The 110,137-nt window shown below is 41.8% G+C and overlaps 4 protein-coding genes across 7 annotated transcripts; 2 read left to right on the forward strand and 2 right to left on the reverse strand.

The window, feature by feature from the left end:
* Positions 1 to 15,388: 15,388 nt before the first annotated feature.
* On the forward strand, positions 15,389 to 44,752 carry BACH1 (BTB domain and CNC homolog 1). 2 transcript variants are annotated; one of them, XM_027744162.2, is made up of 5 exons: positions 15,389 to 15,511; positions 28,732 to 29,029; positions 32,663 to 34,054; positions 35,850 to 36,056; positions 41,383 to 44,752. In XM_027744162.2, the coding sequence occupies exons 2-5, from the start codon at positions 28,790 to 28,792 to the stop codon at positions 41,836 to 41,838; spliced, it is 2,295 nt and encodes a 764-aa protein (XP_027599963.1). In that variant the 5' UTR covers positions 15,389 to 15,511; positions 28,732 to 28,789; the 3' UTR covers positions 41,839 to 44,752. The 2 variants fall into 2 exon arrangements, with proteins under 2 accessions (XP_027599963.1, XP_039235582.1); XM_039379648.1 differs by lacking the exon at positions 15,389 to 15,511 and having other exon boundaries at positions 25,245 to 29,029.
* Positions 44,753 to 46,565: 1,813 nt separating this feature from the next.
* On the reverse strand, positions 46,566 to 54,945 carry MIS18A (MIS18 kinetochore protein A). Of its 2 annotated transcripts, XM_039379656.1 has the most exons (7): positions 54,679 to 54,945; positions 54,526 to 54,592; positions 53,244 to 53,366; positions 52,093 to 52,186; positions 48,975 to 51,392; positions 48,117 to 48,247; positions 46,566 to 46,764 (listed from the first exon to the last, which is right to left on the reverse strand). In XM_039379656.1, exons 1-5 carry the CDS (start codon positions 54,926 to 54,928, stop codon positions 51,312 to 51,314), a joined length of 615 nt encoding a protein of 204 aa, XP_039235590.1. In that variant the 5' UTR covers positions 54,929 to 54,945; the 3' UTR covers positions 46,566 to 46,764; positions 48,117 to 48,247; positions 48,975 to 51,311. The 2 variants fall into 2 exon arrangements, with proteins under 2 accessions (XP_039235590.1, XP_027600062.1); XM_027744261.2 differs by lacking the exon at positions 48,117 to 48,247.
* Positions 54,946 to 55,842: 897 nt separating this feature from the next.
* LOC114000112 (melanocortin 2 receptor accessory protein) lies at positions 55,843 to 65,453 on the forward strand. 2 transcript variants are annotated; one of them, XM_027744179.2, is made up of 3 exons: positions 55,843 to 56,136; positions 60,416 to 60,515; positions 64,904 to 65,453. In XM_027744179.2, exons 1-3 carry the CDS (start codon positions 56,031 to 56,033, stop codon positions 65,004 to 65,006), a joined length of 309 nt encoding a protein of 102 aa, XP_027599980.1. In that variant the 5' UTR covers positions 55,843 to 56,030; the 3' UTR covers positions 65,007 to 65,453. The 2 variants fall into 2 exon arrangements, 1 of the variants encoding a protein (XP_027599980.1); XR_003545116.2 differs by lacking the exons at positions 55,843 to 56,136; positions 60,416 to 60,515 and adding an exon at positions 63,466 to 63,616.
* Positions 65,454 to 67,624: 2,171 nt separating this feature from the next.
* Positions 67,625 to 109,246, reverse strand: URB1 (URB1 ribosome biogenesis homolog). The gene is made up of 39 exons (XM_027744177.2): positions 109,114 to 109,246; positions 108,772 to 108,911; positions 107,419 to 107,570; positions 105,741 to 105,873; positions 104,054 to 104,150; positions 102,855 to 102,940; positions 100,903 to 101,028; positions 99,822 to 99,952; positions 99,326 to 99,521; positions 98,720 to 98,857; positions 98,177 to 98,350; positions 97,416 to 97,566; positions 95,076 to 95,198; positions 92,177 to 92,289; positions 91,251 to 91,370; positions 89,554 to 89,670; positions 88,795 to 88,933; positions 88,493 to 88,663; positions 87,274 to 87,470; positions 86,519 to 86,743; positions 85,791 to 85,970; positions 84,308 to 85,169; positions 83,296 to 83,497; positions 82,937 to 83,114; positions 82,067 to 82,125; positions 81,728 to 81,921; positions 79,948 to 80,058; positions 79,796 to 79,859; positions 78,824 to 78,995; positions 78,189 to 78,291; positions 75,327 to 75,487; positions 74,859 to 74,970; positions 73,855 to 73,961; positions 73,182 to 73,325; positions 72,384 to 72,493; positions 71,614 to 71,790; positions 71,035 to 71,276; positions 69,415 to 69,996; positions 67,625 to 68,832 (listed from the first exon to the last, which is right to left on the reverse strand). The coding sequence occupies exons 1-39, from the start codon at positions 109,244 to 109,246 to the stop codon at positions 68,627 to 68,629; spliced, it is 6,828 nt and encodes a 2,275-aa protein (XP_027599978.2). The 3' UTR covers positions 67,625 to 68,626.
* Between the last annotated feature and the right edge of the window lie 891 nt (positions 109,247 to 110,137).

Raw genomic sequence — 110,137 nt, forward strand, 5'->3', positions numbered from 1 at the left:
TATCTCCACAGGGTCATTATATGACACTATATGAGTTTTTAAAGAAAAGCAAGCAAACACAGAAGAAATGTCAAATATTTACAAAACACTATAAAACACAATTAGAAATGGCTCTTAACTAGAAGAATAACAGCATAAAACTAATTTAAAAATTTAGAAATACTACTCTTGCTTTTCTTTTCTTCGTAAAAATGTAGCAGAAATACTGGACTAGGACAAAAATGCCATGGGTGCCTGTCAGATAGGTCCTGTTCCTCCTTTCTTCTCCCTTCACATACCCCTCCCCATTCTTCCAGCAAGAGGAGATCTCAGCTTCTTCAAAGATGAGACAGAGAAATAAAATATTTCCCAGGGTTCTGGTTGTGGCATCCTTTTCTTGGAGAAAGTCCCCTCAGCTTTTGATAGGAAATGGAGAGAGGAGGAAAGGTGGGTTCTCTGCCCTCCATATGAATTTCTGCTCAAATTTGGATTTGTAATAAGCAAATTAAATTTTTAGTGTGCATGTGGTAAGTAGAGACGTAGAGCTAAAGTATTTCCTAGCTGAACCTACTCTGTAACCCAAGAGCTTCGATGCATTGGTGACAATTCAGCACATGGATCTCTCTCCTCCACAAATGCACACTTCAAACAGGCATATGTGACCACACACAATTTTGCTTGTGATTTCACCTCACGATTCAATCCTCCCATGCTGTCAATGCCATTCCTTTGGTCTTTCTAAATTGTGAAGGAGGAAGATGTCAAGTTCAAATACAAAATAATCAAACATCTGGACCCAGGAAAGAAGAAGACTCTGCCTTTAAATTTGGCTAGAACCCATTGCTATTTTTCCGATTTATCATCACTAATCACTACTAATCAAAACCAAAACTTTCCCTTCCCTCCCCTCCTCTCCCCTCCCCTTCTTTCCCCTACTCTCCCCTCCCCTCTCCTTCTCCTCCCCCACTCCCTTTCCCTTTCATATTACCTTTATTTTTTTTTTCCTTTTCTTCTTTCTCTTTAGTCAGGAGTATTAAAATATATACCTACAAAAAATAAGGAACTTTGAGATGTCAGATAGTGAGCCCAGACCTATCATGATGTGTACAACTGAACAAAGAAAATTACTATTTCAGCATGATTTTAAGCATTTTGAGGTTTTTGTCTGATGATGCACTTTTCTGTTTCAAGAGTAGGATTTACTTAATATCTCTCCGAAGCAAGCAGAGGATTTAAGAAGCACATCATCTTCAGCGAGTCTCAGCCTTACTGGTGCATCTTTGAGGACTTTTACTTAAAAACAAATAAAGAAATACTTCCAGCTCCATTTAATTATTTATTAAACACATTTCTAAATACTGTTTTAGTTACAAGAGTCAATGCCAGCCAAAGGATGAAGTTAGAAGAAGAGGAATAGTCCACAGTGGGCTTAGATTGGTCACTGTAAAGCCTAAGCTGAGTTTTCAAAACTAAGCAGTGTTTGTGTAAGCAGCATGCCAAGTCTTTTGGAACTTCATTTTCAGGGACTGAGTAATAGGTCTTTTTGAACATCTTATTTTTTTGAAATAAATTAAAATTGACATGTCGCATCAAGCCATACTTCACCTTTGAAAATGAAGACTGTATGAAGATCTCTGACATCTGACAAGGACCTGGACAACACAGAAAACACCCCAGTGAGACATGAGCAATTCAGATCACATGTTACCTGCAGCAGATGCTGCCCTGGGAAGGGGGCCAAGAGCAGGGAGTAGATATCTGTTCAAATCGTAAGTGCCTGCTATAGAGATCTTTTACTTCAATGACTGTTTAGGGACTTTGGGGTCTAGGCACCCACCAGCTGGGTCTCCAGTTCTAAGATTCTATGATTCACTTAAAACTTGGCTCTCTGCACTCAAATATGGGAATGCTGTTAAGGCTGAGATTCTTGGTATTCTGAGTCATGTTATGTGGACATAAAAGTACCTAAAACTCACATTCTGGGTAGCATCAGGCATATTGTTCTGCCTTCCCTTGAAAAACCCCTCCCAGAAACCAACTACGTATCAACAAACTATTCTGCCAACCACACATGGCATGGGCACAAACTGAGTACACGTGACAGGGAACTTGAAATCCTTACAGTATGTGTGTGAAGCTGCAGTCACTGCTCTCTTCAAGTTAGGGGTCTGGTGTGCCACACACGGCTTAGCAGGTTTGTGTGACTTCTCTTTCTTATTGAGTCACCTCCAACATTTGCCGGCAAAAGCAGAGCAAAAGGAACTGCTCCACAGCTTGCCTGGCTGACTCTGCCTGTTGCTCTTCATGGAACTGGCAAAAGGCAGTGAGGTCTTCCAAGAACAGAAAATGTGGCTCTTTGTCACCAGGGCTCCACAGGCACCATCAGGTGGCAAAAAATCCTTAAAGACTTCAAACCTGCAGGGCAAATGCTCCTGCAGCTCCACAGAACTCCAGAGAGCATTCAACATTAAAAGGAGATCCAATGGAAAATGAGAGGGAAAATACAATGGAAACATTCCTGTTTAAACCTCCCCAATTTTTAAAAATATTACTGTGGTGCTTTTGATGAAGATGTATGAGACACAAATTGACAGTTGTCTGGACTATATGGACAACTATATTCAAGAAGAACTTGAGCTTTTTTAGGGTTCAACCTGAAGCTTCTTCCAATAAATGAAAATCCTGGAGAAAGACAGCTGATCAGTGGCAGGACACCACTTTTATGACATGCTGAAAAATGTTATTGCTTGGGGGTTTGAGCTAAGAAATTCAGGAAATATACCCTAAAAACAAGTTTGCTTGTCTGTACTGTTTGACCTTCAGAGGGTTTTGATGATGCCTCAGCTTAAGAACAAACTTTTTATTCTATTTTAGCAGAGTAATAAAGATCTGGAAAGAAGATAGATGTGCACTGTAAACTTCGTGACAGTGTATGTGGGACTTTTGGGACTTCCTAGGAAAACTGTTTGAGACCATTTCATTCACGTGCAGAGAACAGGAGAAGAAAAGTATGCAGTGATTTCGTACCAACCCTCCTCCCTAGAGCCAGTCTGTAGGACCAAAAACCCCAGAACACATCTGCTGACTCACCTGGGGACTCCAAGGAGGAGTAGACCCTCAAAGGAGGGAGGAAGGGAGGCAGGCATAGAGCCTAGGCTCCCTGGCATCCTTTACTGTGCCCTCTTTGCCCATTGTTGCCTACTTTGTCTATTCAGTCTGAACAGCTAACAAGCTGATGTGGTTTGCTATTTTTTTCAGTTGCAATTCCAGGTGATTCCTTCCTGGACCTTGTTATTCATTTTCTTTAAAGCTGGGCTATGTACTCTGTGAAGTCAGCTCCAGTTTCATCCAGCTGCCTAATTATTTCTGGAAAATCTGTGTGCAGTGTAACCATGCATCATTGGTCTGAGCCAACAGTCCTTTTTAATGAAGCAGAAATGTTTCATTTAACACTGTTTATTAACACTCTGAGAGATGAACTTTTCTGTTACCTATTCTTTCTGCTAGAACTTTTCTTTCTCATTTCCTTTTGTGAATTGAACCATTTCACTGTGTTTCGCATCAGAACTCCTTCAACCTTCTGTCAGATGGCTCTTTCTATAGAAAAATTCATTTAATACCCACACCAAATTAATTCAATACCCACACTAAAGCTTTATTGAAAGGAAAAAATGAATTTACTGGTAGTGACATAACTGTCTTAATTTATTAACAGTCAGTTAACTTTCTTGATGGGCAGCTTTTCCCTGATTGTAGGAGTCTGTAGCAACAAACTACTTGTTTTAAAATTATTCTGCTTCCCAATCTCCTACTGACCAGTTGATTTATTTTTTTCTCAATGCTAGTGTGGACTCCTTCCTTTTTTTTCTTTTTTTCTTTTTTTTTTTTTTTTTAACCACCAGTGACAACTTCTCTCCCCAGCAGCAACAATTTTTCTCCCTAGTATAATCTTATATCTCTGTCACTGCCTGTAGGGTAGGGAGAGGACTCTGTCTCTAGTGTGTCTCCTTTGATACTGTTAGTCTGGAGGCACCTTTCCTGTGTGGAACTCATTTTCCTAGAAGTTTGTTTTCTGCTTTTATCTGATAATACAAGCATATTTTGTACTTCAACAGCTTCTCTAAGCAGTATGACTTTAAATTCAACAGACAACAGAAGCATTTCTCATTTGTTTTCCAGAGAAGTTTTTGGATTAACTAATTCTACTTCAGTCCATCAGTGGTTAAACTTTGTTTTCACTGTAAGGATTTTCCAGGGCATTATCTACCTAAATACCATTTTTTCCTTTTGGATGAAGCTTCATTATAAATATATATATCCCATAATACTTGCTCTGCTATGATGGCCACGTAGCCAATGAATTAAGTAACCCTTGGACCTGGAAGTTAGCTAACATTGTTGACAATGTGTTGTATTTTACTATTTAAAACTCTGACAGTATCTGAACAAGCTCAGTTTAATCCAAGCTAATTGTCACATTTTTAATGGCCTGCTGCCTGTTCTTATAACCCATCAATTTGAAGTTTAAAATCATGCACATGGATTGAAATAAAATCCAGGTGATGTGTTCAGAAGAGCAGCTGTTTGATCAACTGAAACAGTCTAGAGAATTAGTGATCAGAAGGAGATGAGAAGAACTAAGGAAAACTGGTGATGGCAGTTGTTATTCATGACTTTTTAGTAATTTCTACCAAAATAATTCAAAGAAGTTTCAGAGGAAAGAAATGGAAAGCCTTGTCATGTTTGAAGACAGCATCCCCACCACCAGAAAATAGGCTAAAGAGGTTAAAACACACATGCGGATCCTCTCATGTTGCAAATAGGTCCGTTTGCAGCAACTTTGCAAAATCTGCGAGCTGTGGGAGAGCAAACAAGAAATGGGGCCCTAATGTTTGGGTAGTGGGGCTCCCCACCCAAATTTTATACTTATTTTTTTTTATATAATTCACAGCCCTGAGGTAAGGGGCCAAGTCTTTTCTCTTTCCCGTGACGTGCCCTAGTCAGAAGGCAAAGAGCTGCATTTCATCAGAGGCCAGGCTTCACCTCTGCTTACAGACTGGGGACACTGGAAATGCTACCTGGGACTCCCTCACCCCAAAACTCAAGCCCATCAACCAACAGGGGATGAGGCATCAACTTTCTCGGGCTTTAGCTGGCCTGTGCGTGTCGAGAAGCACAACCAGACACACTGAGAAGATGCTCAGGTCAAACAGGGAAGTATGGAGTAAATTGAGCCATGTTTGGGAGAAGAAACAAGGAACATACTCATCAATTTTACATTTTGGATATAAGTGGAGCTCAGTTTTACAAGACCAGGTATATTTGTATACCTAGATACACCTAGGCATATTTCCAAGCTCCTCCCGCAATCCAGTATTTGCAGTTGTGCTGCTCTGTCACAGGCTCACAACTGCTGTTTGAACTGCTATATCAAATGCAGTGTGTTTCAAACACACTAGCTATTGGATTTGTGAAGCTGCCACCCTCCCCCTTCAGTGTGGTTAATATTTTACCTCTTCTAGCTCCCCAGTAGAATCACTGAAGAGCAATGCTTGAAAATAAAATGTTTGCTCTTTCATTTTTCAACACAAGCTTTTGCTACTTATTTAGGCATAAACTAAAGGCCCTACCTAACCTTAGTGTAGAAGTGACCCTTCTATGGACAGACACTGAGCACAGCCAATTCCCGTTAGGCTGAGCTGTGCAAAGCCCTGGAAAGTTCCTTGGGTGTGGGTGTGCTCTGCTCTGCCTGGGGGCACTTGCTTTCAGATTAGGATTAAGGGCCTGGAGGAACAGACCCACCAGGGAAGCACCAAGCCTGCCCGAGAGAAGTTTCTACCAATTTTTAACTGGTTATCTAAACTATTTCTCACTTTATGCAACAGCAAGTATTGATGCCAATGACAGCCAGTTTTACGTTAATAGAAACATGAAGCTTATTCATCATGGCCTTACAAATACAACTGCCAGCAACATAAAAGCAGTTATAAGTTTCTTGTTGGTAGAAGAACAGCCACTAATCCGAATAAACATACCTGTGATGACACATGACCTCTCTCAGTCAAAAGGACAAGATTTGCACAATGAGAGACAAAATGGATAGAACCTCAACCTGTGTTTTATTCATATAACAGTTTACGTTAAAGCTATTCTGAATGAGCTTTGACAGACAGGTTTATAAGCTTTATATAGGGAACAGTTGTGGAAAAAAAGTAAGTTGCCAAAGACAGTGAAGGTGGTTATTAATCATTATTACACAAGAGCATTTTCTCAAAACTGGTTTTACACATAATATCTGTTATTCCTTGTTTTTTAAGATCAGTGTTCGGAAGTTTCCATCTCATTCTGCTATAATATTTCAGTTTTTGAATCACATTGTGCCACCAATGAAACTGCCAAGAGCTATTAAAATAGCACAGATCAGAATGAGGGAGAAGAATATCTCTGATATTTCTTGATATGCAGCAGGACAGGGTATGTTTCAAATAGATTATTAAAGGCTTCTTCATTCAGATCTTGGTAGGACTACTCTTCTGCTTACTGACATGTGCTCAGTTAAATGTCTTAGCAGATGAGGGATTCAGCCTATACTAATACTCCATTTTACTCTCTCTTGGAGTATTTAATGCACAATCCTAGAGTCGTGCTATTTTACATAAATATTACTTACACAGGCTATAAGTGCCAATTCCAAAGCCTACATTCCCAGCTGCAGTGGTAGTTCATTTCCATTCCTGAATGTTTCTGTTTCATTTATTATTTTACTTCAGTAACACTGTCAAAAATGCCCCTGTATTGTTCACCCTCCTCTACACCTCACGATCTATTAATAAAGCAGAAGTCACTACTGCGTATCGACATGCGATTTCTGCATGCATTTCTTAAGTTCATAGAGAAAAATATCTAATCCATATTCTATTCTCTGCGTGTGAATAATTGCACATTTTTGTTCCCTAAACTATGATTTTAAGATTTCTTCTCCTACCACTGTGACAGCTGTGCTGTTTCTGCTACGTTTCTCTGCTTGAAAAGTATGTGAGTATAATATATCTTCTGATACATAATAACTGCTGTGCAACACAGTCCCTTACTGTCTCAGTTTAGTACATTCCCCCAATTTCTGAGACCGTATGTGAGATATTAAAGGTGGGGGCATTTTTTACAGTGCTTAATTCATAAGCATTAAACTAGAACACTGATATTTTGTTCTTTCTTAGAGGGAATTCATTTGAGATAATTAGCACAATTTCAGATCTACAGCATTTGTCAAAAAGCACAAGGCAAAAGAAAACGCACGTTCTTGCTTTCACACAATGGGAAGACATGCAAGTGAGTACTTAGGGCTGAAGGCTTTTATCTTATCAGGTCCAGACCCGGCTGTGCTCTGCCAAGGCTGCAAGTAGAGATGTAAACCATATTTACCATGACTTGCAAAACTCCACCTGAACTCCAGAATACAAAGTTTTCCAAGTCATTCTGAGGTGGAGCGACACGAGGAGAAGTAGGTAGTTATGCACAGGTACAACACACAATGGAGAACATTGCTCCTGTGAGCAACTCAGAAATCCTAAAGTGACCCTGGGCACTCTGAGAGGTTAGTCAGCAGCAGACTGCTCTGCCAGGTGCTCCCGCTTAAAGCCCCAATAGCAGCAGTGTGCTACTACATAAGCAGGTAGAGAATATATGGCTCTGCAGATCCTATAGATCCTCTTAGAAAGGCTGTAAGGGTTTTGACCTCTTGTGGAGCACACCCACCCATAGACAACAGTCTTACACAAAGCCTTGGTACAATCAGCAACATACTGGGATAGCATTTGAGTCAATACAGGCAGAATTTGCTAGATAGACAAAAAGATGAGGATTTTGTACAGGAGAAAAGAATCACAGTGGTATATGAAATAATACAAGAACATTAATTTCCTAAGCAAAACAACAGTTGGAAAACACCCTATAGGAAATTCAAGCTTGCAGGTTTCCTTATCGGGAAATAAGTCTGTGTGCGAAGAAGGACCCACAAGAATTTGATTACCTCCCAGCCTTCTGGTAGTGTGGCAGTCCTTTACTCCTTCTGCCTTCCCTCCTTTTCCTAAACCTTCCAAATACTTGTTGAGAAGTAAAGCAGACAACATGTAACCCAACCCACGTAACCTCTTCTGGAGACCCTATGTGAGCTCTGCAACCAAGAGGGGCTCATTTCAGAAAAGTTACAAAATATCCAGAGAAACTATCACCATCATACTCATAGGATGCTTTTCACAACTGCATTCAAGCCTAAAACAGGTTTGTCCAGTTAGGATATTGAACCAGGCACGAGGCATAATCTAACAGTAGGCTGCTGCACAATCCAGGAGGTATAAAAAAGTCTTCACTGAGTTTTTCAGCTGGGTTTTTTTAGACTGTTTTGAAAAGGTCCTGGGCTACGTAAGCTCTGGCTGGAACAGCACCCAGGCTCCAACGAACACCCAAGACCTGCACTCTCATTAAAGCACAACATTTATATGTTTCTCTGAAAAATGAAAGTCTCAAAAAGCATTGTAATCATGTGACAGTAGCAAGAAGAGCACCAGAGGGTTTTGCTAAGTAGATTTGTCCTTGACTAGGCATCTTGGCCTATTTCTTTAGTAGTTCATCCATGTTAAGGGAAGGCTGAGGGAGAATCTTAATGGGTACAAATATCAGAGGGGGAGTATACAGATGATGTACATGGGCTCTTTTCAATGGCATTCAGTGACAGGCAATTGGCACGAACTGGAACACAGGAGACTCCATCTGAACATCAGGGAATCCCTTTTCACTGTGAGGGTGACCAAGCACTGGCACAGGTTTCCCAGAGAGGCCGTGGAGTCTCCATCCCTTGAGATATTCAGAGTTGTCTGGATATGGTCCTGGGCTCTGTGAGGTCCTGTTTGAGCAGGGGGGTTGGACCAGATGTCCTCCAGAGGTGTCTTACACAGCCATGTTGTGATTTGTGAAGGGAAAGGGGAAGAGAAACTGTGTTCCTGAGATAAGCTTTGGTAGTGGTTTCAAGAAGCTCATACCTTGCACCGTGAAAAACCCAACACCAAAAGGTTTCTATAAAAGGTTGTGAGTCTCCTCCAATGCTGTTAGAACCAGACTCCACATGTGCGGATCATGAGCTGTACAAAGAAGGGAGAGGAAAAGCACTGTAGGAAACTCACTGGTTTGTGTGCTAGGCTATACCTCACAAGACAAAAAAATTAAAGAACCAAGTTATCAGGAAATTACACTGTATAATCAATTCTACCAGTTCTACAATAAGTTTCAGATTTGCAAGTGCACTTTCCAATCTGCTGTTTTCATCAACTTTCATCCCTTGACAAGCACCAACCACTAGTTTGTGCATCATCTAATGCTCTGTTTTTGAGAAGCCATCAGAACCAGTACAGGGAACTGCACGTTCATTTCTCTCTCTTTTTGCATGTTGATGGCAGTATCTCATTCTGTATCTTGTTTGCATTGGGTTACATTTTGCTCTGTGTAGCAGTTTTGGTGACTTTCACAGAACTAACCTGGAGATAAAATCAGAAGTAGAGCTAAAATTGGCCTCGTTTTCCCTTCAGTATGAGTTGTACACTTAAACCATGACTCATCATGGCTTGCAGTCACACCCAGGTGCTCGATGGGCTGACTGGCCAGTCACTTGAGAACAGAAGGCAATCCAGATAGATACAGCAGGTGGGTGAAGGTTGGCTCCCTCCTCTTACTGGATCACTGCAGTGACAAACAAACCACCAAGCACCCTGGTTTCTCAGCTGAGGCTCCAACTTGCTAATGAGTCCCAGAAACTGAATTACTTCTGTTGTGGGGCACTTTAATGTGCAGCTCTAGACAGAAGCCAGCACTGAATCAATTTTTCCTCTGTTATGACAAATAGGGAAATGTACAACCTCCGAAAAATAAATTCCCTTTTCCGAAAGCTGCAACTGGAGAGTGACTAGGTCAAAAAGTCAAACTATTTTCCCGGCAGGTCACTGTGTGATCAGTACAGAAATAGCAGGTTACAGTAAGAACCTTGTGCTGTGAAATTAAAACTTAGACTGGAAAGCATACCAAAATTAGGAAAGAATACCATGCATTCAAGTACTTGGCTAAGTCAGGTCTTCAAATGAATCATTCAGTTTTGCAATCATCCTGTGTAACAAAAGCAAGGTGAGGGATCATAAAGAATTCATTTAAGGAAAGAAGTATCTTAATAAGGTACTTAAATTATGTTATACCATGCTGCAAAAGTTCATATGTCACTTTATGCCGCCGTCAGACACCTCCAAAAGCAAATGCAATTTCATTGTTCTCCATTCTGGTCCTGATATACTTACAGTAGCTTTCAGACAGCCAAAGTGTGAGTCCTTCAGAAGCTTTCAACTATTAAATGTTGAATCTGATCTTTCTTCAGGCATTAGACTCAAAAAGCAAATATGCTTCATTTCCATATTTTCTTTCAGAGCGCTTGAACTACTTCAGTCCAATGCCGGAAAACCTAACCTTTTGAGTCATTTAACCAGTGTTTTTGTTGTTCATCTGTCTGTCTTGGTTGCGTCTGACCTCTGGGATGATTGCAATAGAAAAAACATTCAGCTTTTCTTTCCTTTCTTCACTATGACTCAACCTCCTTCTCCTCTCAGGGGTGTGACTACAGTTCTTAGGGAATAGGTCCAAAGTTTCAACATTTCAAGTGTCTCACCCACAAATACTCTTGTCATTTAGGAAAACTCAGGGTACCTGAGTTCAAATACACTGAACAGTCCCTTGGTTTATAATCTGGGGTGGTTAGGTTTAGCATTTTACTACAGGAGCAATAAACCATATAGCCCTGATAACGAAGCGCTAAGTAGCAGATTTCTAGGTTAGAGCAGTTAGAGTGAAACCAAGAGCCAGACACATGTGGGAATATTGCAGCTCTTAGTTCTCCTAAACTAAGGGTGTGCAGAGGGATCATCCCAATTTGCTAATTCAGGAGACTGTCAATAGACTATATCATAAATTAAAGAAAACAGATGGGCTCTTCTTTCCCTAGTAGGTTTTTTTTGTGAAGAGGTGAGAGCATCACCCCTTCATAGGGGAAGGGCACATGGAAACAGTGGGGTTTGTTGTGCATTTAGTCTGTGGTCCTGTAAATGGGCATCTTCAGCTCCCCCAGCATGAGGCATTTCACCAAGTCTCCCTCCATCTTCCCAAATCCCCAGTACTTCCATCAATCTACACACAGATCTGCATCTGGCTTAAAATTAAGAGCCTGCTGGTTTCAGGCTTAGGAGTTTTCTGCCACAGGGAGCTTATTCATCCAAAGCCCTCACAGCTGCCATCCCACAGCATTACTCAAGATTGCAAACACTCATCAAACCTTGGATGACATACTCTGGCCTTTCCACATACACTTAGGTTTTCTCCCAGGTTTCAAGAGAGCCATTGTGTGAAAATGTCTGGTCTGGAAGTCTGGCTGTGGTAATTTTGTTTCACCTTCTGAACATTTCTGGTCTTTTCCCAGACCAATCAGATCAGGCATTTCTGCCTGACAAAATTACAGCCAGCACCAGTATTTACTCCAGGTATCCAGGAAAGCAAATTCATTTTTCAAGAATAAATAAGTTGTTTTCCTCTTTAAGTTAAGTACCCCTGTGGGATTTTTTAGCTGTCCTGCTGCAATTCTCATTCTTTGGTCTTCTCACACACCTCCCCCATCCTATCTAAGCAGACCTCTAATTTTCCACAGCTAGATACTGTTTCCCACCTTTTTGCCATTGTTTACACATGCTTTATTACCCTTCTCACAGAATCAAAAAAAACCTCTCATTCTATTTAAGAAAAAAAGTTTTCTTTTCCCCCATTGAAATATTACTGCTTAATTTAAGGGTGCTGTTCTTAAAAACTATATTTGAAAAGAACCCCAACCACACAAACCAGATTTAACCAAGAAGACAATTTTCATTTTAACAAGGTTTGATGAGAATTTGGATAAAATTAGCTGTAGATTTAAAATACATTTACAATTGCATTTCAAAAGACAATTTACTCAAATAGGATTTACTTCTAGATGGAAAGCATTTTTTCTCATTTTTTATAAAAAGGTAATGTAAAAATATTTTCTGGTGTTTAAGACCATGCTTTCCCAGAATGAACAAAAGACTTTTGTAAGCCAGAAACCATGGAAAATGTGTGTGTGTTCCTAAGGATTAGAACAGTATCACATACATACGGCAAAAGACGATATGGAAATAAATTCTAAAATAATGTATTTAAAGACTTCAAAAAACATTTTAAAATAAGAGGCAGATTTTCAGCTTGCACATATTGACATAGCCCTGAGCTTTCACTCACTTAGATACCACAGTAGCTCCTTGATAGATCAATTTACAGTTAGAAAATGTTATCTAAATGTAGACTAAAAATCAGCTTTGGTATTTGCAAATTCACAGGAGGGAGTGGTTTGGCTTTCATTTACTGGTGTGTAAATGGACTAATCTTCTATATGATGCCTACAGAAGTCATATTGGATGTGGAAATGTGTACAGCAGGGTCTTCAGCCTCTGCCCTGTGAAGCCAGAAGATGGGCCTTCAGCACCAATTTTTCTCAACAACTCCCCAACACCCTTGTTCTATAGGATTCTGATCCCAGCATCCTGCAGGAGTATAGAGGCATGGGTTCAATCAATGCATAGTCCTCTGGGAGTTATGTCTCTGGCCTAATCCAGTTATCCACACTCCCACTGCAAAGGCATGAGATAGGCAGCTCCAAAAGAAGTTTTATCCCGTCTATCTCAGACACCTACCACAGGAAGGGAACAATTACCTTGTGGAGGTGCCTGTCTAGTTCCATCAACTACACTGGAGCCTAGATGAGCAGCGTAGACTAGACAGTTCAATTTTAGATGGATAAAGATAGGTGAGATGCATCTCACTTTAGCATTGGGATATGTCACAATTTAACCCTGGAGAATTTACTAGCCAAGTTTCTATGGTACGAAACCAGCTTCAGCACACAAAGCTGAGGGACTAAGGGCAGAAAAGAACACATCCAATATTAAAGATGGCCTGAATATTCTACAGTACAGGCTGTACCCTGCGGTCAACACAACTAACCTGTAGATTAGAGCACTTTCATCTCTCTCATCCACAGACCAGCCAGAGCTCAGTAAACTGAGCTGCCACAAACTAGTGGTAGCTGAGGCTGGTGCATGCAGTGTGCCAGAAGCAATAAACAACACTAGCAAAGAGACTGCTATAGCCAGGATTCATGAGGAATTAACAGCATTTGATAGAATGGGACTTAAGAGTCCCATTAATGTCATCAGTGTATCAGAAAAATAAATCTATTTCAACGAATGAACATTTTCCTTTGATCTCTTCTAATTATATTGTTATTATTTGTTATCATCCACACTACCTCTGTGAGCATTTATCATCTCAGTTTTCATATTGTTTTATCTTTAAAGCATTTATTATTAATCTGCAAGAAGATCTACTTCCTTGATTTTCAGCTTAGATTTCCAGATCTCATTTTCACTGGTTTTACTTCTCCTTTTAGGAAAAAAATGGACTAACTTTTTTATTTTTCCTCCTCCAGTTGTGTCTAATTTCAATGAGGAAAGTACTCATGCAGTTCTTCAGACTGACTGTGAGTGAGAAGCAAGCTATTTTGCTGTAATTTCACTCACTATTGTGTGGGAAGTAAGCATTGCCATCATCCCTAGGATCCCAAACAGGACATGAAGATCCCTTCTTGGTGGGGGAAGCCCAAGATTTGATAGTCAATCTTCCAGCCAAAGTCATAACTCCTTTTGCTTTGATTTACTACTTTTTGTCTTGATCTGTTTCTTCTCTCTTCTGTTCCACTCTCTTCTCCACAAAAATCTTTGGTGTAAGACCACAAACAAAACCCCCAAACCCCCAAATTTTAGTCTAGTGGTAGATATTTTAAATTTTCTGCTTGTGCTTAAACATAGCAAACATCTTGTACTTCTGCAACTCAATTTTTACCATCTAAACAGTTGTCTTAAAGCTGCCCGCTTCACACGTGAGGGGGATTAGGAATTCCCAACATGTGTAAGAGCATAACAACTACAAGTCATAGAAATCATGAACAGCAGCTGTAGAAATTTAGATTCAGACTACCTTAAGTACTGGTAGTACCCAAATCTCAACCCAGAAGGTACTACTTGGATATCATCATCTAATAGCTGTCCTTAAATTCAATTTCAATTGCTTATGTTATTTTGTAAGGCAACTCTGTTCGCACTGGTGAATATATTGACCAACTAATAACTAAAAATAATTAAGTGCTGCCTTCTTAATTAGTTATCAAACAGACATTGAAGGAAAATCTTTATTACAGAATACGCCAAGTTGGAAGGGACCCACAAGGATCATCGAGTCCAACTCCTGGCCCTGCACAGGACTATCCCAAAGAGTCACACCATGTGCCTGAGAGTGTTGTCCAAACACTTCTTGAGCTCTGTCAGGCTTGGTGCTGTGACCACTTCCCTGGGGAGCCTGTTCCAGTGCCCAACCACTTTCTGGGGGAAGGACCTTTTTTTGATATCCAACCTAAACCTCCCCTGACACAACTTCAGGCCATTCCCTCGGGTCCTGTCACTGGTCACCACAGCGCTGAGATCAGTGCCTGCCCCTCCTCATCCCTCACGAGAAGTTGTAACTGGAATGAGGTTTCCCCTCAGCCTCCTCTTCTCCAGCTGAACAGACCAAGTGCCCTCAGCCGCTCCTCACACGGTGTTAGCCTCTGCCAGAACTGAAAGCCTAGTGCAGAAACAGCCGGAAAAACTTATGTGACACCTAAATACGGTGTAAAACAGATCGTATGATTCTTCTTGCTTTATTTTACAAGGCATGAAAGCAATCACTCAAATGCAAACAAAACTGTTAAACTTGGTTTAAATCTCGTAACAATTAAATTCCCATCAGTATTCTTGGCACCTTTTGCCATCATTAAGCTTTTATTCAGGAGCTTCTGGAGAAAGCTGCCTTCACTGGCGTCCTCGAATAAAAAGGTACACGGAATTTAAGAGCTCGCTAAGCGCCCATGCCAACAGCAGGGAGAAAGGGAGGGACGGAGGCAGGAAAGTGGGACAGGGGAGCGGAGAGAGGAAGAGGGAGGTGGAGGGGAAGAGAGGGAGTGAGAAAGGGGGAAAAGGGGAGGGAGAGAAAGAGGAAGAAAGAGACAGACTAGGAGAGGTATGGAGGCCGCTGCGGAGCGGGCGGGGGGCGGCAGGACCCGACGCTGACCCGGCTGGCGGCGCCCGGCGGCGCGCATGCGCAGCACGCGGCGGTGTGGGCGGCTGCGCGTCGGCGGGCAGCGCCGCGCCCAATCAGCGGGCGGGGCGTGCGCGCGCGGGGGGGCGGCGGGCGGTGCCCGCGGGCAGTCACCTGACGGCGCGCGCCGCAGTCGGGCCGTGCCCGTGCCGGGAGCGGCGGAGCCCGGGCAGCGGCGGCGGGGCGAGGAGGAAAGGGGCGAGGCAGCGACGGCGCTGTCCCCCGGCCCGCGGCGGCAGGCACCGAGGTAAAGCCCAGCCGGACCGAACCGGCCGCCGCCGGGAGGGCGCGCGCGCGCGGCCGGTGCCCGTCGAGGGATTGGCGGTGGGGGGCGAAGGCAGCGCCGCCCGGGCGCGGGGAGCGGCGAGGAGGGTCAGGCCGCGCTCACGGGGGCGGTGTCGGTCATGCGGCCCTTTTCCCCTCCCCTCCGCCAACACACATTCTGCGACCCGTCCCGCCCGCGTAGGGCCGGGGGGTCTCGCCCTTGGCGGCGGCGGAGGCGCCCTGTCAGCGCCGGCTGTCCCTCCGGCGGGTATTGCCTCCCTTCGCCCGAGGCCTGCGCCCGGTCGTTCCTCGTCCCTGGTTTCCGCGGGTGCCCTTGTGCCCCGGTGACACAGGCGTGACTCTCCCACGCCGCGTTCCCTGGTACTGTTCGAAAGGGGCAATTGAGCCCCGCTGGGAATCCTGCGGGAACCCCGCTCTGCCCGGGTGAAACGTGCGGCTGGAGTGTTGGGTGTTTGTTTTCCATCGTTGGAACCGGGGAAGGTTTATTTTAGACCGTAAACAACGGGATACAAATCCTGTCCGTCTTGTTCTGTGCGGTGAGATACTTGGCATGTTTCGAGGCACGGTGAAAATGTAGTAATCACAAAACAACCATCACCTGCTTTTCTGTAACAGAACTGTCACTTGCTTTTCTGTCGAATTATATTTATCCGTTTTAGTATGACAATATAACAGTAAACCCAAATTCATATACAACTCGGTTCTCCAAATGCTTGTTGGATTAAAAAAGGACAAAGAAAATGTTCTAGCAGTAAAGGTAACTGTATGTACAGTATTTTTTGACAGACACATTCATTAGAGGCACTTTAGGAAGGCGGTTTTTCTGTGTGTGAAAAACATTGGCTGTAGTAATGGAATAATTGCAATCCAGAAACATTGTAAATTACGGTTATGCAGCACTCTGAATGCTCTAGTATACAGAGTCCAATTTCGAGTATTATACTGCACTGCAAAGAAAATGAAGGAGTATATTCCTGTCAACATGGTGAGTCTGAATTAAAGCATCTAAAGTAAACCATGAAATATGATTTGTAATATGAGTTTAACTTTAAAGGTGACTTAAATGGCATGACCTAACACATGCAAGTAAGCCTGTGTGTACCCTAGCAAGCAATGAGGCCCAAAATAGGCAGATTTGCAGAGAGAAACAGTTGTTGCTGAAAACAGAATATCCACTTCATTTATTTTTCAGAAGGGCTTCCTTCGTGGTGACTGCTGAATACCTTGGGATTTGGAATTCTTTAGAACATCTAGAGTACATTTCCCAATTTATTCTAAAAAAGAATTTACTCTTATTATCTGGATGTGCCTTGTGAAGTGAACAAAAGCATAGTAAGTGGGATGTGTGGGAAGTTTGCTTCATTAGCACACTCCTGATTCTAACCAAAGTGCTAATGTGGAGGTTTAACTTCCATCAGCTGTATCTTTGAGTGGTTTACATGCAATAATATGCAAGATCTTAGTGTGTTAAATGTTTACTCGCTTTTAATAGGTTCTAAAATTCTTACGCAAAGGATATTTTGAAGAGTAATAAAGTCATGTTTAGATAAGAATGGTCTGGTATTAAAACCCATACCCTTTACCTGATTCTTTGGATCAGGTGCACTCTTGCATTCTTTGGATCAGGTGTAGGATAAACATGTCTTTGCACATGAGTTGCACGAGTCCTAAATAACTCTGCCCTATGGTTTAGGGAAACATAGCTGAACAAGTCTCCTTGTTATGTCATCCCCACCTTCCAAGTCTTGATAATCAAAGTGGTTGTGTGAATTCTTTGTAAATTTTCTTTTAGTCATAGTTGTCTTTCTCCCTGCACCGAGCATGCTGGTGGGGGGGGGATAAGAAGTGTTAGATCAGTCAGAGGGTTCAGATTTGTGTCTGAGTGCTGGCATTTTAATTGTCCCCTAGAATTCGATCACTGGAAGTTTCTTGGGGGGTAGGAAAAACCTTTGTGGTATTTATAATGTAAGTCCTGTTTATATGCTATCCATGGTTAAACATAGATACCATGTTAGTTGATGCAAATGTGGGTTGGAGCAAAACCTTGAGTGAGCCAAAATTAACTGCTGAAACAATCATTAAGTTGTATTAATTCAGCCTAGTATGACCACAGTGGGGATGAGGTGTGAGGACCCACCTGCAGCTTTCCCTGCCCCCACCTCTGGTTCAGAGATAAGCAGTCTGGAGAGGGGAAAAAAAGCAATAGAAAGGCTTACTTTGCTGTAACAAATCATAGGCTGTATCACAAAAGTCACTCCATCTCCATATGCAGTGCTTTTCAGTTAATGCCCTTTTAAGGGCAGAAGGCAGTTTTGGCGTTGTTAAGTAATACAAAGGGAAAATGTCATATTTTGTATAAATGTGAGTTAGCTGGTTAGAATAAGGCTCAACTGACCTATAAGCTACTGAAGCTTTAAAAAGGGGGGAAGTGTGCTATGAGGGGTAAATTGACTTTAGAAGCACTGGTGAAATACATATCAATTGAGTTTAGTCATTAGGCGTACTTCGGAAAGTGGAAGAGGTGTAACCTAGGGTATCAGTAACTCAAAATGTCTTTAAATGTGAACCTGTGTCTTAAAGAATATTGAATTAATCTTTAGAATCGTGTTGAGATATTTTGTTTGTGAATGACTTCGTTTGAACTGTCAACATAATGTTTGTAGGTGTTTGGATTCCAGTCTTGGCCCATTGTCAAATACTTTGATAAGTAAGTATATGCCATTTGCACTCCCTGTTTACATTTCTTTTAAGGTCATTGAATCACAAAATCCTAGAGTGGTTTTGGTTGGAAGGGACCTTAAAGATCACCTAGTTCCAACTCCCCTGCCATAGGTAAGGACACCTTCCACTAGACCAGGTTGCTCCAAGCCCCGTCCAACCTGGCCTCCAGTGGTGGGGCAGCCAGAGCTTCTCTGGGCAACCTGTGCCAAGGCCTGACCACCCTCACAGGAAAGAATTTCTTCCTAATAGCTGACCCTCCCCTCTGTCAGTGGGAAGCATTGCCCTGTGTCCTGTCACTCTATGCCCTTGTCTTAGATTCTTCTCCAGCTCTCTTGGAGCCCCTTTAGGCTCACTCTGGGGTCTTCTCCAGGCTGAACAACCAGCTCTCTCAGGCTGTCTCCATAGCAGAGGGGCTTCAGCCCTCAGAGCATCTTCATGGCCTCCTCTGGACTCACTCCAGAAGATCCGCATCCTTCAGAGTTTGGGTGCCCCAGATTTTGGATATCAGTATTTTAATGTGGTACCATCCCAAAAATGCTTATTCACAGCTCAGCTAGTATGGCCATGTCTCTTGACATTGTGTGTCAGATAGGAAATGATGGGAAGACTGAAACACAGCTTTATGTGATTTGGCAGAGACCTTTACTAGCCTTACTATTTGAAGTCTGGTTTTCTGCACATTTTTTGTTTTCTTTATTGTTATATAAATACTGTCAGTTCTGATGAATCTGTGTTGTTCTGTTTTCATAGAAATGTTTCTGAAGTTCTTTCTGATTTATGTCTAAAATATCTGCAGGCTTTTTTTCAGTTTCACATATTGTGAAGGGCAGTTGTGGAAACAAATCAGAGTTAAACAGATAATACCAGAAACGAGATTCTAAATATAATTTCCGAACCATATTTTCTTTGATTTGCCAGTATAACTGCTTCTCAGTTTTCACAGGTTCTTTCTTGTGTCCTTCTAAGTTAGAGTAAAATACGTTAGAACCACAGATGGTTAATTTAGTATTCATCATAAATATTTTGACGTACATACTTGTAAAGGCTTATGACAGTTATTAAATCAAGATAATTTGTGTGGTTTGTTTAACTGTGGCAAAGAGTAGAATATGTAGCTCTAAATGCAAAGGTGTTTGTCCTCTGAGAAAAGGCAGGAGTTGACAGTAGATTTTAGTTGTGTGTGCTTTTCTCATCCTAAGTGAATATTTTATTATCTAACCTAGTTCTTATTTAAGAAAAAATAAAACCAGTTTTTACTTAACGTTTTTTGAGTGTTATGTTTGTGGTTATTTTTGTTGTTGTTAGGTGCTTTGGGGTTTTTTTAAAGGTCTTTCTGAAGTCAGAGCATTGTTGTTATCTTTGCAGAGTAACTTGCTTTGAATACGAAGGGCTATAAGTACTGGAATTTTGCTGCAAAGGAGTCTCTGAAATCTCCTCATGCCTATTTCATTTTCTAGCAGTGAACAAACCAAATCCCACACCATGATTTTCAGCCCTGATCCAAAAATTAAACTATTAGTTCTCTAAAATAATGGTAAACTGCAAAGTAGTAATTTTTGTTTATTTTTGCTTTGATATGGACTACTTTGTGTCATCCTCTGAGGGAAACTTTTCAGACTTCTGTTCTGTGGGAAATCTTTTGTTACATGGTATCAATTTTTTTTTTCCCCGTTTAAAGTCACAGCTTCTGGAGTCTTGTATGCTCAGGTTCCAGCCCCCCAAGTCCCTCCCACGTCCCGAGTTCTCATACAGCTTGCAAATATTTTTTTTAAAAAGTGTATATTCAGGCTTAAAACCTGGAAAACAAATTAAGACTCTCAGAGAAGACTTTAAACTTGCCAGACTTCCTGTGATTCTTTTTTATACTAGCTTGTGACTTGACAAGAGTCCAAATGCTATGGTAAGAATTATGTTACAAAAATACAGCCTGGTAATTTTTGAAAGGCTCATTTGTGTAATTAAGCTGTGAGCAATATCATCCAGGTGTTAGACTGGATGATAAATAAAGAATACAATTTAGAATTATGAGTGTGCTAATATCTGAAGATTAAATGTACTTTTTTCTGAAAGAGAAAGCATTGCTCTCCGGGCAGCAAAGCTTAGTTTTTGCTTTTTTATCACTTTTTTTTCTGTTACAGTCTTTTTGAACTAAAGATGAAGAAGCAATGAGCATGAACACCAAAACGCTTGTTCATTCTTTGTCAGCATAATGTGAATCAGCAGCTATTAATTGCTGTAGGCTTTTGTCTGTAATGTAACTATTTCCTTAAAAGGAGAGAGAGCTGGGGGCAAGGACAGAGAGATAAAACTTTAGAAAAAAAGCCTGTGCAGTGTATTTTGAATAAACTGTCTCTTATCTAAGCTATCTTGTGACAGACTATCTAAATGATAGTTGTCCCTTTGGACTTCACATCTGCAGATGACAGAAATTTTTTTGTAGGCTAAAGTAAATGTGTCAACCCTAAGAGAATTGGCAGACATGAGTGACGTGCTGCAACTTACTCAATAGGTCAGCGTAAGAGTTAGGGATAGCAACGAGGGTGTTTTCTCCAAGCTATATTTTGGGGATCTACAATTGTCTCTTTTCCAACTATTCAAGAATTTAAAGTGTTCCAAGAATACAGATGCATTATAAGCATGGTGATAACTGAACAGACCTTTATTGTTTGCTAGGTGATAAATTAATCTTGCTAGTTTATCATGATAGCACAACTGAATTTACATCCGGATATCCAAGTTCAGCCAGCTCAGATAGCAGTGACAGCCAAGGGGTGTCCTGCCCGTGTTCTGCAGCTACTACGAAGGGGAGCTTTGCACTGTGCTCTCTCTTATTTCAGAACTTTACCTGTGTGCAAATGACATTGTGATGTGTCATTGTGACTGTGCTTGCTACAGAGGATTGATATCCAGTGTGGCATTAGTGGATGCTTGTTCACTAAATAAAGACGAAGGAACAGGGTTTTGTTTACATTTTTAGTAATTTGGGTAACTTCTGGCTGGATCTCATACAGGAAGTTTATGGTAGGTGAAGATCAAAAAAAACCCAAATGTGTGTAAACTGAGTTGATTTGCATAGTAGGACTGTATAATTGATATCAGAGTCTAGTAATTAAAGGTTAGCTCTTCTTTATAGGAATATTGGAAAAGGATTTATTTGTTGATGGAAAATAAGCGGCTGTTGCTCTTTAAGAGAAAGCAGTGACCTCACAGGATGTAACTCCTGTAGCTGATGTGGTTTTGCTTGGTTCTTGCTAGTACCGTGGCTGTCTTAGTGGAGCTTAAGACAGAAGGACCACAGGTCAATTTTTTTTTTTTTTCTGGTTTATTGCCCCACTTGCTCTTAGGCATGTTAACTGTTGATGGTAACAAGGTAGACTCCTGTGTTTTATTTGACAGTGAGTCTTTGAAAGGCAATTGTTAGGTTTGGATGCTAGACTTGATTGAATCTGGGTGCATTAGGATGAGTCCTTTCTTCAAAGTTCATCTGGTGATGAGGAGATTACTGGTCCTGCACAGGCACAGTGAGGTCCTGCTGGATGGCAGAACCAGCTCTGCTCAGCTTCCTGGAGTGGCTGGTTCTCAGCTTTCCAGGAGGAGAGAAAGAGTATCAAACAATTTCTGTATCAAAACCTTCTCCAGTCTACGCTGCTCTTCCATCTGCTGTCTCCAAAAACTTGTAGTTTGGAGGGGGGGAAAAAAGGATTTGGAAGATAAACTTTGATGTGTGGGGAGCAAATGTAGGGATGAATGCTGCCTCTGAATTTGGGGTTCCCATTATATCTTGGTGACCATTAGATGCTGGATTTTCTCTTCCAGGTCCTTGGATTTAGTGCCAAGTGTTAAGACTGTAAGTTATAATCAGCTATGTTTTTCCTGAAAGTGTAAGCCTTCAAAGTAATAGAGGCATGACCATTATTGATTTCCATGGGTTTCTTGTGTTCTGATTTCATATTTTTCAGGACACTTGAAACATTCAAACTCAGAATGTTCAAAAAGCATTTTGGTAAAACTATACACAAACCACAGGTATCATAATGTAAATAGAAGCAGAAGGGGCAGCAAATTGCACTCTCAAATCTGTATCCGGTTTTAAGGGCCATTTTATTATTCTTTGGCTGTTTGCCTTAGAGTCTCAGAGCTCATGGAGCTCATTTCTGTGACTCATTCATTCTTTTTAGTTGTGAATTTTCTTCTAATGCAGATCATTCCAGCGTCAGCTGAATCAATGTTCAAAACACTCTCCTTAGATGTAAATCATACCCCTTTGTATGCTGAAATCTCAACCTTTTGGTTTTGTGGTGTTTGAGGATTCTAAATTTACCTCTGTTAGCTGAATTAATGTATGTTATTCTGTGGTAAAGGTCCTGGCAGCTGTTATAGGCAGACAGGAACACCTTCAGCTGTTACTTTTATGGTCTTTGTTCAGAAACAGTGATGCAAGTATACAGTAAACCAGCTATAAGCATACAGAATTGGTGTTACCTGACTCGTTTTCTAAGTTAGCAGAATGCTTGGTTGTAAACTATATGGCATTTTGGGAGATTTCCTAACACTGATGCAAAATACAAGATATTCTGTCTGTCTTCATTCAAAGTTTAAAGAAGTTCTTACTATTATTCAATGCAGTTAATTAATAGTATGGTTTATGTATTTAGATTGATTTTTATGATCTTGTATGTTTGGCATTAATTATTAATAAAATATTTTGGACAAAGCATTCATGTTTTAGAAATTCTCCAAAGCAAAGCTGGAATTCTTTGGTAGTTGTCCAGTGGACATCTGGATAAGTGACAATAATTTGGGATAGTTGTTGCTGGTGTTAATGTTTGAGTTAATGCTATTTTGACTAATGATATTACAGTTGCTTTATTGTTCTAATGTTCTGAATTTTGTCTTAACAACTGCATCTCATTGCTGTTGCTTCTTGTTAGCTGTATAACTTTCCCCTTTGAATGGGATTTCTGTTTGTTATCAGCTCTTTTCAACCAGGACTTATTCATGATAGCACATTGTGAAGTTTGGGCTCAACAGCACAAAAAAAAAGCAAATGCTCATATTGAACACTCTGTCGGTATCCATACGTTGTGTGTTTTGCTGTCCTTTGTGTAGTGAAGGTTACTTCTCTGCATTAAATACTTGAGAAAGTGGTAGTATGTCAAATTCGGATTTTCAGGAGTGGTTTACTAGGAAGACCGATTGTAAAAAGCTTTTACTGGTTCTATTATTGTGACTTTACTATCTCATATAAAAATTTATGTATTATTTATATAATACATGATTTCTATATTTATGTATGTTATTCAAAAGTATATAGCATTTTTTGTGAAATGCAGTACAAAACTTTCCAGGAGTATGGATTGTCTGAATTTAAGAGACAACCTGTTGAACAGGTTTCTCAAGTTTTCAGCCAAAGATTCAGCCAAATTAAACAAAGATTGAATTAGCTTATCTCCTTTCTCTACAGCTTCAGCTCTCTGGCAATTCAGTTGTGAAACCTTTTCCCTTACCAGGTTTTTTTTTTCTTTTACCAGGTCCCTGGTTGTTTTTTTTTTCAGCAATGTTGTGCCTCCATAAAAATTTTGTTAAGCTTTTTGTCTGCTTCTCAAAATTTGCCATCCTGCTGACTACACCAGTTTGTCTTGGGTGGGAGTGGAAGGCTTAGGCAAAATTTATTTAAAAAAGCCCTGCTGCTGAGTCACGAGGTGCAGAAAGGACTCCCTTGCTTTCTAAACTTCTCCTCAGAGAGGAGTCTAAGTGTGGCTGAATCTAATCAGCCACAGATTTGTGTCAAATGTTTAAATTTAAGGAATTACAGAGGTGTGATTGAACCACTTTTGTCCTACAGGTTTTAATGATTGGCAAAATGAGAATATTTATATAAAATGAGTCATTTATTATTACAAATGATCAGACAAAAAATCTTAATCAGAATTTTTTACTATACGATATAAATGCTAAAACTACCAGTAGTGTGATATAAGATAGTGCACTATATTAAAGCAATAATATTAAAGCTAGCAAAAAGAAATAACTGTTAAGTAGAGATTTTATGTAACCTACCCATACCAGTGCTTGAGGGGAGATCTCTTTTGCTCAGCCTTGAAGAGTATCTTTGGAGGGCATCCCCTTGGATGAGATCTGTATTTGACAATGAGTCTTGATAGGCTTCTTGCTCTGGTCTCTATACTGTGTACTTAAGCAAATCTGTATTCTTTTTTTAAATGTGTTTGCAGTACTGATTTTCATTAAGTATTTTATATGTTCTTTAAAAATAACTATGTATATATCTAGTCAATTGGATGTGGAGATGTCTACATTTACTGAACATGCAGTAATTTTACGGGACTGTTGGGCATAGTTTCCACAATTGTATGCTAGTACAGAGAAAAAAAAATTGAGTTACTTCTCTTCAGTAAACCAGAATAAAGTTTTATAGCCAGTGCTTAGAAGGTGTCATGAATGAATGTCCTTAGGCAAAATGTTATTTATCTCAAAATCACTGCCTGAGAAAGAATGAAAACTTCATATTAGCATGCTTGGTTGTGTTGATTGATTGAATTGCAAGTGTTTATGTGGTTTTTATACTAATGTGTGTTTGTTTATGTTCACTTTTTTTTTTTTCATTTCTGTGCCTCTTCTCAAGAGTATGAGGTTATTAGGTGTGCAGAGTTTCAGGTGAGAGGAATTTGAGGAACGCTCTTGTACTCACAGTACTAGTTTTCTTCCATTAACTGAGGATTATTTGTAGTTAGTGAGCTTTCATGTTGTTTCTTCTCTAATCCTTTCAACCTCTACTGTAAGGACTATTTTAAGTTTTGGAAGATCTTTTTGGGCTTCCCATATTTTTGATGGTAATGGCTGTAACAAATATCTTAATGAATATTCTTGCATGTTGGGGGGGGGGTTTAGAATCTTTTGCATTCAGTCATGTGGTTGTTGACACTCAGTGAAGAGTGATTTAGATGTATAGTTATCTGCTGGATTTTGGAATACTTTTACAAGTTACTTGTGCCTACTCTTAGTTTTCTTTACTTAAATGTTATTTTTAAAATAAAAATAGTATGATAGAAGAGGAGTTTTAGGCTGGTTTACAAGGAAATAGTCTTATTTGTAGTGTCAGTTTTCCTTAGTAATTTGTTGCTGCTTACATATGAATTATCTGAGAGTGGAAAAAATCTGATAAGTAATATTTATAGAAAATTAAATTATGTAAAATGGACAAAAAAGCCCAGAAGGGCCTGTCCTTATAGGACAGTTGTAGCATGAGCTTTTAAGTTTTATAAAACTTCTTTAAAAAGCATTATTGAATTGTTTTCTCTGCTTCATACCTTTCCCCATCTTTTGTCCATCCATCCATAGATAAAACTAATTTTAAGAATTCTCAGTGTTCTAGAAGAACAGTTAGGGTAGAAGAGAAATTAAACAGTTTACAGAAGAGATGTACTTTTTGGTGTAACAGTAAGTATTCTTGTTGTGGATATGTCTTTAAAAATATCTAGTTATAGGCAAGTTATTTTGTACTCACTGCAGTGGAAAATCTAGTTGGCTGTCATGACAGGTACTATCATAAATGTAGTAATGTTACTTCTCTTAAGTGTTACAGCTTTTTACAGTGGTTATATTTTCCCTTTCCTGTTTGATGCTTTTTGTTTTCACCAGCACTTTCAGTTTTCTGGTTCTTTTGCTTTTGATTTCTTTTTATCTTGTATGACAGTAATTAGATTTTACAAAGAAGACTGAGAGAAATTTCATGTTTGATTGTAGTGTAGAGGTGGGGGGGTTGGGTCTTTTTTAAAGGTTCATTTAAAATTTGAAATGCTTATTAAATGCTGCATTATATATTATGAATGCCTCAAAAAACCTTTCGTTCTGTTTAAATATAGCAGGAACGTAACTTGGCTGATGAAATCTTCACATTAGAAAGTACAACATTCTATCAGAGTAACGTGTTAAATTGAGTTATGCTCAAACTAAATATTTAATTCACTTTTCAAGTAACAGAAGGTGGTGTTTGACTGCTGAAAGCTGCTTTTTAGGGGGATTTTTTTGGCAGCTGCAACACTGGAAGCTCTCTATCAGTGTTTCAAGTACTCCACAAGCTGTTTTGAAAACATGGTGTGTGCCTTGTGAAGATAAGTGAAAAGGAGGGTTGAGTGTTCTCTGCATACATTGCTAAAAGGAACTAGTATTCCTTTTAGCCTTCCATGCTGTGGAAGTGTAATGAACTGAATTGAATATTGGAACTGATTATAAGGGAAAAACCAAAAGCAGCATATATGATACATGTGCTATCTGTCTGAGAGTTCTTTCTTAAAAGACATTTAAAGGCTTGTCTGTAGCTGTAATCTCCCTCATGAGTTTTGCCGAGGTGTTCACCCAAAATATGTCCTCATCTATAATATTTCCCTGTGTTCCCCACCACCCTGGATTTAGTCTTCACCTTTTTCATTTTGCCCTGTTCCTTTTTGCTGTGTTTTTTTTTTACCTTCTTGTAACAAATACAGAGCTTGTTAAACTGTGTGTGCTGTAATATCTGAGGAATATGATAAGTTATGGCTATGGAGCAAACAAATTAGAAATATATAATTTATATTGCACTGCTTACTTCTCATAAGGTCTTGTAAGAATAGAAGGTCATGAATAGCAGTTTCATGGGGAATTAATCACATTTAAATTGATTGGAAATTAAGTATTTCCTAAGTTAATGAATCTTGTTATAAAGTATATGAAAACACTTAAACTGTTTCCTACCAAAAACAAGCCCTTTATGGTTAACAGTGTATGGTATATAGGACTTTCCCCTGCCACTTCTCAGTGGGGAAAGCTCACAGTTGTGTAACTTTTGGGGTTTTTTCCTCAACTTTTATTTTCACAGTACATTTGTACATTCTGTTGGTGAAGTTGAGGGTGCAGTGTTCCATAAGGAAATGGGAAGGGCAGGTAATGCTGATGCTATACACTTTGCCGGGATCCAAACTGGTGCAGTGTTACTATTTCCATTGGAAATGGATCTTTTTCTTCCCTCTTTCTGTTCAAAAGTTCACTAAAAATGTCTATGTGCCATGAAAATAGGTTGAGTAGTGAGTAACCAGGAGCATAGCTGGCAGTCTGAGTGTTTTGGGTTTTTTTCCACAGTGTGTTTAAATGTGCCCATGTCCTCCGCCCTCCCCATGTTGTGAAAGTTTCCCACATTTGGAACTTGAGGATTTACATTGGTTACAGTTTTATTGTTGTTGGGAGCTGGCAGATGGTTACAGCCTCTGTTGAGCAATAGGGTGATGGGGTAGTCCCGTGTCAGCCGAATTGAGTCTCCACAGCTGCGCTCAGTTACAGAAACTCTGGGGTGACTAGTGAAGTGTAATCTAAATGTTTGGTTTGTTGAGGTAAAACTTTTCATTAGTAATATATTTTCCTTTCTGGATAGTTCCAGATCTGACTGTGGTTTCTTGATCCAGCTCTAGATGTGAGGGCACTTCTTAGTAATCTTTTTTTCCTTCCTTTTAATGGGAAGGACTCAATTGAAAGAGAGATACATTGTAAAAATCAGACTTGGAAATGCTGTCAGATTTTGCACTCTCTAGCAGAGCTGCCTTCTCTCCAGCTCTTCTTTTTTTTGCAAATACTAGGAAGTTCAGGAATAAACTAATATATAACTGTCTTGAAGTTATTTCAAAGTTATAAATATTGTATAACTTTTACTGTTGTTTATTATCCAATGAATACTGTTATTTGAGAACTTTGGTCTGTCACAAAAGTGGTGAGATTCCATTGTCATGTGATTTGAATCATAGTGATTCATTAGGAAAGCTAACTTGTAACATGACAAATAATAAAGAGCAGAAGAGGGGAAAAGAAGGCTGCAATAGGGAATTAAGGTAGGTGGAAAATTTAAATTTAAAACAAAACCACCAATCTACTGGAGAGAAAATTAGTGTTTTACCAATGCCTGGTTCATTTATCAGGCAAAATACTTTTGAAAGAAGACAGAACACAAATATTTTAGTCTGTACTATGTGAATCAGTAAACAGAAGTAGCTCACATAGTATTTCAGTAAATTTTGATTTAATGCATCTGTTTTATTTCTCTTTACATTTTCATATTGTTGAAGTTAGAATATACTGATTACTTAAAAATGAAAACTTAGATAATTGCGAGGTGTTATGGTAAATTTATGACTCTGAATCGCATGCCTAGGAAAGAACTGTTCTTTTATTGCTGAAGTCCCTTTTTTGGTCTGTGAGACTACAAAAACAATGTGAAGATGTACATATTAAACTTTGGGTACTTCAGATGGTCACAAGCATGTATTTATGTATTAACATGTATGAAGTACTGAGTAGTAATCTGAAGAAGAATTAGACCAGGCATTGCATGTTTAACAGCTTGCTTGTATTTTAGTATCGATAGGTTCCTGTTGGATGTGACTTTCACGTGTACAGTTTGGCTTTTTGTTCCCCCAGATTTGAAGCACAGAAGCATGCTTTCCCCTGAGCCTTACACTACCATTTGTGATACAGAATGTCTCTAAGAGAGAACAACAGTGTGGTTTTTGCATATGAATCTTCAGTACACAGTACCAATGTACTCCTCAGTCTTGATGATCAAAGAAAGCAAGATATTCTTTGTGATGTTACAATTTTAGTGGAAGATCAGCGATTTCGGGCTCACAAAGCTGTGCTTGCAGCTTGCAGCAGTTACTTCCTTTCAAGAATTGTGGGCCAGGTGGATGCTGATCTTATCATCACTTTACCAGAAGAGGTAAGTGTCACTCCCTTCTGTGTTTTACCTGCCAGTGCTTCTGATCTGTTTTTTCTCTTTTACAGTAGGCTGGTGCTTAACTGACAGGTTAAGGTAAAGGGTTTAAGGACTGAAGGGAAGGAATTTCCAAGTTGTAAAGCTACTGTTAGTTGAGGTAAAGGCTAGACAGATGAGTGTTTGTCCCAGACCACAGATAATTGAATGCTGTCACAGGAAATGTATAGGGAAGATCTTTTCAATTAAGTATATACTATTTTTAAAATGATGCACCTCTTCCAAAGGATGTAAGTTTGTCAAAAAGCAGGGCTCAAATGGTCAAGAGATATTGCAGAACTAGTTCTTCTATATAAAAAGAATATTTTTTTAAGTAATAAATTAAAGCTTAAGATGGTAATCCCTTTGAATTGGTTTCATTAAGGTTTGGTTTTGTATGTTTGAGTAATACAACCGTGCATATATTCCTGGCTGCTTACTGTTGTTAACAGTTTTCTTTGGCTCAGTTTCCCATCCTTTTTACACATTGATCATTAGCAGCCTGATTTTTTTTTTTTTTTCCCTACTGTGTCTTATTAGTGTTAGGACTAAGAAAATGTATTGCAATTACTTGTTATGCCCCTAAAATACATATTCTTAGATTTAATTTAAAGGCATTCAATGGGAATGAGCCATGACCTGACATCCGTTGGAAAGAACATTTATTGTTATGTATCTGGAGCATCCAAGACATTTAATGATTGTAGTTGCTATTAAGCTGAGTTGTAAGAGGCATGAGACAAGTAACTGGATTTTAATATGAAATGCTGTGCTTGTAGATGAGAAGTGAAGAACCTCCCAAGTGCTCCAACTGTGCCGAATGGGAGTGGTAATCAGAAAAGTTGGTTGTTAAATAATAGGTGGATTTCTGGGAGGTAGTTTATGGTAATTAGCTTGGGCAGTGGGCAATAACATGCAAATTGTTTTCAGCTCAACTGAGATCATTAAAGTTGGAGGAAAGGTACTCATCAGTGAATATTTATAGTGACATTATAGACTTCATGTGCAGGAGTGAGTTGAGTGTTAATGCAGAAATGATGTATTCAGAAAGGCTGTACTTCAGTAGCTACTTCATAGGCTTTGTAAAATACTGAGATAAGCACAAGATTCTGTGCCAGATTCTGTCTGTTTTCAGAGAAAACTAGAAGAGATCAAGTGTTCTCTTTAAAGAGTTTCTGTGGTCTTTGCTATTCTCTCTTCACCAATGAATTAGTTATAAAATTGTTACAGCATAATACCACTATGTCAGCTTTTACTCACACAGCCTTCTTGCTGTGTCCATGTCCGTTTCTTATGGTTTTTTTTCTAATAGCTTAATATGTTGATAGCCTGAATGTCTCTCAGGTTAAAAGAAAGGTAATGATGCAAGCTGATGTGAAAGGGAAGTAGGATCCTGTGGGATGCAAAGCCTTGATTTGGCATAAAAGAGGGAAATTAGTGGCATGAAAAATTTCTGATGTTGAAGAGGGAATTTTGCTTTGGGATGATGTAAAAATTGCATATTGGAAGAACAAGAAATGTACACTAAATTCGGGGAAAGAATAAGAAATGTACATCAAAATTGGAGAGAGGAAAAATAATCTCTGGTGCAAAGCAACAGTGTGCCAATGAAACCATGAAATAAAGCTGAGTCAGAAGGGACCAGAGTTTGTACAGAAAATGTAGAAACATAATTCTGATATTTACTGTAGTATAGACTTAAGAGGACTCCTAATGTATTTAGCATTACTGATGTAAGAACTGAATCTGCTGAAACAACTAGCAAAAATTTTAACAGTGAATCTGACCTCTTAATAACTCGAACTGATCACTTGGTAAAAACATTTTAAGACTCAGCAACTTGAACTTCTCTTCTGGGAACTGCTAAATATTTTGAAACAGGTCAGTTTGTGAAGCTGCATATTTGAGACAAACACTGATCACATGGTTTGACATGTGATTTTTTTTTAACCTTTTTAATCATCAGAAATATTTGAAGTTTAAAATGACACCAGCCAACAATCTCAGATACAAAAATATTTTTTGAATTCAAGTACTTGAAATATACTATACTGTAAAGACTAACTACTGTAGGTTCTGTGTTGTTTTTTTCTGTCAGTGTTTTTACTCTGCGTTAGACTTTTATCCCAAATACAAATTAAATAAATGGCTACTGCAAGAGTTGCTTTTCTAGATCAGTCAGACAAAGTCTTTTTAGGATTCTCTCTTGTTTGAGCATAGCTAGCTAGAAATGTGTAAAAGAGAGTGAAAAGAGTAAAGTATTTGTTCCCTCTTGATCCTTCCAGTTTTTAGTAGTATTTCTACTTAAATAGAAAGAATGTACAGTTTTAAAATACCTTCAGTTTCACTTATGAATGCTATTTGTGCATAAACCCACTTCAATGATTTATTAACTATACTGAGCTTATGGATAAACTGTCTTTTATGCTCTACTTCCCCACATTATTGAAGATGAATTCGTGTGGTGGTGTCTCCAGACTACTCTCCAGAACATATTTCAAACGCTATTTTAAGAATTCTTTAGGTAGCTCAAAAAAGTTTTGATGAACTGTCTCTGTGCACATTTATTCAACTTCCTTTCATGGGCTTTGTTCTTTAAAAAAACCACAGCAAACAACCACTTAAACCAAAGAAACAAACCCTAGACTGCTTCCTAAATCAAATTGCTTATAAAGTTAATTATTTTGCTGGCAGAAGAATTCAATGTAGTTTATGCATTGATATAGCACTTTATTTAGCATAAAATGTTGTTCATTTCAATAAAGGAGGGGAGCAGAATGTGGGCTTTAGTTTGAGTATTAATAGTAGACATCCTGCTTTATCCTTCATTTTCAGAGAAAGGCTAAAAGAAGTGTCATGTAATTTGTAATATGGTGATCTGTTTGCAGCTTCCTACTTGATTCTTTAGGGTTTTTCTGTGTGTAGAAGATCTTGTTCAATTTGTAATGACACAGTTTTTTGTTTATCTCTGGTTTCCCTGCTAGGCAACTGTTGTGAAGATAGAAATGTTCAATCAAAATTGCCTACTCCAAGGGGGCTTTAAACTGAGAATTTGTTTTGGTGTACAGTTTTCGGGTGCAATTCTTTTAATGTGTGGGAGGAAGAAAGGAGTTGATGGCTCTACTAGTAAATAATCATATGTGGTCAAACTCCATTTTTCCAAACTTTCTTATATGAGTGATGCATGAGTGATTAATGGTAATTGCTCTTCAAAAGGTACAGTTAAATACCAGCGGCATAATCTTATTCTACAGTAATTCATATTGCAACTTGGCTTTGAAAGACATCTTTGTGAAATTGGAATCCAGTTACTGGTTTTCAGTGTACAGCAATATTTTTTTACTTCTTAGTACTACTTTGCCAGAACATTTTATTGAGAGATTGATCACAGTGAAGAAGATAACTGTCACAAAATGTGCAGGATAAAATAGTATCAGAAGAATTGCTTCAGAATTCGGTTGGGCCAGGTTTTCTCTGTAGAACAAATCTGCTGCTTTAGTCTTGCAGTCTGTCCTGCTGGCAACAGGTAATTTGGGGTTTGTGTATTTCTCTACTTAAACCCTTATTGACCATACTAATATTTTCCCTCTTTTTTAATAGGTAACACTTAAAGGATTTAATCCTTTGCTTCAGTTTGCATATACAGCTAAACTTATTTTAAATAAAGACAATGTGTCTGAAGTTTGCAAATGTGCGGAGTTCTTGGGTGTACGCAACATTGAAGAGTCTTGCTTTCAGTTTCTCAAATTCAAGTTTTTGGACTTTAAGTTGGATCAGCAGGAATGTCCTAGGAAGAAGTGTTGTACACAGCGTTGTCAGAAAGCAAACTCTAAAACCGGCAATGCGGATGATGGAGACCTGGAAATAAAGGATGAAGCAGAAGCACTTCTGGAAAAGGAATATAGTCAAACTCCTGACACAAAGCTCTGTAAAGATGAAGAAAATGCTACATCATTGCCTGCTCTCCAAGATAATGCCAATCAAAACTGTGATCCTGTACATTTAGAAAGGGGTAGGGTTTCCAGCTTATCTTCCCAGTGCCCAAAGTATAGGAAATTCCAGAAGGCTTTTGGAAATGACAAAGTTCATACTTCAGAGTCCAATTCCAGTATTAAAGACATTCAGGTGCCACCATTTGCCACTTTTCCTGATAAGGAAATATCTGATAATGATGGCATACAAAAAGCTCAAGAGTGTGTACCTATACAGCTGGTCTCAAACTGTGAAGAGACTTGGGTAAAAATGGAAGAAGGGGAAGAATGCATTCAGAAAAAGGAGGAGTCAAAGAGAGATTCTGTGACTCAGAATATGTCATGTCCTGTGGAGAAAATGGATCTTGCTGCTTTTCCCCAAAACTCTGCTGCATCTCACGTACTCAATTCTGTGTCTATTTTACATACTTGTGAGCAATATGGTAACTTGAAGTTCAGTAGTATGCAAAACAACACAGTCTTAGCTGACAAAACCGTATCAGGTACTGGAGCTGGGAATGACAAAATTGAAAGTCAAGGTGACACATCCTCAAAGGTCGATTTGTACACTAGGGAAGCCACTAACATCACATCAGCTGGTGATCGAAGCAGTGTGGAGAGAGAGGTAGCAGAGCATCTGGCAAAAGGGTTCTGGAGTGATGTTTACAGCACAGAAGCCTGTCAAATACATTTACCACCTGCAGTTCCCAAAGAGTGCTTGGAGCCAGTATATTCGGGGAAAAAATCGGAATGTCCGTGGCTGGGTATCAGGATCAGTGAAAGCCCTGAACCTTGCTCTCAACGAACTTTTACAACACTGAATTCTGTCAACTGCCCCTTTATAAGCAACCTTAGCACTGAAGGATGTTCCAATAGCTCTGAAATAAGCAGTGGAGATTATGTTCAGGGACAACAACAAGAACAGTGTCCCTATAATTATGTGATAAGTTTGGGAGAGGATTCAGAGACTGATACCGAGGGAGACAGTGAATCCTGTTCAGCAAGAGAACAAGAATGTGAGGTAAGAACATCCTGGTGTGTCCTTTGCTTACCTGTCTTTTAAGTCCCCCTGTTCAAAAATATTTTGAGTCTTTTGTGGGTTTTGTTGGTTTGTTTTTTTTTCCTGTGGCTGCTTGTTTTAAAAGTCTGGGAGTTAAAACTTTAACCTTCAAGGGTTTATATGAAAGGTCACTGCTAATTCAGGGAGACTTACCAAGTATTTTTGGTAGGATATTGAAGTGTTAGATGCTTATGTATTAGATCTTTTAAGATGCTTTTCTCAAACAGCTGTATCATAAAAGGTTGTGAATCTTAGAAGAAAAAAAAACTAAAAAAGAACCTCTGTGCCTTGATTTATCTGCTGCAGTTAGCTTAAGAAAACTAAACTTCTTGGAACCTTTGTTTTATAGAAACTTAACAGTTTTCTTGGTTGTATTTTGAGTTGTAGGGAGAAGGTAGGAGAGAAGTGATACTTCAGATTTACTATGAAATGAAAATTAAGTTTTCAAGCTGGCTTCAATAGCTGTATGTTTAAGATTGTTTAATATCATCCTCTCTGAAACTAAGGTTGTAGTTGTTTCTCCAACTGCAGTAATTATTTGGCTCTTCCTTTCTTTGTTGTTGCTTTGTTAGTGGTTTCAGCAGATGCCATATAAGTAGTCTAATCCCAAAAGATTTTGTGATATACCTAGAACAATTTCTGTCTCAGTTCTCAGAACTGTAGAATTGCAGTGTAACTCTGTGTACGGCGGATCATTTAATGATATGAAAATTGAGTTGTTCTTAAAGCACCAGTTGTTTTTCTTTTCGAGATGGAGGGCCTTACTGAGACTGACTGTAAGTGGAAGCTGCCATCAATATAAAAAGCTGGCCTGCCAAACAAAAGGCCAGAATTGATTAAATACATTTCTCATCTTTATGTGACAGAGAAGGAGATGGCATCATTCCTGAAGACAGTACTCTTTTTTCTTTTTTTTTCTTTTTTCTTTTTTTTCTTTTTCTCTTTTTTCTTCTTTTTTCTTTTTTTGGTGGTTTGTCACCAGTGGTAGCCAAACAGTTCTCTGCTTTTTAAACTAAATTCAAATCTTTGACCACAGCAAGGTGACACATTCTGCTACTTACTATACTCAAAATTGTAAGGATTAAAATAAATGTCTTTAGTTGGATGCTCATAAAACATGATGATTATTTTGTAAAGGAAAATGTTTTTCAGTATTAATCAACACTTTCTGATCTCAAATGCTTTTGTATACAGCAGTATACAACAGTAGCAAGAGCCTGGTTCTCTCTCTTCTCTAGCATTAAGAATTACAAGACAGATATTGTGACTTCTGTATTTTAAGGAAATGCCTGTTTCAGATAAACTTTTCCTGCAGGAAAAAAAAAAAAGTGTAGGTATAAAAATGTATGCAGGATGCAGTCTTAGTAGCAGCTTTGGGGAAACTTTAGACTATATCAGTGAGTCTTGACACCTGTTTTATGCTTGACTTAACTGGAACTTCTCTTCTTAGAGTGTATCACCCAGTTATTTGCTGCACAGAGGAATACATTTCCTCTTGCTCTAAACATGCTTTTGAGGGTCTGGTGTAAATGTGCAAAGTGCTCTATTTCAGCTGCACTTGAACTCATGTAGTTGAAACCCCTGGGATTTATCTGCATCATCCAATGGCTACATCTGTTTGCTCTTGTCTCTGAGGTGTAGGAAGAAAGTTGAGTTTTGTGGTGAAGAATGCTTAAAATGAAAACTTGACTTGGTTTGTTGGTGTTTGTGTATATCGGTTTCACCTTTTGATTTACAACTCTATCTTACATTCTAGGTAAAACTTCCATTTAATGCACAAAGGATTATCTCACTTTCCAGAAATGACTTCCAGTCATTTCTGAAAATGCATAAATTAACTCCTGAACAATTGGACTGTATTCATGATATCCGAAGACGAAGTAAAAATAGAATTGCAGCCCAGCGATGTCGCAAGAGAAAACTTGACTGCATACAAAATCTTGAATCTGAAATTGAAAAACTGGTATGTACAAATATTCATTGCTTTTGTCGTGAGTCTTTCTCAAAACATCTTGACTGGGTATCTGGCAGTAGTTGGAGAGTGAGGTGGCTTATTACTTTTTCCACTCAAGCTTAGAAAACTTTATCAGTCTCAGATAACTTCTTAATAGCAGTTCATTATTTTTCTGTGCTTTCCTCTGAAGGACACACGCCTTTCCTTCTCTGGACTTGTTTCCATTCAGATAAAAGCGCATCACAGCATAATATTTGGTGAATGATGTTTCCAAAGCCATTGAGTTTAATTGTACAGAATGATTCCCAAACCATTATCCCAGACTGTTTTCTGCCTCCTCCCCTTTCTTGCTTTGCAATTTTTGTTCTTCAGCCCATGGTGTTGCTCATGATCAAGTTTAGTTACGCAATTGTTAGTTGTGTAAGTACAGTTCTTGGAACATATTAACATGGGCTGGTGAACTGTTTCCTGAGCCTTGAATCTTAAAAATGAGGCGCTTGCAGAAAGGCGGAAGATACAAAAGAACTTGGGAAGTTGCTTGCCTTTTTAGCAGTTGCATCAAAATTGTAGCTGAGCAATTAATGTGTCCAGATTTCTCTGCCACCATCTGTTAATACAATTTCTCCTTCTTAAGAAGGCAATAAAAAGATACATACATCATTTAAGAGAAATATAGATAATCTGAGGTTAGGATTATCCACAAAATAGCAATGGCAAGAAAATAGAGTGGCTTTTCAGAAAAAAGTCTTTGTTTCTGACCCTCTCATTTCAGTTTCATGGTTGATCATACCATGTGCACTAAACAGTTCAGTTCTTTAGGATTACTGTATTCTTAATTCTTGTCCTTGGAGCATTTGAGACTTAGTGTATGTGAATTTGATATTTGCATCAGCTAAGACACAGTCATGTTGCACCTTTCTTGACTTCAGAGTGAAAAGGAAAATCAAATTAGAGCCAAGTGCCATGGGATGGAAAGTATTTTCCTGATGTGATCCATCATCTTTCACTACATATATTGCTATTTCTGCAGTGAAGGAGATAGATTTTTGAAGGAAGGCCTGCAGTGCCTCAAATTTAGCCCTGATGAGTTGACAGAGCAGGTCATTTGTTGTGCTGAATGGAGATGATGCTCTGAGAGAGGGAAGGAAATCAGGTGATTGTGTTAATAACATTTGTCTGACTGAAGAGAGAAGTTGCATTTCTGACATTTCAAAACTTTCTGCCTGGCTTTGTCATCATATTGTTATTTCTGTTATGTAACTCTGTTAATATTTTGTAACACTTGAGCAGGGCATTAAAGGTTGATCTGCAAGATTAGACATATAGTTGTTTAAGTGGCTAATAATTATAGGTAATATTCTTTGTTCTGGATCTGGACTGGAACAGACTGAATGTCAGCTGTTTGATGGATAACACTGTGCAAGGTCTAGATAATGAGTGTTGAGTCCTGAGAATTGTGAGGTGAGGTCTGAGTCAGAGGAATCACGTGCTAAGCACAAATGTGTTCCAGTTGCATATTTTTTTCCAACTGTGCAGATAAGTTTCTTCAGAAATTCCTGAGAAGATCTTTTTTGGAGCTGTTGAGCATGTCTGATGGCAACAGGTGTTGCACCATCAAACTTATGTAAGGTTTACACGAATACAGAAACATTAAGGTCTGTCTAGGCATAATTTCCAGGTGGAGGGAAGTAGAGAGACATCTGTGAAGAGCAATGTGTGGTACATACAGGTTGCTTCATGCTTGATGGCTCCTGCTTTGTTCCTGTTTCTCAGTCAAATCTCTCAGACTTTTTAGTCTTTAATCTCATGGTATCTTCTGTAATGTGGCTTTGAGAGGGGATAGTATGGTGTATTATTATAGTTTATATATAGTTTTATATATATAGTTTTATAGAGTGTATATATAGTAGTACAGTTGATATATAGTTGATAGCGTTACAGTTTGAAAACTTTTGACAAGTAGATAATACTCTGTCCTATAGCTTGTTAAGAAATACTATTTGGTGAAATTCCTCATCCTGGCTTCTAGTATGTACAGAATGTTGTCTTATAATAATTTCTATTTGGTGTTGCTTATAGGTTTTTTTTCTCTCAGATTAGGAGATAGTATTTGTGGTATGTTTGTTGGGAAAGTCCTATATCTGGAACAGAATAACTCCCCGAGTGAGTAGAATCTGGAGACTGACAGTTGGGGAGTAGCCTTGCTGAAAAGGACCTTGGGATCTGAGCAGAGAGCAGGCTGAGCATGGATTGGCAAACATGTCCAGGCTGTCAAAAAGACCATCAGTGTTCTGGGATGTGTTAACAGGAGCACAGTGAGTTGTTTGAGGGCAGTTATTGTTTTCCTATACTTAGCATGGGTAAGACTGAGTCTTTTGCTGAGTTTTGAACTTGCCCAGTGCCAGGAGTGCATTGAAAAACAGGAGCAAGGCCACTGAGATGGAGAAGAGGTGGGTGTGGGGGGCCTAATACCCAGCTGCCCATATCTATGGGGAAGTTCTTGAGGTTATTGTAGCTATCACGAATGAAAGACCGTCAGCTTTCAGGGGGTAGTACTCGACAGCAAGAGAACAAGGGGGGGATTTCAACTGGATATAAGGAAACACTTCCACTGGGGAGAGGCAGGCAGTGGAGCAGTTTACACAGAGATGTTATGCATGCCCAGTCCTCAAGGTTTTTGTGACATGACTAAGCAAAGCCCTGAGCAGCCTGATCTTAACCAGAGCTGACTGTTTGGAGCAGGAGGTGAGACTACAGACCTGCTGAGGTACCTCCCACCTGAGTGATTCTGTAAAATTGGAAGTCTTACATTAAGCTCTACTTATATTGGAGAAAAATACTGTCCAGTACTGAATCTGTTATCTGGGAGAATTATCTTTTATCATTTATCTTGATCTTCTGTACTGACAGTGTAATTTTTGACCCCCCCATATAGTCTTTGCTTATTGACCTTTCAGGTGAATGAATCCCTGTGTGTTTGTTGTTCACTAGTGTTCTGTATTTGAGAACACACATGGGCCACTTAAGATGTTGGCTTGTTAGAAGCAACTCTTTCAGAGCACCTGTGTACATTCAGATTCCTTGTACTTTACCCTGTGCAATGGGCTCTAGGATGACCCTGCTTGAGGAGGGAGGTTGGACCAGATGACCCACCGTGGTCCCTTCCAATGTTACCCACTCTGCAATTCTCACTTCAAAACTTTAAAATTAGGATACCTGTGAGGAGTAACAGAGTAGAGGATAACTGGGCTCAAGAAGCACTACTTGGATGAAGATTCTGTAGATGAGAAGGACATGTCAGTTAGTGATCCCAGAATGTAATTGAGATCTTATTATTTGTATTAGAACAGGGTGAAGTGTGTGAATTAAAAGTGTTCTTCACCAGAAGAATTAAAAGAGCTCTCAGTTTACTATGACGTCAAAACTAACTGACATTACTTTGCAGTATTAGTATAATGCTGCTAAAATAAAACAATAATTAAATTTATTGATCTGTGAACAACTTCACATAAGGGTGGGGAACCTACACTGGAATAACTATTTCTGAATGTTGATGTTTGTTTTAAACAGCAGTCCAGATAATTTCATCAGTCCATAATACACAGCTGAGTGCCTCTACATACCCAAAAGGTACATAAAGTGATTTTTAGATAGGAGATTTGGCAACAGAATGGAAGAGATTATTCTCAAAAGTATTGAAAAACAGCTGGAGGGCAGTGCAGTCGTCAGTCACAGCCAGCACACACTTCAGGAGGGGAAAGTCCTGCTTGTTGAACCTGATTTCCTTCTACAACAGGGTAACCCACCTAGTTGATCTAGGTAAGCCGGTAGACATAATGTTTTTGGATTTCAGCAAAGCTTTTGATGCTGTCTCTCAGTGTCCTTTTGGACAAAGTGCCCAGCATACATCTGAATAACCGTGTTACGTGACGGGTGAGCAGCTGACTCACAGGTTGGGCACAAAGAGTTCTAGTGAATGGGGTAACATCAGACTGGTGTCTGGTCACTTAGTGAGGTTCCACAGGGCTCCATCCTTGGCCCAGTTCTCTTTAACATCTTCATCAACAACTTGGACACTGGACTCAAAGGAATACTAAGTTAGGCAATGAAACTAAATCAGGAGGAGCTGTTGACTCCCTTGAGGGCACAGAGGCCCTGCAGAGAGGCCTCAAAAAATGGAGAGATGGACAGTCACCAACTGTATGAAGTTTAACAAGGGCAAGTGCTGGATTCTGCACCTGTGATGGAGCAATCCTGGTTGCATGTATAGACTGGGGAATGAGAGACTGAGAATGGTGAAGGGTCTGGAGGGGAGGCCTTATGAGGAGCAGCTGAGGTCACTTGGCTTGTTCAGCCTGGAGGAGGCTGAGGGGAGACCTCACTGTGGTCTTCAGAATTCTTACAAGTGGAAGCAGTGGGGCAAGTATCAATCTCTTCACTCCTGTGACCAGTGACAGGACTCAAGAAAACAGCATGAAGCTGAGTCAGGGGAGGTTTAGGTTGGATATTAGGAAAAGGTTTTTCACCCTGAGGGTGGTTGGGCACTGGAACAGGCTCCTCAGGGAAGTGGTCACAGCACCAAGCCTGACAGAGCTCAAGGAGCGTTTGGCCAGCACTCTCGTGCACGTGGTGTGATTCTTGCTTGGGGTGTCCTGCGTAGGTCCAGGAGGTGGACTCAATGATCCCGATGGGTCCCTTCCAACTCAGCATATTCTATGATTAACAGCTGCTCCCAGTATGCTGACAAGTAGAAATTTATTAGAAAAGCTCTCTTGAATAATTTTAGGCAAAAAGGACTGGTAACAACTGCTCCTCTTGCCAAATGCTCCCGAAAGTTAACCAGTTCTTAAAAAAAAAAAAATGGTAGAGGTTGCAGTATGAGTTTCTCCTGCAAAAGGGGATGATAGAAGGAGTGAAAATAATTAAACTTTCCAGGAGTGCATTGACATAGCAATAGCTGTAACACACAGTCCCTATGATTAACATTTACTACATAAAAACTATTTAAAGCTTTGTATATCTTCAAAACTGTCTCTTAATTAAATAGAGAATTTAAAATTAATGTGTTGTGACATGTTTGGTTTTGGGTTCTTTGTCCTCTTCTTTCAACTGCTTCATTATGGCCTTGCTTGTTTCCTGTCCTTTGCCATTTCCTCATAGAGGTTAGGATTGACCTTTTGACACACATTTGATTGTATTGCTGTTTACCTTAATGCCAAATTACTTCTGTTTCGGCAGACCAGATTATTTACATTCTTGCTTTAGCTTTGGTAGGAACATAAACCATAGTTTTTGTGTTAAAATGTAGACTAAAGGGCTGTTTTTCTTTTTGCAGCAAAATGAGAAGGAGAACTTGCTGAAGGAAAGAAACCACATTTTGTCAACTCTGGGTGAGACAAAGCAGAATCTGACTGGACTTTGCCAGCAGGTGTGTAAGGAAGCAGCCTTGAGTCACGAGCAAATACAAATACTTGCAAAATATTCTTCCTCAGATTGTCCACTCTTACTTTTGTTCCCGAAGAGAGAACAAACAGCTCCGTCTGATAGTGAACCTGCAGTACCAGCGTCTGTAGAATCAGCAGATGGTCTTTCAGGTGTTACATCTACAAATGAGCAGAGTTCTTGTTATCAGTGTGTCAAAAGTGATGCAACATATGATCAAGTACAAGAACTGCATCCAGTTTCTGTAAGAACATTGGAGGAAACGTTACTTGTGGAACAGTGTGGACACAGCAGTGGTATCACAGACTTCTGTCAGCAGATGACAGACAAATGCACTACAGATGAGTGAATCTCTTGTTCCTATTGCCAGCCTCTCAACATTGCAACTAAAAGTGAGATTGAGCATTATTGGAAAGTAGCTTACTAAGTGATAAAAAGATGAAACTTTATCTTCTGAAACTACATTGACAGATAAGTGGTCACTATATTACTTGGCAAGCTTTTGGTTTGCTCTGTGTAATTCTAGAGCATAATTTCTATGTGTCAACCTTGAAGCTTTTTTTTTGTGTGGTGATGCCAAGGAAGGTTCAGGAAAGTTGTTGGAATGTATAAACTCCATGTGCAGGTGTTTATTTTTGAGAAAGCTTTCATTCACATATAGGACAGCCTTTGCTCTGACTTATGCCACAGTAACTAATGCCACTCCACATCTCAGTGAAAGCCTCCTAACAGGTGTTTATGCACAATGACTTCTATACCTAGAATTCTTCTAAGATTTCTTTTTGCCTGGTAGACAAACCTTAAGAAGCACATGCAGCTTGTAAATGCTTATTTTGTAGATGAGTTAGGATAACATGACAGTATGAGGAGATTCTGGCAAGTGCGCTCTGGAACAGCTCATTGCTTCTTGCTGTTCCCATCCCTGTCCCAGAGTAGACTTTTACTGAATAAAATTAGTAGGCTAGTAGTAGTAGTAAATTTGAATAGTAGTAGGCTTTTATTGAATATATGCCTTTGTCTTAGCTCTCCAGTGTAGAGTTAAGAGAACTGGAACGGCAGAGGTGCTGCCGCATACTGCTCTCTTCTCTAAATTTAGTGGGAGGAATAACAACATACTGTGAAAGGCAGATGTTTGAAACTGATGCAGTTCTTGGATGAGTGTGCATTGGATCCTCTGGCATCTGAATCCCATAGGCTTGTTAAAATTCACTGCTGTATTGTGACTTACTGTCCTAGCACCTTCAAGCTTTCTGCTTGTTTGTGGTAATTTGGAATCAAAGTATTATGGAAGTCTAAGGACAGATTTTTATTTTTTTTAAGGTATTCAGGCACTACAATTTTTTTACTTAAGTGCCTAACTGCATAAAGTTACAAATATATTTGTTCTCTGATCACTGGGACCAGTAAATTTCTATTTCAGAATCTTAGTCTTTGGCGTACTTTATGGCTGAACCTGTAGTACGTTTTCAATGGCTTGTGCTATTAGTGTAGATATATAAAAAGTTTATTAAGGAAATGAGCTGGAGATATTTCCTTTATTTACTTTGTGAAGGCGAAATTTAGCTACTGAAAGCAATCCCCGTTTTTTAGATTTTTACATAGCAGTGGATGCATATTGTATACCAATGACGCTTTGTTATTTAGATGTTATTCTAACAACAGAACTAAGTATTGAACCTCACCACAGAAAACTTTGGTTTTGCTGGTTTACAAAACATGAAGAATCTTGAACAAGCCAGTAGAATTCTTCATTTCCTACCTCAGTATGTATATTAGCTCTTTGTGTCTTTGTGTGCATGTACAGTAGGCAGCAAAGGACCCTGTAAATACCGCTTTTCAGTTTTATCTTGCAGTGAGACAAAACTTGTTCTTGACAAGACTTTTTTTTTTTTCCCCCTCTCTCCCCATAGGTAACATAGCATTAATAAATACATTAAGCCGCTTATTTAAAACAAAAATTTAAAATTTGACAGATTTAAACAGGACTTCTCATAACCAGCACAAAATGCAAATGACTACACTACCTCACCTATGGGATTGAAAGTTGATTCGAAATCTCTAGTGATATCCTTGGATTTTCATCATATATCATTACTTTTAAGGGAAAAATTATGTTAATGGAGCATAGCTTGTATAAAACACAGTGCTTGCAGTAATTGAAATTCAGAAATAAGTACTATATGGGAGACGTCATGAGAGTTCTACTGATATGCTTTTCGATAATTGAATTGAAATTCTCTTAAATTACTATCATTGATTATATGTTGATCATGTATATGTATTACTTACAAAGCTCTGTGGGCTTTTTTTCCGGTGTCTGTAGATTCCTGGTTAATTTAATCTTGCCTCCCTTGCATGCTGCCATCCTGGGTAGCGTTTTGCTCTGAAGTCTCCATTTTATTTAAAAAGCAAACCAAAAAGAAACAATAAAAAACAAAATGGAAAGCCCCAAACCCCTCTACTGTTCATAACTACTGTCACTGTTAAAGCTGGTGATACTCTGAAATGACATGGACAATGGCACTGTCCTCATAGTACACATACTTCAAAATGGAACTCCGTGGGCTAAACGCTTGTTCTAAACGGGTGGAGCGTATATGTAGGCAGTGGCTGGCTGGCAGCTTATCCAGTGGCCCAAACCCCTGACACACTTGGCTGTAGATGCTGGAAAACCAGGTCAGCGATTACCAAGTTAAAGGCTGGAATATCCACTAGAGGCTTGTGCTCCACTGCTGCGCTCTGGTGATCAGCCACAGTCTGAATTCCACATAGCTGATGGTGGAGGGATTCCAGTGCAGAAATCATGACTGTCGTTGACCTGTGATAAAATTAACGTCATGTTTTTAAACCTGTAATGAACTTGATTGTGAGGGTAGGGTTTTGCCTGACCAGCTGCATCTAAATAATTTTTAAAATATTTATTTAATACTGTAGACCTACAAGTTGCATGTTGACTTCTATAGCCTATGTCATCAACTTGCAAAAGTTAAGAATGAATGACAATTTTATGATACAGAATTCTCAGGAAAATGTTTTTGGAGTTTGGTTTTATTTTTTTCTTCCAGTAAAGAAATATTTGATTTTGAAATTGTAAAATACTTTGCTAAAGCATGTTTTAAAATACTTTGAACAGACTATCTTGAAACCATAAAGGTATGATGGCATACAGATTGTAAAATAAACAGATAATTACAACAGTTGATTTTGTATCTTTCATAATTCAGTATTTTCTAAGACTACAATAAAAACCACTATCCTTTCTACAAAGGCTTTTCTATTTTGTACACATCTTCTGCTGTGAAAAATCTCTGCTGGTGCATTCATTATTCATAAACATTTCTGCAAATGGTAGCAAAGTAATCTCTGTATAGTTCAAAGTTTTATAGGCCCAAAATACTAGCTCAGGATTTTTCAGATGAAGTTGACATTTCTTAATAATCCAGAAAGGTAAGTGTATCAAAGTTTGGTATTTTCTAAACTATTGAGGATGTTTCCTCAGTAATACATATTTCACTCTATTGATTTTTTTTTTTAATTTCAATATTCCCAAATGCATGAATATTCTTCCCATCCTACTGATGATCAAATTTGTCATGTGGAAAACCTACTGTTTCATATGAATAGCAAAGTCAAGTCAGAATCTAAAATAACAAAAAAAGTAAAAATTATCAAATAAGTAATGAATGAGAATAATATTACAATACAAGTAAGTCAGTATTATTTTGTTAACTTCAGAAATAACATTTAAGGCTTTCTTGATATATGATAATAGTCTAGTAAGAATTTGGTATGACACTTTAACAAGGTCACATAGTTTTTACAATCTACTATTTCATATTTACTGTGAAAGAGGAGGAGATGGATGGGAGAGACATGGGAAGAAACAAAACGCTTACTAATCAAAATATATATTCGACTTTATTAACTTGTTGAAGGCCATAAGTCTCAAGCTCTTGGGTGAACTGGCATGATTTTGTTTAAATGCATTTGGTGATGATAAAGTTCTCAATCATATTGCAATTTTTTTTCTCAGCCCAATGGTAATAAATCAGAAGATCCATGTCATGTAAGCCTGTCAGCATTTGGGACTTTTTCAGGTAATGATCTAGGAAATAAGAAAGATTTTCAGTGAGCAGCCCTTACTGATTCTCTGACTTTTCATTCCTGTCACTCTAACTCTTGTTAAAGGTGCACTTGATTTGCTTTTATAAAGGATCCATTAAAGTCATACAGGCATACTAGATACTTTTAGGTAGCAGTGATAAATGGTGTATTGAATCAGCATGTGAGGCATCTGTTTAAATGCAAATGTTACAATACTATTGGTATAATTACATAATTGCTCATTGTAATTTTAACTACTCATATTTACCTTACCTTACATATATTTATTACATTCACTTGAATACAGGATAACCAACTAGAAACTATGTGAAAATAATAAAGGCTTTTTCATAAAAAAAGGCATTCATAACAAAGTAGTAGGTAAAAAGCAGGGGACAGGTACAGGGATAAAAGGCAGCAGAAATCACAGACTCCCCAGATCTGGGTTAACAGTGGATCATGGAAGTTTGGGGAATATCACTGACACTTGTACACTGTGATGGTCCATTTTTCACACAGATGGTGTGTGAATCTAGGAGTGCTAAGAGTTACATAAAATTTTCAGACTCCTCTGGTCTCTGAAATAAATCAGTCCTGCTCACCCATAAAACCAGAAAACTAACTTGTGTATGTCCAGGTGTCATCCCAAGAAGCTGATGAACCTGTAAGTCCAAACTCAATTGATGGGGAAGGTGAATGTCTCAACGGCTTAACCCAGCCACCTTTGGGTTTGGGGTTTTTTTTTAACCAAAACCAATAACAGGAATAATAAAAAGGACCTTATTACCTCTACTGAACAAGAGAGTGGCCCATGCTTTTTAGTAGACAGCAGAGAAGGCACACAGGGTGAGGGGATGATGAAAGCCTCACCTAACAAAAACATTTATGTTTTGTTCCTTGCTCAGGAATTGCTCTCCTGTCAGGCATTCTTGGTACTCAATAATCAGAAGCTGAGATGGGTTGCACCTCAAATGAGATAGGTTGGAAGCCATATGCTTTTATTTCTAGAATTCATCATTATGGTTTGTCTAAGGTATGGTGTCTCCCGTGGTTAGGTAGAGCCCTTCCCAGGTTCTGGCTGCTGTTGGAGAAGTGTCTTTCCTTTTGTCTGGAAGCAATCCTTGGATGTATTCAGTTTTGGAGGTGGACTCAAAATTTCGGTGGTGGTCTCCTGAAAAGAAATAACAGTTCTTTCCCATAGGAAGTAAAGTGCGTAGGGCCAGTGTTGCAGGGGCAGATAATAGGCTGTGCATGGCAGGTATTAACCATACTGTCCTGGCACGTTTTTTCTGGGAGAAATCCCTAGAAATAATCATTTTTGGAGGTGGAACCACATTGCATTGGTGGTCTCCTGGTAGAAAATGACAGTTCTTTCCTTCTCCCACAGATGGACTGTCACCTTCTCTTCACTCTCACAGATCTCACCTGCTAACCATAAAGAGTCCAGCAGCTGAGCCCATGCCAAATGTCCAAGAAGGAAAACTCACAGCTGATTTTACTCTTTCCCAGAAACCAGAGAACTATACCAAACTCGTGGCTGCACTGCACTTCTCACCTATTCCAAACTCTCAGTCTCACAGCCTAGATCAAAACTGAGCAGTTTCCAGCTACAGCCCAAAAAAGAGAAGCGTGCCAAGATAGAAAGCTTTCCGTGACCTACCCCTTCTAATTGCGAAATTCTAGGTACTCTGTCATAGGGTTTTTGGGTGGTTTTTTTTTTTGTTTGTTTGGTTTGTTGGTTTGGTTTGGGGTTTTTTTAGCTCCTGGTGAATGTTCCACACCAGCAGCCTGTCTGGGGTGGGGTAAGTTCAGGCTTCATTGTTCACCTGGCTTGGATCATCCCATTGAAACACTGATGACTTTTCTCTGCAAGAAGCAGGATTCTTGCTTTCCTCTACCCGAGGCAGAGGAGGAAGGTAGATTTTTACTGTGTAACTTTAGCTGAAGCAGCAGCAGCCAGAAGGGAAACAGAGGCTGGCAGTTTTTGGCTGGGAGGTGCTTGGTTTGGGGGTTCATCTTTTTGGCTGGGTCATTTTTGACTACTTCAAACCCCGAGGGAGGTCCCGGTTTCGCCTCTGCCCACTGCCTGGACGCCTCCTGGGAGCTGCTGAGGACCAAAGGAGCTCCCATTCGTCCCCCGCTCTCCCTGCTTTTCGCTGGACGGACCGGCACCTCCGTCCCTTGCCGGCTGCCGCCTCCAGAGCCCCGGGCGCGGCGATACAGCCACATAGTCCCTGTGGGGGGCTCGCCCTGGGGTCTCGGCCCAGCTCCGCGGCTGAGACCCGCCCTTTGCCGCGTGGGCTCGGCTGGAAGTGGGAACCGCTCCCTCGTTCCCCAAAAACCGGCACCTCCCGGGGGCCGGCAGCGCCCCCTGCTGGGCGTGGCTGTAACTGCGCCGAGGGGCGAAAAGCGGCTCCTTGTTTTCGGTGGGAGTTTGGTTACGGGGCTGCGGCTTGTTTTGTGGTGTTACCTATATATATATGCCTATTCTTTACTAAAGAGCTGTTGTTTTCTTTTACGCACCTTCTCGACTGGAGAAGTCTTAATTTCGAAGTCATAGTTACTCAGAGGGAGGAGCTTGGTTTTTCTCTTGCCCTCCTTAGCAAACATTTCTGTCTTGTTAAACTGAGACATTTATTGGGGCCCAACGTGGCCTCGACGACAGGAAAGGTGAAAAAGGGAAAACAGCTCTTGTGTAATCCATCTGTGTATCGATTTCGGAGCCAAGAGGCCCCATGCTGCCTGAGTTAGCAGCTTTTCTTTGGCACATAACCATGCCCAGAGGCCTGTCCAGCTTGGCTGTTTTCTTCAGCTCAAATAAGACCCAAGTGGTGATAACTGCTTTTGAGTTCATATGTTGGGTTTATGATGCTGCAAATTCACCACCTATGAGTCTCAGCTGGAGTATGTCCTCAAGGCTCTAGCCTAAGGTGTTTCCTCTGGGGATTTAAGGATTAATGGCACCAATCCTTGTTGAGAAACACAGGGGGGAATGTTTTCCCAACCCGTAATCCATTTCCCCTTTTGGTCCACTACAATTGCTTCTGGAAAGTTTAAATCCTCTTTAGATGCCAGAGATGTCTTGCTCTTTGGGCTTTGTGTGCAAGTTTGTGCCATTATGGCCTACTAATATATGAAGATAGGGCCAGGAATTGTCAAGGATGCATCCAGAAGCCCACCCCAGGGGTCAGAAACCTCGACTGGCATGGGCTGTGGGAGGATATGGGTAAATTCTTGGAAAATTGCTCCAACAACATGGAATTTCACCCTTGAACAACTCCTAAACCCCATGAAAATAATGAAATCTGTAAAGGAGAAAGGTCGTGGTAGACCCATGGAGGGGCAGCTCATAGTTGCACGTGGAGCTTTGTTACTGCCTACCGGAAGCTGCTCGGCATGGTGCAGCACTTCCAGGGAAAAGGGAAAGATGAGAGTAAAACACCTGATACCATGGTGACCCAGGATATGGCCAAACCAAAAGAACAACCAGTGGAGGTTGCCACGTACCTCACAATTGAACAAAGACAAGAACCCACTTAGACACCACCTCCAGCTTGATAAACGTTGGGTTATTCAACCTCTCACCTCTAACACCAACCAACCTTCAGTTAAAGGGCAGTCCATGGCTCTCTTCAGGCATCCAGGATAAGGAATGTTGCTGTTGACCAGCATTTAAAAACTTGTAAGAGCAGAAATTGCCTCAAAAATTACACTGGAGTAACACAAGCTCCTCTAGCAGGTATGTCAGTAACAAAATCTTTTAGTTACCTAAGCATAAAAGAATATGAGACTTATCACTACAGGCTAAACTTGAGCACCACTTCAAAATATACCAGTGAAGGTGGAGGGCAGAAGCTTTTTTAAGAGAAACAGTGCCTGCCAGTGGGGCAGAATGGGGAAATGAATTCAGAGTTTTTGAAGAAAACGTAAAACCTCACAACAGTAAAATTAAGCAGTGTGGATAATAAAAACGCCCCCACTTTTTGAAATTATTCTTGCTTTAGACTACAGCTGCTTGCTTTTATTGAAAAACATTAGGTGGAACACTCATACTGTACAAGAAACGCTGACAATTAGTCAAATGCACAGAAGACCAAAGAAAAATAACTGAAATATCTGCATTAAAACAAAAAAAAATTGCTGGCAAGTGTTCCTAGTTAGCATTTTGAATTAATGGCTCAAATATACACCAAGTTTTGCTTAAAGGAGTGCTGCCACCAGCCTGGTTTGGTTTCCTCCCCTTGAAGCTGTAAAACATCTGACTTTCAATACTGCAGTTGTGAGATACTGAGTTTGAATCTCACTGAATTATATGTTCATGTGGGTGAGAGTCAACCAGCCGTAAGTGTGTGGTTGGGCCTGCAGGTACCTGGCAAGGCCTGCCCACAGAGAGCACATGGCAGAGCCACAAGGCACATGGTAAGGCCTGCAGCCAACACGGACGGCTGAGCCCACGCAGCACACGGGGCAGCTCCAAGAGCCATGTGGCCGGGCTGTCAGCCAAGGCAGACCTGCCTGGTAGCCCACCCACACCACACCCCTGGAGCCTGTGACTGCCTACACACACCTCACTCTGGCCTGGAAGGCACTGAGTGGTCAATGACTGGATATCCTGCCTGGGAGGCAGGACCAAACTATATAAATGTGGGAGCACGAGACCCTAGGAGAGCTTTTCTCTTCTGGCTGCCACCATCAGATCATGGGGGTAACTATTTTTCTCTCCTTCCTCTCTCCTCTCTATTTCTTTACTTCTTTGTTTTCTTCCTTTAGTCTTTTCTTTCTCTTGTGGGTAACTTAAAACTAATGAGTTGTGTTTTACTAAGATGGTGTACTGATTGTTTTGTAGTGGATGCTTTTGTGAACTGGGCCTTTGTGCTGGGTGTTTTGGTGAAATACTTATGCCTAGGTTATGCCACCCCTGTAAAACCTTTTGCCAAAATGTCTTATTTTCTCACTAAATTAAAAGAAATTCTCTCAGAGAAAGTGTAGCAGTGTTTTCTCCATATGTGAATTCAAAGTAAGAACGAACTAAAAGCTTTTCAAAAGTTTAGTAAACTAACATAAAATTCCTAAATATAAGTAATATTTCCAGTTAAGCATAAAGCTTCAAAACTGGAGCATTATAGCATGGAAAAGCCCTTTTATCTAATGCTGTTAAAGCCTTTATTGATGTCACATTTTAGCTCTGAACTTGTAAAAAAACCTCACAAAACTAACAAACCACAAAACCATAGTTTTTGGCCCATTCCTGTCTCTGAGCATGAGTTGAGCAAAGGCTGTGGAGACAAGACAGGGAAAAGTGACTTAGTGTTGTTCCTTCAGACATCACAGCATCACAGGGAGGTTTTGCACTGGTTTAGGAAAATGCACACCCAGTTCAGTAGATATTGAATATCAGGGAAGTCAGGAGATAAATTCTTTGCTTTCAGAGAGAAAAATTTAAATAAATATTTACATTAAACCAGAAGTCTACAGATTGATTTATCACAAGTCTTGCTTAAGAAAAAAAAAATATTTCTATCTGGGGTATCCTTTTAAGAGAAAGAAAAGGTTGGCTAGGATGGCTAGGATGCTTACTCAGCACTGTTCCACTACAGCATGAGCCACTCATGTCTTTCAGCTCTCTGACAGCTTTTCCAATGTTTCCACTGATCCCAGAGGATTACAAGGACAAGTTTCACTTTCTCCAGTCTTCAGCAGTTAAACATGTAATTTCTTTCAGACTTTCTTGGGCAGAGGAGCCACACACGACTCAATAGCTGTCAGTCTTGTCTCCAGAGCTTTTAATATAGTGTGTGCCTGCAAAACAACCAGGGAGAGGGACTTGGTTGCAAACAGAATTTCACAATACTAAGAGCAAGTGTAGGTGACAGACAGGGCTCAAATCTGATCTCACATTACCAATCCTATTTGATTTCATTTCGGTTACTTTCATAGTTTGAAAGCTCACTTGACTCTAACGTTTGCTCCGTAACTTTTTCCAGCCTCGGCGTCAGAGCCACAGGCTCACCTTTTACTGGACAACCATCACCTTCCACAGTCAACTTCCTTACGCTATTTGCTCCCAACCTTCCCTACCTGCAGTCACAAGTTTTCAGTAGAGTAAAGCATCAACTTGATTTATGATGTAATATTTCAATACAAAGTTACAGCAAAAGCATTTGCACAAAAGGCAAAAGAGACATGGCTATAAGTTAAGTGAAGATCTGGAGAAGTGAATCAGAACTAATTAGGAATGAAATATCAAATTACTGAGATATAAATAGGAATCTAATGCTGTGAATGATAAACAGAAAATGCCAATTACTGTGAAAATTAAAGGAAGACTTACTGAAAATCTAGCATAACACAAGATCCTAATGGCATGGAGCAGTACAACAGACGTTATAACCCACAGAATTGCTCTGGATGAAATAAGCTGTTTTGTAGAAGCTATTGAAGGATATTAAGATTTCACAGAAGTGATTTAAACAAAGAATGATATAAGGTTAAATCTTACCCTTTCCAGCACCTCTTGCAAGACAGCTTGACTTTCAAGAGTCAGCGGCTCCTCATCAGTAAGAGCTTGCTTTTCTGAGGATCCTAGAATATAGCTGAAATGCCACAGTTTAGATCATGAGCTTCTCACTCTGAAGGCAAAAAGCCAAAGGCAGTGCTGCTCCAGAACCCCGAAAGACAGCCATGGGTTCTGGGGCTTCAAGATACAGCAAAAAATTACACAGACATGGAGAATGGAGCAGGGCTGGCTGGGAGAAGCAGCCACAGCCATCATTGCCCAAGAAAGTGCCGTTTTGTGGCCAGGTTAGTGCTTCAGAGAATTTTACTGCCACGGGAAAAATAAAGTATCAGAGCTGTGGAATGAAGAAAAAAAACCTGAAACAACTGTCCAGAGTAAGAGGGTGAACAGCCACATCGATACAGCACAATAAATGGGAACCTAACAAAAAACCAGAAACATTGAAGCTAGCCCAGACAGAAAAAAATCACTGTTTACTAGAGCATATGCATTCATAAAAGAACTCTGGTGTGGAGCCTTAGTTCAGGATATAGTTATTGAAGAACATTTTAAGACCACTTTAAAGTGCTATAAACCAATTAAACCCAAGCACACCTTCATTTTCCGGACAGTTTTTAAGATGGCTAAGTGAGAGTCTCAAGCACATACTTTGCCCACCTTAGCAAGGACAGAGCAGACTTGGCCAGTACAGGTTAGACCCCACACCAAGTCGTGCCTAAGGCCCTCTGCCCACATTTCCCGCTGGCAATGCTAACCTCTAACAGCTAATAGGCAGGTCTTTTTGGTGCTACCCATGACTGCAGGCTTGTTTTACAAACTGTCTTCTGATTAAATGAGAAGGAACCCTCTTGTGCCGTGTACCTAGTGTTATTTTCTTGGCTGGTATGCAATTTCTTACACAAAAGGCAGCCCGGGTATTGCATTTTTTTCTAGGATTTGTCTTACACAGGTGATGTTTCTCATTCTTGAGCATTATGATGCCAACAGCAGTAATACAGGAAATCACTCTGGAGCAGAGCAGCACAAACAGCTGTATCTGGATATGCCACAGACACAACAGCAGCACCCCTCAGTGAGATGCCGGGTGAGTGAAATGGATTTGTCAGGCTTCCCCATAAACATTCTGCATGTACCTTTCAATAGAATCAATGCTGAAACAGAACAAACCCCTCTTGTAGTCGAGATGCTTTGGGGTGCACCTGTAGATGTGTCCAAGTGTCCTCGAGCAGCCAGAGCAGAACAAGGTTTCTACCACGCTGTAAGTAAGACATGTAACATTTATTCAGGAGAAAATAAAAGGAAGCACCTTTCTCCATCCCTGTTCTAAAAAAATTAATGCATTACAATTTTTTAGAGCTTTACACAGTGTAATTATGGGCACTCATCTTTCAGCCTGCATTCCCAGCGGCTCCTTAGGCTGGCTGACCTCAGCAAGACTAACAGAACCACTGAATGGCAAAAGGGTTTGGGATGGAAGGGACCTTAAAGTTCATCCACTCCCACCCCCTGCCACAGCAGGGACACCTTCCACTAGATCAGATTCCTACAAACCCTCTCCAGCCTGGCCTTGGACACTTCCAGGGATGGGGCAGCCACAGCTTCTCTGGGCAACCTGTGCCAGGGCCTCACCAACCTCACAGGGAAGAATTTCTTCCTAATACGAGGAATAAACAGAGTGTTCTTGCAAAACTTGTAATAGTCATAATTGTTTTAGTAAGAGAGTGGAAAGTTACTGATTACGCAGCCTTTGATCTGTGTAGTTTGCTTAGGAACAAGAGAATCAATCAGCTGCAAGGAATAAGTAACCCTCCTCCAGCTCTGAAGTAGGTGACAACTCCATATGAAAGGTATAGTTTGATGCGATGTACGCCGAAAAGGGAGGGGAGCCTGTAACCCTGGAGTATCTCAGCCAATGGAGAAACAGGGAGGGATCTGCATTCCAGGTGAGATAGGATAAAAGGGAGGCTGAGTCCCCTACCAAGTTGAGTGACCTCACTGAAGTTTGTTCAGTGAACTCTCCCTTTTATTCGAATAAAAGTTGATTTCTTTTTTTAGTTAGCTTCTCTGCCTCCTGGTTATTTATGTGTTTCCAAATGCCTGGATTTTTTGAATACTAATGTCTAATCTAAATCTGCCTTCTTTCAGTTTAAGGCCATTCCCTTGTCCTATCACTACATGCCCCTGAGAGAAGTCCCTCTCCCTTAGTCCATAAGCACCTTGTACAGACCTAATCCACGAGCACCTCGCACAGACCACCCGCAATAAATGTTTCAGGGGCTCCCCGGGGACACACGGGAACTCCCGCCCGCCGGGCCGTTTTACCGGGCTTGTCCTCAGCGCCTTCCCCGGGACCTCCCGGTTCCCCCAGGACAGGGAGGGCAGCGCCCAGGCGGGGACCCCCCCACACCGTCTCACCATCCGCACTCGTCGGGCAGCTTGGAGAGCTTCCGCTTGTGGTCCACCGAGACGCTGGCGGCCGCACCTGCACAGGGGAAGGGAGAAAGGGAGGGATGCGGGGAGGGGACCCGCGGGGAGGGGACACGCCAGGGCGGCGGGGCCGGGACTCACTGCGCAGCAGGATGCAGCCGCCCTCCTCGTCGTTGGACACCCAGCTCAGCGTGTCGCCCACCGGCCGCTTGCAGCCGGCGCACAGGAACACCATGGGCAGCTCGCTGTCCGAGCCCTCCGCGCCCGACCCCCACCGCTGCGGCGGCTGCTGCTGCTGCTGCTCCGCGCTCCCGGCGCCCACCTCCAGCAGCGACATGGAGCACTCCAGCTCCGCCGCCAGCTCCGACGGCGGGAACAGGGCGCCCGCCATGGCCTTGGGACCGCCCCGCGCGGAGGAAGCGGCAGTGACGCCCCTCATCGCCTTCAAATCGCCCGCCGAGGAAGCGGCAGTGACGCGGCGCGGGGAGCCCGGGCCGACCGCGGCGGGTCCGCCCCCGCACCGCCCCCGCACCGCCCCCCGGACACCTCGCGTCCCGCCCGGGAAGGAGAGGGCGTTTTAAGGTCACCGAGTCCAAGCAAGACGTATGGTTATTCCAACACATCCGTTATTTACGAAGCGTTTTATCAAATCGCACCTAGTTCATGGAATATCCTGAGTTGGAAGGGACCCACGAGGATCATCCAGTCCAACTCCCGGCCCTGCGCAGGACACCCCAACAATCCCACCATGTGCCTGAGAGCGTTGTCCAAATGCTCCTTGAGCTCTGGCAGCCTTGGGGCCGTGATCACTGCCCTGGGGAGCCTGGGGACCACTACCCACGGTCCAGTGCCCGACCACCGTCTGGGGGAGGAACCTTTTTCTAATATCCAGACTAACCCTCCCCGACACAGCTCCAGCCATTCCCTCGGATCCTGTCACTGGTCCCAGAAAATAGAGATCGGAGCTGCCCCTCCACTGCCCCTCGGGAGGAAGCTGCAGACTGCGATGAGCTCAGTCTCCTCCAGATGAACAAGCCAAGTGTCCTCAGGTGCTCAAGCGCTCCTCGAGACCCCAGTTCTTTACCTCCAGATAAATTCAGGAATGTCTTTCAGCCCAGCTGTGCTCATGAGCTCTTAGGAGCAGTGCACTGCTGTGAGGGGTTGAGAGGGAAGGGTTTGTGACCTAACTGGCACTTATCCATGCCATTCTTGGGTTACTTGACATCCACCTCAGTTTAACTGTGATGAGGAGTAACATAATTATCCGTCAGGAAAAGAGGATTGCATTTTAAGGACTGCTGTTACATCTCTGCCAGACATTAATACTCATTGCCACTGGATGTTTTCAGTCCCAAAGCAGTCCTTGAGCTGTGGGACCCCTGAGTGATTGACACAGGCGTCAGTTATGCAATTCTCTTTCTGAGGGCACTGAAGTACAATGAAGCAAGAGTATTAGGCTGGAGCTCTGAGCTAGCTTAAAATGCACTGCCGGCATGGCTAACAGAACAAACTCCTCTGAGTATTTTTGGTCGTATGAATATTACTGGGATTACATAGATCCAATTCCAGTAGATGGAAGCAAGTTGAAGGTTAATAAATGTAAGTATTGTAGAGTAGTAGGTGCTAAGCTAGTACAGGTGAAATGTTGCATAGCTTGTCTGACTGACCTGGTTTTGTTTCCTTGCAATAGAGCCTGTGCTGGGGCATGGTTTGTATAGATGGGTGGCTGCCTTCAGACTGGTTAATTACTAACACTGAAACTCTGCACTTTAGCTTCCGGCATTTGAGACTCTAAGACTGCTGATACTAACTCTTGTTTGGAAGGACAGATTTTTTGAAGTTGTTTGCTCAAGGGAAATCTGATGACTTGCAAATCTGTAATTTGGGATGTTAGCTACCTGACTCTACTGTCAACAAAGTTGACTGAGTGAGGAGAGATATTCATAAAACTTTTGTGGTTTTGTCTTGCAACCTCAGGTTTACATTGCAACTCACAAACATTGAGAGCCTTAGTAAAAGAAATGGATGTTTCCACTAGCCAGGAACAAAAGCTGTTCTTTTACCTTTCCTCCTTTGATTTAGGGCTGCTGAATGAATAAAGTAATAATATACATTATTGTGAAAATGCTATCCTGCTGTGGAAGCTGATTCTGCTGTGTTTTGCAGTTTATTTTCAAAAGATATGATATGAAATAGTATTCACCTCCTTCGCCTTGCTATAGCTCAGTTTTGCACAATGAAATCGCAACATCGTTTTATGGTTACTTAAAGTGGCATGTAGGGGTTTTTTTGTCCTAATGTAACTCCGTTGGTTCAGTTTTGCTGAGATGAAATGACAGGCTTTGTTCTGAGGGATGAACTGAGTGTAGTGGATGGATTGACAGCAATCAAGGGAGAGCAGGAGGCGTTTGAGTCGCTTCCACTCCAGGCACTTGCTTTCCCTCCATTTCTGCCAAGGCTCTGCCTGTGGTTGTGTCCTCAGTTAAGTGACAAAGTTAAGGGGTTTATCCATTGCTGTTTAGCTTACTGAAGACAGCTGCAACTGTTCAGATGTGGTTTCAGAGACTAAAATTGCTTTCCCCAGGGTTATTACAGTGATCTGGTCTGTAAGGAAAATGTGATGGTCTTTCAGAATACTGTCATGTCTCTGTAATTAGCTCAAGAAACTGCCTTTCTGTCAGTAAAGACTGAACTGGCCCATGTTAGGAGCTGCTTGTCCTTCGCTTGCTTGGAGAGCAAGAATAGGAAAAGGGAGCAGAAACTTACCCTGCACTGCCTCTAGGAGAGCTTTTCTGGCTGAGGGTTTATTGCCTCCAAACTTAGAGCACCACACCTTACAGAAGGTGTTGTAAATATCCACATCCTTCCACACAGAAAATCTTGCTCTGTAATGCTTTAGAGCAACATTTGGTTCTGCTGGGACCAGGCAGGCTATGAGTAGCTTCTCTAATTCTCTTAATTTTAAAGTTAGGGCAGATAATTACCCCCAAATTCCACCAGGGAAAACACAAACTGCACCAAAAATCAGGAATCTAAGCTTTCCACTTTTTTCTTCTCCTTAATAACATTTTTCTACCATTTGGGTTGCCTGGTATATAATAAGGGTGGTGTTTGTGTTACAGCACTTTCCTCCCTGGGTATTTCTCTCTACTCAGCTGCCCGTTTTCTTGAAATTCATAGAAACTCTACTTCTGAGACAAAATGCTCACCTCTGTTTAATTTAAATTTGTTGAGAGTTTTGTGGAAGAAATTACCCCATGTGCCTATGAGTGATCTTATCATCCTTATTTCCATTAAAAGCAGGGCAAATCAATCTCTTACTGTTTGTTTTTTTCCACTTATTTCTCTCCATAAAGAAGCTGAGAAGTCTGCCACCTTTCAGGTGTTTTTATATTCTAAGGAGATGAAAACTGACATTTTGCCATGTCAGCAGTCCAGGAGGAATGGAGACTGCATCCTCTTGGTACTATTATTCTTCCTTCTCCAAATACCACTGTGAGAACAGTGGGTTACCAGTTAAAAAGAAAACACCAAGGGAAACAACCCCACAGCTGGTTAGTTTTTAACTTGAGTAAAAGCATCAGTCAAGCAATGAATGTACTTTGTAGGTTTTCCTGTGTTTGCATAATATTTACATTCTTATATCTCCAGAAGCCACAGCTGGAATTATTGCCTTCATGTTCTTGGGATGTGCAGGTGGATTAAGTTCAGCAAGTCCTTGCCTTTTGCACTGAGGATGAAATGTGGTCATTTCTGCTCAGATAGCAACAAGCATTCCAAGTTTGTAAAAATTGTAGGCTGCCTCCAGGATCAGAGTAACCCAATAAATATTGATGTTCCAGAGGGTCTCTGCTGAGTGACTGCAATGGGACCTGAGTGTTTGTTCAGGAGCGTTGCTGGGGCAGCCCAAGTGAATCGTGCAGTTCCCATAACCCCTGGGATGGGATTGGAGCTCCCTGATTCAATTTTGCCTGTTGGTTGTTTTTATTTAATGTAAAACAGAGATCTGAATCTCTGCACTTCCTTTCCTCCATTATTTGGCTGGTCTCTGAAGCTTTGTGAGATTGTTTCTTCCATGAAAATGCATCTAAATCCAGCTGTAAAATCGTGGTCTTGTTTTCTATTAATAATGTTGTGCAGCTCTCTCCATTTTGTATAAAAATAATTAAAAAGCTTAATTGGCCCATGAGCTAATAAACTATTTAAAAACATGCACACACACACAAAAAAAGGTAATGGTAAAATTTAGCAATAGGAAAGCTTTTTATTGATTGTTAAAATATATTATTCCACTTTTTTTAAGAAAATATCCTAATTGCAGAACTTAAAACCAGGAAGTTTTGGTTCAAACTCCCCCTGAGACCTAGAGTAAATTTATTTAACTTCAGTGAGTTCCATGAAACATATTAAATCTGCTCTTAAAAGAAGGAACCAAAATAGTTCTGATACAGAATTCTGTAAATCCAAACTCTTCGTTTCTGTCCCAGTGGCTTTGAACACTTTTTCGATTTTTTTTTACCAGAAGTCCCCTAATTCTCCCTTTAGGAGCCGTGGTTGGCCACTATCACCCCATTTCTTTTTTCCGTAATAAGTTGGTGAAGAGCATGTCAGAATATTGGCCTTCACATGCTAATTTAACGTTCTCTGAATTAAAGGTCATTAAAACTTTCTTTAACAGAGGAAGAATAAATAAGCTGCCCCTCCACATTGATATTTCTCAGTAGCCCAGCCAAAACTCAGCTTTCTGATAAGGGTACAGCTGGGCCAGCCCCAGTTTGAGGTTTAAAAGGGGCTGGGCTAACTCCCTTAATCTCTTTGTAGCTCTGATGAACTTCTTCACAGAAGAAACATCCAATCAAACATACTGGACCTGTTTCAAAGAACATAGTGTTTTCTGTCCTTTCAGAGGAAAGATTTATTTTGTCTTGGTCAATATTTGTCTCTGGAGTCAGTGACCCTTCCTTTTCACCCCAGTGGAAGTGAGTCGCCAGCTGTGACTTCAGGGCAGAGCACCCAACCTTCCCGAGGCCTTAACCTGGGCACTGGCCACCCCCACCCTGATCCCAGGAAGGAGCATTTTTGAAACAGTGACTGAATGTGCTCCTGGGGCAGGAGTGGATTCATCCCATCTCTCAGCAAGCCCATGGCTCAGGCAGTACTTTACACAGCACTGTAGCCTTCATTAAAAAGCAGCTTCCTTTGCTCCCCCAGCCACCTCATACCCCCGTTTCCCACTTTGGAACATATACTTTGGCACTGGGAATCCTCTTGCTTGTTCCTTAAAGAAACCACTTGGTCCTGATAAAGCAGGCAGCCTTTTGCACTGTTCTGTGATGATTACAGAAGCACTGCAGCTGAACAGGGCAAGGGTCACATCCTCTTCCACTGCACTGATGTGCTGTGAGGGTCACAGACACTTTTGAACAAGCTTTCCTTGGTATTTCTCTTGGTATAAAGTGCTTTCAAGGCTGTGATTCCCTCCCTTAGGGCATCATCTTAAAGATCCTGCGTTGTACTTTTTCCCCTAAAATCAGGATTTGGCAGTAACAGCTCAGGCTTCAGCACCACACTGCATCCTGCACTGTGACTATGTAAAAGGAACCATATCCAAATATCTGCACAGCTCTAGTCACCAGCATACTGACTGGATGCCTTTTCCCAACCCATCCCTCAGCCCTGGCCTTGCCCTGTTACAATAAACTCTTAGGAGGCTCTCACGACCTTTAACAAATTGGCACTCAGACGCCTCTCCCTAAAAGGAGAAATTGAACCAATCAAGTGGTTCAATTGAGAACCTTTATTAGAGACCATAAATTATATTGCTGTGTTTTATATTTGCTGTGGTACTGGTGACAGGATTACTGTGTTGTGTCCACAGACTCCATTGTCATCGCCTTCTGGGTCGGACTTGCTGCCTTCGTGACGTTACTTTTTCTTATTTTACTGTGTATGTCCCGCTCCGGATCAACTCCAGTAAAGTAAGTACAACCAGACATAAAGTAAGTGCAGATCAGTGTGGTAAAATAACCTGAGACATTCACTGCCTTTAATGATCCAGCAGTTACATACAACATTTATAATTGCACAGAGATGACACTCTTTACGTAATTATTTGATTGGAGTGTCTTTTGACCCACAGCCATTCACTGTTTGCATAAATCACCTGCATAAAAAGAACTGATGAGGTTTGCAGGCGACATAACACAGCTCAAATCCATTGGTTTCTCAAGGAGCAATAACATTAAAAAAGGCAGCTTACCCAACTAAACCACAAAGCAGGAGGCAGGCTAACAACACAAGAAACATGGAAATGGAAATAAAATTGCAGGATAGCGGAGGTATGTTCCCAATAATTTACTATTCCTAAAAAACTGGCAGGAGAAGTCTGTATACATGAAAATCTCAGTGTGTTTGGGAGACTTAAACAAAGTATTGATTTTTAAGGTTTTTTTCACTTTTTCATCATGTTACTGAGTGAAATACTTGGCTTAAAAATATCCATATTTATCCTTGATATGTTCAATTTTGGACTTCAAAAGAGCTATTGTGAACAAGGCAAGTCTAGGAATGTTTCGTGGAGTGCCCAGGAATCATTAATGAAAAGCACTATTGGATGAGATTTGCTTAGACTTTTTGTTTTTCTAAACTTGAAATATACTGTAAGAAAACAATTCTAGGACTGAAGGGAGTATTCAACACACACACACAAAACTTGCCCTTTTTGATTGAGTTCCATTTGGTTTTTAAGCCCCCCTTCAGTTACCCTTCTCCCAGTTCCAGCAACGAAACCGAACGGGGTGTCTGGAAGAAATCATTCCTGTAAACTTCCACCAGCCTCCCCTGTCATCCTCTTTGTTATGTCATCCACCCCTTACCCTTGGCATGACAGTCACCCGATATCTGTATGGAAACCTCCTGTCTCTTCTGTCTCTTTCCCTGTGATAATTCTGATACATTCACCCAACAAACACACACACACGTCACTGGTCAAGGCTGGAGAACTTTTACCTTCACCATTTCTGTTCTCATCCATCTCTCTGTCACTCCCAGGGACATGCAGGGTACTGTGTGCTCTCCCAGCTTGCTCAGGGCCAGGTCAGAGGAGCCAGGCGGGTCCTACGAGCGCACCTTGTGCTTCAGTGGAATGTTGAGCAAACCCCCACCACAGGTCAGCTGGATCCCTGGGGTGTCCCTGAAGGTTGTGTTTTCATAGGATCACAGAAACATAGCATGGGTTTGGTGGAAAGGGACTTTAAAGATTATCTAGTCCCACCTCCCCCTGCCATGGACAGGGATACCCCCACTAGCCCAGGTTGCTCCAAGCCCCATCCAACCTGGCCCGGAACACTTCCAGGGGTGGGGCAGCCACAGCTTCTCTAGGTAACCTATGCCAGGGCCTCACCACCCTCACAGGGAGGAACTTCTTACCAATATTCCATCTAACCCTGCCCTCTGGCAATGAGAAGCCATTACCCCTTGTTCTGTCCCTCTAAACCCTTGTCCAAAGTCCCTCTCCAGCGCTCTTGGAGCCCCTTTAGGCACTGGAAAGGGCTGTGAGGTCTCCCTGGAGCCTTCTCTTCTCCAGGCTGAAACCCCCAGCTCTCCCAGCCTGTCTCCTGAGCAGAGCTGCTCCAGCCCTCGGAGCATCTCCATGGCCTCCTCTGGGCTGTCTCCAGCAACTCCATGTCTTTTTTGTGTTGTGGTCCCCACAGCTGGAGCTGGGGTCTCACCTGAGTGGAGCACAAAGGGAGAATCCCTTCCCTCATCCTGCTGGTCTCGCCTCTTTGGATGCAATTTTTGCATCTCTACCACTGCTATGCAACACCAGGGTCTCCTCTTTTGGCAAGGTCACACCACCCTCCACAGCAGAGTCTGCTTTTTTTAACCTGCATCTCCACACAGAAAACAAGCCAGTGTCAAAGTGTCTTCCAAAAGGCCCATATCTACTTATGCCACAGCTTAATCCTTGGTTAGAGACACTGAGAGGTCCTGGATCTGACTCCGTGATCTGATTGCACCACACATTGCTCTGCAATACCAAAGAATTTGGTGCTAAGTCTGATGGGTGAGTTTGAGACGCAAGAGGGGAGGAGGTTGTGGAATCCAGGTCCCAGTCCCCTTTGTCACCATTACATTATCTCACAGAAATAAGACAAAAGGTCTGGGGCATGGGACCAATGATTTCAAACCCATTAGCGTGCCAAGGCAACTGAGGATCACACTGCTGGGATCCAGAGCCAGTACTAACACTTGCTTCAGTGGTGTTTCTTACCATCCAAAATGATGCAGAAAAGTGAGGGTTAGTGGCTGGAGACAGTTCCTGGCTAAGGCTGGACCTTCAGGCAGTGGAAGGCGGACAGGGCAAGTTCCTTCCTGGACCTCTCCAGAGGAACACTGGTCTCCCATGCATTTCATTAGAGGCTATACATTCCTGGCAGCCACCACAACCCAAATTTTCTGGCTGTCCAGACAGTGTAATGTTGGAAAAATGCCCTGAGTTGGGTGCCCAGAGAGTTGGAAGATCTCTCTATCTCATCCCTCGTCCCAGCCTCTTGCTCTCAGAGAGGTTCACTCCAGGGCCTCTGGGCTCCCTGGCAGCATGAGCTCTGCTGGCTCCACACAGATCTCCTGCAGTCAGAAACTCCACTCAGTGTTTAGATGTGGTGCCTCATCACCCTCACAGTAATCATGGATATGAAGCTGCCTTTCAAATCATGCTTCCCTCAAAAAATGACATCAGACATTTTTCACTGCACTTGGCTTTCTCTAGATCTGCACTGCCCTTCGAATCACTATTTCAGTTGTATCTTATCTCAGATTTAATTCTGTGATTTTGTCTTGGCCGAGGTCAGTCACAGCACTGCCTTAGAGTACTCTGAGTACTGGGACTCTGGAACTCTCCCAGCCTCCTCCAACCTCCCTGCTGTCCCAGGGATGGCTAATGATTAACAGACCCTGCCAGAGTTCTCCTCAGACAGTCCCTGGGTCTCTGAGATGCAAGTTTTCCAGCTGATTTTAAAACATGGATAGCTAACTGATGGTATTTAGCTACTTAATGGACTGGAAACATCCTGTTTTGGTAAGAGTTTTTTTGTCTTGCTTCTGTCAAAGAGAGAGAAGAGAAATGAATAGAATACGGGGGCAGCATAGCAAAGAAACTCCCAAACCTGCGCTGGGCCTGTTGCCGAGACTTTGGGGTTTTGTTTCTGCTTTTTGAATTACCATTAAGCAAAATCTCTGTTGGGCTAGTCTTGTCAGGCACAGATATTTTAAGCTTTCATTTGCAAGTAATATAAATTTGAGGTTATAAAGTTTATATTTCACTTCTTTCTCCCATTTGCTTTATCTTGCTTTTTAGATTTTGGTTATTAGCTTTATGTAGCCAATTAAACACTTGCTTTTAGTCCAAAATGTCTTCTTTCTCCCTTCTGAAGCCAGGATGGCTCCAGGACATTAATAAGGCTTTTCAAAAATTTTCCATTGTCACTTTTGGGTTACATTTTTCTTCCCAGTGTAATTTCCCTCACCACCTTTGAATGCCTAAGGACACAGTAGTAGTTGAGATCTTGTCTTCAGCCCTGTTAACTAGAACTTACTGCTTCTAGGCCAGGACTCATCTGCTACTTACTTTTTAAGGGTGAAGTTTGGGAAACTGCTGGCAAGAGGGCTCAGGGAGGAGAGGAGGCAGGTGCACTCTGCTGTTCTCATATCACCCCTTCCACCCCACCACTAACTCCTTTTTCTGGCAGAACCACACATCTTTGAGTTGTTATTGTTTGTACATTTCCTGCTACGTGAGTCCTATCTGTTCTTTTCTAGGTCTATCCCATTTCCTTGGTCAGTTCTCCACCAGCCCTTAGAGCTGTCTTGTTTTTCCCCAACCCCAGTATCAGGCAATCCTTCCCAAATATCTCACATCCCTCTTGTTCTTGTCCCCAGTGACACCCATTCACAGTCTCAGGAAGCTCTTATCCCTCTTTGCTTCCCCGGAAGCAGCAGTGACAGTTCCCTCCACCCTTGGTACAGAGAAAGTCATAGCAAAGTTTCTACTTTCCTCTTTAAAAATCTCACTAAAGGACCGAATTAAGGGCTGGACTGAAGGCCCCATCTTGAGGGAGAGAAGGGAAACACCTCATACCTTTCCTGTTGGTCATACTCCATTTCCAGGCAAGGACATGGTTCTCATGGTGGATGAAGAGGGCTAAAGTCCAAGAGCTTCTCTCCTGCTGGATTCAATGTCTTCTGTGTTAGAAGCAGCATCTTCTTTATTTCTTAAAACTTTGATGTACTTCCTGTTGAAACTGAGACTGTCTCTCTTCCAAACACATTCCTGATAGCTGTACTTTTTTCTGTCCACACATTCCAGACAAGTGATTGTAGGGAGCCAGATGGAAGAAAGCAGTTCCAATGGGGAACAGCCTCACTGTGATGACCTCAGGAGCCCATACTCAGATGTGGTTGCTTCTTAAACACCTATCTCCCTTTCGGATGAAATGGGCATTCCTGGAAGGATCTGAGCCTGAGATAAAACTGGAAGAGGTCAAACCAACCCAGCAGCGCAGTTCCCATGGCTGCAGAGAAAAGCTCAGTGCTGTGACTGCCTGTTAATCACCTGGATTCAGGAAAAAAAGGAAAATGTCTTTCAACAAAGAACAAACCTGAAAAACCCTGGATGCATAAGAGGAGGTCCTAATGGCCATATTTGAGTAAAATGGCTCAGCACTCGCCCCAAGAATAGAACATATCCTTTATTTACTTTTGCAAAAAAATATTTCGTTACTTAAAATTTATTAAAATACTGTTTATCTAGAAGAGCTTTTAAAAAGTGAATGGCATGTGGTGGTTTGCACTAATTATCTTCCTGAATAAACAGTTACTTTACTTGCTACCTGGAAATACAGTTTTGCTACCAACAACCAATTGCTTTTTGCTTCCCTTTTGAAATGGTCAATGGTAAAGAAACTGTCAGTGTTGAACAGTCTTGAAATGGTATCTGCCAGTTACAAAGGTGTTGGAAAAAGGGAATATGTGTCATTTATCAAGAGAATGTATTTTATATCAAAGGAAAATGCTGGCAAAACCACAAAAACAACACTACATTTCTACACGAGGGTGATGAATAGTTTGACAGAACTACTGAGGGTCACGGCAGTGTTTCGGTGAGGTGGAGGGGATGGGTCCAGCTCAGCTGGAGCAGAGTAAGAAGAGACACTCACATTCCCTCTCCCTTCAGTGGCCTTGGCTCTTCCCAGCTCTCCTCCCCACCAAATGCAGGCAGAACTGGAGAGGCTGAGATGTCCTCGGAGCTCTGGGAAGCACAAAGCTGGTCTGCAGAGTCAGGCTGAGGAAGGCAGCGAGGGCTGGAAGAGAGGTAAGGCTGCACAGCAAGTTCCTGGGCTAAGTACAACACAAAACTCATTTGAAACTTGAGGAGAAGCATAGAAATTCCACATCCCCAAGTAGGCAGCAAAAACTCCTCCAGGGAAGCACTGCCAGAGCAGCCTCATGTGGGAGTGTGGGCCAGGATGATGCCAGAGTGGGTGGGTTGGGCTGCATTACCAAAGCCTTGAACACAAGAGACAGACCAAACCCACCAGGCAGATATTTGTATTGCTGGTTTGGTTTTTAAATCTTCAGATTTATTTAGCCCCAGAGATAAGGCACTGCTGCAGTTTGCTTTGTGAGCAAACTGACTGAGTGGTGCTGGGCTCAGAAACCCACCCACGTGTGAAGGCTGCCGGGTGGTTTTCCACACTGAGTGTGGAGAAACGAGGAAAGGCTGCAGAAACTGATGGTGCAGCATGGACAGAGGTATCAGAGCCAAGTGTTTCCATTAGCCAACTCAGATGGCCACAACAGCCTCCCCCTCCTCATGGGGCACCCTCACCCTTTGCCAGAGCTGAGGGAGTTCTCACAGGAGATAAGAATCCACTCCCTTGCTGGCACCAGCTCTCCCACTGCAAATTAGGAATTACTTGCAATAGTAACTCCACTGCAGTCACACAGTGTCATCAAAGACACTCTGAAGAAAACCTGACCATCCAGACCCATTTTCCTCCTAAGGATGCAGCAGCTTCAACCATTCCTGCCCCACCTGTATGCCCTCAGCTGGAACCTCTCTCCTGACCAGTTCTGCACGGCCTGCCTGCTCCAGTATCCTCCTCCCTGACTCAGGACAGACTTGTATCACCCTGTTTTTTAAGATCCTCCACTCCACAAGGGGATTTCAAGGGGATTTCTGGAAGATGTGGATACTCTCATTCATGACAACAGATGTTCTTCCATGGGTTGCACTGGAATGTGGCTTGGAGCACATAAAAAATAAAAAAGATCTTTTTAGTGGTTAACTTTCAAATTACCTGGAAATACAGTATGAAGTATATAAACAATAATAAATAATATGCAAAACACAACCCTGGCTTATAGCACCCAACTTGGGGGCAGAGGAGGAGGGGGGAAGCAACGCATTTGCTCCTGTGACATTCCATATGTACCCATTTCAAAGCTTCCCAGTGCTTTGCTTTCCACAGGGAGCACTTTATTTCCCCTGCCCCCAAGAGTCCTCCATTAGAATCAGAGAATCATGGAATTGTTTAGGCTGGAAAAGCCCTCTAAGGTCAAATCCAACTGTTCCCCAGCACTGCCAAGGCCACCACTAACCTACGTCCCCAAGTGCCACATTCACACTGTGATCCCTCCTTATCCCTGGGTTGGGGGAATGCTCTTACCTCATTTCTTTAATTATCTCAACATATCATACTATAAACCACTGTGGGGTGTGCTCAGGTCCTCGAGACAACCAAAAAATCCCTTCCCTTTGTGTCATGGGTATTTTCTTTGACAGTTAGGTGAGATGGAAAGACATCTTTTGTTTTGGAACTCCTTTGGTTTCACTGTGCCTGTTTGGTTTTTGTAAGCAAGGAAAAAAAGGGTTTTTTCCTTCACACACATTTCCAGATGTCAGCCCCCTGAAACAAAATGTAGTCTCCACGGGGCTTTCAGCTTTGTTAAGAAATATTATTTTAAACTCATGTCCTGATAGAGCTGACAGCTTCTTTAAGAATATTCAAATGTAAAAGCAATCTCATTACTTGGGGTCTCATGTTTTTTATTTAAAAACCACAACAAATTCAATACACATCACAAGGAACGTGCAATTCTGATTTTTCCCTCTACAGAATTTGTACAAAGGACCTGGACACAGCATGTAGTTGTGAGCCAATTTAATAAATCCTGGTTTCAAAGCTTCAGGTCCTGGGTGTTTGCAGATCTGGACTGTTGTGTTCACCTGCCCTCGAGGCCACATTCCAGAACTATCTATCAGATTTCACAGAGAATTCCCACTAAAACCCACAAATTATCAATTAGCAGCAAGTCCCTTGGGCTTTAGTTCCATCTCCCACCAGTTCCAAGTGGAGAGAAGATGGGCCTTTGCTGCAAGTTCCAGCAGCCATGATGGTCAGGGCTTTTTTTAATTTAAGAAAAAACAAGGATAATAAAAATAGACCAGCTCCGATATAAATGCTTTCAAAAGCCATATCATTTAAAACCAAGAAGAATCACAGACCACCATGATTCCAGTGTTCAGTCTTTTATTCACACTGGTTTTGGTATGAAATAAACTTGGTTCTTCAAGAAATAGTAAATCATCATGGCTAAATCTCCAGTTCCTCCTTCTTTGCACTTACACCACATTGTGGGACGTTCTTCAGCCTTTTTTCCCCATTTTATATTGGAGAGAGGACGGACTCCAACGACACAGGGACTGGAACTGTGTCTGGACACAGGTCCAGAGTGTAGGAAACAGTCTTTTTGGTTCTTCATAAAGTTAAAAATGCCTTAATAAAAATTATATAAATGTCGTGTTCCCATACTGTTCAAGAAAAGGGAAACTGGAACTTTAATGTCCCACTGAGAGACAATGAATACAATTTTCCCCCTCTGAGTTTGCTCAGTAAAAAATAATAAAACACTGATTTTTATGACCAAACCAGTCAGGTCTGTATGGGGACAGCTCAGGAGGGTTTCACGGCTCACAGCGACGATGGCAGAGCACAGAACATTAAAGATGAAGAGTCAGTTCCCTGAATTAATGCCCTGATGTTGCCAAGCAAAGGGTTTTGCAAAGAGACGTAATAGTTTCTTCTCCTTGTTCCTGAGTTTCCAAGTCATCACCATTTATTTCACCATCTGCACTAGTGCAGATCAATCTGACATGAGTTATTAACATATCTGGCTCCCGTGCTCCAAGCCACATGTCCTTGATGTAAACGGATGTCAGGAATACACAAACAGCTGTGGAAGACAAATTAAGAAAAATCAGAACAGATACTTCCACATAGTAATATTAAACCATTTACCTCCAGACTTATAGTTTAAAATAGCTTCCTGTTTCCCTAGATGGAAAATCTGGGGGGGTTTTGCCCATGCAAAGCCAATGACTCCTCTCACACGAAGGAAACAAACCAGTTTCCTGTCAGCTTCCTTAAATAAAACAGTTTGAAATCTGTCAGTTGCTAACACTGACCAGCACATGGATCAGCACCCATGGCCACGTGGACTTGTTTGTTGCAGACTGTTTTTCCCCTTGGAATGGTATTTTTTGAACTGAACTCCATTTTAGTCCTTGAAAGGGAAGTTTCTTTGTGGGAGTATGAGTGTTGTACTGTCAGAAAGCCCCACAAGTGTGACCCTTCTCTATGTTGCCCACCCTGAGCTCATTCCATCACACATACAGCTTCTGCCTTGGAAGGTTATGAGCTCCAGTGGACATGGGCAAACTTCAAAAGGGTCTGTTGAATTAAAAAACCCCATGGAACTCCCTACTTCCTCCCACTACTGCCTTGTAACAAGAGAGATAAGGAAGAGACAAGTTACCTTTCTTGTTCTCATCCTCTTCTGTCGTGGCTGAGAGGCACAAGGATTTCACAAGCTCATGGAAGCTGTTGGCCAGGCCCTGAGCATCCATGAGCTGAAGCATGATGGAGCTGAGCACAGGGAGCTCTTTGGAGAGCTGAGCCTCACAGACCCGGGTGTAGAACTTGAAAAGGTTCTTCCTCAGTGTCTCATCCCTAAGCATCTCCCACATGGCCGCCGGCTGTGGCACAACACAACCCTGGAGCCAGCGCAGCATCAGTGACACGTTCTGCTCACTGAGGCTGTACTCCACCATGGACTTCACCAGCCATTTCGTGACCATGAGAGTGGATGCACAGGTGAGACTGAATGAGTCATCCCCAAGGTCACCGGGCCTGAGGGGCTCCCCTCCCTGTTTGGAAGGTGATGCTGGGAAAACAGGCTCCCAGTGGGCAAATATGGAATTCAGATGGTCTCTGCATTTCTCCAGCTCAGACACTTCCAGGTCTGCAGCAGCGTCATCTTCTTCAACCCCGTTCTTTTTCCGAATGTGACGATATGCACGAGAAGAGGCTTGGGGCTTGTTCTTGTCTTTAATATTTTCTGTAAGAAGAAAACCACCACCAAAACAAATATCAGATACTCTAAAGGTACCTATGTACTTTCCTGGTACAAAATTATGCGAGAAAGGTGGTCTCCTGTGTTGATTCAGTAGCTAAAAGGGTAAGTACCAGCCTCGTTTTGCTGCTTCATGGAGCCTGTGCCATTCAAATGGGCTCTGGGCAGCTCCCAGGGGCTCCAGGCTGGAACACTGCTCTGAACGGGATCACCCAGCCGGGAGGTGAGAGAAGCCCTCGAGGCTTGGAGCAACACCTTGTGTTTTAAACCCACACATACAATAAGTTACAGATGTCACTACAACAACTCTCTCTGTGTCCTTCTGAGGAGTTTTAAAGGGTGTGAAAAACTTCAGAAAGACTGAAGCTTTTACAGTATCCCTTAAATATGCGATACTTTCATAATTAAACTGATACAGAACATTTAAACAAACCTATAGAAGCTCTAATGTGCACCAAGAGCAGTTGTAGTTGCAGGAAACCAGCACTGTTTTAACACCTCTCACTACCAAGTTCCTTGGACATCTTATTCACAGATATCACAAGAAAATTCACACAAGTCCAGACATATTTTTCCTTCCTTCAAACACTGAATAATTAACTATTTAATTTTCCCTTGCTTTATTTTTTTACCCATGTATCACTTCCAGATCGCCCATCATCCACACTGAGAACAATTAAAACCTTTGAGCACAAAGCCTCCAGGAACTGCTTTTTCTTTTTAAGATTTAAGAATACAGTTTCTCAAAGCCTGATACCAGATTTGCAATTAAGTTCATTTTAAAGCTCTTTCCCTTTTTAAAACTGTGTTTCTCCAAAGCTTCCAAATTGTGTTAAAGTTAGAAATCGCTGCAAGGAAGACCTGAAAAATTGCTTTCCATTTCCCTTCCTCCTCCACCAAGCTGTATCAGATCATCCAAGTAAAGTTATTAACACTATTTCCTGGGAAGTTTGCCTCACTTATACGGTTGGTTTGTAACAGCCTCAACAAAGGCTTTCTCCTCCAAAATATTTTAGCACTTACTGAGCAATTCTTTGATTTGGTATTTCTGAGCAAGGGCCTGCAGGTCCTCCTGCAGCTGCAAGTCTTTGTCGATGAGGCTCCACTTGTGCAGCAGCAGCAGCACCTCCCTGTTGGAGAGGACTCCCTCATTCACCGTGAAACGCCTCATCTCCCTGAAGGCCTCAACAACCACAGCACGATATTCCAGCACAGAACTCAGGGTGCTGAAGAACTGAGTCAGCTTGGCCAGATCTAGATTAGTCCTATGAACAGAAAACACAAGTGCCATGTATTTTTCTGTGTGCTAATTAATAAAATAAGTACAAGGTTTTTTCCCCTTACAGTCCATATGGTCAGGAATTAAGGATGCAGAACTTAACAGCAACTGTGCATCAAATGTTACTTTATTCCCCATGTCATCAAACAGCTAAACCTTCCTGTCAAAGAAATCTCATCCAAATTCACTACTCAACTTCCAAACAGAAGGTGAAAAAAAGCATGGAACTACCAGAGATCAAGAAATTTTTCTGCCCTTAATAAATTTTAAAGGGTAGAGAGGACGAGATGCAAACTGATTAAAAACAAAACCAAAGGACTTACCGAATGTGTTTGATTAACGTGATCAAAACATACAGAAATTCATTTACAAGCTGAATAGGAAGAAATTTCCTGCTCTCCTGGGATTGATTCTTTCTTTCTCTCTTGTCTCCTAAATTTGTTAGCCACAGAGTATGGAGTAAGGAAATAATTTTATTTATCACCTTGTTTTCCAGAAACCTGAAAAACAAAAGAAAACCCATATGGAAGGCAGAGCCTGACCAGGAACTGCTCCATCACCTACAGGGGACCATATTCTTGTGCTCTTTTGGTGCTAAGCCTTGCATGAACCTGTCAGGGCACTCTGTGCAGAAGAGATTTTGTGTGTGTGTGCCCACTTATGTGAAGGAGAGGCAAGGGGAAGAGGAAGGAGGAGGGGGAGAAATGTTCTAGACAGCTCAAATCCATTACTGTGCCAATCACTGTGCAGCAGGTCCTATGACAGGATGTGAATTGTGGGCATTTGAAATTTAAAAGTTACATACACTAAAACAAGGCACTGTTTTGCTAAGTTTTTCAAGGAAGTGTTCTCAAAAACACAAAGCCCCCTCCATCATCCCTCCCTTCCACAACCTGAAAGCATCTTGTTTCTGTTTTCAGAAACACAAGGGACATTTCAGAGTTCAGCAAGTTCTGCCAGTACAGCCCTTGGTGCCGAACGTCACCAGCCCCAACCATCTCCATTTGTCACCTTGGTTTTCATACTCAGTCACAGAATTATGCTCCTGGGGACAGTAGAATTGTTTCCATTTCTCTAGCATTTCCCTAGTTACCTTTTCTCTAAGATGTGCAGGACCCAGGTTAGGAGGCTGTGATCCTGTATCAGCTCATAGGCAGCTCTGGTGACATGAGCAGCACTTTGCAGTATCTCCAGAATACGACTCTGAAACAGAAAATGTAACTTGTTCTTTCACAAATTCAGAAATGGTCAGGATCTAATTATAAAACTTTTAGAAGGGCATAATTAGTAAATTGGACTGGTATCTGATCAGCTTCAAGGTAAAATGTATCACCAACACCAATTGTTCTCAGCAAGCCCGGGGAAGAAAAGACGTCTTCCTTTCAAAGCTTCATACCACAGGTGCTAGTCTTACAAGAAGTCTTAAAGTAGCAGGACAATTTTATATTTTTGTCCAAGATTTCCATATCTGAGGTACTTTTAACAGACTGGATTTCTCAGGGTGGATGCTCACAAACCTGAGAGCTTCTGGAATGTGAGCTTCCTCCCTACTGCAGCACTGTACAGGTAACAAACATGCTGGTTAGGGAATACAGAGACCCAAAAAAGCAAAGGCTCCAAATGTAGGAGCAAAGTTGTGGTACACAAGTGAGGCTCCATGATGGCAGGGAGCTGTTCCAGTTTCAGTGGATAAGGATGTGACTCCGCTTTCTATATAAGCAATTATTTCCCCCTCCACACATACACAAAATCAACAAGGAATAGATTTTCTAGAGCACAAGGGAAGAGTCAGCTGCTCCTTTCTGCTTTGTGCTTGTTTGAGATCTCCAAGTCATGCAAACTTCTGGAGTTTGGGGTTTTTTGGTGGGCATTTTTTTAAAAAAATTCTTACCTGGGAGCCCTCATCACACAAAGGACTGCTGAAAAAGGAGAGAATGACCTGGAAAATCCTCTGGTAGTCATAAAGCTCATAGCAATGTTTGTCACGCAGTCCTTCCCCAAGAAATCTGAGGATCCACTCACGCTCTGTTTTGTACTAGAAACCATAAAGAAAAATATCCCCATAAGACATTTCCAAACAATACCTGCTCCTAAGAGCACAAAAACCTGATTCCCTGGGAGTGCCAGCTCAAGGCTTACCACAGCTTGTTCTCCATTTCCATCCCTATCAAATTTAATCACTAACATCCATCAGGAACAGTCAGTCTGCAGCCAAAATATGCACTGAAAATGGAACCTTAAAAGTTTCTGTTCCTAAAATACTTCATTTGAGCTCAGTGTTAATAATCTAAACTCGAAGATGAATGTAAGATAGCTAGGGCAGAATATTCTGTTTAGTGTGCTCACAGAGAACACACAGCACAACGAATTATTTCACTGTGTGTTACTATTAAGAAAACAACAAAGAAATGGGGAAATAATAACTTTAATTCTAATATGAAACAAAACAAAGGTGCCTCTAATTAACTACCTATGGGAGGAGGAGATTTCGTTGTATTTTAAGGGCTTTTTTCTATTATTGTCTGAGGAATTACTGGATACCTAAGATGTGATCCTTGCATTACCTCAAAATCAAAACTGTAGAAAAGCTGGAAAAATCCTGGAACTTTCTTCAGGTCCAAATACTGGTGTGACAGAAGAAATCTGTTTACCTTTATATACATATGCTCCTCTGTGAAGAGAAATAACTGTCATTGTGGAGGAGGAACACATTCCCAATACACAACCACAGAGAACAGTAAATGGCAGCTGTACTGGGCAATGTTCCAGCTGTGAGAACAGCCCAGGAGCTGCAGGAGGCCTCATTATATTGCTGGGCATCCCTTCTCTTCTCCAAAATGAAAAGCTCAGAGTGAATGAGCAAAAAGCAGGTGAGAAGATAAACATTCACCATGACTCTGATTTCACCAAATCCAACACTACTGCATTGACAGAACAGAAATCTGCAGCAAAGCAAGAGGCAAAACCTCTACAAACTTCAAGCCTAATTTTTTATCCTACAGACGAGACATGCCCCCCCTGAGCAGTGAAACAAGTTGCCCTGAGGGACTATGCAGTCATCAGCCCTGGAGGTTTTCTAGGATCAGCCTAGAGGTCTGAAGGTTTTCTGGGACAAAGACCCAGCAAAGCGCTCTGCCCTCACAGCTGCTCTGGGCAGAAGGTTGGGCTGGAGACCTCACAAGGTCCTTTCCAGATTGCCCTGCTCCCTGAGGCCATGACTCCTTTGCAACAGTGACTTAATGTTGATTCAGCATCCAAGGACAAGAGAACACTTGGGCCAATCTACTCTGATCTGCTGAGCAGGACCCTCACACTCATCCTCTGCTCACCTCCACCCCAAAATTATGAGGAGGTGGTGGCTTCAGCACCACATATCAGACTGGTTTTGTACACAAATACAAATAGCACTTCCCATTGCTTCAGGAAGGCAGCCTACACAATACTGAGAGCTTTTCTGTGAAATACAGGAATGCAGGATCGTGGCTCCCACCAGTGTCACAGCCCTCCCCTCTTCCAGACATGCATAGGGACTCGCCTAAGGAGTAACATACACAGGAGGTTACAGTACCTGGCTTCAGTATCTGCTGTGCCACACGAGCAATGTAGAGGGTCAGGGAGAAGGTGAACCTGAGGTTGGGCTGCCTGATTCCATTCTGCACAGTATCCAAGAGATACAGCAACTACAAAAGCCCAGAAGAGAAAAGTCTGAACCATAAACCGAACAAATATAATAGGAGCATGACTACATAAGTCAGTTTTCAGGATGTTTCATAGGCTGTAACTCAAATATCAATTCCATCAGGATTTCCATTCCTACAAACAAAATTTCTAAGAATGTCTAAAACACATTTCCCCACTTTTTCTGTCTATTGATTATAACAGGAAGAAACATAAAGCGATAGAGGAGAAACAATGGAAAAGAGGATAAAAAGCTGCTTTTAGCTCTTTCACCATGTGCATGTACATGGATGAGCAAAGGAGTGTCTATGACCTTCAAGGTCTCATCTGGCAGACTGGCAGTGGAGCTCAGCCTTACCTGGCTCTTCTCCCGAAAGCGAGCTCCTTCCAAGTGGGAGCGGAAGGAAGCCAGGACAAAATATGCAGCCGCTCTCATGTTGGAATCGTAGCTGCTCAGGGCAGCTACTGTGAGACCCAGGGCATTGACTTCCACAAACTTGTGACATGCCACCACACACTCTGTGGGAAGAGGGAAAAAAGACACAGCTAAGCCCCTGGTGAGTCCCATAGTATGTAACAGCACTACAATCCTTAACATTCCTGTTCATAAGCACCCATTTCTAGCTCTACCCTGACAAATTATGACCTCACCACATGCTGAAGGCTCCTCCAGCTAACAAAGGTGTTCTGCAAATCACTCTGAACAGGAATTCTTTACTTGAGCTGGAATTCATGAAGTCAGTCTCATTTATGTGAGACAGAGATGACCCTGCCTGCCTAGGGCATGCCAAGTTAGGAGTAAACTCTGTAAAGACATATCATATCTCACTGTTTAGGGAAAGCTGAGTACAAAGAAGAACAAGAGGTAGAATTCACCTCCCCGGAGCATTTTCTGGGTGCCTAAAAGAAAGATCAGCAAATGAAAAGCCTACCTGCACTAAAAAGCTTCTGCAACAGAAAGGGCAGGAGAGTAACACATAAATAGTCCTTTGGTCACAGCAGTTGTCCCTGTGCAGGCAGGAGTGACTCTGCTGGTAAGGCCTGTTCCAAGCAAAGTACCAAACTGCACCTCTGTGCCCTTCTGGGAAAAACAAAATCCAGCCCAACAGAAAACCGGAAACACTCCCTTCAATCTAACATTTACCTTCCACAGCATTTTGCCATCAGGATTTGGTGTTTCTCATTTAAGGGCTCTGTGTTTTGAAGAGTTTGTCCCATTTCTACCCACTGATGGCTAGAAAAGACTTGGTGTAAAACTGACTATTTCAATTCCATTCACCAGGAAAGGAACACAATGGAACCTTTTGATGGTATTTTACCAGCTACAGTGCAAACGTACCATGGTGCTGAGTTTAGCAATAATATTAAGGTATTTTCTCCTCATTCACACTGAAGGTCAAGAGGAAGCTTCCAGAAACAAATATTCCTATTTAAGAAGGGGCTGTAGTCTTACTTACAAGTACCCATATTTGATCCACTGATTTCCTCCCCCATCACTGCACACACAAACTAATATATATATATGATATCTTTATGTAAAGAAATCACAGATTGGTCCTGTCCCTGCATCAGCAGCTGGGCTGTTTCCCTCATCTTCTTCTCAATTGCCAGAACTCCTAAAACTCCATTTCATGCCTGGCAGATTCCTACCCAGCTCTGCTAGTTATGGGCCAGGTAACAGCAGAGTCTCTACCACCCCACCAGTCCAGTGCCCTTTGTCCCAGAGCCACCACTCTGCTCTCCTTCAGGCTGCTGGAGAACTACTAACAGGCACCAACCAGTCACACCAAGTGGGTGATTTCATGGGGTGGTGCCACGTAATGAAACCCAAGGTTCTCACTTCAGCAGTCCACATATTTATTTGGAAAACTTTCTTCCACTAAAAACACGCAGTGGTAATATCTTGCATCAAGACTGTGTTCAACAATTAACATAAAATGACGAGTTATTATTTAAAAAACCACCAAGTTAATTCTATTTCTGACATACAGCTTGTTTAAAGGACCTCGAGAACCGTGATGGAAAAGCTTTCCACAAGATGCTTATCAGAGCTGAAGATAGACAGAACTTGCTATCTGCCCAACTCTAGAATGACTTTTTCCTCAGTGAGCATTAAATACTGTGCAAGAAGTCCGTGTTTATAAACTCAGCAGTTAGGTTACATCTGTGCACAGGGCACTGTGCAGCCAGTACAAAGAGCAAATAAATAAAGAGCTGGGAATTCCAAGAGCAGATGACATGGTTTATAAGCACCATGGGACTCGAACTCATAAATCACTTGGGCCCTTTAAAAGTGCCCCTCTTACAACACCGACTCTCATTCAGTGTGGAACAGTAAAGAGGGTTGTTTTTCTCCTCTCCAGTTTCAGATTCAATATAGCCACTGTCTCCACAGCTCCGCAAGAACACGACGTTCTCAGTCTCGCTGCTTCCCACGCAAGTGGCCACACAAGAGGGTCAGCACCAGCTGCAGTGCTGCTGAGGCTGAGCAAGAACCATCAGATGCCTCTCTCCAGCTCAGGTGGTGGGTGGTGATGGCATTGTGCTTTATTCAACTATTACACCCAGTTCCAAAGACATTGGCTGTCCATGCTCTTCATCCACATCCATCTCAAAGGTCCAGCACATTTACTGGATCATCTGAAATCCCTCCTCCTACGAAATGTCAAATAGTTCTGGTATCTTTTCTCCTCAGAGGACTGAAAGACAGTTCTTGTTCCTGCTGTACAGTTTAAACCATAGCTAAGGACAGGCTAAGAGCACCCAAAGAGGTGCTGTACTGCAAAGGTCTGGGTGAACAAAGGACTGTGAGTGTGGTTTCACTGACAGACACTAACAGCCTGCCAAGTGCTTCTGATATTATTGGTGTGGAAAGCCAAATCTAGCTGTAACTACACAGTGGTTAACCATAACCAACACAGGGAGGGAGCTGGTTAGGAAACTCCTTAGGATACTTGTGTCCCTTTGATTTCTGAGGGCTCTCAGCCTATTCATAACACACACTGGCCCCATGCACCTCTGTCTGCTGGAAAATGAGTTGGCTGAAGTTTCCATGTCCTATAACTACAGCCTGTAACAGGCCAGATCTCCAGCCAGTTCAGCCACAGCCCTCACTGCAGTACATTCCTTCTCTTGAAAGTCAGACACAAATTCCTTGTACTACTTGCTCCTGCAGCAGAGTAACCTGACACTAAATACCCAAGAGAAACATTCGCTTTACCTGGTCTGGTCAGTTCACTGAAGAGCTGAAGTAGAAAACAGGGATCATAGAAGTCATCAAGACTCTTGACAGTTTCATCTTTATATAGTGACTCTTGTATTTCCTGAAACCAAATCCAAACCAGTATTTGTAAGGAACAACATCAATTTCCAGCTTGGTTTCAAACTTCCCCAAACACCTCATCCCAGCATAAACCAGCTGATACTACACCTTGTAAAATATAATGCAACACAGGGTGAGACATGCACTCAAGTGGTTAAATCTGGCCTTCACTACCAGGGCTTATTCACAACTATTTCTCCTCACCAGCACCAACAGCATGTCAGCAAACTTCAGGAAAGACTGGAGAGCCTATTGTCAGTGCATCCTTGGATGTTCCAATTCTGGTCTCACACACATGACAATCTTTGCAATGCACAATCACACCTGCCAACAAGATGTGGCCCATATACTGCAACTCATCTGAAAAGTGCTCCTAAAGACTTAACTCCAGCCATCCTACGAATTGAAATTACTCTCCTGATGGAAACAAACTGCAATATATTACATGAATGCAAGAAAGGAATGGCTCAAGTGAAAGGCTCTTTTTGCACATCCAAAGTAGGATAACCAAGGATAGCCTGCAGCAAAAGTACCTGTGATGGCAGCAGTCGGCGATGCTGAGGGAATGACAGAATTGTCTTCATCATCTTTTCTTGGTCTAGCAGACACAGAATCTCCTCCATGCTTGGCTGCTGCCAGAGGGACTTCCCCAGACTCTTGCAAGTCTTGTGATGCTCCACAGCAGCCGGACCCCAGAGCAGGATTCTTAAACATTGTTAAAGGTAAAGGCATTAGGAAACAGACTGCTGGCACTGAGCAGAAAGCAATTACAGGTTCAAAATTAGTATTTAAATTTTCTCTTCACTTGTACTTATTAACCCATGGCAACATGAAACTAGAACTCAACACCTTTTCCATCTATCACAAAGCTTTTTGAATTCAGTCTGAGAGTGTCTCATTAACTCTGTCCTACCCTGTCAATCCAAGTCAGAATGTACCTGCTCACAGAAAGTGCCTCTATATTTAAGCTCTAAGTGCAGGTAAGAATGAGCAGTTGCATTAAGAGACAGGGATTCAGACCTGCTCCAGCTGCCCTAAGCCAGTGCTGCTGGAAATATTTCTGCCTTCAGGACAGAAAAGTGCATGTGAGGAAGGCAGACCAAAACCATCAGTGTATGGAAGAAGTCCTGACAACAGGCTTTCCTGTGGACTGCTCAGGCACAGGAAGATAAAGTCCTACTCTGAGGACCAGAAGTCCTACACTTTGGCCTCCATCTCTGAGGACATCCCTATATGGTGGGTAGTAACTATGGAGAGCAGGGGACTCCTGAAATGAGGCACTTCCTCACCCCACCCACGGACACCCAAATGTTTGGGCAACACATAAGAAATAAGGTTAAGAATAGGAAATTCATAGGAAAATTGTTTCTAAAAGCAAAATTCACCTCTAGCTTTGACGTTGCTCATTGTTTATTTCAGTCAAAAATAAGATCCTGGAAAAATGCCAGTTGTGAGACTGTTTATTGGTGTGTAGTTACTCCAACAAAGGAAGGTGCTCGGCCTACCTGGAGTTTATAAGACTTTGATTATTCTTCTCATACAACTGAAGCAGCAGCAGTATCTTCTGATCTAAAAACCACGATTGAACCTGAAGTTAGTCACCCATGGAGATGAAAGCCAGACGTAGGAAATGCCTTTCCCAGGGTAACACACTCACCTACAGCACTCAGAGTGGCCCCGTAGGCCCCCAGCAGCACAGGGAGGTGGCTGCTCTCACACAGAGAGGGGCTGAGCTGCACAGCTGTCAGCAGAACATCCACCAGCGCCTCTGGAACAAGCACAGCTTTAGCCTGACAGCTCCCAGTCACACAGTGCACATGTAAACACCCCCCCAGACCCTCTACAATGGATGCACAGACAGGACTGTACATTTTACATCAAGATCTGTCTCTAGAAATACCAGAACCCATTTCCCCAACTACACTAAAGGACAATTATGATGCATTTCATTGAAGTGGAACATCTTAAACCAGTATTCCCAAGCTGGACACACAAGGCATGTTGCCAGGTGAGGTCCCCAGTGTGGCACATATGCAGAAACTTTTCCACTTGCTCTCTGGTTAAAAAGGAGTGTTGCCCCCTACCCTGCCATACCTCCACTCCCTCCTCTCCCAGGAGGGCACCTAGAATGCATTACACGGGGAACAGGCAGACATCCCAGCAACCTCTCCAAGGTACTTGAGGAGTTATAGCAAGAACTTGTTAGTTCACACCCCAGCTGCAGTAACTACAAAAATGCTCCTACACTGTGCATTCCAACAGGGATCAGCACTGCAGAGTTCAGGTAGCTACTGAGCTACAGGAACTCTGTCCTGTAGCATACAAAAATCACCCACTTTGTTCTATAACTAACTAAGAAACAGAAAAAATAAGTGATCAGGTTACTAAAAGGCAAACAGGGTGTCTGTAGCACATTCAAAACCTGACTCCAGATTTCTCTACTCCCAGTATCTGAGAAGGCACAGGCTTTGGTCTCTAGTTATCTGCAGGAATCTGAAGAGCTCATAAAGCAACAGCCTGAGTGAATGCACTCTTGACATCAAGCTTCTGGAATATTGCAGTTAGCCTCAAAGGATCCATCTTGCTGCTCTACTGAAATACATTCTAAAGGTAAGACACATACAGTAAGCAGCAAAATCTATTCCTTATTTTTAATTTCACTAAATTTGTGACTTGACAAGAGCATTTTTCTCTTTTCAGGTGATTTAACACTTGAAAGTTTGTTTACATGTTCTTCACCAATACACACAAAATTTGTTATCAACATGCTGCCCTGAGAATTTCCTCCCCTTTTTCTTACACAGCTCCTTTAATCAGTGAATCTCAAACCCCTGTGCAGTGGGGAAAACCTGAGGTCTAGGTAGACTAAATGTGGTTAATGGTCAGGCAGCATTTCAGCAATGAAGAAACAAAGCCCATCCTACACATGAACTAGCATCCAATTTATATTCCAATTTATGAGGAAGGATATTCCTCATGAAAGTTGCGGTATTAAATACACCTTAAATTAACATTTTTTGATGCAACTTGCAAAATCAACTTAAAATCTCCTGTATCAACCTATTTTAAAATAGGTTTCTCGTCACAGGACCTATATGCACTTCTGTGATCTTATACTAACTGCCTCACAGAAAGCAAAAGAATCAATCCAAGACTTCAACTTGGTTTAAAAATACCCAAAAAAACAAACAAAAAACCCAAACCTACTTTCCAGTTGTTTTAGAAATCTTAGTGTTTAAAACCAGCATCAATAAAATATATGTAACATTTGGATCCAAGAACAGGTACAATTTAAAACTAAATGCTAATATTCTGGAACTGTTTAATAGCTCTGCAGGTATTCACGTAGGTGGACAGATTACTGGATGGAGAAAATATAATGCAAGAAAGACAAGATTAACTATATTTAGTAAAGGCAAGAAGATAAAAAAAAAAACCTCTTGTCTGGATGTTCATGCCATCTTCTTCTCTTGACCTCAGGATGACTGACAAAAATAGAGAGTGCTGCGTGACCATCATGTGAAGTTTGGAGAGCTTGACTAAGCTCTGACTAAGTGAAGATTCTTTCTTGTATAGTAACTGTAAGGCAACATTCAGGACTTTCAGAAACCCTTCATCTCTGTAGCGGTACCTTTGGGAGCAAGGACCACAGAAAAGTCAGATCCCAACCAAACTCAAGGAAACCTGCTTGAAATAAAAAGCTGTTTCAGAAGTGAGAACTCTGCAAAGAAAGCAAACTTAGTAAAACCAAAGCAAATGAAAATGGAAACACTTACTTGAGTCCTGTCTTCACAAGGCTGTACCAGTCATCTGGGTCCACTTCTCCAACCATGTGCTGTGTGTGCAGCAAGTCAAAACAGGTGTTTACATTTGGCACACAGAGCTTCTACAGCTCATCAACACCAGCAATTTCTGTTCAAGGGACACACTATCAACATGCAAGCCAAACTCAAGTGGGATGATCAAGGGATAGCAGGGAAAAAAGCTCTTGGATACGACAACCCTATCTCCTTGTTTAAATGAAAATGCAAGGGTTGTTTTGTTGGTCTGCGAGCAGAGGAGCATATGGGCTGTATGTAATTGAAAAGCAAGCTGGTCTGTAGGTACCAAAACACCCAGAGCCTCGAAACTCTTTACACTCCTGAAGTGTGAAAGGAATCAAAAGTAGGCAAGTCAAAGCAAGGGATTCGGTACTAGGTCTGTGTCCTTAAACTAAGCAAGCTGTGCACATGGCACATGGAGGTGGCTGGGTGTATGTGTTCCTTACAACAACTGATCAAAAGGATCTCTGCCCCAGACTGCAGATGCCATGGTAGGTGGGTCTCGGCAGAAGCATCTTTATCACTTTTTTTTTAATTAAAAAAAAAAAAAATCCACTGGCAACCTTTGATTTTTTACTCCTGAATACCTCATACTCTTGTCTTCAAAGGGGACTCCTAGCAGAAAGCAGTCATCAAGAACTCAAAACTGCTTTTTATAAAGTATTGGCAGGGCTAAGTTAACACCATAAAAGCTATTAAAAGTCCATGGAAACCATAATCTATAAAACAGGAAATCAAATCCAGTCTATATTTACCCAAGACACAAGTGTCCAATCACACATATGCACACAGTGTCACTCTGGCAAAGCAGATAAGAAGTCTCACCAGTAATTCCTCCAGCCTCAGCAGCGTGGACCTCTCCACTTCTTGCTTGCTTTCATCTTTATTGCTGCTGTACATGGCAACTAACCCCTTCATGCAGGCTGATAACAGGCGTCTCCTCCAGGAATGCAGCTCCTCTGAGTTTTCAAGCACTCTGGATATGGCATCTGCCACTGTCCAACTGCAGAGAGATAGTTATTTATTTTTTTTGTTCATGTTTAATTTGCTTTTTGTATATGTTAAAAGTGTCTGGCTGCCAAAGCGCAGAGCGACAGATTCTGTGAGGAGAGGATGCTGTTACTGCTCATATGATTTGCATTCAGGACAACCTGAGCCCTGAGAGGGCAACACACACTGCCCACCTCTCTTCATTCCCTGCTCTCTCAAAAGCAGCAGGAAGCTGGTCCATCAGGTTGCGCAGCCCTTTGCTTTCTGAAGATGGCAACAACTTTGAAAGAATTTGCAGTTTCACAGTAGTCTCACACAACACTTCTGTGTCCTGAATTCCAGCGCAGAGCTCCTTCCACAGAGCTTTCCTCAGGACAGGGGTAACAGCAGAGACAACTGCAGGGAGAGCAGAGGTCACAGTTTCCACCACCTACAGGTGTTAAGCAACAACACACTAATCCCAAATCATTTTCTAACCCAGGCCCAGATTATTCAGTTTCTTGGAAATGATGCTATAGGAGCTGCTTATCTGCTACAGAAAAGTGCTAGAGAAAGGCTTAGTTCTTTGCCCATCCTTTACTTTCCTGGGTGCTGACAAGGTCTTTTCACTGCTTGACCTTGTAGGTACAGCTACAGCTACAGTCAGCTTGTTTCCTTCGCTATTTATATTTCTGGGCAATAGGAGAAATGAAACCAAGGTGATCCTGTTCTTTCAAGTTGAATCCTATCTCCTTGTTTTGCTGGTAGAGAATTTAACGCTCTCGTCCATCAATGTAATGCTGTTGTGAGTTTGGAAAGGTCTGGACTGCCAGCTTAGGAGGGCATGTAGCAAAGCTATAGTTGGAGATTTGTTTTAGAAGAAAATTTTGGATTCTGTAAAAGTTACAGCTCAGATTCTGCAAAACCATCTGGCTGGTGTGTTCCATCTGTGCCTATGCAAAAGGTTTTACTTCCTGTACTAAACCAAGAGAAGCACAAAGACAGATTTTCACACGCACCAAGCATAAGGGCTTCAAAAGAGAAATGTGGGCAGCAGTAACTGTAAGAACATTTGGCTTCATTCTAACAGCCAACCCTCAGCACAGCTCTTAGTGCTGCAGAGGTGCTTACAAGAGTCATCAGAGGACAGACACCTCAGTTTTATCACCTCTACTTATTGTGCAGAGGATCCAAGACTCCCAAATCAGAGATCAGTGGTTCCTTTACCTGTGGAAGGTCGGGTGAAATCATACTGGTCTCTGCATTGCAAATACACATTAATGAGTGGGAGAAAGTTCTCCATGTGCTTCCTGAGGTACTTTCCAGTGGCACTGCTCAGGCACCAGAGCTCAAACTGCAGCAGGTGAGTCCTGGAGTGCTTGATCAGCATGGCAACAATGGCAAGGGAAGTGTGGGAGCACTGGTTGAGGCAGTGAACCTGCACCTCGACACCGACTGCGTGGGCAAGGACTGGCTCATTCTGGAGAGCCTGAAGGAAAACCTTCTCCAAATCTTTGCTGCCTGATGCCGACATCAATACCCCCAAAGCTCTAATGTGCTCTGTGGATAGCAGGAGTTCTCCTTGCTGAGGCTGCCTTCTGTAGCTGTCTGTGAGGAGCTGCACCAAAATCTGTCCATAGAAGCTCAACTGTTTCCCTTTTTTAGGGGATTTTTCAGATTTCTGAGCAGTCAAGCTTGTCTCAGGAAGTCGCAGCATGGTTAAAGTGATGTCCTTCAGCTGAGCTGCACTCATGTATATGTGCAACTCCTCCAGAGCCTGCAGCTGGTGAGACTTCCTGGGAGAGATCTGGCTGCTGTCTTTCCCCACAGCCTGTAGCTCTTTCAAGACACTTTTCGTGATAGCTTCGAAATACTTGGACAACACATGTCTGTGATCCGTTGTGATGCTCTGAAACATGGGGGCACCTGTTTTCAGCAGCTGGAGCACACCAGAATTGAGGTGAGCTGACAGGAGTTTCACAGTGACAGGGTTCAAACCAGGCTGAGGAACAGAACGTAGTTCTAAAGCCAGGAACCAACTCTCCAGCACAGGATGTCCGAAAATTAACATGAGTGTATCTTCTAGGGTCTGTAACAGATGGTTGTAACAATATCACGGAATGGAAAATTAGAGTTTGAGGCAAAAAAAAGCATTCATCTGTCTATTTTCCACAGTTCGTTAATTACAATTATTGAACACGAAATTGTCTACTAACTGCCCAGAGGATAAAAATATTAATGAACTACAAGTACATATATACCATTCTTCCACCATTCAAGCTATGGGGAGGCAAGCCTCCACTGAGGATTCTCCACATCTCCAGAGGAAATCTGCATATTTTGTCAACACAGTTTGATTCTAATCTCCACAAATTCACAGAACAGATGAAAGAAGGGGAAAAAAAATCACTCCTCCAAGAACATAATTTTCATAACCAGGCTTTACAAAGGGTTTTCTGCAAAGGTGTCTCTTTCAGGACCTCTCCTGACTGTGTTGCTGACAGCTCAGGAGTGAGACTGTGGATGATGCAGCTGGGTCAGATTTCCAGACAGCACTTTGGTAACAGTACTTTGGTCCACATGCTCTATGTTGCTAAGTTCTCCTCTGAGACCTTAACAGCATCTGTGGTTAAGCAAAACTTATGACTATTTCCCTAGAGAATAAATCAAAGTTTACTAACAGATGCCTGTGTATCAAGGGATTTGGTACCTTGTCATTTGAAGACTCCTCTGTGATCAGAGATTCCTCATCCACAAAGAGATCTGACTCAGTCTGATGCTCCTCCCGTTTCTGCTGATAATCCAACTCTATCTGACTGCCCCGGCACAACAAGCTGTTCAGCAGGTCCACATAGAGGTCAACAAGTTGAGGACCAGAAGTTTTACTAAGCTGTGAAAATAAAGATATCTTGCAAATTGAGAAAAGAGAAGGATGGGAGCAGAAGGATAAGTATCCAACAGGAATGGAAGTTAACTAAGAGCTACTTAGACTACAACATCATCTGCAAGAAGGAATCGCTCCCCTCTATAGGAACCTGATTCTAGGAAAAGTCTCAGGCTGCCAAATAAATATTTATAGATTTTCATCTATACTGTGACTTCTGGTGTAACATAGGCCAGTGAATTTTACCCTCTGGAAAGGCTTCTTAGCAACACCCAGGTTTATTTCAGGTTTAAATTCTCAGGTTTATTTGCACTCACACAGATCAGTAAGGTAACCCACACAAAGTAAATCCAAGACTCCTCAACAATCAGAAGAACAGACATCTATTTACAAATTAGGTGCAGCTTTGTCTGGTGCTCTGTAGCCTCAGTGAGGGCCAAGTACAGGAAAAAGCTGCAGAACTGAATCCTAAGTTTTAACAGCCAGGTCATTTGTACTTTCCGCATTAAAATAAACCAAACAAACCCACAATATTATTATAATATTGCTCTTACACTGCCGAAGCTCTCCACTGTGGATTTCAGGTATAGCAACACATGCTTTACTCCCAACAAAAGCTGTTCAGGTGGGAGCTGGGAAGCCAGGTCTCTCAATTTTGTCTGGATACCATCTTCCAGTAAGGTATTGCTTCCTCTCTCGTAGGCTCTCTTTAGCAAAGTGGTAAACACAGAATCCAAGGCCACAGAAGGTTCTTTGCTTACCTCTTTGTGGGTTTTGAACTGTTTAAAATAGAAAAAAGTGTAAGAGGAAAATAACAATGAGTATGAATCAAAGATTTCTTCAGCTACCTTTGCTTTCAAATGAGCTCTGGGCTAAAATGTGGCTGAAGCTCCAGGAGCACAAGTCCTGCTATCACAGAGCTGTCCCAAGGGGAATGTGCCCTCGCTCACTGCTGGGCTAACTCACCCACACCCAGTACAGGGGACCTGTGCATTCCCAACCCACTTCTGCCACTGTGAACTGCCTCCTGAGGCCATGTCACACATCAGGCTGTGTTGTGCCTGGTGAGGAGCTGTTGTCTCTGTGACTGTGTACAACACCTGAGCCCTAGCATCACCTCCCGACCACCCAGACCTCTTGTGTCCTTAGAGAAAAGCCCTCGAGCAAAATTGTGTCCCAATGTGATCAAGAAGCAATACAGAATTAGCTTAATGTAAATGTACTTTCTGATGGAAATGTAACCTTTATAAACTGTGTGGTTTTATAGGAATACTGGTTCAAGCATTCAGTGACTTCAGGTATTCCATACCACAGGTTCCTGAGATTGTTGGGGTATCCACAGTTTATAGTACTGGTTAAACTGGTAGAGCTGAGGGTACTTGGAAACTTTCAGGGACTTCAGATCTTTATCATAGAGCTGGAGCATCAAGCAGAGGGCCAAAGGTTCTCTCTGAGAGTGCAGGAGGTCAGTGAAAACAGCAACAAGGTACTCCACGATGTGTGCTCCTAGAAAAACAAAATAAAAAATCTCACTTCTATTGACAGAAATAATCTGCATGAACAAAGACACTGGGGCAGCCCTCTTTCCCTAGGGCCTGGGCAGCAGGCCCCAGAGCATCATTTAGGGAAGTACTGAATACGATTAAAAGGTGTTTGTGGTAAGCTAGACAAGTGTTCCTGACCCACCAAGCTACCTGGAAAATCATCCATTCAGTAGTTCTTGCTGAAGTAAATAATCACCCTACTTTCAGATACATGCTCAGTTTGGCCTGTTTCCTTCCAGACAAGCATAAAACTAGTTCTGCCTTCACTGTGTTGTGCTAAACAGGCCTGTATTTTAACATGACAAAGACCCCAGCCAAGCACCACCTAAGAGAACCGATTTGTACTGGGGGCACACAGCCAGGTCAACATGTGTGAGGTAAAGTGGGAGGAGTTTCTTTCAGAACTGGGACTTCTCAGTCCCACCCCAGCTGCTACTCAATAGCCAAATACACACAGAACTTAGCAAGGTGCTGTGGGGTTTGGCAAATCCTGTTCAGAGCCCACTTGATGCCCCTGTGACTCCAACGCTTTCCTAAAGGATGTGGTAGAACTTTGCAACACCACCACCAGAGCTTCACCATCAGAGCTTCGTCTCTGAAGAAGTTTTCTTTGGAAAACGCATCTGTTTCCTACTCAACAGTGCAGTCCTTTCTCTCACTGCCTGGTCCCTGTGGAAGAGCTGTCTACAGCTATTGACACCACCTTCCTCTCATATTTGCACACTCTGCTTAAAACACTCTGTTACTGAAGCTAACTGCTTCCAGACCAAGACTGTCCATGTAAGGACAGTGTCTCCTGTTTAGGGTCAAGAAAAAAAGGACAGAAGCACCTCATAGTGCTTCTCTTGAGCAGGAAGCACCATTGATCTGATATGAAGATATCTGGTATGAAGATAATAAAATGTCTTGAGGAGTTCACTGGGTAAAAATGATCCCACTTCCACTCCACTGGCAGAGCTGATACATAGAAACAGAAGTCTGTACCTGTTCCATTTTCAGATTGAAGCAACAGTACATTCCTGGCTTCTAATGCAGCAGGGACAACAGCACTGAATGGAAATGTTTGAATAATCATGTCTTCATTTAAAGTGAACTCAATTTCCTCATCTAAGCCATCACTGCCCTCAATCATGACATCCACCATATCCAGGACATCTATTAAGTGAAGAAAAAAATGTAAGCAGAGGATTCAGACTAACTGGAAAACAACAGAGCTAGAATGCAGCACTCCAGGAACACAGGCACCAAGTCTTGGAATTCTCCATCCTTGAGGAGTCACCACTTACCATCAATGTGAGAGATGGGGATGCTGATGTTATCAGAGTCCTGTTTAAACATATTGACCTGGAGCATGCTGGCTTCCTGAACCAGGTCTGCTGCCTTGTCTGTGTAGGGATAGGGGTTTGTCACCAGCTTCAGCAGGACCTGCCAACAAAGGTTGAGAGAAAAGTAAGTGCACAGGCTCTTAAGCGTATGGGAACCACACCTTGTTAAAAAAGCCCATGTGCTAGAAGTGGTTGGAAGCTGGGCAAGTTTTAGGAGGACAACTTTTTGTTGGAATCTGCCTGTGGTTCCTGCCATACAGGGTACACTGGGTCTGATGGAAAAAGAAATATCCACTGCAATCTGGCACCTGAAGTGTTACCACAGACTGAGTCTCTGGGGAAACTGCATTGAAAAAGAAGCATTTAACATCCTGAAGAGTAAACAGGAAATGTCAACTTTTATAGTAAAAGATTTACAATTTACTGAGGTCTGGTAATTTTGGCAGGTAATGCCATTTTAGGAGATAAATGCTACCCACACATACAACAATGCTATAATAACAACTTATCTTTTGGGATTTAATTTTCCTGCAAATCATTTCACTGTCCTCCCACCAAGACAAGAAAGATGTCAGCCCTGTATAAAGAATGACAAACACTGCTTTTCTTGGAATTCGTTCACTGGTCTTTGACAGATTTCTCAAAAACAGCAACAAAATCCCTGGTTTCCACTAACCCTATTCTTGGTATTGTTTATACAGCTAATTTGGACATTGTTACCCTTTCCAAAAACTGAATCACTGCTTCCTTTTGGTCTTCTTTTGTATTATCCAAGTGTTCCAGCCAAACTGTAAGTTCCTTCCACGTGTACTCAAACACTCCACTGTCACGTAAAACCTGTCCAGAAAACAAAGGGACAGGTGTGTAAAAAAACCCAAAACACCTAAAATACAATACTCCCCAAACCACAGATCTTTTTGTATAGGAATTTCATGTTTTCTCCTTGGAAAGAAAAAAAGAGGAGCAGGTTGATGAACAGAAGTATCTGTAGCACTCTTCTCAACCTCTTTGTATACAAAGGAAGCTATCACAACTCATTTGTTCTACTATTTCTTCTTCTATTTAATCTGTGTACAACACCAACAGCTATAAAAATAACTGCTGCTTACATGAATCTGACAAGATAATTCATTAAAATAAAGAAAAAACGAAGGGAAAAGGATTCATTTTAACATAATTAACTATTTGTGGCAGGGTCTCAAAATAGAAATGCACAGTTCTCATGAAAACCGGCAGGAACAGAATGTGAAATCCAAAAACATGCCTTCGATTATATGGCACTGTGTTGAAAAATAAACAAAACACACCCATTAACATCTATTCTTAGCAGCCTTTCTGCTGACATAACTGCCCTGACTTCCCTGCCCCTGCATTACCTTCAGCAAAAATGCAATGGACTGAACCTGAAAGAGGACACGAGACTGAATCAGGCAGCCCCCATCCCCATTCAGCAAAAGAATTCAAATACACCACAAAAACAGTACTGTTTTTGAGTGAGACATTCATTACTGGGAGACAGAGTTAACCTGAATTTAATCCCCTGCAGGGATCAAGAGCATCGAAAACCTAAACCCCAATTCAACCACTGTAACTTCGGTTCAGTGCACTGAGTATTACAGTTGCACCCTGTGACTGAAGTTAAATGCAGAGATTAAATGCACAAAGCTGCACAAACTTGTGTGCCACTAATACAGGACTAACTGCAGGAAGAGCCCTGTCCAGGGCCCAGAACAGCTGCTTGGATTTTCTCTTTGCACTTTTTCCTAATTTAGGTCTCTACCCCTACTTAGATAACTAAAAGATGTCCCGTTTTAAGAAGATACTGAAAACAACAGGCACTGGTTTCTTTATGGGCTTCTAGTTGATCGCACTTCTGAAAAATCATGACTTATTTAAATGTACAGAAGGGGATTTTAATTCAAAAGTACTCCTTGCATCAAAGCTTGTATTGGACTGTAACAAAGACAACTATTTTGCAGGGCCATAGCAAACTAGCTAAGGCTTTAGGAAGGCTGGAGTGATGAAGTACAGATTAAATAAATGAGGATAAGAAATAAATCCCAAAAATTATCTCTTCTTGATCCATGTCAAGACCTTTGCAGGCACAAACTACATTGATCTATCACAGTGTCAGAATTAACTTAGTCTAGGGGAGTGAGCAAACATTAAAGACATTTTCTTCAATATTTTATCAACTGTTGCAGCAAAGTCACTTGACAGCATTTACTTTCATAGAATATTTAGCTAACAGGCAGTTATCTGACAGTAAATTCTAAGAACAGTCACAGGAGAGGAGACTCTGTTGGCCACACAACTATGCAGTAAAAGTATCTGCTTTAAGAAAATATTTTACAATTCTGAAATTTCAGACCAGTGGAATATAGTGAATATCCTGATATTTCAGTTCTGATGCTTACCTTGATGATCAGTTTTTTAGTGGAAATTTTCAGATGAGAATGGTTACTTGTAACAAACATTTTCATCAGTAAGTAGAAGACTGATTTTTCACCAGACACCTTCTCTGTCTCAGAGATATCCTAAAAGAAAAGTATATTAAAATTCCCCTGTTACAGCAACACTGCACAGGATTATGTTGCACTGAAGCAGATATGTAAGACATTATTTTATAGACCTGTCCAAAAATCCCAAGGCCAGAATCGAATGGGATCATTTATACTACCTTGCATTCAGTGAGCCAGGATCATTGTACTCATTTGCACAATGTTTGTTTGGAAAGTAGAAGAGACCAGCAACAGAAACACCAACCAATACAAGGGTCCAAGATAAAACCAACTCCCTCTCCAAACATCTCCTACTCCTGTCATCACAATCCATGGGAGTCTCTGTTCCTCTCAAAGCTTGGCCCACTCCTCTCTCCTCACATGACAAGCAGGCTCTCAACAGTGTTCTTATTTTACAAGCCTGCAGTAAAAAAGAGAGCTAGGAACCTGAAGGTTTCCAGGAATTATGGAGAGCACTAAAAAATGTTGAAATCTTCCCTGGGAACAGGTAAGATGGCTCCCATCAGCAGCTCATTTCCTTGGTCTGAAACCTCAGGCTTTCCAGACAAGTGGAAACCAGCACATTCTCACTCGTGCCCCTCTCCAAAGACATACAGAGCTGAGGGAACCTTGTCCAGTGCTCATCAGAGAAGCAAAAATTGCTCAGCTTTCATAAAACCTTTCCAACTCAGAGGGGATTTTTCACTGATGCTAAGACTGCAATTCCTACTGGTTTTAGAAAAAGGTTGCCTCCTAAAATGACTGGACTGGGACTAGTTTAAAACTAGGCAGTGCCAGATGGAAAGGCCAAGGAAACGTAAATTTGCATCAAAGTCTCTTACCTGTACTCTGAACCAGGCAAATTTATTTGCAGGAAGTTCCAAAGCCACTCTCAGTATATGGTGCTGCAGGAGAGGAGGGACCTCTTCCCGGAGGCCCTTTTCAGTGACGATACCTGAGATGTGAGAGCAATACAACCAACTTCAGTCTGGTCCATCTTCCTGAGATCTCAGGAACACTCATATTTTAGGGTTTCAAACAGTCACTGTGAGACAAGCTGGCAATCCACCAATTTTCATATCATGGGATCCCTAGACATACTGAAACTATGTTTGGCCCATCCAAGGTGGGAATCCAGCCCTCAGAGGTAGAGTCCAACAACTGCCCCCAGCACAAGCCATCACTGCTGCATGGGAATACAAAATCTATCAGTCTCAGCAACCCTGAAAAGCTGTGACCTACAGGAAGTACAAAGGATGGATAAACTGGAAAGCAAACCACAGAATTTAAGTCAACAATAAATCTTAACACTCATGCTATGACAATATTTGCTCCAGACAACAGAACTTTAAACTCGTGTCTCTCCCTACATCACTTTTATCACCTACTCCCAACATCTGCTATGGCATAACCTCAGTTATTCACCTCACAGATCACAGAGCTGTGCAGACCCTTACAGTGTGATCAAAACCTGACCTGCCCACACCTGACCTGCAGGTAAGTTACATGGGGAGATCAGCTGTACAAAGCTCTGGTGTCCATGTGCTTCTCGTAGTCTGTGCAGGATACTGTGGCCCACATTAGAGAGAGGACAATAAACAGTCACCACAAAGGCTAACCAATGGTAAGACCAAACAATAAACTCCACCAGTCATTTAAAGAACTATTGCTATGAGGCAGAAAAACACGCTGCATTTGGTGTGTGTGTTTTCATCAAGGTGGGGTGAAGGAGTGACAGAACTCTCACTCTGACATTTGAGAGAACAAAGTCTCATGATTAATTTACACCATCATTTTCTACCCTATCATCTCTCTTCAAAATCAATATCGAGGCTCACTACATTTACATTTGTTTGAGAATGACACTTCACTTTCCAACCTATTCAACTTCATTATTTCATAATGTAACCAAACAGACCCGCAAAGAGATTTCTGCCTGACAAAAAGGTGTCCTGCCTTTTGTCCAGTTTGAAGTAAGCAGACCAGTAAGTAATAATGGGATAAGTAATAATGGGATAAACAGGGTATGTGATTTGGTGAGTCACCAAGTAGACAAACCAATTAAACACGCTTTGACAGAGGCAGGAAAAACCTCGTGCATCAGACAGTTGATTTGGAGGGGGGTTTTGTTTAAAGCCCCTTTTTTCCTGACAGAGTTTAATTAAGGCATTTACATAACTCCCATCCTTACACATCACAGGCCTGCCTAACACAGAGACAGTTGCTCTAGCTGGGTGGCCTACAAGCTCTGGTGGCCCACAGTCAGCAGTGATGCCCAAACAACCCTCTGCTCTCTCCCCCAGATTTGTACATGGCTGTATTAATTGTACCACAAGCAGCACTGGAGGACCTTTCTAAATTTGTCAGGCATGATTTGCCCTTAGTGAAGCCACACTGGCTGTCACCAATTACCTCTGTGCTTTCCATGTGCCTTAGCACAGTTTCCAGGAGAATGTGCTCTATGATCTTGCCTGGCACAGAAGTGAGACTGACTGGCCTGTAGTTCCCTGGGTCTTTCACTTTCTCCTTTTTAAAAATGGGGGTTATGTGTGCACTTTCCCAGTCAGTGGGAAGTTCACTGGACTACCACTACTTCTCAAAATACTATGGATAGTGGATTAGCCACTTCCTCTGTCAGTTCCCTCAGGACCCACAGATGACTCTCATCAGGTCCCACGGCCTTGTGCACACTCACGTTCCTTAGATGGTCTCAAACCTGATCCTCTTCTACAGTGGGCTCAGGGTCTTTATTCCCCTAGTCCCTGCATTTGCCTTTCCTGACATGGTCAGCAGGGCTGGATCACTCATCCTTGAGAACCTCAGCCTCCTCCATATCCAGGGTAGCCAGGTCTCCCATTTCCTTCTACAGAGGGCCCACATTATCCCAAGTTTTTCATTAGCAACATATCTATGGAAACCCTTCCTGTTGTCTTCGATATCCCTGGCCAGACTCAATTCTAACTGGGCCTTGGCTTCCCTAACCTTGTCCCCAGCTTCCCCATGCAATTTCCTTATATTCCTCCAAGGCCACCTGTCCTTACTTCCACCTTCTGAAAGCTTCTTTTCTCCCTCTGACTTTGCTCAGTAGCTCCTTCCATGGAGGCCTCCTGGCATTTTTGCCAGATTTCCTCCTCGCCATGATGCATCTCTCCTGAGCTTAGAGGAGGTGATCCCTGGATATCAGCCAGCATTCTTGGGCCCCTCTGCCCTCCAGGACTCTGTCCCACAGGACTTAAGGGACAAATAGGTCCCTTAAGAAGACGAATCTCTGTTACAAGAGTTTTCAGAGGACACTGGTGAATTAGGATGTGCTTCTCTCCCATCCCAAACTTTCTGTGAACTATGCTGTTAAAAACATTCTTCATCATCACAGTTAATAAGAGTTTGGAAATAGTTTTTTGATGTTGGGATTGTTAACAGAGAAATCTAAGAGTTGAAAGTAAGCCTTTCTCAGAAAGATTAGAATTCACACCCCATAAAGAATATGGCACAGGAAGAGGAAAACTGTAGCACAGTGTAACGCAGCTTAGTGTAGCAGAGTAGCTATAGAATTTAAGAGGGCAGAGTGCCAGAGCACTGAAGAAACATCAACAATAAATGCCAACACAATGAAGAAACTAAAATTAGTTACTTTTAGAAAACAGCTCTTTATCTCAACAGAAGAGCAAACATTCCTTCTGCTGTGGGCTTTGTGAACAGCCAGAGAAAACAGTGAAGGAAATAGAAATACCCATCACGTACCTTTTAGCAGCTTGCTAAAATCAAAGTTGCTCCGTGCTACCAAGTGGGGTACAACCTTCTGATAAAGGCATATGACCTGAAGGAGTGCAGCTTTCAGAAACAGCGTCTCGGCATCATCTGAACCTGAACAAAGTATTTCCAGAATTAGCTTCTCCTTCCTTCATAACAAGAGAGCACAGTGTAGCACCTCCATTACCCAGCATGAGAATTACTAACTATATTTCCAATAGACTTGCCTAGGAAATGATCTACAACCTTCTTAACAAGAAGAATCAGGAAAACACTCATGGAATTCCCCGGTTTCCTACCCCAGCATTCCTGTGCGAGTACTTTCAAAACTAAATCAGCTTATTCAGTGCTTAAATTGACAGCTGACATTTCTAATTTGGCTCAAAAGTGCTCACACATATAAAACACAACCTCAATGTTTAGCCCTCACTGTAAGAATCACATCAGTCCCACTGCTGTTTCATACAAGACTGGACAACAGAAAAAAAGTGAAGGCAAGGATATGGTCATGCTACCCATTTCCAGGCACACTACTTTTACCTCATGTCAGGTAGGTTTGGCTGGGGAAGTGCAGGAGACAGTAAACTATAGTTTGTTGCTAATTTATTATTTCAGTTAAAGGTTTCTTTCTTTCTTTACTTTCCTTCTTTCAAAATAATACCTTCTCAATGTGACCTCTTGGCAAGAGGCAGACAAGTATCTGTATGAGAGAAACACCAACACCACATAAGGCAGCTGTTTACTTCTTAGGAAAAGCCACCTCGGCAGCTAAATGTTTTTTCAGTTTGTAACATGAGGACGCATAATAGCTACTTGTTATCCAGTCACTAACAAAGTGAAGCAAAGTACATGAAGGGCAGCCAAAACATTTAACACCTACTTTTTTCCTGTTAACTTGGTCTCCCTCAGGGAGCTATGAAGAACTGGATGGATGCCATGGATAAACTCTGTTTGCCTGAGTCTAAACTCCCATTAGAAAAGAATTCTCTGGTGGTCACAGTGCACATAAAGCTGCAATGGGTGAGCTGAGAGTAAGTGATACAGCATTATCACCCCAGTATAAATATAGCAAACTACAGCTACAGTCCTGCAGAAATCAGCTGCTCCAGTGGTTTCCACAGGCACTCAGCCAACCAAGCCTTGGAGTGTCAGTGCTGACAAGTATTCTGCTGCCCAAAGCCACGCACAGGACATCCACTGAAAAATCCTGTGCTCCAGGAAGTCTCTCTACGGAATATGCCCTGTGAAGGACAAAACCGGCTGCAGATTTATCTCCAGCCTACAAATAAAACATCGCAGGTCACAGACAGTACTGAAGCTCCCTGTTCCCTGCAATGGGACTATGGAAACAAGCCTTCCAAGGGAGGGACACTGGGTTTGTGAGAGGAAAACTGAAGCCTTCACTCCAACCCTCTCTCCCTCTTTCAACACTTTGCATGTTTCTACTCCTGTGTTACAGCAACACAAGGACTTGTGTAGCCACACTAACTAACTGCTTAAAAAAAATGACCTCATGGTAAAAAACCTTGGCCAAACAAAAATCCCTCCAAAAATTATTTTTCAGGCATATCAGTTTTCTTTGCCAGTTTTATTTTGTGGCTGAGAAAATCCTATTAGCACAGGAAGGTCAAAGGCAGGAGGGTGAAGTTCAACAGGAGGAACTGCAGAGCCCGGCCCCCAAGGAGGAACAGCCCCATTCACCAGGACATGCTGGAGGCCACCCAACTGGAAAGCAGTTTCCAGGAAAGGATCAAAGGGTCCTAGTGGGCACCACGTTGAACATGAGCCAGTGATGTGCTGCAGAGAAGGCTACAAGTACCCTGGGCTGCTTTAGGCAGAGCACTAGCAGCAGGTCAGGGAGCTGACTCTTCCCCTCCAGCCTCCAGTCCGCATTGGTGAGGCCACACTGGGAGCACTATGTCCAGTTCTAGGCTCCCCAGAGAGACATGGACACACTGGAGAGAGTCCAGCAAAGGCTCACAAAGATGGCGAAGAGACTGGAACATCTCTCCCACAAGGAAAGGCTGGGAGAGCTGGCACTGTTCAGCCTGCAGAAAAGAAGGCTCCGGGGCATCTCATTAATGCACATAAACACCTGACGGGAGGGTGCAAAAAGGATGGAACCAGGCTTAAAGTTCTAGTAGCAATGGCACCCTATTTATTAAACTGTGTTCTTAGGCTGCCCGAAGAACTGAACAAAGACAAGTTGAACAGTAAATGCACAAATGAGATCTGGACTCTGGTGAAGTTACCAGCCTTACGTGGGATGAGGGTTTCACAACACCCATTCACACACAGAGAAAAAGGGCTGACTACACCCGCTTTGCCTACCATGCTGTTCAGCAACTTCTGCTGTCTCGGTCATTGTCTTCCCAGTGGAGGTATCACCTTCCTTTTTCTCCTCTAGGCCATCATGGTGTTCTCTCCCTTGCTTCAGAAGAGACTGCCAGACAGCCACGATACTGTTCATGTCTGGTAAAAGCTAAAAGCAAAAAAGGGAAAATTCCAACAGCTCTCCTGCGTAAGACAAAGCTCCTGTGATAAAAATATATACAATCAACCAACATGAAGATTTGCTGCTCTTAACAAAGGTTAGAACTGATCTCGTGTGCAATCAGGAAAAGATCTGAAATCAAACAGTGTACTTTCACTTCTGAAGAACATCAGTACTGGAAAGAATATGTTATTGAAATAGTTTCCTGTGAAAAATTTATGGTTGGTCCTTCTTCCTCATGGTATATTTTCAACTCAAGTGCTACCTTGTCTAGTAACTTCTGAGTACCTTGACTTGAACCAGGAGGAGAACTTGCTTCCTGCTCTTGGAATTCATCTGCAGCACTACAGATGTCAATGTTACAAATCTGTCTCATAACAAAATTTTATGCATTCCCGTCAACCAACTGTGCTAGGAAATATAGGCTACTACCTCACCAGTTACCAACACCTTTTCATTCATAGCATTCTCCTCCCCCAGGATACCATCTCCTGGCTCCCAGGCTGCAACCACATGGGGAGAAAATGCAGAGGAGAGCAGTTACCTGCCGACTGCAAAAGGACTCATGTTAGACCCCAGTTTTCTCTTTCCCTTGTACCTTGCTGATGGCTTCTCTGTACAGCTGCACAAACTCCTGCATCCCTGACAGGGTGTAGATTTCTGACCTTTGCCAGGTTTCCTCAGTCAAACAGTACTCAATGTTCTTCAAGGCTCTTCTCAGCACCATGGACACCAGTGACAGGATGTTGTGCTTCACTGCTGTGCTGGGTAACTGAAAGAAGGAAGTTGAATTAATGACATTTGAGTGATTCCTCTTATGCTTTGCATATGATCTGTACTTTGATTACGTGTTAAAATTTGTCAACAAATTATTTATTTCCTAAATCTTGGCTTGCAGGAAAGAATCCACAGGTTTTCAGATTTCCAGCCTAAATGACTAGTGAGCAGTGAAAGGCACCTGAAAGTAATATCAATGGTTTTAATTCATTTTCCAGTGCTTCTCCAAGCCAGATTTATGCTAGGACAGATAATACAAACCACGTGTAATTAACCAACTTAAGAAACTTTTTGGATGATCACACACTTAAAACAGCATTAACTGAGACAGAAAAAAACACTGAAATACTATAGATGCTCTTACATTTAACCCTTGGGTGAACATTATTTTATTGCACACTGCAGGGACTGTTGTCACTATCACCATAGAAAGCAACCTGGGAAGAGGGATAAATTCTGAAGTCTTAAAAGAATTGGAGATCTCTGGTTGAGCCTCATAGATCTGAAATTAAAAAAAAAACAAACACAAAACTATTTAAGCCCCATTGACATAGCCCTGGAGATGACAGCTTCTTCTGGGGAGCATTTTACAGAAGGGTTTTGACTTGTCAAAAGTAAGGGCAACAATAAATGTCCATTTTTATGCAGAAATGCTACAGAGCATCCTCCAGACCCCTATACAACTACATGAAACTTCTGAATGTAACCTGCATCTCTGCTAAAGGCCACCACTTTTCAACAGATTCCAGGTCCTGCTTGGCCATTTTAAGCTAAACAAAGAGTGAGGGGAACACCCAGGCAGGACTGAAGGTTTTTCCAGCTGAGCCTTAATGATGCATCTCAAAAAAAGTGTCATTGATGTGATGTTTCCCACTGCTTCTTATACCAATTCCTTCTTTCCCAGTTTACTTGAATGTTTATACAGCTTCCTGCTCTGAGCATGGCTTTTTACCATCCTCCACACTCCTACCTTCTTGAGTAACTTCATATTGTCCATCCAAGCAGACTTCATTCTAGGAACAAAGGAATACTGGGTCTCCTTGAAGTATCTATTCAATAAATCTGGGCATACTTTGAGAACATTCACCATGAGATCAGCAACCATGTCGTCTTCTGTTGCGGTTTTTAAACCAAGCAGAAAGTGCAGAAGTACCACATTTCCTCCCCTATTGAAGCAAAAAAAAAGTTTAAATAAGAAACCCTTATTTTAACACTTCCTATAGGATGTAAACTCTGCAGCTCCTCTAACTGTTAATTGACAGCAAGACCTCTCACACTCCTGGCATAATTTCTGAGTTTATGCTCAGAGAAGTAAGAACTGAATTTACCTCCGTGTTTTCTGCATGACAAATGGTAATTACTTTGAATTAATACCAGACATTTCAGAGCAGATACGGTAACTAGTGAGGTCTCTCTTGTTCCTAGCACAAAATCCATGTACAATCCCACCTTGTCCAGTGACTTACTTGCCAGAAGTTCCAAGACTTGGATCATAGAATGTTATGCCATGCTTCAGAGAGCAGCAGAGGTCCATTAAAAAATTATGCACAAGTTCCCGTACCATCGTTTTTCCCACCTCTTCAGAACCTTGAGTCACCTATAAAAACCAAAAAGGAGTAAAAAAGGCATATAGGATTTGGTATCACAGCAAAAAATCTTCCATCAGTTTCATTCTACGTTTTATGAAGCTCCTTTTACAGAAATCCTAAAAGACAGTTTGGCTTTTGTTCAGATTAAGAAGAGAAACTTCAGGACTTGAAGGTCCCTTCCAAACCAAACCATTCTGTGATTCTGTGATTACATTAACCTTCTACATCCAGCACAACTGACGATCCCTATGAAGAAGAAGACTCTTGACAACTGTGGCTGGGAAATCCCAAACCATATGACTTACAAAGACTGCATGGAATTGTAAGAACTTAAAATTATTTCAAAACTGAAATGCAGGCTTATGAATGGGGTCAGAGATTTGCACAGCTCCAAGCAGATACCTACTAGAAACAGACCTCCCCCAAAAGGGGTTTACTGGATATCAATACTGGAATGGCATAAACATCTGGTAATATAAGAGGGCAGACACAGAGGTGAAAAATCGGTAGACAAAACCCAGTGGAAGTCTGTAAGTCTGGCTGGCAACAATTCTGGAAGTTTAACTCTCATATCAGGGCAGTGTGTACAACGGGAATGAGGCCTGTGGAAAGAACACTGATCCCGATGTATTCTCCTACAGAGACCCAGTTGTGTCCAGGAAAAGGAATGCAGTCCTTCTACCCAAGAAACCCATTTCTCCCAGGGTAACATATCTGCACTACAGTCCTGGCAGTCAAGGAGGGGAAACAAACCCTCCTCCTCAAGCAGAAAAAGCAAAAGAAATTTGGGGTTTCTTTTTCAGTAGCCTCAGTAGATCCCTCTTCTTGAGTTGCCATCATCAACCTTCATCAAGGTTCAGAGCAACTGGGAGCTGTTTCAAAACCTGAGCCTGCAGGAAGGGGGAAAAACAAAAGGCAGCACAAAGACTAAGAGTAACAAAGAAATAAATGACCAGACCTCTAAATCCCCAGGGCTGACATCAGTAATCCCATTCCACCGGTAAAGCGAAGCAATGTGGATCAACACTTCTGCAGTAAAAAAGCGAACCTTCTGGGTTTTGGTGATATTTTTATTTTGAACGACCTGAAAATTATGAGAAAAACTTAACAACTCTTCTATTTTTTGCAAGTTATCACAAAGTAATGGTAAACTAGCAACAGGCTTCATTCTTCTAATACACACACAGCTGGTTCTCCTCACTAGAGCTGACAAAAGGTTCTGGTTTTGCTTCTAATTCTGTCAACACTTCTCTCACACTCCTATTCCACCTTGACTCTACACCAGCCTCTGCAAACCCTGCACATGCCAGACAGAACAGACTTTCAAGTTCAACTAACAAGCACAGAACACCTTTAGAATACTACACCTACAGACTAATATCATCCAAACGTGCTGGTAGAGATGGTAAAGCCTGCTACAAATAAAGTTTGAATGAAAGAGAAAACACAACGGAGGAAGTTCCCAAAAGTTCTTCTGCTGCGTTTTATTCTTGGCAGTGTTTTAATTCTCATTTTCCTTGCTCAACTGAAGGAGTCATACAGTGTGTTGGGGCTCACCAATAATGTAACAGCACATGATGTATGATTCCCACACAGGAAAAGCTTCACTTAGAAAACAAAGCTGCAAGGAGGTTTATTTTACATTTAAATGGTAGCTTTTTTATTCTCCCTTTTTTTCCCTGTTATTGCAATAGCAAAATGAAAGAACATTTTTCTCTTTAATTTGCCAGTTGTGAAAACCTGAGTATGAGGCAAGTTCTTATGGTTACACTTTAAATTTGAAACTTTTTCTTCATTTTCTCAACTGGCCATACAATAGCTTGTGCAACATTGTTACAGTTGTTCAAAACTGAAATTCAAAAATCATAGATACTGGAACTAAAAACATTTCTAAAAACATTTTTATAGAAATAAAATACATCTCAGGTGCAGTTGCCGTTCCTACAGCAGCAACAAGCTGGTGCCTCACAGGGAAGAGGCAGGACCATGCTCAGAAGGTAAGTGACAGAGAACAGGAAAGGCAGCCACGACTAACCCAACTCTCACACCTTTCAGCAATTCCCGCTTTCCAGTTTTCTGTCTCAACCTTGTTATAGCAAAAAGGAATTTCTGTCTGCCATGAAAGAATCAAAAAAACCACCGTCAAAGGGAAGCATTTACCTCTCCAGCAGTACTTTCTGGCAGCAGGTGGAATGTACCCTCTCCTTTTCACAACAAATTCTCTGATTACAAGACTTCCCTTTTCCTCTACTCCACAAAGAAACACCTTTGACCAAACTTATCTCCCGTCATCCCAGCAGTAAGCAAGTCCAAAGACCACCTAACCAGGACCACAGGCTCCAACAGAGCCCTGCAAGGCTGGCAGGGGAACGGTACCACACACCCTTCAACTGCAAACAGACAGTTCCTGGACACCCCTTCATGCCCCAGTCCCTGTACTGACAGCACACAAAACGCTTTTTCTCCTGAAAAGACAAGTGTACATCATTACCTAGCTTAGAGCTAAAAAACCCACTCAAATCTAGCTGACCTCCCGATTTTGGCAGGAAACATATTAATTGAAGGACCAGTCTTACTGGCAGTTGCAACCCACAAAACCACGAGAATCTGTTGGGCACCACACACTGAAGATGAGGTGAATTAGCATCCAAGTATAAGCTATTGCAATGACTTCCTTTAAAAGAAGGCATTGGAAAAGCAGAACAAGCTTCAGTCCCAAAACAGCAATATGGCCACGCTACCAACCTCCAACAAATATGATCAGTAACAGACACACTTACAAACTTGTAGCTGCAGAACAATGACGTTAATAAAGAGCTGAACATTTTGTGAGAAATCACTGCAGAACTGTTTCCAGCAGCAAAGAAAACAGAAAATGTAAGACAACACAATTTTGAGGGTATATCATACCTTAGTTCTCAGTGTGGAGAGTAGAAGATTTACAGTAGAAACTCTGTCTTCCTTTATTTCAGAGCGAAAAATACCTGGAATGAAATCTAAGAAGACATTTCAAATATTAGGTGAAAATGTGAAAGCTCTTTTCATAAAAAATGCTTCAGGGAATTCATATCCATTTCTCTTCCATGTCATATTATTTACCTTGCAGTTGTATTTCAGGATGAACCAAAAGGCTGCAAGCAGAGTTCAGAAGGATGATGTGCCCATACCTATAGTGATGAGCAAAGGATGCTGCCAAACCTACTCTCATCCTAACTAGCTAATTTGCCAACTTGCTGATTAACACTTCTTGCTACAGCATCTGTCAACTTCAAATATATTTTTGGTCCCAAAGTGCTATGCAGTATTTAAATTTGTGTCAACTGCTATTTACTTGACTTGCAATTGTTTTCCTGAGTGATTCTCAAACATTTGGACGTTCCATCTCCAACCACATGCATCATCTTTTGGCTGCCCTGTGCATCCCAAAGTTAGACACCTTCAGTTCCTAGAGAACTTGGGGCTCTGGCAGGGGAAGGAAAGCCAGCTGTGCTGACTGGGTCTAGGTATGCACTGCCATTCCCTGGCCTGAAAGAATGAACAACTGTCAGGGTAGCAGGAACAAGAGAAATAAATAATTATGACCAGTTCTCAATCTCTCAAGTAGGAGAAATGAACTTCTGCCAGTAACGACTTAATGACATTTTTTTTAACAGTATTTTTAGACCCCTACTGAATTCTTTCATAACCTTACCTAGGGTCACAATTCACATGAGAAAGAAAACTGAAGTACACACAGTCTTTAACACTATTTAAAAAATTTTTAATGCAGCATATCCACTTTTACTGTCTTATGAGCAAGGCTGCAGGCCATGAAGCTTTTTTCTGCTTATGGACTCCATGACCTCAAAACATTTACTCTTTTTCATCTGTGTCACCACAGACTTTCTATTTTTCCAAAGTTTTAGCAGACAGCATATTGTTCTCAAGCAGAAGAAGCACTCATTAGAATACCAAAGAAGTTTAAAGTTTTTCAGGTAATAAGATTAAAAATATATATTTTTCACGTTATTAGTGCTAAGTGGTTCACATTTTTTATTGGATCACATCTATTATCCTCTATAAAAGACTCTGCCTTAAAAACACAAAAACAATAAGCAATTACAAAGTACCTTTTAATTCCAGCACCTGTGTCAAGACTGCATTGTCACCAGCAATTAAAAAGGAGAGAGCAAACTGAATATAGGCCATGCGGACGTCAGTTCTCCCCTAGAAATACAAGATATTCTCAGCACAGAGATTGTACTTAACCACAAAACTAAATAATGCAACTGTTGATTATCCTGAGAAGCACTATAAACACATAAATTCAACAGTTATAAACATAATAGCCATACACATACATTTATTTGCAATATATCCACAGTATATTTAGCTAGAAAGCTTCTTGCATTAATAGATCGCTTTGACATAAGAAGGAAAAGTGTACTACTTCACAGACTTTTCAATTCTCAATATGTAAGACAGGCCATAAATTAATAGAAAAATCATATATGAAACAGTAGTTTCATGCCAAACCTCGCAGACACTGCATCACTGAGCACCCTCACTTCTGCACCGCTCAGTCAGTTCTCAAAACACCCTTGAGTAAAGGGGTTGATATGTTATAAAACTACAAATTCAGGCACAGTGGAAGCCTTTGTCTGTAAAAGCATACAAACACAAGAGTACCAGAAGGGTTTGGGTTGGCAGGGAACTTAGAGATCATCTCATTCCACCCCCTGCCACAGGCGGGGAGACTTTCCACTAGACCATGTTGCTCCAAGCCCCGTCCAACTTGGCCTTGAAAACTTCCAGGGATGGGGCAGCCACAGCTTCTCTGGGCAACCAGGGCTTCACAGTTCTCACAGGAAAGGATTCCTCCCTAATATCTAATTTAAATCTACTCTCTTTCAATTAAAAATAGTTACCTGTCATCCTATCACTACATTCCATGATAGAGTCTCTCCCTGATTTATCATTTTTCTAAACTTAACGTGCAAAATTAAGTTGCACGTAAAATTGTCTGAAAGAAGGTACTGAGTAGGCAAAACATAATGTGACAGACACTCATGAAAGGGTTGAAAGAAGAAATGAGTGAATGATGAAAAGAGTGAAAGAAATAAGATTTTGCTATAAGGTTTGGGCCTGATATTTTTATAGTAAAAACTCACCTCCAACAGTCAGTTGTGACATAATTTCACTGAAGGCCATGTACAAGTTAAGACCTTTAATCTGGTTTTGGACACTTTTTGCCTCGTACATTACTTGCATATCTAATAAGCTTGTGCTCAAAAGACCAAACCCAAGCATTTAAAAGTAAGGTGTGGAGGTACTCCTGCAGATAAATTCTGCAGTAAGGTCAAAAACCATGGAATCTCATAGTCCCAAAATTATAAAAGGTGGTTGCAGGAAAAAGAGATGTGTTTGTTTTTTTTTCCTTTCTACTTGATTGCTTATATAAAAACACTCTGATTTGTCACCTCAGATGGCACAAAAACTGAACACATTCACTCTAGAAGTCACCTTAATATCCAGAAAATAATACTGGATTTATTATACACTTATATTTGGAATGACACATAAATGTTCTTCTTCTAAAACACTGGTTTGGGTCAATCCTGACTATTTTTAGCAAATGGAGAGGAAACAAAAAATAGTTTCCTCTGAAAAAAGAAGAGTAACTTTTTCTACTCACTTGCATATTCTCCTTAAGGATTTCCAGCAAGAGATTATTTAAAACTCTTGCCTATATTTTCAAAAGCAGTTCCTCTGTGCTAGTACACACATTATCCTATGGCACACAGCATCTTAATTTACCTTATTAGATCTTTTTTTCAACAGTCCTGGCAGATATTTGTTATTGAAATCAAAATGGCTATACACATCCCTCGCTGAATCCGGGCCCTGGGCCACCATTGCCGACAGCAGCGTGAGGCACCCTCGGCTCAGCCTAAAAAAAATGCAGAGGAAAATCTGCAGGTTATTTCCAGGATGATGAAATCAAGAGATTAAAACAGAAAAGAAGTTAAACCGATCAAAATCAATTTTTTTGGGCAGTGATAATGGCAACCAGGAAGGAGGGGAGAGGAAAGAAGGAAGAAGGGAATGCCTATTTACATTCTTTCCAAAAATTAAGCTATAATCTGAGGTGGATATTCCCTCTATAAAGTAGGTTAAAAGGAAGAAAGTACCAAAATTAAAAACTTGAAGATGTCTGTGCTCATTGCAGGGGAGTTGGATTAGATGATGCTTAAAGGTCCTTCTACGAACTCCCAAACTCACAGGAGTTTGCAATTTATTTCAGTAGGAATGACCAGGCCACTGGGTACAAGCCTGCAGACCTCCATCACTTGAACAGGCACAACCCATAAAGGGGTTTGGAATCTGTCCATCATGTTTCTGTCATGGACAATCTGTAGAAAAGCCACACGACTAAAACAGAGATCCCATCTAGACATACCACCACAAAAGATTAAATCCATCTGCACATCAAAGAGGTAGCACAGAAAATGCAGAGCATATACCATTCAGAAATCTGCACCCTCCTCTGTGCAAGTTTTAGGATTGTTCCAGAAGCTGGAACCTTTAAATGCTTAATGAGAAGAGCAGATCTTGCACAGCTTCAAAATTTATTTACAGTACACCTATTCACCCATATTTCAGATTCTGTGTACAGCTAAAACGCTGCAATGAGATCAAATGAGCAGTGCAGGAAGCTGAGTCTGTGAACTGAAAATCAGAGAATGCTTTTCCAATTCTGGCCTGCCCAAAGACCAAAAGATAAGTCCTTGGCCTTGGACAAGCCATTTGCAGTCTCTACTTTTTTCTCCCCCTTCCCCTTCCTCCCAGGTTTGTATTAAAACATCTGTGACACTCAGAACTTCTTCTGCCCTGTCCACTGGGCATGAGAAATTGTTGTTTAGACTGGAAGAGATAACACAGGAATACTTCAAATGACCTAAGATGACTTCAGATTTAACAGACGGGAAAAGTTACAGAGCAAAAGCCAGTCTGAAAGAAAAAAAATTCTATTATAAACATGGAAATCTGACTCCAAAAACATAGAAAAATAAACCACTCATTAGCAACTCTTTTTGCTGTCACAAAACAGACTGTTCAGCCTCTGTGAACCACAAGAAAGCCTGTTCCCCTTAGGATGTTTCACCCCACAAACCAAGTAGCATTAAAATAAAAGGACTCAGGATGGCCATGTCTACCTGCTTCAGCTTTCACTAGGACAGGCCCAACCGATGAAAACTTTAGCCTCAGGGAAGTATCCTATAGCATCAGACTGTTTGTTGTATCAGAGCTTCCACCTTGCAAAGACTTCCACAGGCAATTACTTTATGACATGGACAGGATCATTAAATAAAGGTGGGTGATTAGCAGTAAGTCGAGCTGAATTTTGCAACATCTTGTACATATGCGCAAGACCCAGACAGTCCCTCAGGATCAACAAACAGAGATTCTCCACAACAGCACTGAGAAGACTTACCTGTGATTTTCGGAATACAAAGCAGCATAGACCAGTTTCATGTACGAATGAATCAACTTTTTGACAATGTTCATTCCCACAACAGAAAAATGGGAGAGGTCACTGGCTGTCCTCAGCAAAATGGCTTCTAGAGCTTGAAAGATTAACAGCATCTGCAGGATAAAGAAGTATGTTAATATCTGCCAATATCAGGTATGACTTGAAATTATTATCTGAGCAAACATTAATAACCACCATTAATAAAAAGAGTAATTCCACTGCATGAGGAAAGCTTCCACATATGAAGATGACATTAACTTCTGAATTCTCTTCCAAATTTAGAATTCCTCTTTGAAAAGACTAGAACACAAAGCTTCGAGGAACCAATGTTTTAAGAGACAACTGCCAGGAAGTGCACAACAGAACAATGAAACATGCTGGAGAAAACCATCCGAGCTGCTCCAGTCTTGCAACTAACTCCTTCTAGAAGAATCCAGAGTCCACACAGCATTGTGACTGTGCTGACTACATACATTAGCCCTGATTAGTAAAAGGATCTTGAGGAAAGTGTATCACTGAACATGACACAGGTTGTCATTACACAGACAAAAATAATAATTTAAGGCAAAGACTGACAACTGATGGTTAAAAAGAACACCAACTCTATGTTGTAAACAGATTTAAGTTAGCAATGCTGTCCCAGCATTCACAGTGAAGAGAGTTATTTGATTCTTTATTTATTTGCCATATTCTGATGAGGAAAAATTGTGTCCAGCTGAGAGGAGAAAAATGAGGTCAACTTTACCGGTGGCTTCCTAGAAACACTGATGTATCAGGGAGATGTCTAGATGACTGAAAACAATTACTTTCACTGGACTACTTTTGTTATGCTTTCTTAACTGCTTCTATTGATCCCCTTATTTCACAAAAGGTCTTTTGATAACGTTTAAAGAACCTTAACAGCTTGATTTGGACAAGACTATTTGGTTGTGCATATCATTAAATCCAGGAACATCTTGGAACTGAAAATGGTACTTCCCACTTGATAAGTGCTTCTGCCACTGTGCCTTTCAGAAAAAAGCCAAACCAAAACCATACTAAACTATAAGGGCTTTATTTACACCACAAAGCATTCATCCACAGAATATCCTGAGCTTGAAAAGATCCACAAGGATCATCCAGTCTAACCCCTGGCCCTGCACAGGACACCTCAACAATCCCACTCTGTCTCCTGAGAGCGTTGTCCAAACGTTCCTTGATCTCAGGGCAGGTTTGGGGCCCTGACCACTGCCCGGGGGACCTTCTCTTGGTTCCTCTCCAGGAACCAGTGGCAGCTGCCAGCCACTAAACTGCAACACCCCCCGCCCAGCTTACTTCGCTTTCAGGTCTCCTTTCTCCGTCCAGAAGCTTGAATATCTCAGCGCATTCCATGGAGATTTTCACGTATCCCTCCACGACATCGTACACCTCGGCCGACGGCAGCGTCTTGGCCACGGACACGAAGGTCTCCAGCCCTGCAGAGCCGGAGCGTCACCCGGGGAGCCACCGCCACGCGTGGGACCCGCTCTGGGCCGGCACATGTCCGCGGCACCCCCACCGCCACCGCCACCACCGCCACCACCGTCACTGCCATCCCCGCCACCTCCCTCTGGCACCGCAGCAGCACCGCGGAGCCGCTCCCGCCCGTCTTCCCCCGCCCGGGCAGACCCCGCTCACCGCTGGCGGCGGCCGCGGGGTCCCGCAGCAGCGCCTTGAAGCGGGCACCATTGAACTCATCGTCCCGCGGGTCACAGGCGCGCTTGGCCGCAGGCGGGCCGGCCACGGGCTGCCCGCTCCGCTTCCCCGCCATGCGGTCCCCGAGCCCGGCCAGCGCCGCCCCGGAACCGCCGCCGGCCCGCAGGAAGGGGCGGGCGGAGCGCTGGCGGGGGCGGTGCGGGCCGGGGGCGGTGCGGGCCGCGCTGTCCCGCCCTCAGGCGGAGGGGAGCGGCGGGTGTTGCCGCCCGGCGCGGCCGAGCCCCTCGGAGTGTGGACTGCCAGAACAGTCAGTGCCCGAGATGGCAAAAAGAGTTAAAAATAGTTATCGTGGAGTGGTCTGGGTTGGGAGGGACCTTAAAGCTCATCCAGTTCCACCCCCCTGCCGTGGGCAGGGGCGCCTTCCACTAGACCAGGTTGTTCCGAGTAATCATGGCTGGGCTTCGCGAACGAAGATTTGGGAAGGCTCTATCCACGTTTGTTACAAGCACGCTGGTGGCTTATGAGGCCAATACGAGACAGACATATCCGATTGCAAAAGGCACAGCAGAAAGACTCCTTAGGTGTCACGATTCTTTCTGCGTTGTCTTTTCTCCTCGAGAGTGATCCTGCGTACGTTCTCAAAGGAAACGGCAGGGTTATAGATGGTATGTCTCCAGGCCTCCCGATTGGAGGCCAGAGTAGACCAGCTATGTAGATCAATATTTTTTTTTGTTCCGAGTAAAATACTGTAAAAAAACCACCGTGATCCAGAAGAGGGCAACATTCGCAGACGCTCTAAGGTTTAGGAGTAACAAATGCTTTCATGTTGATGGAGGATGCTGCGATATTTTGAGAACAGGTGGTGGAGTATGAAGGTGAAGTTAGAGGGCACAAAAGGGTTAAATAAAAGGAGTACGTGAGACTGGAGGGGAAAAAAGGAAATGCGAAAATATGAATTGCTAGATATTAGGTAAAAGGGCTTTTTAAAAGTAACTTAGTAGAACAT

The sequence above is a fragment of the Pipra filicauda genome, unplaced genomic scaffold (assembly GCF_003945595.2).
Source record: "Pipra filicauda isolate LSUMZ 115617 unplaced genomic scaffold, ASM394559v2 scaffold171_size1565689_pilon, whole genome shotgun sequence".
Lineage (NCBI taxonomy): Eukaryota > Metazoa > Chordata > Aves > Passeriformes > Pipridae > Pipra > Pipra filicauda.

Coding starts and splice junctions, on each gene's coding strand:
- MIS18A (XM_027744261.2), bottom strand. CDS start 54,928: ATGGCGGGCGCCCTGTTCCCGCCGTCGGAGCTGGCGGCGGAGCTGGAG. Junction 54,593..54,678: donor CGGCTGCATCCTGCTGCGCA/GTGAGTCCCGGC, acceptor TCCCCTGTGCAG/GTGCGGCCGCCAGCGTCTCG. Junction 51,393..52,092: donor TGCAAGAGGTGCTGGAAAGG/GTAAGATTTAAC, acceptor GTTGTTTTGCAG/GCACACACTATATTAAAAGC.
- LOC114000112 (XM_027744179.2), top strand. CDS start 56,031: ATGGCTAACAGAACAAACTCCTCTGAGTATTTTTGGTCGTATGAATAT. Junction 56,137..60,415: donor CAAGTTGAAGGTTAATAAAT/GTAAGTATTGTA, acceptor TTGTGTCCACAG/ACTCCATTGTCATCGCCTTC. Junction 60,516..64,903: donor TCCGGATCAACTCCAGTAAA/GTAAGTACAACC, acceptor CACACATTCCAG/ACAAGTGATTGTAGGGAGCC.
- BACH1 (XM_027744162.2), top strand. CDS start 28,790: ATGTCTCTAAGAGAGAACAACAGTGTGGTTTTTGCATATGAATCTTCA. Junction 29,030..32,662: donor TCATCACTTTACCAGAAGAG/GTAAGTGTCACT, acceptor CTTTTTTAATAG/GTAACACTTAAAGGATTTAA. Junction 34,055..35,849: donor CAAGAGAACAAGAATGTGAG/GTAAGAACATCC, acceptor CTTACATTCTAG/GTAAAACTTCCATTTAATGC.
- URB1 (XM_027744177.2), bottom strand. CDS start 109,246: ATGGCGGGGAAGCGGAGCGGGCAGCCCGTGGCCGGCCCGCCTGCGGCC. Junction 75,488..78,188: donor CAGTGAACTGACCAGACCAG/GTAAAGCGAATG, acceptor CTCTTCCCACAG/AGTGTGTGGTGGCATGTCAC. Junction 72,494..73,181: donor TGTGTGATGAGGGCTCCCAG/GTAAGAATTTTT, acceptor TTTCTGTTTCAG/AGTCGTATTCTGGAGATACT.